Source organism: Adiantum capillus-veneris, chromosome 27 (genome assembly GCF_014529385.1).
Source record: "Adiantum capillus-veneris isolate H3 chromosome 27, ASM1452938v2, whole genome shotgun sequence".
Classification (NCBI taxonomy): domain Eukaryota; kingdom Viridiplantae; phylum Streptophyta; class Polypodiopsida; order Polypodiales; family Pteridaceae; genus Adiantum; species Adiantum capillus-veneris.
In genome coordinates, this window is record NC_140957.1 from 22,604,285 (window position 1) to 22,746,580 (window position 142,296).

General features: G+C 43.2%; 1 protein-coding gene and 1 pseudogene across 1 annotated transcript; one reads left to right on the forward strand and one right to left on the reverse strand.

The window, feature by feature from the left end:
- The first annotated feature begins 47,376 nt into the window (after window positions 1–47,376).
- LOC147421631 (SRP72 RNA-binding domain-containing protein) lies at window positions 47,377–114,578 on the forward strand. Its single transcript, XM_086503379.1, has 6 exons — window positions 47,377–47,648; window positions 47,726–47,862; window positions 112,067–112,428; window positions 112,550–112,646; window positions 112,714–113,004; window positions 113,073–114,578. Exons 1-6 carry the CDS (start codon window positions 47,489–47,491, stop codon window positions 114,081–114,083), a joined length of 2,058 nt encoding a protein of 685 aa, XP_086359505.1. The 5' UTR covers window positions 47,377–47,488; the 3' UTR covers window positions 114,084–114,578.
- A 22,415-nt stretch (window positions 114,579–136,993) lies between these two features.
- LOC147421632 (uncharacterized) lies at window positions 136,994–139,953 on the reverse strand (annotated as a pseudogene).
- Window positions 139,954–142,296: the final 2,343 nt, after the last annotated feature.

Here is a 142,296-nt window from a genome sequence, read left to right on the forward strand (position 1 = left end):
TCCATAGTTCCAGTAGGCATGACCAAAAAGTCTTGAGCTACAATTCCATTGTCATAACTGACAGAAGTGTGCCAGATTCCAAAAACCGTAGTTTTTTTCTTGTTGACACCCTTGACTTGGATAATACTCTCAGATAGAGGTGGCTTCCCTAACTGACACCACACCCCATAGGATAGCAGATTATATTTGGCACCCGTGTCCAATAAGGCGTTATATAGCACTTTTCCATAGGCACTATTTAACTCAATGGGGTATCGTAGAGGTGTGTCAGAGTCCAACCCATCCTCTTCGATTTCCACGTGGAATGCATTTGTGACCCCAAGGTTAGCCTCTCGTTTTTGTCTTATACGTTGTTGTCGCTCCTTAGCCTCAGCTTGAGCTTGTATCTTGTTTAACTCGGTTTGTGCTTTGGCGGCCTTTTTTTGATGAATGGCCCGTAGTTCTTCTTGGCTTAAAGGATCATAATATCTTTTGAATTTACTCCCATTGAGGAATCCAATGGTTTCAACTCCATCAAGAGTTTCCACACGAAGGGTACCTTGTGGGGTAATTTCACATACTCTATATGGTCCTTTACCAGCATATTTCAACTTTTTCTTCTCTTTACGTACTCCATACATAAGGACTTTATCACCAACTTTGATGTCCTTGTCCTTCACATGGCGATCAAACCACTTCTTTCTCCTATCCTTTTCCACAAGAGCATTTTGCACAGCCAACTGTCTCTCTTCGTCTAGTTTTTCTAAGATAAACAAACTCTCGGTTAAGGGGTTACCATTCCATCCTTCTTGCGAAGCTACCCTAAGACTAGGAATGACAAACTCCCAAGGCATAACCGCTTCTTGGCCGTATACCATTTTGAATGGTGTACAATTAATAGCCACTTTATAAGCAGTACGATAAGCCCATAGAGTAGATGTCAACTTCAAATCCCAATCAGTGCGATGAGCTTCTACCGTCTTGGTTAAAATAGAGATTAGAGTCTTGTTGGTGCTCTCGGCTTGTCCATTAGCTTGCGGGTAATAAGGTGTAGACTTATGGTGGGATATCATAAAGGTCGTGGTAAGCTCTCTTATTACCTCATTTATAAAATGGGTACCATTATCACTAACAATTTCAAAAGGGCAACCAAATCTTGTGATAATGTTCTCAAAAAGAAACTTAGCTGTTGTCCTCGCGTCAGCTTTTTGTGAAGCCTTAGCTTCAGCCCACTTTGTTACATAGTCCGTAGCAACTAGAATATATCGAGATTGAGTGTTGCGAGCTGCGGGACTAATTGGACCTACAAAGTCTAAGCCCCATTTTTCAAATGGTTGGGTTACTTTAATAGGATGTAAGGGCATTCTGTCCTTGCGCTGTGTGGTCTTGTAACGTTGGCACTCATCACACCCTTTTGTAAAAAGTGATGCATCCTTAAATAAAGTTGGCCACCAATAGCCTGATTGCAGCACCTTTCTAGCAGTCAGGTCCCCTGAAAAATGTCCTCTTGCTATGCCCATATGTGCTTCTTGCAAGATATACAAATATTCATCCTCGCGGGCACAACGCCTAAGAATATCGTCCTTGCCTAATCTATACAGGGTTCCGGCAATCAAACAATAGGGTTCACATTCTTTTACTAGCCTTCAAGCGATATCCTTACGAAGTTCCTTGGGTGGAAAACCATTAACTAAAAAGTTAACAATGTTCTCACTCCATTCAGGCATAGTCTCAACTATGAATAGGGAAGTATCGGGTAATTCATCATCAACTCCTGTAGGGGCTTCACCATTGGGTATGCGAGACAAATGATCAGCCATGACGTGCCTTTTACCGGGTCTCACTACAATCGTGAAATCAAACTCCAGAAGAATTAACAACCATCGTGTGATTCTTCCTGTGGAGCATGGCTTGTTTACCAGATACAGCAACGCTTGATGATCCACATAAAATACAAACTTGTTTGCCAGAAGGTAGTAGCGAAATTTCTTTACTGCATAAACCATTGCCAAACCTTCTCGCTCTGTAGTGGTGTAGTTCCTTTCAGCATCGTTCAATTGACGGCTTGCAAAGCTAATGGGATAGTCCAATTTATGTTCTCCTGGTTGAGTGAGAACACACCCAATAGCAAAGTTTGATGCATCAATATGCACATGGAAAATGACATCCCAGTTAGGTGTCCTTAAAATCGGAGCACTTGCTAGTGTTTTCTTCAATTGTTCATAGGCCTGGTCACACTCTTCAGTCCATTTAAATTCAATGAGAAGCTTGTACAAAGGACGTGCTATCTCAGCGAAAAATAAAATAAACCGTCGATAATAACCCACGTGTCCCATGAACCTTTGAACTCCCTTGTAATTGGTTGGTGGTGGTAACTCTAGAATCACTTTAATTTTGCTCTCATCGGTTGAGATACCATTCTTGGATACTATATGCCCTAAAATAACTCCATGCTTGACCCAAAATTGGCATTTGAACGGGTTCAATGAGATACGATATAACCTACATTTTTCAAACACCTTCCACAAACATGATAGATGTTCTTTCCAAGAAGAGTAAACACAAAGGTCGTCTAAGAAAGCTTCACAAAACTCTCTCAAATATTCTTTAAAAGCAGTGTTTATTAATCGTTGGAATGTAGCAGGGGCATTTGTTAAGCCAAAAGCCATCACACGAAATGCAAACACGCCAAATTCTGTGATGAAGGCAGTTTTAGCTTGGTCCTCTAGCGCTATCGTGATTTGGTTGTAGCCTGAGTACCCATCTAGAAAGCTATAAGCTTCCTTGCCTGCAACTCTTTCGAGTACATGTTCGGAATATGGTAGGGGGTAATGGTCTCTTCTAGTAGCTGCATTAACTTTTTTGAGGTCCACGCACACCCTGAGTTTCCCATTCTTTTTTGGCACGATAACTATTGGCGACACCCATTCAGAGTGTTCAATAGGATATATGAACCCACATTTGATAAGCTTTTCTAGTTCTTCTTGAATGATCTTTGCGTACTTAGGATTCATCGGGTAGGGTCTTTGTTGTACGGGCTTCGCAGTGCTAATCATAGGGATTGTATGTTGGACCACAGAAGGCGGAACACCTTTCATATCATGGTATGTCCAAGCGAATACGTCCTTGAATTCCTTGAGAAGCTCTTTGAGGACCGCCTCTTCAACTTCTGTGAGGTCTTGGGCAATAAAAACAGGTTTTGATTCTTCACCGGGGTCAGCTAATTCTATTTCTTTAACTATTGCCGGACCATCATAGATTCCATTATTCCCATCGATAGGTATTCTTTGGGCTTTTGTGTACACAACCTTTGCTTCCCCTGTGGTGTAAGATTTGAAATGTTCTGGTGCAGGATGCAAGTCTGTGGATTCTGGTTGTGCATTGGTTTGTGCTTCCATTTCTGCTTTCTTGTGTTGTCGAGCTAACTCTTGGTTTTGACGCCTCCTTGCAGTGCGGCTCAACTTTGGCTTGTCTATGATCTCTAATTGGGCTATGTCATGGGGTCGTGGTCTACACCACATAACATTTTGGAGATATTCACCCCAATTGTCTACCAATTTTCGATGAGCATCACATGCTCCTATATAACTGAGCCATTCTGCTGAGGATCTCTTCTTGTTTATCCTAGCACGTACATTGGCTCGATATCGACGCCTCTTAAGGTTTTTCTTTTTCTTATTTGAGACCTACTTTTGATTTGCATTTAGATCTGGCTCACTAAAGGAGTCCTCGTTGGTGTCCTCTTCACTCTCGTAGGAGCTATCATCGGTTGATGTGCTCGGTCCTTCCGAATGTTTTGACTCTGAACTTGCTCCACTCTCTAATTCATGAGATTCAGAATCCGTTTCACTCTGGGAGTCAGTGTCCAAGTCGTGTTGGTCAAAGTCTTCTATTGAGCTATCGGTGTCACTGTCAGATTGGTCCACAATTGCCTTGCCCTTAGAAGATGCATGTATGGCACTTATCATGTTCAGAGGTGCAATTTGTGGTACCTCTTCCCCCTCTGGTGTGACCCAAGTGGTTCCTCTATTTCCCCAGGTATCTATGGTTGCAGCTAGGTGTACCCAATCCACATTGTCCGACTCAGTCATCCCAGGTAGGATATCCATATAAGGAGAATCTTGGCCAATGTCTGTATCCTTCTTACAAGTGTAACAATATTGTAGTGGGGCCGAGTGAACTGTGGTGTCAGAGCGATGATCAATAATGGTTTTACTCCCTAAGGGGTGTACCTTACCAGTCACCAAATCCACTCTAAGGACAGAGTCTTGGAATTGCAAATAGACATGATTTTTAGACCAATCATGAACCATTTGTGCTTCCCTCATGAATGGTCGTCCTAAAATAATTTCATATGACATAAGGTGTTTAGAGAAATCGATTACAATGAACGTATGTCGTACCTTGTGTCCTAGAACTTTGATCTTAAGATCCTTGAGCATCCCCATAGGTTTGGCTATGGTACCATTTGCCATCTTTACCACAATGTTAGTAACACTGAGGCGGGGTTTTCCCATGGATTCCCAACAATCTTTTGTAACGATGCTAACTCCCGCACCACCATCAAGAATTCCCTTTATAGTTAATCCCTTGGTAGTGATGGGTAGGGTCGCATTAGACTCGTCGCCTTCAAAATACTGCCCTAATTCGTTAATGGGTACCTCGATCACAGACTCGTGTCCATCTAAGTCAAGTGATTGCACATGATTTTCCTCATCAATCATAATCGAGTCAGGCCTATTTGGTTGCGCAAACTGCGGTAATCCCGTTCGTAGCTCTCCGTTAAGGAATGCTCGAAGTGCAAGGAATAACTCAGGATCTCCATACAGCTTTGCTATGATCGTGGTTCGGACCTCAGAAGACATGAAGTCCACTAGTTTGGCAACATTCATTGGCGTTTTGCAGGGTGTAGGTCCTTGACTAGGAACTGGTGAGGATGGAATCTCATATTCCTCAATGGGATCAGGTATTCCTTCGTTAAACATCCTTTCTAACAAGAAGGGTGTATGCTCACTTTCTGATGTCCCATCCTCACTCCCTTCTTGGATGATACTAGATATGGCTAACGATCTATGGTTCATGTGGGGTGGATGAACTTGCGTGGGAAACACTGTGTCATGAATTTTGACCTGCATGGGTTCTGGTTCTAGTTTCCTTTGAGTCTCCTCCACTAAACCTCTTAGATGTTTCACCTGCTCAATTTCATCTACTGGGTTTGGGTACGTCCCAATCTTCTTTTTACGATTCTTCCCTTTTTGCCCCTGCGGTTTATCTTGGGGGTCTTGGATTGGATTTGGGAACACTTGTGTTTTCAGAGGCTCTTTATGATTTTCTCTTATTCGGTTTTCATTTGGTTCCATGGTTTTCTTTGTCGGTCTTTCCCTTTGTGGTATTGGTTCTAGTCTCCATTGTCTCGATTGAATCTGAATCATCCTCGAGGTCATTCATATACACGGGGTCATCTCTTGTTCCTACGTTTGTTTTGGAACTTGGCTTTGAATTTTCCGTATTCTGCGACTTCTTCCTTCGTGTCTTCTTTTTCTTTGCTTGGATAACTGACGCGGTATCTCTCTCTTCGAGGATATGGCCTGGCCCTTGAAGCATGGACCGTGTAATCGCATAAGCGGGTGCGACGGGTGGCATTGGCGATGTCACACTAGCAATTTCGACCAAATTCAGGGGTGTGATTTTAGGCGCATTTGGGTTATAGGGGCATTGGGCAATCAAGTGATCTATGCCACAACGATTACATGTGAGTATTGGCATTGCAGACGTGCTCCCTTGATTCATTTGCATCTGTGCAGCATTCTTTTGCAGCCTAATAGGGCACTCCGCTGCTCGATGTGGTCCACCACACTCGTAGCATTGAAGAGGTGGCCTCCTAGCCTGGGTGTTGATATTTTGACCTCTGGATGCGAGAGCAGCAGCTTGATAAACCGGCTTGACTTGCCCCCAACAATCTTCCATGTAGTATATAGGACACTCTTCCAATGTATCAAGTCCGTAGGCAATACTAGTGTCTATTTCCTCCTCACAACCATCTGCATAAGCATTTGATGGCTCGCAACCCACTTGGTTCATAGGGGCGACTCTTGGATGCGGGGGCTGCGGTCCTAGCATAGGAGGTGGTAGCGGTGTAGCTTGTACAACATTTTGAGGTCTAGGGACCATGTGTTGCGGTAGTTGCTCAACAGGTGGAGTAGGCATCAATACAGGAGCTCGAGGCGCATCCGTCCAGGCTACAGGTGGTCTATTTTCCATCATACGTTTGATCATTAAACAATCCTTAGCTTGGTGACCATACCTACCACATGCATTACAAGTTCCATTAAATTTTACACGAAACGTAAGGCACTCACTAGTGCTATGTGGACCTAAGCAAATGGAACACCATTGTTGCTCCCTTCTTGGATACATGTGACTATTTTGAGGGGGTCGATTATCCTTAAGAGACTCTTGGATTGCCTTGGTGAGGTCTGTCAAGAATGTCTCAAATACCTTTGGCTCATTGGCAATGGGCTTTGCAGTCATGGGTTCATACTCAATGGCTTGTGAGCTAGTGGATCTCGTGTCAGTAGACACCCTCATGCCTGCTATCATCAAGTTGTCCTCTAGTTGGATTGCATTGGTAGTGACATCTTCCCAGGTTGTGATACCTCTAATCACTAGTCCATTATAGATTCCTTCATTCCTCAACCCTCGAATGAATCGATCAAGCAGTTGGTTATTGTTGAAGCGCTCATTTACAGGGCAACGAGAGTTTAAGTGCTTTAGACGACTAATGAAGTCCCTTACTGACTCTCCTTCCTTACGTTCGGCCTTCTGTAGCTGAGATGCTACACCCCAAAGCACACCTTCTCGTATGTACTCCTTTAGAAACAACCTTCAAAGGGTAGGGTAGATTGTTTTCTCGTCCACCCTTAGGGTTCTATACCAATCTCCAGCCTTCCCACTTAATGTCAAGCTTAAGGCATTGCACTTATGTAGTTCGTTGCGTTCCCCTAAGGAATCACATACTTGTTCAAACACTTCAATGTGTTTCCTAGCATCTTCGTCCCCATTGAATTTTTGCGTGAGTTTGGCAATTTGTACTGCCTTACTTCTAGGCTCTCTATCAGATGCATGACGCATATTTTCCGCGATAGATCGACCTATGGTTTGAGCAAACGCGGCCAAGTCACCTATGTGAGGAGGTAGGGCCGGTGGAGGTACTCTTGGAATCATATGTGGGAGAGGGACGGGTGCCGGTCTTGGCATATGTGTGGATGATGCAGGATATGGAACATAACCGGGCATAGGTCCACTCGGATAAGGGCTAGGGAGCGGCACTCGAGGAGCATAAGCAAGTGGTACAATTGGAGGTGTGGGGGCCATGTGTGCATAAGGGGCTAGAGGCACATATGGTCGAGGCCCCATATTAGGTACTACGACACTAGGTAGTGGCACTGCGCTAACCGTAGATGTCATCGGTACATTTTCTGTCAGGCTTATCCCTGGAGTGAGCACTGTGTTTTCCTTAATAGAGGGTTGAGCCAAGTTAGGGAAGCTAAAGTTTTCGCTCGGAGGCTCAGATTGCATAGAGACCCCAGGTGAAATGACGTAAGATGGGTCCATGGGGCTCATTAGAGGAGTCTCCATTTGTGATAGAGTAGGCTGTTGAGCCTTGCTCGTATCCAGAAATCTCATGGGGCCAGTTGAGAGTATATTTACCCCTCGGTTTTGCCTTTCTGATTGAATAATGCCATGGATAACATTACAGATCATTTTTTGTTGATCTTCGATGCTCGTGGCACTAGAGGTGGATTGTACAATCTCTATCCATCCTACATGGTAGGCGTGGCCAGAGTGTAGATCCGTCAACACCTCAGTGTGGAGGTCGTATGTCCAATGATCATTAATGAACAATCCTTCTAGAGTCGACGTGTTAACGGTTTCTTGTGAGGTAGAAGCAATGTTGCTCCCCGTGGTTTTACTTGTCACCAACGGTACTCTAGAGGGAACTTCTGAAGGAGGCAGCTCAACAGGGCCTTCTTGGTAAGAAGTTGGCAGGATATCCACATGGACACTCTTTGGGGGTGTGGGGTCCACGTGCGATGTGAAAGGAGATTCCACTTCCCCACCCCCTTCGTGTGCTTCATTTGCATCAGGTTCCGAGCGAGTAGCTCTACCTAATGTTTCCATGAAATGGCTAAACATACTAGTACTAGGCTGTGGAGCTTCGGGAGGTGCATGGCCTTCTCTCTCAGTGTTTTGGGTAGGGTATGCTTCCATGATCTCTGAGTCGGAGGAGGAATCACTAGCGGCTATTTTAGGGTCTTGGGTGGTGCTACCTTGTGTCCCCGCTGAGGGTCTAGAGCTGATCGTGGATGGGTAATGGGTGTCTGTATGAACAGAGGCACCCTCAATATGCTCGTGTTCTAGCACCCGCCCAGAGCGTAAGTGCATGTGCTTTTGATACCCTAAGGTGTCAAAAAGCTGCTCTAGGAGGCCTTGTGACTAGTTTTTAGCGTGTTTTTAGTTTGTTTTTTTGCTAGATTTTTTAGAGCGTGTCGTGGAATGGGTCGTGTGATAGCTCGAAACGAGCGTATCGGTCAGAGTGTCGTGCCGTGCTTTACAGCCCTCCGTTTGGTCACTCTATGCGCTCAGAATCCCTAAAACTATCAATTTCCAGTAGGGAACTAGGCCCAAACTAGTTCTTCGCTTGTCGAATTTCACTCCAATCTGAGCTGGTGACTCTAGCCTCCTGCAGTGCTGCCCCGAGCCTCGATCTGAGCTCTGATACCAGTTGAAGGAGTACGAGCGGAAGTGAGACGCGAGAGAGAGTGCGAGAAGAAGAGCACGACGATATGGTGAACTCGCTCTACTGTAATGTGTAGAGAATAGTGAGTTCTTATTAGGTTTTTACAAAAGAATATGTGTACATACCTGGCGGCCCACCCACTTACCTGGGCGACCACATTGGGCTTTATACCCCAACACTTTTGAAATCCATGTTGTAAATAAATATTAAAAAAACTTTACTATTAATATATACTAACGTTCATTCTCTTTAAACTTACAAAGTTTGGACATTTAATGAACTGTAACAAAAAAATTGCAATAAATGTGAGCGAGAGCAAAAGCATGATAGCCAAAGTGAACATGACAATCGACATGATGATAGAAGTCATTGAAGAGATGATGATCCATGTAATGATGACCGACACAATGATGGAGATTGCAATAGACACGATCGACATGAGAGTAGGTATGAAATATAAATAGACCATGATTGAGAGGATGAATATAGAAAGTACCGTAGCCACAGGGATGGTGATCGAAGAACTCACTGAGAGTCTAATGATCTCGCAGGGATAGATACAATGAATATGCTGACAATGATAAAAATAAAGTTGCTGCTACAAATAAAGAGGTCACCTATGTTTGTAGCATTTAAATAGCAAAAAGGATGACATTCGTTTAAAGCCCTCTATTGCAACCGTTCCATGTCATGCAAAGTAATTCATTGCCCAATGTTTAGAGCAGTAAAGGAGCGAGTTCAAGTAGTAGACCCAAGCAAGAGAAATGTTCATGTAGCAATATCAAACCGAAACAAGAGAAGGGGCTTCTTAGCCAAAGTGAATAGGACATTCAACACGATGGCAGATGTCATACAAGAGGTGATGATCAACATGATCATCATCACGATGATTGACACGATGTTGGAGATTGCGGTAGACATGATTGACATGAGAGAAGGTTTCAAAGATGAAGAGACCACGATAGAGAGGATGAATACATAGGAGATCATTGCCATAGGGATGGTGATAGAAGGACTCACAGAGAACATGATGTTGACATAAATAGATATAATGGATATAGTGGCAATGATGAACGCAAAGACCAGACCAGGAAGGATTGAGATGATAGCCACTAAAGAGAATGGGGAGCTAATAGGGTAGGGGTCTTGGATGTGAGGAATTACCCCAATTATAATGTTGATGGATCTAGACTCTTATAACAAGACAAAGGCATTAAAGAAGAGCTTGAAATTGAGCTCAATGAGGATCAACTAGCCTTCTTAAGAGGGCAAACAAGGTAAATCCATTTATGTGTCACCTCTAGAAATTGTAAGAAATCCACATGGTTCACTTTCGCGAGTTGTAATGACACAGCCTACTTTAGCCAAAGATTGAACAGAGTTGTGATAGTAGCTGCAAAGAACCATGTGTGATTCCATTCCAAAGGATCTGAATTGTCCTATGCTAGAAACAAGAGATGTGCATCTTGCTCAAGAATTTCATGTTGAAGGACTCTCTATGTATGACATGCCAGAGAGGAGAAGAATGTTGTCACAGGTTTGTGACATGGCATGCTTAAATGTTGTCCCCCACTGAAATGATTGACCGAAGGGGATTAGGGTTTAAAAGCTTAACCCCTGCCATTTGAAGAAGTATGGCCAAGGGGCCCAAACCCTTCCACACAACTAATAAAAAGATTGATGTGGCTGGCTAGGATCAATGAAAATGTGGAGCATGCTGACATGGTAGTTTAGCCCAAAAAACCCAAGGACTTGTTGATGTGGCAACACTATTGACGTGGTAAATTTGTACAGACACCAGTTAGGGTAGATTTGCATTAGCTTTTGGAGCTTGAAGCTTTTGAATATTGGTGCTTTTGGTTCAAGATGCTTTTGGGGCTATGATTTTTGCAACCCTTGTACTATTTAAGTGTCTGAGGGTCACTCTCTAGAGAACCTCTAGACGCAGATTCTCAGAGAGAGTTGGATCCTCAAGAAGTTGTACTGTTGTGAAGCAATATTTAAGAAATACCGAAAGGGGCACCAGTCGTTGGGGCCACTACATCTAAGGATGGAACTCTGCCATTCTTTGTTGTCTCTCTCTCTCTCTCTCTCTCTCTCTCTCTCTCTCTCTCTATCTCTATCTATCTATCTATTAAAGTTCAGTTATTTGCAAATTTTGTTTGTGTGTTGGTATTGATTTCTTGTTTGGAGTGTCCAAGCTTACAACAGTGATATCAGAGCTCAGATGATTCTTCTTCTATGGAGGATCAATGCTTTATGCAGCACACATGGGTTCTCCTAAAGAATTTGACAGAGAAGACACCCCAACAATTGTAATTCTATAAGGAGCCGAAGAAAAGCAATATCCCAACGAGGGAACAAAGGAAATCAATGGAGATTTTGGTAAATTTTTTGAGGGGTGGAGAGATTTTGCTGGGGAATCTCGACGAGATGGAGTACAAACATCAACTGCATGTTGACATCTGCATGAAAAGATTGATCAAGTACTCCAAGGACCCAAAATATGTGAATCACCTAAAGGATTACTTGCTTGACAAGGTTCACTCCAGATGGTGAGAGGTTGTCCATTTTCCTATCAAGTCAATAGTGAAGCAAAAAGCAAAGCTGAGTGCAAAAAAGTAAAAAGTGTACTCTTGTAAGAAGACAAAATCAGTGTATTTCCTCGATTATTTGGGCCAAAAATCAAATTTTGAGTTGGCTTGAAGATCCAAGAAGCGTGTTCGTTTCATGGATGACCTAAATTCTTCTTCATCTTCAAAGAGTTATGCCAATTCCTCTTCCTCTAATTACAGTGAGGCCGAGAAGAAGTGAAAGAAACAAAGAAAAAGCGGGAATAGCAAGAAAAGTAAGAAGAGCAAGTCCTTGAAAAGTTTAGAAAGCACAGGAAGCAATTAGCAATTGAAAGGAGGAGATCTCGTCCTCTTCTGGCAGTTCAAAAAATGAGAAAAAGAGAAAGAAGACCAGGGATGGGGGTCAAGCAGTTAAGTTTGACACGTTTTCAAGCTATTAGGATATCCATGGAGCACTTGAATCCATACAATAATTTGGCATCACGTTCTCAGGAGGTCGTTTCTTGAAACACTCCACGATACAAAGGGAAACATCTTGCTTGAAAGGAAATGCACAGACATGGTGGTCTACTTTGTTGTTGCACTGAGAAGCACTTAAGAATTGGATAAAATTCAAGAGAATTTTTACTTCAGCATGGTTAACGGAAGAATATGAGCAAGTGTAAGAAATGTAGAGCATATAGGATCTTGTAGCAAGGAGAGTAAAGAGAGATACGATGCAAAGTAGATTAGTGGAAAATCAAAATGTTGGCACAAATTCTAGGGAATTGCTATCCTTCAAAATAGGATAACATGGTTCATGGAGAGGGCTTCTTTGTGTAGTGCTATAGGTGGGTGGTAGATAAATGTGTGTATGTGGCATGTTGGGTATTGACTATGCCAACCCACCATTTGTGGCTACCGACGATTGACCATAATACAAATGGCATGTACAGATGGCCTAGCATTACACATAATATTCCTTCAAATTTTTCCTTGGGGGTGATGCCCCCAAAATCTGCTTGAGGGGCAAGCAGTCCCCCCAGACAACATAGTTGGGGTTGCTCATCATGTCCTGGATCCCAAGGTTGGGCTCCCAAATTAGCTCTGTACCATCCACGATCACAATATAAAGACCTCATCAGCGTGCAAGCTCATATCCACTAAATATATGTGCACTATTGGCTTATCCTCATATGGGATGGGGCCCTTACAAAACCGTGCAAAATACATGATGGTGGGAAAGTTTAATAGATAAGCATTGCAGGTTTACTAACATCCCCCCTCAATGAACACCTGAAGATGTTCTATGTTGGTCATGTGTCAACTTCAAGTCGATGAAGGTGTTGAGATAGTTGGTGTTTCCTAAGAACTTGGGTAAAGATATCTGCACAATTACCTTTAGTAGGACAATACTCTAGCTCCACGATCTCATCCTTAATAAGCTCTTAAACATGATGATATTGAACCTCACTATGCTTTGTGCATGCATGGAAGATAGGGTTCTTGGCAATCGCCATGCAACTCTAGTTGTCACATTGAAGTGTTTTTGGTTAAAGAAACAAGAACACCTTAAGTCCATGAGAACTCTTTTGAGCCAAACTGCTTCACAACCTACAAAACAAGCAGCTTTATATTTGTGCTTCCATAAAAGAAAGAGCAACGGTTGGCTGCTTCTTGATAATCCAAGAAAACGTTCTAGAACTAAGCGAGAGAAAAACTTGAGAAACCTCCTTTCTAGAATCTCAATCTCCTGTCCAATCAGAGTCACGATACCCACTTGGGGTACTCATGGCAATGCCATAGAAAGTGACATGGTCCAAAATACCTTTAATACATTGTAGAACAATTAGCATGTTTACCAAAGGGAAGTGATGAGATTATGGAGAAGGATTCTCAGCAACCTACTCTCAAGGATTTGAGGAAGATATGGAACACATATGAAGGCTTTTGTTTTTCAATGAGGTGAGATTGGATGTGTAGATGTTAATATTGTAGCACCGGTGTTAATCTCCAATGTTTTACATATGTCTTGATATTTGTAACCCATACGAGTTCCAAAGTCTCATATTTCAAAGTTGATTGATTTTCTTAATGCAAATATTGGGATAAGGATTTTGAAAGAAACTAGTGAAGCCAGAGATTTCTTTTCTCAAATGGGTATTAAGTTAGCTCTTACTAATGCATATAACCCACAGGTCAATGGAAAAAGTGAAGTGGGCATCCTGCAATTATCAAAGCATTATCAAAGGTAAGTAAAGGATACATTGGTCAATGGCCAAGGTTGCTACCTTATGCTTTGTGGGAAGACCTTACTACACATAGCATTGTGATAGGTCATATGCCTACAAAATTCATGTATGGACAAAACCCAATTATGCCTATTGAAGAGGCACTGTTAACTTGGATTATTCTCCTTAGAATATAGGTTGGAACAGGAAGGATCTCCTTGCTTTAAGGATAGGTCAATTTGAAATTAGGAATGAAAATGTGCAGGCTGCAAAGGCAAAACTATGTGAAGAGTGCATGCGCAGATGCATGGATGCTTGGTGTGGTTGTGCGAGGAAGGAGAACAAAGGGAGTTTTGGATGGACCTCTTAGTGAGGATTGGAACATCTCACTACTCCATATTGTTCTATATTACCAATGAATAGAGATAAGGTTAATACAATCAGTAAAATGGGTGTCTGGAAAATTGGCCTGAACCCTACCAATCTCCCACAGGAAGTTGTGGTTAGCTTGCCTAGTGGGAGATCTTGGAATTACTTAGACTTTAGTGTTGGATTGTAATAGTTGAAGTGTGGTTGCATTAGCAAAGATCCCCGTGTTTCACTCCAAGTCAAAACACATAGAAGTCTATCATCATGTGATATAAGACATTCGCTAGCAAGTGCATTGAGGTAGTCAAGGTTCATATCAATGACAACCCTATAGATGCTCTCATGCCTACCCTCAAAGCGGTTTGCACATTGCATGGAGATGATGGGTGCTGGGTGAAGCCATATGATTGCTTCATGATCGTACATATGTACATAGTTACACCAATAGCCACTTGGGCTTGGTTATTAGAAACTACTACATACTCTGCCTCTGTGGTGGAAGATGACATACAATTTTGAAGACTTGATCTCCATGACATAGCTACTTTAGCAAATAGAAAAACATAGCTAGACGTGGATCTTTGACCATCCACACAACCCGCATAATCTTCATCTGTGTAACCCACAATGGATGCATCACTATTCCCAAAGCGCACCCACTTGTGTTACGTACCTTACATATATCTCAAGATTTGCTTCACTCCATCCCAGAGGTTTTTGCTAGGATCTGCCATAAATTTGCTAACCACTCCCACGACAAAAGCAATGTTCGGTCTCGTGGCTACCATGGTGGTAGAAAATGGCACCATGGGCATTTCCACTTTCTCAGCTTCAAACTCCCTTCTTGCTAACTTTTTCATATGCCCATATTGAAGTATTCAATGTAGCCTTCCCCCCGTACATATTAAAATGTTGTAAAACTTTGTGGATATACATTTCTTCTAATAACTCTAGTATTCCATGTTTCGCCAATAGTAAGCTCTTCAATAACCTTTTGTCCTTTCTGAAGTGCACCATGTTTGGCTTGCATATCCACCCATGCATTGCCAAACATTCTAATTATGTAGATCTCAATGTGTATCCCATTAAATTGGTACGCTTTTTTCTTATAAGCACAACGTCCTTACACATATATCAGGTGATCAATGCACTCCAAGGACTTTTCAACCAAGGCATTTTCAAACTCACCTTCCACATTGCTTTGAAGCTTCACATCCTTAGTATCAACCAAGAACCGTGGAGATAATTGTTTTGACCATAACTCGAACAAGTAATACCCTATTTGAGCATTGTAAAGCAGATGCTCTAGCCCATGCCAATCACTATCAAACCAAACCTATAAAAATACATCCAATCACCCAACAGACATCTCAAGTCTGGTCCAAAAGAATCGATTCCCAAAAATATTGTATTCCCCATATCTTTCTTGCCTAGACTCCGATTGGTGAGCCATAAAGACAAGCATGCAGAGTACTTTGAGGACTATAGAATTAGGACATAAAATTGCACTTTTGAACCTTCCAAGAATCTTGGCTCACATGCATCATCACTGTACAATTAACAATATACACTTCAATCAAATAAGATCTACATCTCTTAACTTTGTTTCACATCATGGAAGCAAAGCAACAGATTGCACTCTTTATCAAACTAGATGCCTTACAATCACAATCTCCTTTCACAAAATATTATTCAAGTCGGTCCAGGGTCCAGGGTCGAGCCACAAAGATTCTTCAATAGAATATCCAATAGATTTTGGAAGTGCTGATTTGCTCTGTTTGCTCTTTGGTAGGACCAGTTTGCTTTCAAAAAAGCACACAGCTAAAGCTCTCATAGCACTCTCACAAGACGGGCACAAAGATTCTTCAACTCCATGGTCAGGCCACAAAGATTCTTTAGTAGAATGATGAAGATTATTCAATACAAGTAGACTTTGGAAGCGCTGGTTTGCTCTGTCTGCTCTTTGGTAGGATCAGTATGCTTTCAAAAAAGCACTCACGTAAAGCTTTGATAGCACTATCACGGGATGGGCACAAAGATTCTTCAAGTCCGAGGTCGAGCCTGTTGGAATTAGGGCTGCACAGAAACGCACACAGCTTGGAGAAGACGAAGGAAGCTCAAGGCACACAATAGAGAGTGTGTTTCTTAGTATTAAATGGAAAGATAGATAGCCCTAGAGTGATGGGCGTATATCCAATGCATGGGGGTAAAAACCTCCTAAAGAGAAAAAAAATGCCCCGGCGGTCCTAATGTGTTCACACACATCACTACCACATGTATATGGTAACAAATCCCCCCTGGAGTGATGTGCTGAACGAGAGCTGGCACATGAGTAAAGGGAAGTGCCATGCCCTGAGGACATGATCAATCCACAAAGGGGAGTAAGTGTTACCATATACATGTGGTAGTGATGTGTGTGAACACACTAGGACCGTCGGGGCATTTTTTCCCTCTTTAGGAGGTTTTTCCCCCCGTGCATTGTATATACACCCATCACTCTAGGGCTATCTATCTTTCCATTGCACACTAAGTAACACACTCTCCATTGTGTGCCTTGAGCTTCCTTCGTCTTCTCCAAGCTGTGCGTTTTTCTCTGCAACCCTAATTCCAAGTGAGCAGGTCACGTCCTCCCGGGCTTAGGTGCAAGCTGCTCCAGCACACGCCTGCTCACTTTCTCCAATTTCAGTGAGCTTTGGCGAGCGTTCGCAGGTTGACATATATTTAGGGACTGCTTGAAGAGCTTAGTCTGCTCAGAATTTTGATTTGGGCTCATTTCGGCCTCCGTTTCCACTATAGGCAGTACTGCACAGGCTATTTCGTCATTTTGTACAGAATTTCTGTCAGTGCCGTTTTCAGCGTAACAGGTGCCTTATAGTCTTCTACGGTTTGTGCTATATAGCACAGGTTGTTCCCGCTCCGTTTCTCCTATTTTCTGGCAGTTTTCACATCAGGTGCAGCATTTACCATGGCTGACAACAACAACACAGATGTGTTCAAGATGTTTGCTGCTCAGCACAGCTTGGATGGGGACAACTACCCTATGTGGGCTTATATGATGCAACATGTTCTCGTGTCAAAGGGTGTCAGGAACATTGTGCAGGGCATTGATGTACGTCCTGGTTCTGAGGATGTAGGCGATGTTGAGGATGTTGCAAATCTTGCTGCAAGGATTGTAGCTGTTAGAGTTGTTTTGCCTACGGCAGAACAAGCTCGTTGGGATGTTAAGGATGCGCAGGCTCATGCATTGATTGCGTTGTCTGTGAAGCGCACCATTGTTCCTCACATCCGTTCAGCAAAATCTGCAAAATAGGCTTGGGATATTTTAGCAGGTCTTTATGCAAGCCGCAATGAGGCTAAAATTGCTTTGTTGCAAAAGAGCTGGAGTCGAAGATTATGCATGAGGAAGATGATATGGACACTTTCCTTGCTAGTGTCAAGGATATCAATGAGCACCTTATTTCTGCAGGTGAAGTCATTTCAGACAGTTCCCTTGTGCAGACTGTTCTTGATGCCTTACCAGATTCCTACCAGACTTTTGCTAGTACTTGGAGACTTATGACCCAAGAAAATCCTAAAGTTGTCAAGTTTGATGCATTATGCACATTGCTGTTGAAAGAGTCACTTTCCAGAAAAAACAGGACTAGGCTACAGGCTTTTATTGCTTCTCAAAGAAAGGGTGGTAACAATAATGCTGCCACTTCTTATGGTTCTGCTGCGAGTGGCAAAAATTCTGTTCCTAATGCTTCTGCTAGCAGCAATTCGTCTGGAAATTCTGGTGATAAGGGCAAAAAGAAGATGCATAGCGATTATTGTAAAGCTAAGGATCACTTGATCAAGCAGTGTCCTAAGTTGAAGGCCAAAGAGGCTAAGAAGAAAGAGGGTGGTTCCACTGCAAATGCTGGTTCCACTACAAATGCAGTCATTGTTGAGTCTTCTGTAAAAGGAGACTGTAATGCTGATGTTGATGCAGAATGGGCTTTTAGCGCAGAGTGCACTTACAATCCTACTATCCATGATGCATGCTTGTCAGTTGCTCTATAGATTTACATGTGTGGTATTTTGATAGTGGTGCTACAAAGCACATTACCTCACATCGTGAATTGTTCACCTCTCTCGAGTCTGTCCCTCGTGAGAGTTCAGTCACTTGTGCCAACAATGCCTCTTATACGGTTCACGGAGTTGGAAAGATTGTGCTTACTGCTGCAAATGGCAGTTCTTTCACACTTGTTGATGCACTTTATGTACCTGCGATCAAGAAGAATCTTTTGTCTGTATATGCACTTGCTAGACTTGGACTTGTAGTCAAATTTGTGGATGATAGATGTACAATTCATGATCTCAGTTTTTGTGATGAAATTGTTGCATCTTGGCTTTTGTGTCGTGGGCTGTATAAGCTCACTTTGTATGACAAGTGTGGACAAATTTTTACAAATGCTGTTGCAGATTCAAGGGCTATTTCAGATGCAAAACTTTGGCATGCACGTTTTGGTCCTCTGAATTTTACCAGTTTGCTGCATTTGCAGAAATCTGATATGGTTGCTTCTTTGCCGCCTCTTGAAGCACCTGTAAAACATGTTTGTGAAGGCTCTATTTTGGGTAAGATGCAGCGTTCTAAATTGTCAAAGGATGGTTCAGTTCGGGCCACATGCAGGTTGCAGCTTGTGCATAGTGATGTTTGTGGGCCCATGCAAACTCCGTCCTTGGGCAATTACCTGTACTTCGTGACTTTCATTGATGATTACTCCATGCATGCATGGGTATTTCCGCTTAAAGCGAAGTCCAAAGTTTTTATGTGCTTCAAACAATTTCTGGCTATGGCTGAAAATGTCTCGAAATGTACTATGGGCACCCTCCATTCCGATCAAGGAGGGGAGTATATGTCTCATGAATTTAATGCATTTCTGGCTAGTCGTGGGATAAAACACCAATGTACAGTGCCTTATACACCTCAACAAAAAGGTGTTGTTGAGAGGAAAAACAGGTCACTGACGAAAATGGCACGATGTATGGTCAAAAGTCAAGCTTTGCCGCATTCTTTTTGGCTTGAGTCCATCATGTGTGCCACTTATGGACTTAACAGGTGTCCTACGAAAGCTTTGCAGTCTATTACTCCATATGAAGCATGGCATGATAGAAAGCCTTCTATTGAGCACATGCGTGTTTTTGGCTGTTTGGCGTATGCTTTGGTGCCACAAGTGCAGCGCAGAAAATTGGATGATAAGGCTATCAAATGTATTTTTGTTGGTTATAGTGCTGAAAGCAAAGGTTACAGGTTGTATCATCCGCAAACAAAACGTATTCTTGTTTCACGGGATGTAGTGTTTGTGGAAGATTCTGTTCAGCCCTTGCTGTCATGTACTAGAGACAGTAATGTAAGCTCACAGGAAATTTATGACACTTTGTTGCCTCTTTTCAGTGGTGGAAATACGAATGTAAGTTCCAATGAGGCAAATGTATAGCCTATGGGGGTTTCTGAAAATGTTATAGATCAGCCTATTACTGATGCAGATGTACATGATGTACTTGATGAGGAAAGGGCTGAAAATGAGCAGGCTAGAGGTATGCCAAAATGGCTGGTGCACACTTTGCGTGACAGTAAATTGGATGCACCTTTGTCTAGTCGTACTCGTTCAGGCTCTCGCCATGCATCTTATGCAGTGTGATGGTGGTATTGCCTTGTGTCAGAAAAGTTACATAGAGACATTGCTATGTAAGTTTGGACTTGAGGATTGCAAACCTATTGCCACTCCCATGGAAACAGGTTTGAAGTTGAGTGTACATGATGCTGGTGATCCAGCTGATGTCACTTTTTACCAAAGTACTGTTGGCTGCCTCATTTGTGTATGCAACACGAGGCTGGATATTCAGTTTGCAATCTCACAGGTCAGCAGATTAATGCATAGGCCAGGGTCTAAGCATTGGCAGGCTGTCAAGAGGATTTTTCGCTACCTTAGTGGCACTTTACATCTTGGCTTGTTTTATCCCAAGGGGGGATCATTGCCGGCAGACTTACATGCTTTTTCGGACTCAGATTGGGCTGGTTGTTTTGACACGCGAGTGTCCACAAGTGGTTTTTGTTTCATGCTTGGCAGTTCATGTATATCATGGTTGAGCAAGAACCAACCTACTGTGGCCACTTCGAGTTGTGAGGCTGAGTACAGGGCAGTGTTCACAGCTACGGTTGAGTGTGTATGGCTCAGACGCCTTATGGCTGATTTGGGTGTTGGACAAGACACTGCCAATACTATCTACACTGACAGTCAGAGCGCATTGGCAGTTGCGAGGAACCCAGTTTTTCATGCTCACACAAAGCACATTGAGGTGCATTACCACTATGTCAGGGAGAGGCTCTCAGCAAGAGAGATCAGCTTGGTTTATGTGCCAACATAGGACAAACTTGCAGATCCTTTCAAAAAGGCATTGTCTCGTGAGAAGCTTGAAGCTTTTCGGCAAGCTTTGGGCTTACTCCCCTTTGTGGACTGATCCTGTCCTCAGGGCATGGCACTTCCCTTTACTCATGTGCTAGCTCTTGTTCACCGCATCACTCCAGGGGGGGATTTGTTACCATATACATGTGGTAGTGATCTGTGTGAACACACTAGGACTGTCGGGGCATTTTTTCCCTCTTTAGGAGGTTTTTTCCCCCGTGCATTGTATATACGCCCATCACTCTAGGGCTATCTGTCTTTCCATTGCACACTAAGTAACACACTCTCCATTGTGTGCCTTGAGCTTCCTTCGTCTTCTCCAAGCTGTGTGTGTTTCTCTCCAACCCTAATTCCAACAGTAAGCCCAAAGATTTGCGGAAAACTTCAAGCTTCTCACGAGACAATGCCTTTGTGAAAACATCTGCAAGGTTGTCCTGTGTTGGCACATAAGCCAAGTTGATCTCTCCTAATGAGAGCCTCTCCCTGACATAGTGGCCTGTGTTGGCACATAAGCCAAGTTGATCTCTCCTAATGAGAGCCTCTCCCTGACATAGTGGTAATGCACCTCAATGTGCTTTGTGCGAGCATGAAAAACTAGGTTCCTCGCAACTGCCAATGCGCTCTGATTGTTAGTGTAGATAGTGTTGGCAGCGTCCTGTCCAGCACCCAAATCATCCATAAGGCGTCTGAGCCATACACACTCAACCGTAGCTGTGAAGATTGCCCTGTACTCACCCTCACAACTCGAAGTGGCCACAGTAGGTTGCTTCTTGCTCAACCATGATATACATGAACTGCCAAGCATGAAACAAAAACCACTTGTGGACACTGGCGTGTCAAAACAACCAGCCCAATCTGAGTCCGAAAAAGCATGTAAGTCTGGCGGCAATGATCCCCCCTTGGTATAAAACAAGCCAAGATGTAAAGTGCCACTAAAGTAGCGGAAAATCCTCTTGACAGCCTGCCAATGCTTAGATCCTGGGCTATGCATAAATCTAATGACCTGTGAGACTGCAAACTGAATATTTGGCCTCGTATTGCATACATAAATGAGGCAGCCAACAGCAGTTTGGTAAAGAGTGACATCAGCAGAATCGCCAGCATCATATAGACTCAACTTCACACTTGTTTCCACGGGAGTGGCAATAGGTTTGCAATCGTCAAGTCTAAACTTACATAGCAATGTCTCTATGAAACTTTTCTAGCACAAAGCAATACCACCATCACACTGCTTAAACTGTATACCCAAGTAATGATGCAACAGCCCCAAATCTTTCATCTTGAAAGTAGCATTCAAATCAGCCGTAAATTCAGCAATATGTCTCTCATTTGGTCCCGTGATCAACAAATCATCTACATAAAGAACCACAATGAGAAGTACATCATCCTCAAGCTTTACATACAATGTGCTTTCTGTTGGACTGTTACGAAAGCCTCGTTTCACAAAATGAGTGTCAGCTTTCTCATACCAAGCACGAGGAGATTGCTTCAACCCATACGAAACCTTGTTACATTTGCACACTTTGTCCTCTTGTCCTTTCTTGACAAAACCGCGAGGCTGCGTTACATAAACTTCCTCAAATATGTCACCAATCAAGAAAGCAGTAACAATGTTTGATTGATGTACATCGCAATCAAAATGAGCTACCAATGCACATAGAAAACGCACAGTAGTCATACGACAAGTGGGAGCAAAGATCTCTTCATAATCTATGCCTTTTGCCTGTGCATAACCCTTTGCAACAAGTCGAGCCTTATGGCGATCGATCTCGCCATCCAACTTGCGTTTCAACTTGTAAAAGCCACTTCGTACCAATGGCCTTTTTGCCAGGAGGCAAATCACATAAAGTCCATGTGTCATTTTCTATAAGTGCATCATATTGTGATTGCATGGCAGCCATCCAATTTTCTGAATTCTGGCTTTATCAAAAGACAAAGGCTCCACAACATCATGTAAGCTAGACAGAGCCAGAGCATAACAATCTGATGCATAAGATGCATGGCGAGAGCCTGAACGAGTACGACTAGACAAAGGTGCATCCAATTTACTGTCACGCAAAGTTTGCACCAGCCATTTTGGCATACCTCTAGCCTGCTCATTTTCAGCCCTTTCCTCATCAAGTACATCATGTACATCTGCATCAGTAATAGGCTGATCTGTAACATTTTCAGAAACCCCCATAGGCTATACATTTGCCTCATTGGAACTTACATTCGTATTTCCACCACTGAAAAGAGGCAACAAAGTGTCATAAATGTCCTCTGAGCTTACATTACTGTCTCTAGTACATGACAGCAAGGGCTGAACAAAATCTTCCACAAACACTACATCGCGAGAAACCAGAATACGTTTTGTTTGTGGATGATACAACCTGTAACCTTTGCTTTCAGCACTATAACCAACAAAAATACATTTGACAGCCTTATCATCCAATTTTCTGCGCTGCACTTGTGGCACCAAAGCATATGCCAAACATCCAAAAACACGCATGTGCTCAATAGAAGGCTTTCTATCATGCCATGCTTCATATGGAGTAATAGACTGCAGAGCTTTCGTAGGACACCTGTTAAGTACACATGTGGCACACATGATGGCCTCAAGCCAAAAAGAATGCGGCAAAGCTTGACTTTTGACCATACATCGTGCCATTTCCGTCAGTGACCTGTTTTTCCTCTCAACAACACCATTTTGCTGAGGTGTATAAGGAACTGTACATTGGTGTTTTATCCCACAACTAGCCAGAAATGCATTAAATTCATGAGACATATACTCCCCTCCTTGATCGAAACGGAGGGTGCCCATAGTACATTTCGAGACATTTTCAGCCATAGCCAGAAATTATTTGAAGCACATAAAAACTTCGATCTTCGCTTTAAGCGGAAATACCCATGCATGCCTGGAGTAATCATCAATGAAAGTCACGAAGTACAGGTAATTGCCCAAGGACGGAGTTTGCATGGGCCCACAAACATCACTATGCACAAGCTGCAACCTGCATGTGGCCCGAACTGAACCATCCTTTGACAATTTAGAACGCTGCATCTTACCCAAAATAGAGCCTTCACAAACATGTTTGACAGGCGCTTCAAGAGGCAGCAAAGAAGCAACCATATCAGATTTCTGCAAACGCAGCAAACTGGCAAAATTCAGAGGACCAAAACGTGCATGCCAAAGTTTTGCATCTGAAATAGCCCTTGAATCTGCAACAGCATTTGTAAAAAAATTTCCACACTTGTCATACAAAGTGAGCTTATACAGCCCACGGCACAAAAGCCAAGATGCAACAATTTCATCACAAAAACTGAGATCATGAATTGTACATCTATCATCCACAAATTTGACTTCAAGTCCAAGCCTAGCAAGTGCAGATACAGACAAAAGATTCTTCTTGATCGCAGGTACATAAAGTGCATCAACAAGTGTGAAAGAACTGCCATTTGCAGCAGTAAGCACAATCTTTCCAACTCCCTGAACCGGATAAGAGGCATTGTTGGCACAAGTGACTGAACTCTCACGAGGGACAGACTCGAGAGAGGTGAACAATTCACGATGTGAGGTAATGTGCTTTGTAGCACCACTATCAAAATACCACACATGTAAATCTGCAGAGCAACTGACTACCATGCATCATGGATAGTAGGATTGTAAGTGCACTCTGCGCTAAAAGCCCATTCTGCATCAACATCAGCATTACAGTCTCCTTTTACAGAAGACTCAACAATGACTGCATTTGTAGTGGAACCACCCTTTTTCTTCTTAGCCTGTTTGGCCTTCAACTTAGGACACTGCTTGATCTAGTGATCGTTAGCTTTACAATAATCACAGCGCATCTTCTTTTTGCACTTATCGCCAGAATTTCCAGACGAATTGCTGCCAGCAGAAGCATTAGGAACAGAATTTTTGCCACTCGCAGCAGAACCATAAGAAGTGGTTGCATTGCTATTACCACCCTTTCTTTGAGAAGCAATAAAAGCCTGTTCAACTACACGTGTCTAGTCCTGTTTTTCCTGGAAACTGAGTCTTGCAATGGCAATGTGCATAATGCATCAAACTTGACAACTCCTGGATTTCCTTGGGTCATAAGTCTCCAAGTACTAGCAAAAGTCTGGTAAGAATCTGGTAAGGCATCAAGAACATTCTACACAAGGGAACTGTCTGAAATAACTTCACCTGCTGAAATAATTGCTCATTGATATCCTTGACACTAGCAAGAAAAGTGTCCATATCATCTTCCTTATGAATAATCTTCGACTCCAGCTCTTTACGCAGCAAAGCAATTTTAGCCTCATTGCGGCTAGCAAAAAGACCTGCTAGAATATCCCAAGCCTGTTTTGCACATTTTGTTGAACGGATGTGAGGAACAATGGTGCGCTTCACAGACAAGGCAATCAATGCATGAGCCTGCGCATCCTTAATATCCCAACGAGCTTGTTCTGCCGTAGGCAAAACAACTCTAACAGCTACAATCCTTGCAGCAAGACCTGCAACATCCTCAATATCGCCTACATCCTCAGAACCAGGACGTGCATCAATGCCCTCCAGACACCCTTTGACACAAGAACATGTTGCATCATATAAGCCCACATATGGTAGTTGTCCCCATCCAACCTGTCCTCAGGAGCAAACATCTTGAACACATCTGTGTTGTTGTTGTCAGCCATGGTAAATGTTGCACTTGATGTGAAAACTACCCGAAAATAGGAGAAACGGAGCGGGAACAACCTGTGCTATATAGCACAAACCGTAGAAGACTATAAGGCACCTGTTATGCAAAAAACGGCACTGACAGAAATTCTGCACAAAATGACGAAATAGCCTGTGTAGTACTGCATGTAGTGGAAACGGAGGCCGAAATGAGCCCAAATAAAAATTCTGAGTAGACCGAGCTCTACGAGACTTCCCAAAATATATGTCGACCTGCGAACGCTCGCCAGAGCTCACTGAAATTGGAGAAAGTGAGCAGGCGTGTGCTGAAGCAGCTGGCGACTAAGCCCGGGAGGGCGTGACCTGCTCTGATACCAATTGTTGGAATTAGGGTTGCAGAGAAACGCACACAGCTTGGAGAAGACGAAGGAAGCTCAAGGCACACAATAGAGAGTGTGTTTCTTAGTATGCAATGAAAAGATAGATAGCCATAGAGTGATGGGTGTATATCCAACGCAGGGGGGGGGGGGGGGGGGGAAACCTCCTAAAGAGGGAAAAAATACCCCGGCGGTCCTAATGTGTTCACACACATCACTACCACATGTATATGGTAAGAGAGCCACGTAGATTCCTCAGTAGAATTATGAAGATTCTTAAGTAGAACTTCAATTAGACTTTGGAAGCATCGATTTGCTCTGTCTGCTCTTTAATAGTATCGGTATGCTTTCAGAAAATCACACACAATACAACCAATATTATCTTCGCATCATAATAGTTATGAAATTTTTTGTACTGTTCTATTATGAATGAGTATGGATATGTGTCTACCACATATGGTGATTTACTCATACTTGTCAAAAAGCTAAGGGAGTCTAATAAGGCTATCCTTCCTTCTTATTTTCATGGGGAAGATAGGACATGCATTGTGACAAAGATGTAAAGTTTCAAAGAGAAGAATCACAATCTCCTTTCACAAACAATTCTACAATTGTTGCACTCGTAGTGGAACCAGTTTCTTTATTTTAGCCTCTTTTGCCTTCAATTTTGGACATTGCTTGATCAAGTGATCATTAGCTTTATAATAATGGCAACGCATCTTCTTTTTTCCCTTTTCACTAGAATTCCTAAGCAAAGTGCTACCAACAGAAGCATTAGGAATAGGTGATTTACCACTCGTAGAAGAACCTTGAGAAGTGACTACATTGTTGTTATCACTTTTTCTTTGAGCATCAATAAAGGCATGTTCAGTTGCACGCTGCTTAACTCTGTTTTTTCTCGAAAGTGACTCTTGCAATAGCAATGTGCATATTTCATCAAACTTGACAACATCAGGATTTGTCTCCAAGTACTAGCAAAAGACTGGTAAGAATCTGGCGATGCATCAAGAATAGTCTACACAAGGGAACTGTCATAAATGACTTCACCTACAAAAATAATTTGCTCATTAATATCCTTGATACTAGCAAGGAAAGTGTCCATTTCATTTTCCTCATGCATAATCTTTGACTCTAGCTCTTTACACAACAATGCACTTTTAGTCTCATTGCGACTTGCATAAAGACCAACCACAATATCCCAAGCCTGTTTTGCAGATTTAGTTGAACGAATGTGAGGATTAATAGTGGGCTTCACATATAATGCAATGAATGCATGAGGTTATGCATCTCTAACATCCCAACGAGCTTGCTCAGCTGTAGGCAAAACAACTCTGGCAACAGCAACCCTGCCATCAAAACCTGCAACACGCTCAACATTGTATGTATCCTCAGAACCAGGGCATACATCAATGCCCTGCACAACATTCCAAACACCCATTGACACAAGAACATGTTGCATCATGTAAGCCCACATTGGGTAATTGTCCCCATCCAATTTATCCTCAGCGGCAAACATCTTGAACACATTTGTGTTGTTGTCACCCATGACGAGTGTCTGCACTTGATGTGAAAACTGCTTGAAAAGAGGATAAATGAAGCAAGACAACCACGTGCTATATAGCACAACCCAAAGAAGATTGTAAGGCACCTACTATGCAAAAAATGGCACTGACAAAAATTTGCACAAAAGGACGAAATTGCCTATGTAGTACTGCCTGTAGTGGAAACAGAGATCGAAACGAGCCCGAATGGAAACTATGAGCAGAACCAGCTCTAAGAGCCCTCCCAAAGTATTTGTTGACCTGCTGATGCTCTCCAAATCGCACTGAAATCTGAGTTTTGTGTTGGGGATGTTGGCGACTAAGCTCGGGAAGAGTCCCCGGAAGACGCAACCTGCTCTGATACTAATTGTTGAAAATATGGTTGCAGGGAAACACACGCAGCTTAGAGAAGACAAAGAAGCTCAAGGCACACAACAAAGAGTAGTATTACTTAGTGTGCATTAGAAAGATAACCCTAGAGTGATGGGCGTATATACAATGCACGGGGGGAAAAACCTCCTAGAGAGGGAAAAAATGCCTTGGCAGTCCTAAGTGTGTTCACACACACCACTACCACATATGTATGGTAACAGAATACACCTGTTCAGAATGGAGTTGTTGAGTGCATGAATATAACTATTTAGGAGAGGGTCACTTCCATGCTATCGATGGCAACTTTACCTCAAGAGTTTTTGAGGAGAGGGTATCTGGGGGGTATCTCATGGGTACATTGAATGTAAGGATACTAGCAATAATGTGGATTTTGACAAAGCTTCAGATGATATCTATGCCAAATGTGATGCACTTTAGAGAACATAAAAGGTTTTTTAGGAGCTTATTGCCCGGAGTATGTTTTGGGAATGCATTGATTGCAGGATATTCCCAACATGGTAGTGGAAAAGCTTTGGTTGATACATATGCCAAATGTGCTGATTACTTGGCACTTGTGCTATTTAATGGCAGCCCAAAAGAGTATATGGGAAGTTTGGACCAATAATATGGCCGCCCATTGGGGTTAACAAAAGGAGGTCATGTGAAAAAGGGAGAGAAAGGGAAGCCAAGCATGGCGTGGATAACAATAAGGAGGGGGGGGGGGGGGGGGGAGGCATCGATTGCAGAGCTCGTTAACAAGTTGTGAAGTGCTTGAATGACACCATCAATGAAGTGCAAAATGCTCAGCATGCCATGATGGTGCCTCTTTTCGGCATCATATTGGGTGGATTCTACATTGCTCGATTCTCATGCTACCACATCATTAGGAGGCTATCCCCAAGCCGAGCACTAGCACCCTTTTGCTAGTGGGGGGCTTGGCTACTTTTAGAAGGATATTTTTTAGCATGAAAAGTGGGAGTTAGTGAACAGTGGGGAGGGGAAAGCTCCCTCTCTAGTCCTCTTGCACTCACTCCCTCAAGAAAAACCTCTCTCAAGCTCTACCTCTCTGGCAGAAGGGCATCCTCTCAATAGGAAGCTCCCTCTCGCTCTCTCTTTGCCTTAAGAAGGGAAAACACCCTCTCCCTTGGCTTAATCTCCCCGCTCTCTTTCTCTCTCTCTCTCTCTCTCTCTCTCTCTCTCTCTCTCTCTCTCTCTCTCTCTCAACATTAAGAAGGACCTTTGACCTTTGGGATGTGGCTCTCATTCTCTCTCAAACTTGATCTCCCTTTTGTTCTCTCTCCACATATGTCATTAAGAAAGGTATTAAGGAGAACATTAAGAGACATTAAAGGGCAATAAGAGGCAAGAATGGGGAGGCTATGAGCTCTCTTGATCTTGACCTCGACCTCGTGAAAGCGAGAGTGGTGGTGATGGTGGGGGGGGGGGGGGGGGGGGGGGCTACAAGCTTTCTCGCTCTCGACCTCATGATTGCAAGGGATCAAGGTGCAGAAGGATTGAATACAAAGAAGGTGAAGAAGGATTGAAGATGAAGAAGAAAATATATTTACAATTTTATTTTTTTTTGGTTATTTCCTCCTCATTGAAAGGAGACAAGGGACTATTCTTTGGTGAAGGGCTTAGGGCAAAGGAAGGGTGAGCTCTGGACAATGGCCGATTTTTGAGGTAAGCACTAATCTGCATTTACTGAGGGGCTCGAATGTATACAATTATGAGAGCCTTGACATGCGTCGAGAAGACTCCAAGGTTATGTTTGATTGGGAGCCAAGCTACGATTTTGATTAATTGTTAGTGCTGGAGATAATGTTAAAGACTTTTTCGAAAGTTTTTTATGATCTTGGTGATTGCTAGAGGTCGATTCAACCACATTCTATACAATTTATTTCAGTTAATGATTTAGTGCTCATTTGGGTTTCTATTGGAGTTCCATCTTCCTATTTTTGCTCTTCTTCTCTGGTGCTGTGTCGGCTCACCTCCTGAACCCCTATCCCTTGACACCGTAGGATCTTCCAACATCATAAAGACTCACTTTGAAACATGTTTCCATTGGAGGAGTGGTAGGTTTGCAATCTTCAAGTCCAAGCTTACATAGTAATGTCTCTATGTATCTTGCTTGACACAATGAAATACCTCCATCACAATGCTTAAACTGTAAGTCCAAGTAATAATGCAAAAGCCCCAAGTCTTTCATCTTGAAAGTAGCATTCAATTTAGCCTTGAATTAAGCAATGTAAATCTCATTTGGACCAATCAACAAATCATTTACATACAATATGAAAATGAGATACACATCACTCTCATGTTTGACATATAGAGTGCTTTCAATTGGACTTTTACAAAATCTTTGTTTAACCAAGTGAGTTTCAACTTTCTCCTACCAAGCACGAGGACACTTCTTTGACCCATATAAAGCTTTCTTGCATTGATACACTTTCTTTCTTGTCCTTTCTTGAGAAAATCGTGAGGCCGTGTTACATATACTTCATAATTCATTTTCTGTAAGTGCATCATATTCTCATTGCATTGCAACCATCCAATTTTTTAAATTTTGTGCTTCATCACAAGAAAGAGGTTCCTCTCATCACTGAACGAGTTTGCCTAGACATAGGTGCATCCAATTTACTGTCACACAAAGTATGCACTAGCCATTTTGGCATAACCTTAGCCTCTTCATTCTTTGCCCTTTCCACATCAAGTACATCATATAAATATGCATAGTAGGCTCATCTGTAACATTTTTCAAAACCCCAAAGGCTATACATTTGCCTCATTAGAACTTACATTCAAGATTTTACCATTAAAAAGAGGCAACAAAGTGTCATAAGTTCCCTATGAGCTTACACTATTGTCTTTGGTAAATGATAACAAAGGCTATATGGAATCTTTCACAAATACAACATCTTGTGAGACCAAGCTACAAATTGTTTGCAGATGATGTAACCTTTGCTTTCATGACTTATTCAACAAAAATGCATTTGACAACCTTATCATCAAATTTTATGTGCTACATTTGTGCCACCATAGCATAAGGTAAATGACCAAGATGCACATGTGATCAATAGATGTCATGCATTTACTTCAACATCACAATTTCCATTTAGAAAAGATTTTGCAATAGCTACATTGCTAGGGGATTGCTAGTAGATCCAACTCTTCCTTCTTGGCTTCTTTTGGCTTCAACGTATGACCTCTCTTGATCATGTGATCATTAGCCTTGCAATAATGGCAACGTGTCTTCTTCCTGTCTTTTTCACCAAAATGCATAGATAAGTTGCTGCTAGCAAAAGCACTAGACATAGGTGACTTGCTACTCATAGAAGAACCTCAAGAAGTGGCTACATTATTGTTACCACTTCCTCTTTGAGCAGCAACCAACGCATGTTCAGCTACACATTGTTTAGCCCCGTTCTTTCTTGAAAGTGGCCCTTGTAATAGCAATGTGAACAATACATCAAACTTGACATCTTGAGGGTTTTCTTCGGTCATAAGTCTCCAAGTATTAGCAAAAGTCTGGTAAGAGTCTGGCAATGCATCAAGAGCAGTCTATACAAGTGAACTGTCAAAAATAACTTCACCTCCAAAAATGAGTTGCTCATTGTTATCCTTGATACCAGCAAGAAAAGTGTTCATGTCATCTTCTGAGAGAGAGAGAGAGAGAGAGAGAGAGAGAGAGAGAGAGAGAGAGAGAGAGAGAGAGAGAGAGAGAGAGAGAGAGAGAGAGAGGGGGGGGGGGGGGGGGGGGAGAGAGAGAATTGGAGAGTGAAATAGAGTGCATAGATGATCCAAGAGAATCACAAAAGAGCCTCATTCAATGCCCCATCTAAATGTAACATGCAAACCGTGAATTTATGCTATCAAAAGTGGGTACACCATAACTTCAAAACCATAAATGACTAAGTAGAAGCATCAAACCTTGTGTGGAATCAATCAATCGATCTAGCCACATCCACATTCAAACCTTGTGTGAGATCAATTGCTCCATCTGTCCACATCCGCTCCTACCATGGATAGAGAGAATTTCACTTCTGTGGGAGCAAGCAAGAACACCTCTAACTTACCTGATCCAGACAAATCAATAAGTGAAGACCACTTTGCCTTCCTCCATGAATCAAAGTTCTAAAAGGATTCTAGATACCTGCATGTGGTAGGATATCAACACCAACTATACCAATTTAAGCACCATACCTCTTTGGTGCCACACCAGGTGTTTAGGTAAAACCAAAGCAAGATCCTCAACACGTTAGTTGTGTAGGTCATTCAACCCACAATGTGCTAAACGTGTAGATGAGCCTAACAAAAAGAAGATCTAAGTGACATAATCCAACAAAGACCCTTTCATCTAAGGATAAGTGATGTAGGTGAGTCTAATCTTCTATCAACCCCCTTGATGAGAAACATAACACATTAGCCCAACCATATCATAGCATCTTGTATGTGCACTCCAAGGCAGTCAGGTTGTACATGGTCTCTACCCTTACACATCTAAAATAGTCCATAAAGTCATTTTATAATCCAATCCAAATCATAAATCATAATCCAAATTCTCATTACATGGGTAAGCACTACACCCTACTCTGGATGATGCACATCCATCTTGCAAACCACTTTAGCACATAACAAGGTTGTGAAATTTTCGAAAGCTAAAAAATAACTAAAAATATAATCCAAGAGCCACATTGGTTACCGCAATGAAAAATCATAACCATAACCATAATCATAAGTAAACTTCAACCCTTGACCATAAACCATATTCATGACTAAACCCAACTCCCACACTTGGAGCTTTATTGTATGTATTGCAATCAATTGAGCCAACACACATGGTCCTTAAAGATCAAATTTTTTTGCATGAAAAATGGTCCAATCATTGAATAAACATAATATCAAATCTCCAATTTAGAAGCATTTAACCACATGCAAGTGATGTACCACAACGGCACATCACCCTCCTTGCACATAGACTTAGTTTATATTTAGAAGGGTGAAAAGCAGTACACACATGCATCCAGATATATCCTTCAAGCTTTCATGTACTGTATAACATCATCATATAACCTTGATTATTATGAAAAACAACCCCATCACTTTGATCAATCATATGCCATAACTTCACATGTAGGTGCAAAACAACTTCTTATTTTTGGATACGCACACAACATACAAGACAGAGCATTTCACCTCATACCAATGCATCAAGCTTATCTCCATAATACAGACTAACAGCTTACCACATCAATTCACCTATATGAGACTCATGCTAACAATTGTGATGCGAAAAGAAAGTTGTTTTATGCAAAACTACCCGTACAGTTCATACAGGATATCCATAGATCAAACTCATGAGTTTATAGACATCAAATGAGTGGAATCAACTCACCAAAACAAACCATGGAACGTATATGAACCTCACATAAAAACCATGACTCTATATGTTACTCTTCCTTGGTAACACCCCTATCGTATAGGTAACCCCGTACAAAAAGTAATTAATAACTCGTTCTCTTAAAATAATAAGAGTGATCTAAATACATTTATCAGCATGTCTAATCAAGTTCTTGACTAAGTGGAAATCACTATCCGATGAATGCATATAGTGGCTCTCCAAGGAGCGTAGGGTCCAAAATATTGACTATGTAGTGGACAACAAATTGTATTTTGACCATAACTCTTCACAAGTGGAATTTTCACATGACACATAAAAGAGAAAATGCTCTAAACAATGTGGTTAATCTCTAATTTGAAATATTTGGCTTGCTTTATAACGGTTTGGTAGATACGACCAAAACAGTGTCCCTATCACCTATACGGCATGAAAGCAAAACATGCTCTTTATATATATGTGTGATTACAAACACACTATATGCATACATGAGCATGCTAAACGTGATAAGACAAACATGAATCAATCTCATACACTTTTGGTAACTCCATACATACCTATGTACATAGAATAGCATCAACCAAGAGCACAATTTCTCTAAGAGAGAGAGAGAGAGAGAGAGAGAGAGAGAGAGAGAGAGAGATGATAGCTTCGCTTCTTCCTGTGAACAAGGAGTGATTATCGGTGATCAAAAGCATTCTTGCTTGGCTGAAAGAGAGTGATGATGAGAGCTATGTAGAAGATTTTGCCAGGAAGTTGATGGAAACCACTTTCATCGAGAAGAGAGTATAGTAAGAGAGTAGAGAGAGATGGCTCTTCTTCTTCTTGTGAACAAGAGAGAGTTTGTAATGGTGATGGTGATGGAGAGCTTGCGCCACCTTCGTATAATACATATGTGAGTTTCACTAAGTTTTATGCATCTGTCAATCCTTGGAAACGAGCTCTATTGCTCCTTATATGCTTCTTCTATGGCTTGGAGTGTCTCCCAAGGCAAAATAGGGTGCACCTTCTCTGGAAAAAAGAAGTGCTATAAATATAGGAAAAGCCCCACTCTTTACTAAAAACATGATTTTGCTTTTGGAAGTCAACTCTAGCCACACCATTCAAATTTTCAGTTGTAACCCACTCAACAAAACAAGATCTAGCCAGTGATGTGACTATAAGTGGACCCAACATAATCACAAAACTCACCCTATTGACCTGGCATATTTATGGTGCCGCCTTTTATTAAAATAATTTCTATAAAAATCCATTGAATCTCGTTCCTCCAACGAATGTGCGTGTTGCACATATACAATGACTAAAGGTATTATTTTTTGGTTCAGACAATAGTATAAAGCACATTGCTTTTAGAGAACGCAAAAAGTACAAATAGCAAAGAAAAAGCGCTAAAAATGAAAAAAAATCAAACTACGGCTTCACCTAGCCTACTTGAGCTAAGAAACGGACGTACTTTTTAGTGAAAGCACTCAAAAAGCAGATTTTTGCAAATTTTGAACCTTAACTTTTTTGGACCTAGTAGATGAAGGATCCGGCCTTGCTTTCAACTAAAAAGCATCGAAAAGCACAAAAAGCAGAAAAAAGACAAAAATTTTCAAAACTAAACTAATTGTTTGTTTAATCTAACAAAACATCAAAATGACCTTGCTTTCCACTTGAAAACACCACAACACTACACAATAAGCATTCCGAGTTGCAAATAAAGTAATATAAATTGATTTTTTTTTTTTCAAGCTACAGATGCTTTTTATCTATTAGAGTTTGCCACTATTATTTTGTACAATGCTTTAGTGTCTCTTCAGATGTCCAACTATATCATGATTGCCTGTAAAAACTCTTAATTTCTGCATTGCCGCACTGATGAAGTAGGCCTTTGTAGAAGACAACACAAAATGCATACATCGACCAAGTTTATGATGCTTTGAATCTATCCTTTTGAGTGAGCTAAATCAAACAAGCCCTAAGCTCTTGACCTTGCAAACCCTTTGCATGCCCCCAATGACCAAGTGCATTGTTGGATTTGAGACCACTTGAAGAAGACATACACACATGCACGAAGAGTATGAGAGAGAGAAGAGTAAACAGAGAGTTTGTGTGAAACTCTTACCAGTAGCAACTTGTAGCTCCACTCCCTTAGTGCCCCTAATGTGATTAGAATAAAGAATATAGTTAGTGAGTTAAGTGTCATAGGTGGCACGACATTCGCCCACAGAAACAATGGCCATTTACCCAACAATCTGGGGGGCAACAAATGTTGTTGTTATGACAATGTAATGCGATAGAGAGAAAAATACATTGATAAATGGAAGATACAGAGTACATCGAGTAGATAGATGAAAAAGAAAATTTTTATGGATGGAAGATAATGATTACATGAAGAGCGTAGCTCGTTTCATAACCTGCCGACCACCCCCGATCTATCACAATCTCAATATTGTGCACAATCACACTCTCAATCTCAATCACAATCACACTTGTAATCTCAATCTTTGGATGGCAACGACAATCATAATATGGGTCGCAACATGGTCACAATCTCAATCTCATGACACTACGCCTTGCATAGATTCCAGTTCACTTTGTTGAGTAGATATCATATTTGTTACTTTGACGCCTACAAAATAGCCATAACAACATACTCATGAAACCAATTCAACACAATAATCGAATTAGAGAACATAATTTTGTACCATTATAACGGAGCACAATCGTGTCTTGGTTTGCATAAATAAAAGAGATATTACTTGTGTATATCTGTTTGTAAGCCAACATGTTGCTATCTATAGGCAATCCTACTGCTGTTGGAAATTTGTTTTTATCATAACTTTGTCATACAAACTCAGAATATAATCTTCTAGATACACAAAATGACGGGAACAGGCCTGGCCTACAAGGCACTCAGACAGAATTACGAAAACTCCTTATTTTAGCTAAAAATGCATTTAGATCGTGACTCATTAAGAGTCCTTTCTTAGGTCGCCACAACTTTTTTAACTTATTTTAAGCTTGTCCATGTATTTTAAACTAAAACACATGAAAATAAAACATTGATATCGATAAAAACATCAATTTTGACTACATTTTTACTTTACTATCTATAGCCAAACTATCCTTTATTCATTAAACTTTATTAAACATTTATTTGGTGTATTATTTAAAAAGAAGAGAATATATTTTCTCTCTCAACATCTTAATACTCTCTACCTAATGAATTATTCAACAATCTTTCATACCGTGTTCAATAAAAGATATGACGTGTTACATTCTTTTTGACTTTAAAAGTTTTCATAAATAAGTCCTATTACAATTACTTTTGAACATTTTATCAATGTTGTTTATGTCTTATTCTCAAGAACCATTCAAAAGAAGTAATGTAAATATAACTCTCCTTTACCTACTATTCTTAGGGTTTAAGTAAAAATCAACCACTTCTATTTTTGGGGTGCATGAATGAAGAGAGAAAGAAAATCCCAAAATTATGTCTTTGCACGCACTACACTTTTTTAGTAGGAATCAACTTCATGACTCTTCACAAGGAAGACGAGCATTCTGAGAGCATCTTGACTAAGTGACCTCATGTTTTATCCCCCATTCAAAGCCAACAATGCCATCAGAATCTCCATGAGAGAAAAGTTGTAGAAGATACATTTTCGCCCTCTTTTATGCTAATTTTCTTTATTAATCATGGCATACACTCTCTTTATTGCACAACTCATTCTCTCTTATCCTTCATAAATTTATCTTATTGTAAATGCTCCATGAGATGAATAAAGAGGCGGAAGGCAAATACTCAATCATATTGATTGAGGGGGATGGTTGATACCCAATATGGTGTCTTGTGTTTTGATTCTTGCTTATGTTGCTCTCTTTGTGTGTTGTGATTATTCAATCAATGATTTTGCTAAACTTATTCTATTCGATGAATCAAAGTTGTGTTAAAAGTACTCGAAAGATTTCAAAAAGCCATCAGTGGTATCAAAGCTTTGTAGAAGCAAAAGAAAGTACTTCTTGTGGGAAAATCAGACAAGTTTTTGCATGAAGACTGTTTTTGGAAAGCTCTCTCTTTGATAAAGATACAAGAACAACAAGCTTCCACATCTCAATAGTATTGATCACAACTATGAGTAACCTTTTTTGAAGAAAATGATGCAAACAATTGAAGAAAAGCAACAATACAATTAATGCATCGCTTACAATCTCAAGGAACAATCATAAAGTGCTAAAAATCAGCCTCAAAGTCAATCAAACTGCCTACAATCATCAACAAAAAAAGAAGATGCTCTCTTAACTACTTTGATCCACCATTTTGGAGTGTTCAAAGGCTTTACATATTTACTGGAGGCCTTCTTGGATTTTTTTTTGGCTCGTTAAGCATACACAAATATCATTTTATTGATTTTCTTATGATATTTTTTCTTTTTGCAATTTGACTCTTGCATATATTTTGGATTTACATCTATATTTTAACTTTTCTTTTGCTTGAGTTAACCAACTATGACTACCCAAGATTCTCTTGTTATGGATCAAAAGATTAATGTCCTTTTTGAAGAGCTTGAAAAGGAACGTGCTGTATGTACTCTTCTTCAACAAAAGCTTGAGAAGTTACAATAGCAGAGCTCGCACAAGATTAATCATAAAGATGCTAAAGAAGACAAGCGGCTTATCAAATTGATTAGGCATACTTTGGATACTCGAGCAAAGACAAAATAAAACAAGATCTCTAAAAAGGAACTTACTTTTATAAATCATGATGGGAAAAAGGATGCATGTATGCTTCTCTCCTGGTTATCATCCTTGGATGACTACTTTCAAGGAGAAAAGTTTATCGAACAAGACAAAATCAAGTGTGCCACAAACCAATGATGAAACATGCTTCTATATGGGAAAATGTGACTCACAAACGATACAAATGACCACGAACTTGAAAGAAATTTCAAATAATGATAATGAAGTACTTTCTAACTTCTCAAACAAAGAGAAAGCTAAACATGCATGGAAAACTCTTCAATCTAGGACATAAGAAACTGTCACACAATACACAACAAAGTACACAAACAATTTTAGAAAAGTCTACTTGCTCTTCAAAATGTAGAATATTTTCTTGCTCCACTTTCAATGAAAATATATTTCTGGCTTGGAGTATACTTTGCGTTCTAAAGTCAATAATTTTTTTCCTCATACAATGGAAAGAGCTATTTTCTTTAGCTCATGATGTTGAAGTTGTGAAAGGTAAAGATCCAACAACTCCAAAAGAGCAACCAATCACAAAAAATTATTCTTCTCTTCCACCATCACAACATACAAGTTCTACTACACCTCAACCAAGGACCAATGGCTCCAATGGACGCAACCTTACAATGAATATCGACCATAATGAAGCAATTTCATTCAAAATGGTTTTAGACAAAGAAAGATAAATAACAATGGTTTACATTATGATTTTAAACCTTCATCTTTTCCTTTCTTGAAGTCACATAACAATGCTCCACACAATCACAACAACAATATAACGGCAACAAGAATAATGGAAAAGTTGTTGTGAAGACGTTGTTACACTTGTCACAAGATGGGACATACAACTAACAAGTGTCTTGAAAGCAAACCAGCACCTTTAAAGGGATTGAAGAAGATAATGACTATCAAGTGCACAATATGGAGATGGACGTCAACATTGTCAACACTTTTGAAGATAGATATCAAGAACCTCAAGGTATCTCACACTAGCAAGATCACAAGGTACTCCTACTTCTCATCTACATAGTCTTTTACGTATGCACATTAAGATTGGTGATGATGCTTTCAAGTTATAACATGATGATGGGAGCACACATGATTTCATTTTTACATGTATTACCCAAAAATAGAAATTGTATATGACTAGTAATTTTCATGAACCAAAAATTGTTTGTTATCATTTATAGCCAACCCTTTAGCCTGAGTGTGACTAAGAAGAGGTTCTAGTTCTAGCTTTTAGTTAGCTTGTAATGTGAAATATTTTTCATTATGTGTGATAGTTAGTGTATGTTGCATGAAAACTAGCTTTATTTGAATCCCAAGAAAATCTTGTTCTTCAAAACTGAGATTGAATCTTCAGGTCACATTGTCTCTAGCAAAGGAATCTGTGTGGATTCTCAAAACACTCAATGCATCAAGGAATGGCCTAGACCCCAATCTATTCATGAGATTCACTCTTTTCTTGGTTTGTGTTAGTTATTATAGACAAATCATTTGGAAAATTTTGTACTTGGCTTTAGCACTCACAAACCTTTTTAAAAAGAGCACATATTTCACTTGGAATGACCAACATAAAAAATCTTTGAGACTCTCAAATATGTACTCACACATGCCCTGTCTTACAAATTACTGATTTCAAAAGACCATTCTTCCATCTTTTATGCACAATACTCTTTTCATGATAGGCATTTATTATTTGAAAAGCGATTGTGCGTAACCATTGCATTTTGTCAACTTTTCCTTTGGGTTTGGGGTGGAACAAGAGTGGATAATTCCAATTACTTCTTATTGATTTTATATTATAAGAATGTTATAAATAAATTGATGGGTGACACTTGTCCAATATATGGCCTGCACCCTCACAATCTCCCACTTGAAGACCATAGTGGCATGAAGCATCACAAGGCTTCACCCTATCCCATCATCTCAATGCAATCTGCAAACCGCTCTATAGCTAAGTTCTTCGTAAGAGCATTTTGCAGGGTTGTCATCTGTGTGAACTTTGGCTAACTCAATGCGTTTGCTAGCCAAAATATCCATTGTCACATGTTACCTGACCTCGACGTGTTTTGAATCTGAATGAAACATGGGGTTCTTTGCTAACACAATCGCACTCTGACTGTCACAATGTAACACTAGAATCTGGTGTATACCAAGGTCTCCCACTAGACGGGATAACCATACAACTTCCTTGCTAGCACTGGAAACTGCAACATACTCAGCCTCGATGGTGGAAGACAAAGTGTAATTTTGGAGACATGACCTCCAAGAGACTGCCGCTCCAACAAACAAGAAAACATAGCCGCACTGAAAAGGCAAAGATGGAAAAGGTGCCACCAAGGTCTCCCACTAGACGGGATAACCATACAACTTCCTTGCTAGCACTGGAAACTGCAACATACTCAGCCTCGATGGTGGAAGACAAAGTGTAATTTTGGAGACATGACCTCCAAGAGACTGCCGCTCCAACAAACAAGAAAACATAGCCGCACTGAAAAGGCAGAGATGGAAAAGGTGCCATATTCTGCACACGACCAATTGCATTTGCAGTGGGAGTGGTCAGCAGGTATATGGAAAATCCAAGCAAAAAGCATTGGAAAGCAGTGAAACATATCTTGAGATACATCAAGGGTTCATCCATCAAGTGCTTACGCTTTGGGAATAGTGATGCATCCATAGTTGGATATATTGATTCGGATTATGCAGGTTGTGTGGACAAACCTCACATCGGACCTGAGGAGATTAAGGTGGCCTCAGAGTACATATACTCGGGCATACTAATTAGACAGCTAACTATTGATCGATACTATTCTTAAGGATAGAATAGTATCGATCAATGCTTTCCCCCCTTGCATGTTAAAACGTTGCAAGACCTTGTGAAGATACTCTTCCTATGATAGTTCAAGTATTCCACGCTTATGATCTCTCTTGATACACATACCAAGAAAATGATGTGCATCACCCAAATCCTTCATGGAAAACTGCTTGCTTAAGGCATCCTTGAGAAGTGAAATCTCATCTTTGGATTTCTTGGCTATAAGCATATAATCCACATACAAGATTAAAATGATGAGGGAACCATCGTTCAACCTCCTTGTATACAAACAGTGATCCTCTTGGCTCCTTACATAACCTTGGGAAGCTTTCTTTAGTCTACAGACGAGTTCTGCCCTTGTTGGCTTCTCAGGCTTGGTCTCAAAACCTTTTGGCTGCTTCATGTAGACATCTTCTTCAAGATCCCTGCGAAGAAACGTCGTCTTCACATCCATTTGGACCAATTCCATGTCCTCAATGGCTACTAAACCAAGCGCAAGACGTAGTGTAGTCATCCTGACTACTAGGGAAAAATCTCATCGAAATCTTTGCCTTTCTTCTGCTTGAAGCCCTTACCAACCAATCTAGCCTTATACTTAGGCTTGGGATCTTCTGTTGTGTACTTCTTCTTCTACACCCATTTACAAGGCAATGCATGTTTACACTTTGGTAACTCTGCCGATTCCCAAGTTTCATTTTCCAAAATCAAGTTATACTCAGATTGCATAACTTGCTCCCACTTCACGCTATCTTCCATCTGAATAGCTTCTTTGTAACAAGTGGGCTCATCACAGTCAGTGACTAAGACATAGTCCAATCCTGGCTCAAACCGCTCATGGGCACGAGATACATGCGTAGATCTCCTCACTATTTGACTGTTGGATTCCGCTCTCTTTGGAGCACTACTAGTGGTAGGAACATCACAAGTAGATTGAGTTGGTTTTTCCAAATTTGTGGAGGCTACATCCTTAAATCTAACTTTTCAATATTTGAACTCTTTAACAGGTTGTCTATGAATTTTAGACTCATTGAATATCACTTGTGAGCTGCGTATAACCTTTCGAGATTTTGGGTGTCAGAGATGATATCCCATCTCTCCATCTGCACCATAACCAATGAAGATGTACTTGTGTGATTTGGGATCTAGCTTCTTGTGAAGCTCTTTAAGAATGTGTGAGAATGCTTCACACACAAACACACATAACTAACCATAAGTTGGCTTCTTACTACTCCACATCTCCTGCGAAATCTTGAAATTCAACGGAGTACTAGGCGATCTATTTATGATGTGTACATCTGTCATAACAGCCTCTCCCCAAAACTCAGGAGGTAAACTTACCATAGATAACATGGCTATGACTCTTTCTTGAATCGTGCAATTCATACGCTAACAATGCCATTCTGAGTAGGTGTGAAAAGCTTTGAGCTTTCTACCAGATTGGTTCTCAACCATGGCTAAGGATTTTTGGAATGTAGTAAATACTTTGTCTTTCCCCTTCAAGAGGTAGACCCACACCTTTCGAGTAGAGTCATTTATAAATGTCAAGAAATATAGTGCTCCCCCTAGAGATTTGTGTGGCATAGGCCCAAATAAATCGCTATGAACTAAATCTAGAGGGTTTCCTAGCTCTTGATATAATGACGAGGAAGTTTGCCTAGTTTGCTTGCCATAAATACAATGCTCATATAAATTGAAATCAGAATAGTTTTAGGTAAGTAGCCCAAACGTTGAAGGATTTCATTCCTTTTTGGCTCATATGGCCTATCCGACCATGCCACAACTCAGTAGAAGGCTGCTCGACTACATAGATAGAACTCTCTTTGACTGAAGAGACATACAAAGAGTACAATGATCTAGATTTGTGACATTTTATGAAAACCAAATTTGCCTTACGCACCATCCATGAACCATTGCCAAAAATAGTAGTATAGCTTAGAGCATCAAGCTGACCAACTGACACCAAACTCTTTGTCAGTTTAGGAACATGTCTGACTCCATAAAGCATAAATTCAGTGCCATCCGTCATTCTTAACTTGACATCTCCTATACCACATATATCAAGCTGATAGAAATCTCCAAGCTTGATTGAACCATGCATAACATTATAGTTGGAGAACCACTTTCTATGGGGAGTAACATGGAAACTCGCACGTGAATCGATGATCCAATTTTGCACATAACACTCATCAAGAGCCGAGAACGCATCTAGACTCAAATCAAAAGTGAAAACAAGTACATCTGATAGCTGCTGCATGTCATGAACAATCTTTGGAGGTGGAGAGCAACCACATCGATCTCCTCGATCTTTACATTGCTCTTTGGAGCTTCATGCTTCACAATAGCCTTCCCCTTTTCACATTGCAAAACACATAAATATTTCTTTAAATTGCCTTTCTTACCACAATGATAGCATTCTACATTCCTCAAGTCACGACCTCGACTCTTGCTACGATTGTGACGATCCTTACGATCCTGTGAATGACTGCGATTGCGACTATGTCCACCTCTTTTCATATGGTGATTATGGCCACCATATGAAAAGAGGTGGCCATATATGCATGGAGATGCATATATGGCCACTTGCCATATATGCATCTCCATGCATACCACTATCAAGAGATTGACGTTTAATCTCTGCAGTGAGCAATGCACTAGTAACATAATCAAATTTTAGTTTACCGCCTAGTGCGGAGTTATTAATCGTAGTATTGAAAGTATCCCAAGAAGAAGGCAAAGAGCATAGCAAGAAAGTGGCTTTCATTTCATCATTGAACTTCAGCCCCTTTGATTTCAATTGAGAAAATGTATTTTGAAACTCATTCAAGTGTGCATTAACGCTGCTACCTTCCTTCATATCAAAAGACATAAGTTTCTTCATCAAGAAAACTTTGTCAAAAGTACTTTTTCCATCCCAAGCTGTGCATAGAGAATCCCAAAGCTCTTGTGCTGAAGTCTTGTCCATAATCGTGAAGAATATGGTCTCGCCAAGATGTGTTCTAATGGTGGCCATATCATAGGCATCCAATTCTTCCCGCTGATCATCATTGTAAGTATTCTCTCTACGCTCTTTCAATGGCGTTGCCAGGCCCTTGTTGACCAAAACATCAAGCATATGTTGCTTCCAAATCGTGAAGTTTGTGCCATCGAACTTCTTTATGTAGTAGTCTTCCCTTTTTTAGGCACTACTAGCAGCCATAAGTAAAGAGAAATTTACCCAAGTTTTATGGCGAAAAGAGTTGGGAGAATTTTGACAAAGTTTCCCCTAGAACAGGAGCAGAAACTCAAGACAAGTGCGGTAAAATCACTAGTTGTAAGTAGTCGTGTGCCAAAAAATGCATATGGTCGACTCGCTGGAAAAATCCAAACTGCACAGCACACCGCACTGCTGCACTTGCGTTCACACGCCTTCGCACCCCCTCACAAGTGGTATCAAAGCATGGCGACTCTCCTGGGTCTAACAGCGTGTGCTCGAGCTTTATTTTGAGCGAAGGTTCAATGACTTACAACATGTAGAAGATTACAGAGTCCTGTGAAAGAAGGAGCTTGAGGTTCAGTTCAAAGGTTCTACAACCTGCAGAGAAGTAGGTTCTTCGGAGCTTTGAAAAGCTGAGTGCTGCAACTGAGAGTTGATTGCAATACATCACACAAAAATTTTCAATTAACTAACGCTTGACTACCTGAACACAGAAGATAACCCTACTGCAAGCAAGGCCAAGATAGCGTTAATCTTTTTCAATGTTGAAAGCTACTGAAGGCATCATTAGCTTCTGCAAATCAAATGCTAAGGCAACTTTTGGAGATAGTGCAAGGCACATTGACCAACATCGTGGGCTTCTCAAAAGCACTGCTAAGAGAGAGAGTGAGAGAGTAAGTCTCAACCGTATGTGTGTGTGTGTGAGTGAGAGAGAGAGAGAGAGAGAGAGAGAGAGAGAATTCTAAGCGAGTAGTGAGAGCGCGGTTGTGTGTGTACGGGCATCTTCGGCTCCGACATTGACATCGAATCTACTCGTTCTCAATTTTTGGCATCGACATCGACTCGATCTCAGTCTTTGACATCGACATCGTCCCTTTGACTCCGGATCCATGACATCCGTTCTCCGACATCGACGTGTGCATATTTGACATTGTTCTTGACAACGGATTTTTTCTCGGTCTTGGCATCTTCAACGTCGGCATCCTGTCTTTGACTTTGGACTCTCCGACATCAAGTCCGATTTCTCCAGCTCCAACATCAACTCCATCTTAGATATTGTCGATTTCGACATCTACTATAGTAGAATCTTAATTTGATTGGCCCTTCCTTTGAAAAGGTGTTGTTACACATGTTGCACAAATGTTTAATTTGTCAATGAATCAAGAATCATCATGGTTAACAATATGGCTTCTTGATGCCTTTACCTATTCTTGACTCTGCTGGAAACACATTTCTATGGATTTTATTACTGGATTTCCACTCACTTGTTCACAAAACGATATGATTGGACCATTGTAGATAGATTTAGCAGGCAAACTTACTTTCTACTAAGCACCTGGCTCAATTGTTTCTTAAGCATCTTTTTGTTTTGCATGGAATGCCTAAGTCTATCATATCTGATCGAGATAGACATTTTTACATGATGATTTTTGTGTGACACTTTTCATTAATTTAGGCACTCCAACAAACTTCACTTTTGGATTTCATCAAAATCTAATGGACAAACCAAAGTGACCAATAGCACCATTCTAAATCTCATGAACATACACTCATGAGATGCCGGGAACTTGGGACACATACATTCACTTGCTTCAATTTGCATACAACAACACTCCAAATCCTTCTACGAGAAAGTTGCCGTTTAAAATTGTATATGTGTACTCATTGCCTACTCTTTTGTTTCATATTTCTCATAAAGTACCAATGTTGATGAAATCGTTTGATAACACATCCAAATCTTCGAGCAAGCAAAACAAGAAATTCATAAAGCACAACATGCATACATCAGAAAAGCAAATAAAAAGAGACAACCCATGGAATTCAAAGAGGGCGATTTTGTGACGCATTGCATTGAAAAGAGACACTTTAAGAGCGTAGAGATTAGTCTCATTGTCAAGCTAGCACCACGGTATTATGGTCCATTTAAAATCACTAATCATATTAATGCTAATTCCTTTTGATTAGCTCTCTTTGACTGTTGGAAAATTCACAACATATTTCACATAAGCCTTCTTCGTCCTTTCAAAGGTTCTCTACCATCACTCCCTATCATTGATCATCCACCTCTTTAGAATAAAATTTTGAAATCCTTATACCTAAGATCGTCATAGACCATGAAGACACAAGTATTTAAGCATATCAAACTTCTAAAAGCTGAAAGTTTTCATTCTTTACTTGAGGTTTGCCCTTTGGCTGATGACTATAGTATTTCATACATGAGGATCACCCTTTGATTGTTAGTTTGTGGTATTTGATATCTGAGATTTGCCATTTGACAACTATTTAATGCATCATTTAGAGCAATACTTGACTGAGATTTTTCCCTTTGAACGGTGTAAAAGGTAATTTCTTTTCACTATTGTCATGCTCTTCTTGTCTTTGTTAGAGAGCCCACTAACAAAGATCTCGTTCATATTTGTAGATATTTGGATATGTGGATTGCACATACCTTTTTGGTTTCCTCTTTTCAGGATATTATGATGAGATGTGGTTTACTTGATCCAACATATATCGTGTGCAGATGTGCCTTGTCTCCACACAAATTCTGAAGATTGCTAGTTTTCTCTGTTTTTTACAGCTGAGGGCAGTTGCTTCCCTATCGTGAAAGACTGTTATAACTATTACTACATTTGGACATTTTATCAACGTTGCTTATGTTTTATTCCTAAAACCAATTCAAAAGAAGCGATGTAAATAGAACTCTCCTTTACCTAATATTCTTAGAGTTTAGTGAAAAACAACCTCTTCTATTTTTGGGTGTATATATGAAGAGAGAACGAGAATCCCAAAATTGTGTCTTTATGTACACTACACTTTTTCAGGTGAAATCAACTTCTTGACTCCTTACAAGAAAGACGAGCTCTTTGAGAGCACCTTGACCAGGTGACCTAATATTTTACCTCCCTTTCAAAGCCAAAGGAGACATTAAGATCTCCATCAGAGCAAAGATGTAGAAGATACACTTTGTTCCACTTTTATGCTAATTTTCTCTCTTAATCATGGCATACACTCTTTTGATTGAGTAGTTCATGCTCTCTTATCTATCATATATTTATCTTATTGTAATTCATGTTCCATGAGATAAATAAAGAAACGGAAGGCAAATACTCAATCACATTGATTGAGGAGAATTGTTGGTATCGTGTATGGTGTTTTGTGTTCTAATTCTTGTTTATGTTGCTCTCTTTGTGTGTTGTGATTATTCAATAATCGTTTGAATTTATTTTTATTTAATGGATGAAAGTGTGTTGAAAGTGTTGGGAAGATTTAAGAAGCCAACAATTGTACCACCATCCACACCAAGAAGCACGAGCCCAAGCTTAAGATCTTGAAAACGTACAAAGACATCGCCCAAGTGGGACTAAGAACAACTAAATCTTTTGAAACCACATGGCAAGTCAATGACGAACAAAGGAGCCCAACACCAAAACTTACATAAAAGTTTTTAAAATGCAAGACAAGTCGATGAAGATAACACGACAAGCAAATGATGAAGAACCTTGGAACAAGACAAGGCTTGAAGGAGAGAAACATCACCAATCCACCACCACCCTTAAGAACAAGAAATACACAAGAACAACCATAGGAAACAATGAGTGAGCAATCAACCATGCAACAACACACTCACACACACCACATCGCAGACACTCAGGTAGACACACCCACACCCCCACATTCGCAAGCAATCCATCACAGTTATACAACAAACACAAAATTGAAAGAAAAGTGTGCACAAAGAAACCAAAAAGAATACAATTGGGACAAAAATGGTTCCTTTTTGCCAAGAGCGTCTCTTCCAACACTGTAACGACAGAGCAGGTATGTTGGGTGGGAAGGTAGGAGGTAATAGGGGACCCACATCTTGCTTTTGGTTCATGTTTATTCTTTTGATGTGTCGTGGTGATAAAAGGAATTTCACTCAATAACGTTTAATCTGAATGACCATTTACTGTCGTGGACCATGAGAGTATTAGTTTTTTCCCCGCGTTAATACACAGAGGACGTAGCAGGAGGATTCCATTAGCATATCGAGCCTACTGAATGCAGAGGAGCGATGCCGCCCAAGCAAGGAGCCCCCGCAAAGCCCAAGTCTAAAACTCAAGCGCCCACTCCCGTCGCTCCAGCGAAGCCTTCGATTGAAGATCTCTACTCGTCTTTGGATCGATGCGTCCAAACCAACGATTACAGGCAAATCGTGAAGATTTCCGATCAAAGTATGCGTGCCTAGTCTGTGCTTTTTTGCTCTTTCCTCGCCTTTTTAACTGGGTTTTCTCTTGGTTTATCGATTTAGTTCTTGCTGATGCTCCTGAGGAGCTGAATGCTCTTCTCTGCAAAGTGGTTGCTCTCATACAAGATGACAAAGTGGATGATGCACTTTCTACTCTTAACTCGAGCGCAACATCAGATAACTCGTTAAATTTCCATAAGGTATTTCCTGCTAACTTCTATTTCTTTACTCATCATTGTGGGGGAGGTCTTTTGATTCATGGGCATACACAAAATCAAATCTGGATTTATGCAGCTTCTGCTTTGGCAAGTAGATAGTTCAGAACTTGAACGTTGAAGGTCAAAGTCTTATGAGGCATACTTGTAGCATTATTGTGGCCCCACTATGTGGCCATATTAATTCACGAGCTCATACAAAGTCATGTGAAGGAAAGCTAGATAGTTAACTTGACCTTTATATTTCCACGAGGAGCATAGAAACTACAATCAGACAATGGTACTCCAATCTGATGTTTTGAATGCTAAAAGCCTTGTTTTGTTGGAAGAGGAAATTCTAGAATAGGACGCTATAGTGGAAGTAAGGAGTGTGTTTGTATGGATGTCCTTTTTGGGGAACTATGACTTGTAACGGCTCAAGTATCTCACAATGAATCGAGTACAAACCTTCAAAGAGCAAGGAAGGTGCTTCTACAGTGGTGAGAAAGGACACATGAAGTGGTGAGAAAGGACACATGAAGACTGACTGCCCGGTTCGGCACCATGGTAGGAACAAGCATCTTCGAAGAAGGAACAATTGAAGAAGGAACCTGCTCCACCGAGCTCAAATTCCATTCTTGATTTGCAAGGGAATACGAAAATAGAAAAAAATGAAGCTCAGTTACTTAAAAGGCTGGGGATCGGTGAATAACGAGCGGGTATTGATCCTCTATGACCCTAGATCGATGGACAACTTCATCTCATTGGAAACTGCAGAACGCTTGGGTCTCACACCGGCTCAACTTGAATTCAGGTCACTTCCGGATTGACATTCGTGGGGTTGACCACTAATGCAACTCCCGTGCAAGGACAACTCAATATTCGGATTGGCAAGTACAAGGACCGCGGATCATTTTTAATGGCACCCATCGAGGGATGTGATATCATCTTGGGTATGCCATGGCACTACCATATGCAACCGGTCCCAGATTATGTAGAAAAGACCCTGGCCTTTGAGCATGAGGCTAAGAATGTTAAAATTTTAGCTGATGTAGGGGATTGGCTATTCCCTATTGTAAGCCATATCTCCATTAAAACATAAATAAAGAAGTGCGTTTCTGCTTACTTGATTTTCACACGAGAAAAAGATAAAACTAATGAGGGTTCGCTTTGTAGTTTGAAAATTAAATGATTTTAATTTCTTGAAAAGTAGAAGGATTGTTTCACTGATACTCTGCCGGACAAGCTACCTTTGGAACGTCCGGAAGGTCATCGTATTGTTCTCGTACTGGGTAGCTCTCCCCCAAACTAACTCCTTACAGGGTAAGTCTTGCTCAACAAGAGGAAATTTTGAAGATCAATGAGCTTCTGGAAAAAGGTCAAGTACTACCAAGTACTTCGCCTTACTACTCTGTTGGTGCAAAAGAAAGATGGCACGTTTCGAATGTGCATAGACTACCGATCTCTAAACAAGATCTTTGTCGAGAATTGCTTTCTGATTCCTCGGATTGATGATATTCTCGATTAGATGCAGGGTGCAAGCATCTTTAGTCGCATTGACTTAATAAGCGGATATCGTCAGATACGCATAGTTCTTGAGGATGTCATAAGACTGCCTTTTGCACAACCTTTGGACTTTATGAATTTTTGGTAATGCCTTTCGGCTTGATCAATGCTCCTGCCACATTCAATCGAATGATGGATCGAATTTTCAGCCCACACCGAGCTTTTATAGGAGTATTCTTTGATGACAGGTCTAGGGTGAATGCAGTGACTTTTGTATATCACGAAGAATGGGAATCACTTTCAGATTTTTATCCAAACGACCCCGACTTCTCCTCCATTTGGAGCAAGTTACAAAACGGAAAGAATGAATATCCCTGTTCCATTTGGGATGGTTACCTCTACCACCACCAAGAAATTTGCATGGCAGTACCATTGAGGGAGAAAATCATGGAGGAAGCACATGCTTCGCCTTATGCGGGTCATCGAGGTATGCTCCCTACGACTTTAGCATTGGAAAGATATTTCTTTTGGCCAAGCCTTAGAGCAGACATTGATCAATATTGCCTTGTGGTTGACTACCATGGGTCTATACCTTGCACTTTCCTTTAAGGGTGAATTTGGGCTTATCTTGGATTTATCTCGGTACATTGATCAATATGTCAGGGTTGCCAAAAGGTAAAGTACAATTGGCATAAGACGTGTCACAAAGTGATGACGTGGCATGACCACCCAACATAGGAAAATGACTTTATAAGTTGTTCCAACTTATAGGTCCCTTTCCGATAGGCCCAAGGAGACATAAAGACTCAAAAAGATGTGGGAGAAAGGCTTACGTTGTCACGGGGATGGGCACCAAGTGCCAATGAAAAAGAAACAGACTGAACAACTTTAAGCACTTCAAATAACAACTAACTGAAAGAGATGCACGACAAACGAGAAGAGGAGTGGTGGAGTTCCACCCCGAGATAGCACTTGCTCCAAACCTTGGTGCCCCTTTCGGTGTTTCTTTATATTGCTTGAACTTAGTACAATGCCGATACTTACGTTCCTTGCACCTTCACTTAGAAACGTGCGAGAGAATGAGCCCTCTGCACATATTTAGAGGCCCTTGGCTTATGAAAAGCAGTTACATGAAAAGCTTCAAACACAAAAGCCATTGGTCCAAAAAGCTGGCGTTGAAAATCAGCCAGCACAAATTATGGAAACCTGTACAACTGCCACATCAGCACAGTTAGCGCCAAACACGAAAATCCGTCTTGCTACCACGTCAGTTGTCAACACGAAATTTGGAAATTTGTACAGTTGTTGCCACATCATCATTCTCCACGTTGTGTGTGTAGAGGTCCCGCTTTATTTAATCCATTTGGTCACTAGGGTCCCATCAGACAGGTGTCAGGGTCCCATAAGTTGGCAAGAACTCTTCTTTAAAAATAGGCCACTCGGCAAGACTTTGCAAGTTGGTAAAACTGCTTTCATTGCTTTTGCTTTTTCTGCTGCTTCTAGGGTTTAGGCCCCTTCATTGGGATGTGCAGGTTGGCTCCGTTCCGCAGTGGCTTGACATGTCAGCAGTTTGTGACAGAGGTGACATGCTATACTGACGCCCGTGATTTGCGGTGTTGGTTGCTGACATGGCAGGCCGTACGAACGCCTGTAATTTGTGGCGCAAAACACGCTGGCAGCGCTGCTGCTTTTGGGCTAGGATGCTTTTGAGTTGAAGCTTTTCATGTACTGCTTTTGAAAGGCCATGGGCCTTTAAATATGTGCCTAGGGCCACTTAGACTTGCTGACGAGCATCTGAGCAGAGAGGACCCTTCGACTTTGTAACTTTGCTCAAGCATTAATATAAAAATAAATACTGAAAGGGGTGCCTGACTTTGGGGCCAATACCTTCGGGCACGGAACTAAGTCGGGCCGTGTCGACTCAAGTGAATTTTGATTAAGTTTGTGAAGTGCTTTTATTGATTCTCTCGTGTGTTGTGCCAAATTCCCGACTTGAAGTGTCCAAGTCTGTTACAGTGGTATCAGAGCTCGAGAAATCCGATCCCTTTTACCGCGACACACATGAATTCAGGTGACGGATCCCGCAAGAATCAGACGAACCCACGCGACAGCTTCGGATCGGGACAAAGTATGGAAAATCCTAATGGACGACGATTGGATCCTGACGATTGAGAACAAGAGTGAGTACGAGCCACCACGGCCCACAGAGTATGAATGAATGGAGATGCAACGTCAACAACAGGTTGATGCTTGTGCTAAGCAGATTCTCTAGTATTCGAAGGATTCCCAATATGCAAATTTTTTGACCAAGCATCCGATTGACGAAATGCATACTCGGTGGCATTTAGCCATCATCTCACCTTTAAAGTCGGCATTGAAGAAACTACCTGCCCCATGGGTGTACACTGAAGATGAACTTGACCATGTCATAGAACGACGAGTCAATCAAATATTGAGGACCACGAAGCATTCGAAGAGACGTAGCAAGGGAGCAAACTACCTTGGTTACTTGGATTGTCAGTCTTCTTTTGCAAATGCACAAAAACCAAAGAAGCGCGTATGTTTTGATGCGTTTCTAGTTCATGTACTAGTTCAGTGTTACGTGCAGCGGAATGAATGTTGTTCTTTCTCAAGATGAGTGATTCATATTTGCTCAAGGTTCCTTTTAGTTCTCATGGCAGGGAGAGCCTTCCGTTCTTAATGGAGAGTGCTATGATCACGAACAAAGTGAGTGGACACTGTGCGTGCAAGTGTATGAGATTGAGAGATAGAGAGAAGAGGGATACGACATCAGAGACGTAAAACCCTCCTCCGAAGGCCCCACTCTCGTTGGCAAGAGTGGTCTATGATTGATTGCACAAACGGGTACAATGATGATGCATAAAACTGATGCAGATCTAGGCTATGTCGACGACGACAACCGGGATGGCGATGGCGACAATAGGGCTGAAAATAGAATGGTTCTATCTGCTGTCCAAAAACGCTCAATGCTGAAATTTGTTGCGAATGAAGTGCTGATTTTCGCGGCTGTTTTGGTGCTCCTGAAAAATGCTAATTTGCCTGATGAAAAACACTGAGATGCTGCTGTGTTTTAGGGCTGAAAACGCTGCTGTCCTGCTGCGATTCAGTGCTGAAAACGCAGGCTTATCTGCTGCTGAAAATTCTGAATTGGCAGCCCTGCTGGCGATGGTGGAAACGCTAGATGCAAGGGGAAAGGGCTGTGCGATATCTGCTGAAAACGCCAAGGCCAAAGAGAGGCTAGCGGTGATGCGAAACGCTAGGGCTAAGGAGTGGAAAACGCCAAGGCAATGGGTTGGAAACGCCAAGGGATCTTGGAGAGTCTGTTGAGAGAGGGGGGAACCTGTCGCCAATGGCCTGTTGTTCTCCTTGCTCATCTGCTGTTTAGGGCTAACCGTGGTTCGCTTATATATTTTCTTACCCAAATTGCCCTACCTACTTTTATTGGAAAGTCACTTAAATTTATAAGTGAAAAATGTCAAAAATAGGTAAAATAGGCTAAATGCACTGGAAAAATCCCCTAACTGATTCTAATGGATTCTGATGGGAATGCTTATGATCATGCTGTGTGTAACCAGAGGATATGCATCTATCCTAAGTGACTGGGCATGCACGGTCTACGAATAGACTCACAAAAATTGCGAGATCACTTCTAATCTAGAGTGACTGGATTGACGGAAACCCTGTTATGGTGTAGCTTGTCCACGGACACATAGGGTTGGATGTGTCACGTGACATCCCCTCCTTCTTAAAGTGAGGTACTGGTACCGAGCTGCATGGCTTCCTTGTAGTCTGCCAACAACTCTGGATATTCCTTGAAGAACTCTTCGTCTACCCACACCGCTTCGTGGGTTCCTCGATCCTTGAACTTCAAAAAGTATTGTCACAGTTGCTTCCTCGAACCATGGCGAAACCGATGCAACAACACTTGCTCCGGCTCCATGACTTCAGCTTTATCGATGATCTCCGGTTCTTCTTCTTCTGAAAGACTTTCAACCAAGAAACATGGAAAACGTTGTGCATTGACTATGAGTTAGGCAACTGCAATTTCATTGAAACCTCATTTATCTTTTTAATGACTGGAAATGGACCATACATACGAAAAGACAACTTTGGACACTTCTTTTCAACTTGCTTAAGACGTTGCTTCATGATTCTTAAATACACCCAATCTCTTTCCTTGATCGAAACATCTTGACGATGCTTATTAGCCTACCGTGAATAAGATTCCTGAGCCTTGCTTAGTCGAAGCTTTACACTCTCAGAAATCTCATCCAACATTGGCATCAGGCATTTGACTGACCGAGTGAGTCAAAAGTGACTGGAACGGACGGCCAAAAGCTGCCTCATAGGGAGTTCGATCAATAGCAGAATAAAAAGTCATTCAAAATAGTCTGTACCAATGGGAGATAAAGCTCCCACTGAGACTGCTTATCATGTACTTATGACTTTAAAACATCAAAAGCCAATTGATTGTAAATTTCTGTTTGACCATCTGACTGTGGATGAAAAGCTGATGAAAAATTCAACTTAGTGCCAAAATTTTCAAAGAGTGCGCGCCAAAAATTGGACGTGAACTTAACATCCCTATCTGAAACAATTGATTTTGGCAAACCATAGAGGGGGTACCAATGCTTAATGAACAACCGTGCTACATCTTGTGTAGTAACTGTGGCTTTACAAGGAATCAACATGCAAAACTTGCTGAAACGATCAACAATTGTCAAACATTGAGTGTTCCTTGAATGCAAACTTGGTGGTAGGTTAGTCACAAAATCCATAGAAATATCCTGAAAAGGTCCATCGGGAATAGGCAGCGGAAGCAAGAGGCCTTGCTACTTACCCTGAGGAGCTTTTACTTCTTGACATACAGTGCACTGTGTGACATAACGAAACACATCTTTTCGCATTTTAGGCCAATAAAAGAATCGTTCAATTTTTTCCAAAGTGGTGTTTATTCCCTTGTGTCCACCTGTGAGAGAATAATGTGCATCATGCAATATGGTTGGCCTGAGAGAGGGCAACACACATAAACGTTGATGAAAAAACAACAATCCATCACGAATGAGATAGTTGCTTGGCCCTTGGGAAGCAAGAGCCTACAACCAATGCTTACCAAACTCGGAATCCGCATATTGATTCTTCATGCTGTCAAAAGACTCACCATGAATAGAAAATGTGGTTCTTGGTTCAAGAGCCAAAATCTGTCCTTTGCGACTCAACGCATCTGCAACAACAGGGTTAGCTTTTCCAGGCACATACTCAATCAAACCTCCAAATTGCTCAAAAAATTGTGACCACCGTGCTTGGCGATCACTCCAATGTGCACTAGGCATAGACTGGAGCCACTTGAGGGCTTGATGATCTGTGTGAACTATGAACTCTCTACCATACAGAAAATGCTTCCAATGCTTAAGAGAGTGAATGACAAACAAAAGTTCTTTATCATAAATTGAATAATTCTTTTCCGTACTATTGAGCTTCCGGCTAAGGAAAGTTACAGGACGACCATGCTTCTGAAGCACAGCGCCTATGGCGACATTGCTCGCAACCGTCCATACCTCAAAGGGATCATCCCAAGAGGCAAGGATAAGACACGGTGCTTCTGTCACCGCAACCTTGAGAGCTGCGAAAGCCTCAATGGCTGCCTCGAGCAAGTCTACGTGCTGACGGCGAGTCTTTATCCCTTTCAAAACATCAGTCATAGGTGCAACAATGCGTGCAAAATTTTCTATGTGTGAACTATATGCTTGACATATACCAAGAAAAGAACGCACATTATATGCAGTTTTGGGCAAATCCCAATTACGAACCTGTTCCACCTTCGTAAGATCTAGCTTGACGCCTTCTGTAGAAATGATATAACCCAGATAAGTGACTTCAGTAAGAAAAAATTCAGACTTCTTAGCTGCAATGTACAACTGACACTCATCCAAACAAGTTAGTACCCTTTCGACATCTCTTTCATGTTGTTTCCACGATGCAGAAAAAATGAGAATATCATCTATAAAGATGAACACACATACACCGATCATATCGCCGAAACGACCTACCATGAGACGATTGAATTTACCCACTTCCTCCTGTGTCTTTTTCAATCAAAAGGGAGCCTTACTGATAGGCTATGCCTCCTTCATAAGCTCGATGCGATGGTCCTTCGGCCGCTCGGGTGGGAGACGAGGTGGAAGATCATCCTGCAAAAAGAGATGTTTAAACTTCGTAAAAAACTTTGAATACTTAGCTGGAGCTTGAATGCTCTGGGAAACTGGAGCAGCATAGATGAATGCCGCTTGTGCTCCTCCTTGTAATTCACGCTTCACCTGCACATGAGAGATGATAGGCAAAGAATGCAAGCCCTCCTCAGCACGAATGATGAGGGGGGAATCAGTTTTGGCATGTAAAGTGAGAGTGTTAGCCTCTCAATCAATGAGAGGGTTGAGTTCACGTAACCATCTTATGCCCAAAATCATATCACATCCTGAGAGAGGAGACACAAGAAATTTCCTACTGAAAGAAGCTTGTTGAACGGTAAACATCACATCAAGGCACTCCTGCGTGATGAGAGAGTCCATACCAGGAGCGAAGCCAGAAACCTCGAGAGGAGATTTCTGACTAACCTCTAGGCGGGCTCTCTCAACAAGAGAGGGACTAATCACATCATGCATACTGCCTGGATCAAACAATGTGATAAAATGCTAATCCTTTACATGACCATAACACTTCATGAGGGACTCATCAATGTGCGTGTCAGAGTCATGAGAAGATGCAGGTTGGTGCGTGATAGTGCTTGTGTAACCGGCCTGTTCAATCCAAAAAGGGCGGTAGACTTTACTTTAAACCTTGATTTAGCTTTCACCCATTATTAGTCGTCTATTTTACCTGTACTTTCAAGACACAACAAAGGGGAGAGGGATACAGGCTGCTAGATTGCACCTGTATGAGTAGACCGACACCAGATTGGCCCCTAACTTAGGCGCCCCTTTCGGTATTTCTTTATTCTTCAAAAGAGGGAATAAATGTTGTGAATCCCTACAAGCTGCCCCGCACAAACTCGGCTGAATTTCCACTGTTCCAGCCCGATTTCGGCAGCATAACTGTACTAGGACACTTCACAGTCAGTATTCCCACGCATTGACTGACTTCCCCGACGCATACGGGCACTTAGCAAAACCTGGCGAGAATCTGCAGCACGCTGAATTCTCTGTTTTCAGCCCCGAAAATGCGCCAGATCACCTGTACAGCGGTCCCCTTGCGTCCCCGAACTTCCTGGGGGTATTAGGGTCCGTTTAGGGCCAAAACCCTAAACCTGCAAAAATACACAGCAGGCTGTAATTTACTGTCTCGGGCTCCGTTTCGCGTGCCGGTCGCATCCTTAGCAAGTCCTCGAGCTCCCGCACCTGTAGGGCTACTTGCCCTTTGAATCGGACGAGATTTCTGGCGTGAAAGCTCTCCGAATTCACCTGTACCTGCGGGGGGATTAGCCGCTAGCTAATCCAGTACCTGTGCAAGAGGCTCTTGCCTCGGCAATCGCGCATGAACCCACACAACTGTACATTGGTCAAATGAAGAGCCCACTAGAGGGGCCTAACATACTGCCAAAGGGGAGAGAGAGGGCAGTGCGTAGCGTGCAGGGCATCACTCCTGGCACCGCACTGTGCATAAGAGGGAAAGCAAACACTCCATAGCTCTTAACCTGTGACAAATCTGAAAATGAGGCTCTCTCTTCTTCAAATTCAGCTCCACTTCTTGTTGCATGAGGCAAGTGCACCAGAATGTGCCACTTGGCACATTTACAAGCATTTTCCCGTTTCGGGGTTGCCGCCTAAAAATATCCCAACCGGTTGCCCAGTTGACTTCACGGCAGAGTAAGAAAATGTTCCCTTTGTCATTCCGAAGGTAATGACGCCAACACATTTTCAGGTCCCAAAATAGCAGTTCCCTAAATTTTAGGAGATGCTGCCATTGTATCTTTCTAGGTCATCCGACCCTCTTTGTACACTGCGGCCACATCCAGAACTGAAATGTAGCCTCTGTAGCAAAGGATTCCACTTTGGCTAGTCAATGACCCCACTTGGCTAACCATAGTCCTTGTCCAACCTTAGTGCTCTCTTGCCCTCAGGCCTGGACTCCCTCTGGACAGTTCCACACTAGCTATGCAATGCAGGGCAGTTAGATTTCCCGAGAGGTGTTTCCAAAAAGTGAATAAATAGATAATAAGAAAGAAATCAACAAAAAGGATAGATAGTAGTCACACGTTGGTGACATACCCCCCTCTTGAAATCTCAAACGTCCTCGTTTGCATCTATGTCGTTCATGCTCCTAGTCAACACTGATGTATTCAACACCTGTCGACACATGTACGACACATACATGCTCATTGTCAACCCTGGTGTATTCAACACCTCGTCGACTCATGTATTGCCTGCGTGTGAACCCTGTCCCAATGACATAGTGGTAGCTTCGCACTGTGCCATTGCTTTGAGTCACTAACTTTCCAATGACAAAATGGTAGCTGCACATTTTGCCACTGTCTTATAGTACACGTTGGATCCTGTAACACTTTCGAGCATACCCAAACCGACAGTTTAAGAATGCAGTTACACATGTACTTCTTAATAGAAGCAATTACTGTATCCTTGACAAACTGACAAGAAATACTCACTTCTATAGCACTAACCAAACTTTTGGACATTCCATAAGAGCAATTGCCAAACTGACAATCTGTACAGCTCTAACATTCATGTAACAGGTATTTGATTTGAGCTCACTTTAAATACCATGTACATCATTTGTTTTAGAAGCCAATGTCACACTGACAATCCATTTAGCTTTGAAACTCAAGGGGTCAAGGTAGGTTGCAAATCGAAGGCTTCCAAGTAAAGTGATAACATAGTTGGTGACTCTGCAAGTTCACCTTCTTCCATCCACTTAGCATCCATTGGTGGATAGTTTCTGAACTTTACCAAGTAACGCCTAGCAACCTTGCCTTTCACTTTCCTTTCTTTGTGTGCCAAAATCTGTTCCGGGACCAAGATCTCGTCAAGTTCCTCGACTTCCGGCTGATCTTCAGCTGACATATCTTCTTGCACATCACCCACATAGGGTCTGAGAAGACTCACATGAAACGCATTGTGAATCTTCCAACTGTCAGGCAATTTCAGCCTATATGCAACATCACTGATTATGTCGCACACTTGAAAAGGCCCATAGTAACGCATGCTGAGCTTTGGAAACAATCTTTCCTTGCCCTTCATCTTCTTTAACCTTGCCTTTTCAAAGCGTAAAAGCACCCAATCACCAAGTGAATATACCACTTCACGACGGTGACGATCAGCTGCTTTCTTTTGCTTTGCCTGAGTCCTTTCTAAGGCCACTTTGACCTTCTTGTACATTTCATCCATGTCCTGAACATACTTATCTGCTTCAAATATCTTGTCCTTTGTATGCAGTATGGGAGGAACTTTCTTGCCACCTTCAACTATCTCAAAAGATGCCTTGCCAGTTGATGAATGCACTGTATTATTGTATGCATACTCCACCAATGGCAAATACTGCTCCCACTTTCCTTTATGCTCTGACACATAGCACTTCAGCAGATCTAGGACAATAGAATTTGCCTCTTCTGACTGCCCATCTGTTTGAGGATGAAATGACGAAGAGAATTTGAGCGTGGTGCCCATATTCTCAAACAAGCCTCTCCAGAACAAACTTCTCATGTGTGGATCACGGTCGCTAACAATCGACTGTGGCATGCCATGATACTTGAAAATATTGCTCATAAACAAGCGTGCCATCTGATCTGGCTTTATCTTCTTGCTGACAGGAATAAAATGACCTGTTTGCTGAATCTGCAAATAATGGTCCAAATACCATCATTTCCTGTCTGTGTTCTCGGAAGATCAAAGATAAAATCCATAGCAATACTTTCCCATGGTTTATCTGGAATAGGTAGTGGTTGCAATAACCCTGGTGCCTTTTGCCTGTCAAACTTGACCTTTTGGCATATTAGGCATTCTCGCACAAAGGCATCCACATCCCTTCTCAATGTAGGCCAATAGAAGAATGTCTCAACCGCTTTAACTGTAGCATCGATACCATGATGCCCTGCATACGGTGGGACATGACTCTCTTCCATAACTTTGCATCGCAATGGCTTTGTGACGCACAATCTGCCATGCATCATCATGAACCCGTCTTTAAGAAGATAGTGTTCATGACGTTGTCCATCCATTAGTTGCTCGAAGACCCTTGCAAAATCTTCATCATTTGCATACTGTTCTCTCATATCATCAAGTTCATGATGATAAGGAATTGACACAGCTGAAATTTGTGGCTTCCTTGACAAGGCATCAGCCACAACGTTCTTCTTGCCTTCCATATGCACAATCTGAAAATGGAACATGGACAAGATATTTGCCCATCGCATATGCTTCTCAGATAACTTTGTCTGTGTCAAGAAGTATCGCAAGGTCTGATGGTCCGTTTGGACAACAAAGTCTGCACCTAGCAGGTAGTGTTTCCAACTTAAGAGCGCATGAATCACAGCCAGTAACTCTTTCTCATAGACCTGCATGGTCATCTCTGGCCCTTGCAAAATTCTGCTCTCATAGGCTACTACCCTGCCATCTTGCATTAGCACTGCACCAATGCTACTACCACAGGCATCACACTGGACCACAAATGACTTCCTAAGATCTGGCAACACAATGACTGGATCTGAAGTCATCTTTTCCTTTAAGAGATTAAAAGCTGAAATCTCTTTTTGTGTCCATCTAAAGGTGACTGCCTTCTTTTGAAGAGCATGTAAAGGTGAAGCAATCTCAACGAAATTTCGGATAAACCTTCTGTAATAGGAGCATAGTCCCAAAAAGCTTCGGACATCATGCACCGTCTTCAAATTTGGCCATGACTTGATCGCTTCAACTTTTGCAGGATCCATTCTGACACCATCCTTTGAGACAATGTGTCCCAGAAAGTGAATCTCTTCCAGAAAAAACTCACTTTTCTTTGCATTGATGAGCAACCTATGACTGCGTAGCTCTTTGAACACAATGGCCAAGTGATGCCTATGCTCCTCTTCATTCTTTGAACAGACTATCATGTCATCAAAGAACGTACCAACAAACTGCTGGTGTGAACGGAAAATTCTGTCCATCATCCTATTGAACGTAGCAGGAGCAATTGTGAGACCAAAGGGCATCACTAAAAATTCGTAAAGGCCAAACGTTGTTCTAAAAGCAGTCTTGTGCACATCCTCTGATCTAATGCAGATCTGATGGTACCCACTCTTTAGATCTATCCTGCTAAACATAGCTGCTCCTTCTAATTTGTCCATAATATCATCAATTCTAGGTATAGGGAACCTATTCTTGATGGTATTCTTGTTCAGTGCACGGTAGTCGATGCACATACGCCATGAGCCATCCTTTTTCTGCACCACCAACACTGGAGAACAGAATGGAGATGAACTGGGCTGAATCAACCCCTTTCCTAACAGCTCCTGTACTTGGCCCATTATTTCTTTCTGCTTAGCCGCACTAACCTTGTACGGAGGCTTATTTGGTGGGCTACTGCCTGGGACCAAATCTATCGCATGGTCCTCGGGTCTCTCTGGCGGTAATTGAGACGGTAATGAATCGGAAAAACAGTCACTATACTGTTGTAAAAACATTGACCTTTCTTTATCTAGCACAGATAAATTTGATTCATCACAATCTGACACTTCACGTGCAAAAACCAAGTACGCAGAAAGATGCTTTTTCATTACAGAAGTAATAGCAGAAGCTGATACAGTAGGAATAGACTCCCCTTTAAGCTTTACATCCAGAATGTGAGTCTTTCCCCTGCTCTGTAGAGTGATCTTTTTGTTGTAGGCATCCATGATTCCCTGTACAAGAAACAACCAAGGAATACCTAACAACACATCACATCCGTCCAGTGGCATGATGTAAAATTCTTCAGCATCTACATAGGACTGGATATGTAGACGCAACTTTCCAATGATGGGCGTCACAGCCTCTGTATGGCCAGGACATGCCAAACCTGCCTCTGCTGTATATCCCATCTCTTCAGGTCTGATTCCCAACTTTGAAGCCAATTCTGGGGAAATGAAGTTGGCTTTGGCACCTGGATCAAAGAAGATAAGCACTGTTTGATCCCTGACGTTTCCCCATGCTCTGCAAAGCTCACTTGCATCTGAATTTGGCTTGTCGCCCACCATATCTGGCACTAGACTAGCCATGGGCTTCTTTGCTTTCTTGTCTTCCTTGTCATCAGAATCAGCTGGCCTTTTCTTTGTAGGACAATCGTAAGCAATGTGGCCAGGCTGCTCACATATAAAGCATTTGTTCTCTGTCCTCAGGACCTTCTTTTGCTCTTCTGACTTGCGAGGAAAACGTCTTTTCCATTTCTTTGCTGGTCCTTTTTCTGATTCAGCCGTAGCTTTGTCTTTCCCTGCGTTGGCTGACTCCTGAGTCCCTTTAGGAGCCTCATTGGGAACGTGCTTCTTGGCTGAATTTTTCTTGCCTGATCCTGCCTTGACGCCAGTGTTAAATTCACAATCTTCTCCCTTGAGCAAACCATTGCCAGTGTTTGCTACCTCGATGAGCTGCGTCAAAGTAGTGACTTTTGTCTTCGTGCAGTATTTTCTCAATCCTTTGGGTAGGCCACAACATTATTTTTCAATCTGTTCTGTCAATGGCACAAACCTATAGGAAGTTACTAGAAGTAGAGCTTTCCAAAACTTCCGATTGTAATCATCCAGATTTCTGCAAGTGGCAGCATTTAGCTGGTGCCATTCTGTCATGACATCTGCTTCAAAGTCATCAGATAACCATGCTGCTGCAAAAATCTGCTTGAAGTAAATCCATGTGGACGGAGCTTGCCCTTGAAGCAATAAAGTTGTCCACCATTGTCCCGCATTCCCTGTCAAGAAAGTGGATGCCTTGCGGACCTTTGAAGCCTCTGTAAAGTTTCCCCCTGCATAGGCCTTGTCAAACTGCTGGAGGAATGAGAGAGCCTTCTTCCTGTCATCAAACCCTGTACAGGTCGTGAATGACACACCTTTGCCACCTTCTTTGTACGGAGTTGGCCTCTCCAGCGGCGTTAAATTGTCATATGGAAGTGACTGAAACATGGGAACACTATTAGGGTTCATCTGTGTTCCTTGGTCGCTATTAACTTGACCTGGAAACGCCATATTTGGCTGCTGATTTGTAATTCCAGCCATACCAAAATTTGGCTGTGGCATCCCAAATTGGCCCTGAGTGCTCTGAAACCCTGGTTGCATACCCATGACACTGTACATGGGGTTAGGCATCATCGTTTGAGCACCCCCGAACACTGTTCCTGGCGTGTAAAACTGATTTCCAGGTGCATGACCAGCCATGCTCTGGAATACCGATCCACCTTCAAAATAGCCAGGGTGTACTGAAGGTGGTGGGAAGACCTGTTGCATAGCCTGTAGGTTGCTTCCCTGCCCATTAGAACCAGCTATGGGGTGCTGAACTGGTACAGCTTCAAAGACTGGCATCTCAGCCACCTGTTCTTGCACCTTAGGCATAAGTTGTGGAGACTGCATGTTCTCCGTCAAGTGTACAGGTGTTTCCATTGACTGTGCGGTATGAATCACCTGTGCTCGAGCCTTAACAGGCTTTTGAATATGATCCAGTGACCCAACTTGCTCAGACGGAACAGGAGGTTGCAGAAAGGCTAAAAACCTCGGGTTCTGCATTACTTGTGTGAACATAGCCACAGCAGTAGCCAACTGGGTCCTGAATATATTGTCATCTGTCTGTGGTGGTCTTGAGGACTCACCCACTTCATGTGTCTGTTGACCCTGTGAAGAGGAAACCTTTTCAGTCACATCATCTGGTCTGTCAGCCATAATTGCAATTCACTGTGTCTGGTCTATGATCCCCTGTGTCTTCAAGCCCAAAACTACCAAGGCTCACTTCTATGGGAAAAAGTGATTTAATCCCGTCGATGGAACCATGTAACCGGCCTGTTCAATCCAAAAAGGGCGGTAGACTTTACTTTAAACCTTGATTTAGCTTTCACCCATTATTAGTCGTCTATTTTACCTGTACTTTCAAGACACAACAAAGGGGAGAGGGATACAGGCTGCTAGATTGCACCTGTATGAGTAGACCGACACCAGATTGGCCCCTAACTTAGGCGCCCCTTTCGGTATTTCTTTATTCTTCAAAAGAGGGAATAAACGTTGTGAATCCCTACAAGCTGCCCCGCACAAACTCGGCTGAATTTCCACTGTTCCAGCCCGATTTCGGCAGCATAACTGTACTAGGACACTTCACAGTCAGTATTCCCACGCATTGACTGACTTCCCCGACGCATACGGGCACTTAGCAAAACCTGGCGAGAATCTGCAGCACGCTGAATTCTCTGTTTTCAGCCCCGAAAATGCGCCAGATCACCTGTACAGCGGTCCCCTTGCGTCCCCGAACTTCCTGGGGGTATTAGGGTCCGTTTAGGGCCAAAACCCTAAACCTGCAAAAATACACAGCAGGCTGTAATTTACTGTCTCGGGCTCCGTTTCGCGTGCCGGTCGCATCCTTAGCAAGTCCTCGAGCTCCCGCACCTGTAGGGCTACTTGCCCTTTGAATCGGACGAGATTTCTGGCGTGAAAGCTCTCCGAATTCACCTGTACCTGCGGGGGGATTAGCCGCTAGCTAATCCAGTACCTGTGCAAGAGGCTCTTGCCTCGGCAATCGCGCATGAACCCACACAACTGTACATTGGTCAAATGAAGAGCCCACTAGAGGGGCCTAACATACTGCCAAAGGGGAGAGAGAGGGCAGTGCGTAGCGTGCAGGGCATCACTCCTGGCACCGCACTGTGCATAAGAGGGAAAGCAAACACTCCATAGCTCTTAACCTGTGACAAATCTGAAAATGAGGCTCTCTCTTCTTCAAATTCAGCTCCACTTCTTGTTGCATGAGGCAAGTGCACCAGAATGTGCCACTTGGCACATTTACAAGCATTTTCCCGTTTCGGGGTTGCCGCCTAAAAATATCCCAACCGGTTGCCCAGTTGACTTCACGGCAGAGTAAGAAAATGTTCCCTTTGTCATTCCGGAGGTAATGACGCCAACACATTTTCAGGTCCCAAAATAGCAGTTCCCTAAATTTTAGGAGATGCTGCCATTGTATCTTTCTAGGTCATCCGACCCTCTTTGTACACTGCGGCCACATCCAGAACTGAAATGTAGCCTCTGTAGCAAAGGATTCCACTTTGGCTAGTCAATGACCCCACTTGGCTAACCATAGTCCTTGTCCAACCTTAGTGCTCTCTTGCCCTCAGGCCTGGACTCCCTCTGGACAGTTCCACACTAGCTATGCAATGCAGGGCAGTTAGATTTCCCGAGGGGTGTTTCCAAAAAGTGAAAGTAAATAGATAATAAGAAAGAAATCAACAAAAAGGATAGATAGTAGTCACACGCTGGTGACAGCTTGTGGTTGCTGTGGGTGCCTTTTGTTCTTTAGGTGGGATTGTCTTAGGACATGCCTTCTTAATGTGACGCTTGATGTGACATTGAAACATTTACCTTCTTTAACATAAATCACTTGTTCTTCAGCCGTGATGTATGCTCCTACAATTCCTTGTACAGCTTTTTCATATGGGGCTAGCTTAGGTTTTTGCAGGTGCGTTAGCTTTACCCTTAGATTCATTGTTAGAGTTCTTTTCCGAGGAATTAGAGGAAGAAGGGCTAGAAGAATTACCATTCTTACCGTTCTTACCATTCTGCATGTTCTGAGAGTTCTGCGGGGTCCCTTTAGAAGTCTTGTTTCCTTAAGCTTTCCCTTGTTGTGCTTCATCTCGTGTGCGAGAGCAATCGCTACCGCCTTGTTGAGATCGATCGGATCAAGTACCTTGACATCATACTTGATATACTCGTCTAATCCGTAAAGAAATGCCTCTTTGAGCTCCGAATCCGATTTGCATAATTGAGTGCCGAGCTGCAAAACACGATTAGAGAAAGACATAACCGGCATACCATTTTGCTTGAGAGCGCGCCAATCGTACTTCAATCACGTGAGGTACTGAAGTGGCATAAACCGCGCCTTGAGCTTGTCTTGGAAATCAGCCCAACTGAAGGACAGGGGCGTGAGTTCGTCAGCTTCCTCTAGGTGCGCAGCTAGCTGTGCCTCTTGCCATGTGTGGTACCAATTGATGGCATCACCGGCAAGGTACATAGTTGCCGTCAATACCTTGCTATTCCCTGTCTTCTTAGTTGTCGCAAAATAAGCATTAAATTGATGCAATTAAGAATGAATAACCGTAGCATCCATCTTACCATCATACTTACTGAAAGTCAACTTCTCTGTGACTGGGTTGTTGGAATCCGCATCGTGGCTTGCGCCACTTGAGGAACTCCCATGATCCTTGGTTGGTTTGGACTTCGAGGCAAGTACTTGTCGAACCAACTCTTGAGTGCGTAGTTCTCTTTGCCTCACGCTTACTGCCGCTTCTTCTTTTCTTAGGTCTTTTCTTTCTTTTCGTTCGTCGCGCTCGCGTTCCAAGGCAATGTGAGTCTCTTCTTGTTTGGCCATCATGTCCATCATCTGCTTGACCATTGCCTCCATAGGGTTTGGTACACTTTGTGGCGTAGATGGCGAAGGGGGAGGGTCAGAAAAATCTCTTGGTGGGGAAAATTCTTCGTCGCCTCTCTCATGCTCATCACCTGTATGCGAAGTATCCATTCCGCTTCGGGTGATGACCATGCACTATGATCTTTGGTTCTTAAGTCCACGAGGAACTTGGGTTCTTGAGGGTCTTGAGGTTCTTTAGGTTTTCTTTCGCTTGCAAACCGTGTTTGAGAAGGATCTTCTCTTCACCCGAGTTCTACTCCTTTCCGCGGGCGCACCCCTTGGCGGCCTTGCGCTCACACCAAGGTTGCTTTTTTCCACCTCACGTTGATTGGCCGGCCGCTAAGTGCACGGTCCGCTCTCAATGAGTGAAAAGAGACACAAGGGTAGGCTGGACAAGCCCTTCTTTCTTGGGATTCCTGTCACTCTTCAAAAACACGATTAGGAATCGACACGCCCAAGCGAACTTAGGTTTGTGCAACCGCAACAAGCAAAAAAAAACTTGTGATTCTTGTGGTGCTTTCCTTGAGTGATAGAACACTGCCAAAGCTCTGATACCAATGTTAGGTGCAGCGGAATGAATGTTGTTCTTTCTCAAGATGAGTGATCCATATTTGCTCAAGGTTCCTTTTAGTTCTTATGGAAGGGAGAGCCTTCCGTTCTTAATGGAGAGTGCTATGATCACGAACAAAGTGAGTGGACACTGTGCGTGCAAGTGTATGAGACTGAGAGATAGAGAGAAGAGAGATACGACACCAGAGACGTTGTAAAACCCTCCTCCGAAGGCCCACTCTCGTTGGCGAGAGTGGTCTACGGTTGATTGCACAAACGTGTACAATGATGATGCATAAAACTAATGCAGATCTAGGCTATGTCGATGACGACAACCGGGATGGCGATGGTGACAATAGGGCTGAAAATAGAATGGTTCTAATTGCTGTCCAAAAACGCTCAATGCTGAAATCTGCTGCGAATGAAGTGCTGATTTTCGGGGCTGTTTTGGTGTTGCTGAAAAACGCTAATTTGCCTGATGAAAAACGTTGAGATGCTACCGTGTTTTAGGGCTGAAAACGCTGCTGTCCTGCTGCGATTCACTGCCGAAAACGCAGGCTTATCTGTTGCTGAAAACGCTGAATTGGCAGCCTTGCTGGCGATGGTGGAAACGCTAGATGCAAGGGGAAAGGGCTGTGCGGTATGTGCTGAAAATGCCAAGGCCAAAGAGAGGCTAGCGATGATGCAAAACGCTAGGGATGAGGAGTGGGAAATGCCAAGGCAATGGGTGATGGAAACGCCAAGGGATCTTGGAGAGTTTGCTGAGAGAGGGGGGAACCTGTCGCCAATGGCCTGCTGTTCTCCTTGCTCATCTGCTGTTTAGGGCTAACCTTGGTTTGCTTATATATTTTCTTACCCAAATTGCCCTACCTACTTTTGTTGGAAAGTCACTTAAATTAATAAGTGAAAAATGTCAAAAATAGGTAAAATAGGCTAAATGCACTGGAAAAATCCCCTAACTGATTCTAATGGATTCTGATGGGAATGCTTATGATCATGCCGTGTGTAACCAGAGGATATGCATCTATACTAAGTGACTAGGCATGCACGATCTACGAATAGACTCACAAAAATTGCCAGATCACTTCTAATCTAGACTGACTGGACTGACGGTAACCATGTTATGGTGTAGCTTGTCCACGGACACATAGGGTTGGATGTGTCACGTGACATTCAGATAGCTACTTTGATTCAAGTGATGAGAACCAAAAGAGCAGAAAGCGAAGAAAGACCAAGAGACATGGTAACAACAAGAAGAAGGCCAAGAAGAGCAGATCCCACCGAAAATTTTAAAAATTTTCTGACAGTTCTGAGGAGGATTCATCCTCTTCTGAGAGTTCGGATTCTGACAACCAAATGTTCTATTGAAAGAGGAAGCATATTATAGAGCCAATCAATATGACTTTCTCGAGGATAAGAGCAAGAAGACCAAAGAATTCAAGGAGGGTGGAAAAGTTTGAAAATTTGATACCTTTTCAGGCTTTTGGGATTCTCACAAGGCCCTCTCTTTTATTCAACAATTTGACGTAGCTATTTCTAGAGGGCGCTACTCAGAGCACTCCAAGATTAGAAGGGCAGAGTCCTATTTGAAAGGAAATGCTGGGACATGGTGGTCCACTCTTCTGTTACGAGAAGAAGCATTGACAAAGTGGCTAACGACTTTTTATTTCTTGGTGGCTCACTCAAGAGTACGAAGGTGATGTGATTACTGCTTGGAGTCATCTTCGGATGACCAAGGGAGATACTTTGGATATCTATTGCGAGAGATTTTGGGATGCTTTTCTACTTGCCTCTTCTTTTAAAAAGATCACATACAAGCAGCAAATCGAGCGATTTTTCTGTGGACTTCCCAAAGAGATACGAGATTACTGCTTACTACAGAAGTCCGAGTCCATACTACAACTGATGGGACATGCTAAGCAAGGGTTTGCTATGCATTCAAGTAATATGAGCTATTCGATTGATAAACTTTTGACACCTTGGACGTGACAAAATTCGACTAATGATAACAGAAGAAAAGGGAAGTTTCAGAAAAAGAAAGGTACAGGACCTCGATGACAGAAGAACAAAAATTTCAGTACCTCAAAGCGGGGAAGTGTTTTGACTGTGGGGAACAAGGACAAATCTCCTCACGGTGCCCCAAAAGGCACCCAGTGGACAATCAGAAGATAGGCCAAAGAGCTCCAGAGCAGCTGAAGAACGTGGAAGAAAAGGAAAGACGAAAGTAGGACTTGTACCAGATTGTGTAGGGGCCAACCTTGATCAAATGAATGAAAGCATTGAACTTTGCCGCGCATGGGACAAAGTACAAGATCAAGAAGTCCTCATCTTCTTTGACGGATGAGCCAATACCAACTTTATTCACCTGAAGTGGCGGCTTGACTTGGAATCACGCCCGACCAAATGGGGCCACAGGCGGAGGTTGTTCTAGCGGCATGCAGACGGGATGTTGCCATTACACTTGTTGGAATTAGGGTTGCAAGGAAACACACATAGCTTGGAGAAGACAAAGGAAGCTCAAGGCACACAACAAAGAGTGTACTACTTAGTGTGCAATGGAAAGATAAAATAGCCCTAGAGTGATGGTCGTATATACAATGCACGGGGGAAAAAACCTTCTAGTGAGGGAAAATAATACTCCGGTGGTCCTAAGTGTGTACACACATATCACTACCACATGTATATGGTAACAAATCCCCCTTGGGAGTGATGAAGTGAACGAGAGCTGGCACATAAAGTATAGGGAAGTGCCATGACGTGAGGACATGATAAGTCCACGTAGGGGAGTAAGCCCAAAGCTTTACTGAAAGCTTCAAACTTCTCATGAGACAATGCCTTTGTGAAAAGATCTGCGAGGTTGTCCTGTGTTAGCACAGAAGCTAAGCCGATCTCTCCTGCTGAGAGTCTCTCGCGGACATAGTGGTAATGCACCTCAATGTGCTTTGTGCGAGCATGAAAAACTGGGTTCGCAATTGCCAATGCGCTCTAACTGTCGGTGTAGATGATGTTGGCAGTGTCCTGTCCAACACCCAAATCAGCCATAAGTCGTCTGAGCTATACACACTCACTGTAGCTGTCAAGACTGCCATGTACTCAGTCTCACAATTGGAGGTTACCACAGAAGGTTGCTTCTTACTCAACCATGATATGCATGAATTGCTAAGCATGAAACAAAAACCACTTTTGGACACTCGCGTGTCAAAGCAACCAGCCCTATTTGAGTCCGAAAAAGCATGTAAATCTGGCGGCAATGATCCTCCCTTGGGATAAAACAACCCATGCCACTCAAGTAGCGAAAGATCCGCTTGACAGCCTACCAATGCTTATTCAAACCTGTTTCCATGGGAGTGGCAATAGGTTTGTAATCCTCAAGTCTAAACTTACATAGCAATGTCTCTATGTAACTTGTCGACACAAGGAAATGCCATCATCACACTGCTTAAACTGTATACGCAAGTAACTGATAACTTGAGAACTTATGGAGGGTGATGGCGTGCAACCCCATGGCGAGTGCAGAGAACGAGCGAGAGAGAGAGACTCGACAAGGCTTGCAAAAGTAACGCTATATTGAAAAAAAGAATAATCCTTGATACATATGAAGCTAAAAACTTTCCATGCAAACTATGTCTCCTAACTGCATGCCGTATGAGGCGATTCCCATGGGTACTGAACTAGACAGACCACTCTCATGATACCTCGAGTTTTTGGTGTACTCGTCAACCATGAGTTTAGGTTCTCTCACAACCAAGGATTTGTGGTGTATCCATAACCTGGTGCTATGATAGTAAAACCCCCCTTGAACAGATAGGGTGTAGGTCAAAAAATTAGTGTCACGTGACACATCTAACCCTATGTGTACGTGGACAAGCTACTATGTTACGTGGACAAGCTACTTCATGACAAGGGTTCAGTCATTCCGAGTCAATCTAGCTTAGGAAGTGTTCTGGCACTTTTGTGAGTCTGTTTGCAGGCCATGCATGCCCAGCTCTTAGAGTAGATGCATAACCTCTGGTTGCACACAGCATGATCATCAACATTACCATCAGAAACCATCAAGAGCATTTTCCAGTGCATAAAACCTATTTCCCCTATTTTTGACATGTTTCACTTATTATTTTTAAGTGACTTGTTGTGAACTGGGTAGGGCAATTTTGCTAAGGTAATATATAAGCAAACCTAACACTAGGCTTATCTGGCAGAACAACAGGAAAGTGCACAGGCAATTGAATTGCAGTAGGCGTCTTCCTCTCTCTCTCAAGCAAGAACTCCCAAGGACACTAGCGTTCTCGTCATTGAAGGCCTGCCGTTTCAGCACTTCAGCTTTTCCAGCATTGCAGCGTTTTCAACATTTTAGCGTTTCCTATCCAGCAGAACTCCATCGCCCAGCAGCATCAGACCTGCGTTTTTCAGCCTGTGAAAGCAGCGTTTTCAGCAAGAAGGGCCAGCAGAAATTCAGCGAATAAAAGGGCAGCAGATCCAGCGTTTTCAAGACAGCCTAATCAGCGTTTTTCTATCAGCAGCATGTACAACAGAAGATAGCATTTCAAGTCGTCGTCATCCTCATCATCCACTCATTGCATCATAGCCTCTCAAGTTTGCATCAGAGTTTTGTACCAGATTGTGCAATCAATAGCATAGACCTCTCTCGCCATCGAGAGAGTCCCTTGGAGGAGGGTTTGACAATTTGTTGGTGTCGTATTCTTCTCTCTCTATCTCAGTCTCAGCACCTTCATTCACAGTGTTTGTCCACATTGTTTGTGATCACTTGCACTCTCTCATTAAAGTCACGGAAGGCTCTCCCTTCCATAAGTAAAAGGAACCTTGAGCATAGTTCGGAACACTCATCTTGAGCAAAGTTCAACATTCACTTCCGCTGCACCTTACATTGGTATCAGAGCTTTGGCAGTGTTCTGTATCACTCAAGGAAAGAACCACTTTTTTTTGCTTGTTGCGGTCGCACGTAACCCAAGACCTCTTGGGCGTGTCGATTCCTAATCTTGTTTTTGAAGAGTGACAGGAAACCCAAGAAAGAAGGGCTTGTCTAGCCTCCCCTTGTGCCTCTTTTCACTCATTGAGAGTGGACCGTGCACTTAGCAGCCGGCCAATGGACTTGAGGTGAGAAAAAGCAACCTTGGTGTGAGCGTAAGGCCGCCAAGAGGTGCGCCCGCGGAAAAGAGCAAACTTGGGTGAAGAGAAGATCCTTCTCTAACACAGATTGCAAGGTAAAGAAGAACCTCAAGAAACCCAAGAACCTCAAGACTCTCAAGAACCTCAAGAACTCAAGAACCAAGATCCACAAGAACCAAGTTCCTCGTGAACTTCAGAACCAAAGATCACAGTGTATGGTCATCACCCGAAGCGGAATGGATACCTTGCATGGAGGTGATGGGCATGACAGTAGCGAAGAAGAATCTCACCACCAAGGAGGTTTTTTGGACCCTTCCCCTTCCCCATCTACGCCACAGATTGTACCAAATCCTATGGAGGCTTTGGTCAAGTCGATGATGGACATGATGGCACAACAACAAGAAGCGAATCGCGTTGTGATGGCACAACAATAAGAAGCGAATTGCGTTGAATGGCACAACAAGAAGCGAATCGTGTTGCGATGGCTCAACAAGAAGCGCAGCGCGTTACCTTGGAGCATGAGCGCCAAGAACGACAGGCAGCCTGTCACGTGACACATCCAATCCTATGTGTCCGTGGACAAGCTACTTCATGACCAAGGTTCAGTTCAGTCAAGACAGTCTAGAATAGGAAATGATCTGGCACTTTTGTGAGTCTGTTCGCAGACCGTGCATATCCAGACACTTAGATTAGATGCATATCCTTTGGTTGCACACATCATCAGGAGCATTTTTACAGTGCACAAAACCTATTTTCCCTATTTTTGACATTTTTCACTTATTTATTAAGTGACTTTTGTTGGGAACGAGGTAGGGCAAATTTACTAAGTTTGTATATACAGAAACCTAGGGCTAGCACTTTTTGGCAGAAGAGGGAGCAGGAGCGCTTGCTCACAGGCAACTTCTCAGCAAGACCCCAAGATTCTCTAGCGTTTTTGCATCACAGCAGATGAGCTAGCGTTTTTGGATCAAGAACCTAGATCAGCCAGAGTTTTTGCATCTACATCAACCTAGTGGCAGCAGAGGAGAGTTCAGCCCCAGGGTTAGCAGTTGCATCAGCAGATCCATAGCAGATTGCACCAGACAGCAGAATTCAGCCCTAGCGTTTTTGGTTTGCAGATCAACCTCAGCGTTTTTGCAGATCTTCGCGATGGAATCAGCCCTAGACTCAGCGTTTTCAGTTTTCAGCAGTTAGTTTCTGCAGTAAAAGTCCCAAACCTTGCAGATCTCACCTTCCCGCAGCAGATCCTCGCCGCATGGTCAGATCCGCGAAGTTTGCAGATTCAGCCCGGAAAACGCAGATGCTGAAACGCAGATTTCAGCATCTGCGTTTTCAGCGCATCGTCTCGCATCGTCGCCATCGACATCGTCACCGACATAGAGTCAAAATTCAGCAGATAAAGATTTGCAGATTTCAGCCATTAGCATTTTTAGATTTCAGCCCGTCTTGTCGTTGTTCTCATCGTCAGCAAGTCCAAGCATTGTAGAGATTTGTGCAATCATAAGTAGACCTCTCTTGCCATAGAGAGTGGGGCCTTCGGAGGAGGGTTTCACAACATTCTGGTATCGTATTCTACTCTCTCTATCTCTCAGTCTCAGCACCTTCATTAACAGTGTTCATCCACTTTGTTTGTGTCCATTGCACTCTCTCACTAAAGTAACGGAAGGCTCTCCCTTCGTAAATAAAAGGAATCCTTGAGCACAGTTCAGAGCACTATCTTGAGCAAAGTTCAACATTCACTTCCGCTGCACTTTACACAGCCTCCGAGGAATAGATGATTCGCGAGCGTGAACAAGCGCACTTGGCGGACAAGGAATGAAAAGAACGAAAAGCAGAAAGACGGGCAGCTTTGGAGCGTGAGCGCGATGATGCGCGCTTGGCGGCCGAAGAAAGACGAGCGGCCTTGGAGGCCGATCGTGAGGCACAGAGAGAACTACGCATGCAAGAATTGGTTCGACAGGTTCTCGCCTTGAAGTCCGAGCCAACCAAAGATGTTGGTAGTTCATCAAGTGGCGCAAGGCGAGATTCGGACTCCAACAACACAATGACAAAGAAGCTGACTTTCAGTAAGTATGATGGTAAGATGGATGCTATGGTTATTTATTCTTGGTTGCATCAATTTAATGCTTATTTTGACAACTAAGAAGACAGGCAATAGCAAGGTTTTGACGGCAGCCATGTACCCTGCCGGTGATGCCATAAATTGATACCACGCATGGCAAGAGGCTCAGTTGGCGGCGCACCTAGAGGAAGCCGACGAAGGCACGTCCCTTTGCTTCAATTGGGCCGACTTCCAAGACAAGCTCAAGGTGCGGTTTATGCAACCCTAGTACCTTGCACGATTGAAGGACGATTGGCGCGCTCTCAAGCAAAATGGTATGCCAGTTATGTCTTTCTCTAATCGTGTTTTGCAGCTCGACACTCAATTACGCAAATCGGATGCAGAGCGCAAGGAGGCATTCCTTGATGGATTAGACGAGTATATCAAGTTTAATGTGGAGGTACTTGATCCAATCGATCTCAACAAGGCGGTAGCGATTGCTCTTGCACAGGAGATGAAGCACAACAAGGGTAAGCCTAAGGAAAACAAGACTTCTCAAAGTACCTCTCAGAACCCTCAGAACGGTAAGAATGGTAACTCTTCTAGCCCATCTTTCTCTAATCCTTCGGAAAAGAACTCTCAAAATGAATCCAAGGGTAAATCTAAAGCACCTGCAAAACCTAAGCTAACCCCGGATGAAAAAGCCGCACAAGGAATTGTAGGAGTATACATCACGGCTAAAGAACAAGTGATATATGCTAAGGAAGGTAGATGTTTTCAATGCCACGTCAAGGGTCACATTTAGAAGGCTTGTCCTAAGACAGCCCCACCTAAGGAACCTAAGACACCCTCAACAACCACAAGCACTTTAATGAACCAAACTGAATCTTCTCATGTTTCTGACACCCAAATTGATGACTCTCTCATGAAGTGTTACGGTCATGTAAAGGGTTAGCATTTTGTCATATTGTTTGATCTAGGCAGTATGCATGGTGTGATTAGTGCCTCTCTTGTAGAGAGAGCCCGCTTAGAGGTTAGTCAGAAATCTTCTCTCGAGGTCTCTGGCTTCGCTCCCAGTATGGACTCTTTCATTACGAAAGAGTGCCTTGATGTGTTGTTTACAGTTCAATAGGCTGCTTTCCGTAGGAAATTTCTCGTGTCTCCTCTTTCAGGATATGATATGCTTTTGGACATTACATGGTTTTGTGAGCATAACCCTCTCAGGCCAACACTCTCACATTAAATGCCAAGACTGACTCCCCCATCATCATTCGTGCCGAGGAAGGTCTACAGTCTTTGCCTCTCATTTCTCATGTGCAGGTAAAGCGTGGATTACGATGAGGAGTACAAGCAGCATCCATCTATGCTGCTCCAGTTTCCCAGAGCATTCAGACTCCAGACAAGTATTCAGATTTGTTTACCAAGTTTAAGCATCTTTTTTTGCAGAACGATCTTCCACCCTGTCTCCCACCCAAGCGGCCGGAGAACCATCGCATCGAGCTTATGGAGGGGGCACAGCGTGTTAGTAAGGCTCCCTACTGTTTGAACAAGACACAGGAGGAAGAATTAGAGCGGCAACTCACGGAGATGGTGGCTAGAGGATTCATACGTCCTAGTGTAAGTCCTTTTGTTGCTCCTATTTTGTTTGTCCGCAAGAAAGACGGTTCGTCTCGTTTATGTGTTGATTACAGGGCATTGAACAAGATGATCGTCAAGAACAAGTTTTCGATTGTCACAAAGTGATGACGTGGCTACCTGTCTGCAGAAACCCTAATCTGCAAAAACCCTAATTTTGGAAACCCTAACCCTAATTGTTGTTGAAACCCTAACTGTGGTTGAAACCCTAATTTTGGCGGTAGAAATGCCACGTGGCAGCAGTATGGACTTCTGGGATTTGCGTCGGATTTTGTGGCGGGATTTACGCTGGCTGGATTTACGGCAGCTTTTTGGCTTGCTTTTATGCAAGCTTGAGAGAGAAAGAAAGAGTCCTTGCTTTATTTTTATCAAGGCTTTTGATTTGGAAGCTTTTGGGGCTTTGCTTTTGGCATCTGAAACGAACGAGAAGATAGGATCTCTCGGCTACACAGACCGCCTACAGATACGCGTCGGACAAACCACCCGACCATAGCCACCATTCGGCAGCTCCCCCGTGCTGGGGCCAGCGTTCGAGGACGTAGGCGTGCACTTGTAAGATTGGGCGTCCCATACCACCCGGCCTCACCTCCTCGAGGTGACCTCGCGTACTCCTAGCCTCGCGGGCTAACCACTGGCACTCTGCCAGTGGGGTCGATAACTGCAAATGAGGCCTTGGCCTCCCTTTTATAATAATGGCCGGCCACAGTGGCCGGGTTCACACTACGCCGGCTTGGACACTGGATGCCCATCCCGACGGCATCTGGGCTAGATCCCCTCTCCTGTGAGCGGGACACAACATACTTCCCCCCTTAAGAACCATTGATGTCCTCATCAATGAAGTGGGGATACTGAGCCTTCAAAGCTCTAACAGGTTCCCAAGTAGCAAACCTTTGAGATTGACCCTTCCATTTAAAAGTATTCGTCATAAGCCTTTTGGCGAGAATGACGGGTACGATGATCCAAAACTGCTTCTGGTTCTCGAGGAATTTACTCAGTTTGCATATCTTGCCATACATTTTCCTCGATAGGCACGACAACATCAGGTTTTCCCAATTTCACTTTAAGGCGGCTGACATGAAACACTGGATGTACACTAACATCCGAAGGAAGAGCCAGTAGGCAACTTGGCCAATTTTCTTTGTGATCAAGAACAGACCACAATATCTAGCTGAAAGCTTATAATGCTTTCCCGTTCGCATAGTCTTGGAATCCTTGGGTATCTTCAGATAGACCCATTGTCCCACATCTAGAGTCCTTGGAGATATCTTTTGATTAGCATAAGTAGTGACTCGATCACGAGCCGTTCTTATACTATCCTTAGCCAATTCGAGCATCTCCTGCATGTCATACAGGAAATCACGAGCTTGGCGGTCCTTGACTTTCTCTAAGCCAATAGCAATCGGGGATTTAGGCTCGAATCCATAAATCAACATGAACGGGCTAAATCCAGTAGCAGAATGCTTGCTACTATTATAGGCAAACTCTAACTGTGGAAGATACCTTTCCCAGTCAGACTGCCTATGAGAGACATAGGCTCTCAACATGTCTTCTAACGTCTGATTCATCCTCTCAGTTTGTCCGTCGGACTCAGGATGGTCAGAAGACGACATACTCAACTTCGTCTGAAGATGAGCGAACACATCTCGCCAAAATCGGCCAGTGAACTTAGTATCTCGATCACTGACGATATCCTCTGGGAGACCATATAGCTTATAAAGCTGATCAACAAATAAAACCGCCAACTCATGGCTTTTTATTGTCGACTTCGTTGGTATAAACTTCGCCGTTTTTGTGAGTCTATCGACCACAACCCAAATAGCGTCATTGCCCCGACTAGTATTAGACAAACCAACGATGAAATCCATGGAAATACTCTGCCACTTGGCATATGGGATTTCCAATGGGTGTAGCAGGCAAGCTTTCCTAAGGCGCTCTGCCTTATTGACCTGACACTGAGCGCATTTCTTCACATAGCTCTCTATGTAAGAGCGCATCCTTGGCCAATAGAAATATCGCTTGACCAAAGCTAAAGTTCTCTGGATGCCTGGGTGCCCGGCGCTAGGAACATCGTGGCATTCACACAAAATCCTTTGTCGAATCTCATCGATTTCCGGCACACAGACTTTACCATTTCTGAACAATAGTCCACCTCTAATGGAATATTGTCGCTGTCTCGTCTCTCCAGCACGACTCACTTGGGTCTTCGGACCATCCAAGCCTGTATGCGAGTCATGCCCCGCTTTGACCTCGTTCCATATCTTGCCAAAATGGCCATCCGAACGACATAGCCCTCGGAGAGAGAGGTAGAAATCCGTTGAGATTTCAGCCATAGACAAGGCATTGACCTCAGGAATCCTGCTGAGCGCATCGGCAACTCGATTGCTGGATCCTTTTCTATAACGGATCTCAAAGTCAAACTCTTGCATAAGCTAACCCATCTAGCCTTCCGGCCTCTGAGATCACCCTGATCACCGATATAGCGCAAGGAATGATGATCTGTCCATGCAACAAACGTAGAGCCATACAAGTAGTGCTGCCATTTCCTCAGGGCGTGGACTACGACGTAAAGCTCCTTCTCGTATGTTGGATAACGCATCTCAGCATCAGAAAGCTTCTTACTTTCAAACGCAACAGGACGTCATCTGCTGAAACGTAGCTAGAGCATTGGTCAAACCAAAAGGCAAGACCAAAAACTCGTAGTGACCATAACGCGTATGGAAGCCTGTCTTAGGAATATCTTCCAGTTTGATTCGTATCTGATGATAGCTTGATTGCAGGTCTATCTTCGTAAAATACAACGCTCCATGGAGCCGATCTATCAGATCGTCCATGCACGGGAGCGGATACTTGTTCTTGACAGTGAGTTTATTCAACCCCTTGTAATCCACGCAGAAGCGCATAGTGTTATCCTTCTTTCGAGAAAGTAGTACTGGCGCTCCCTACGGTGATTTGCTAGGCCGAACAAAACCCCTGTCGAGATAATCCTTCAGCTATCGCTGAATCTCGTCCTCCTCGGTTTTACTAAACCGATAGGGTTGCTTTGAGAAGGGCTGACTACCAGCCACCAACTCAATGCCATGATCTACTCCTCTCGAAGGCGGCAAGCCAAGAGGTAGATCATGAGGAAAAACATCCTTGAAATCAGTCATGATTTCTCGGATAAGGTTGGATTCGTCGGAATCCCCAAGTTCAACAGAAGAACATGAAACATTTTTACGAAATTCAGTAACAGAAGTACCAAGCACTAATGAATCAAACCAAGCAGATGGTACACATTGATAAAAGTCAACATCAGAAGATTTTATTTCTTTATACATTTCCAAAGCAGTAACAACTGGTATTGCAAAACCATTATTTACAGACTTCTGATTACAAAGCGACACAAATACATGAGGCATGTTCTGCTTAACAAAAACAAGAGAGTGATGTACATAGTCTATATACAATGAGTCCTGTTTATCATAAAACCATGGAATTCCTAAAATAACATATGCTTTGTCCAGGCGTATGATGTGGAAATCCAGGTTCTCTTTGTAATCAGCCAGCTTGAGCGACAAGTCTGGAACCATCCGATTCCATACATCCGCATCCACGCCACGAGCCATCTTCACGCGATACTCATGGTCACTGTCCCGCGTCCGCAGGTTCAGTTTCTACACCAATTTTGCATCCACAAAATTGTGTGAGCTTCCATTATCAAGGAGTACGGTCACGTCGTTACCATTGATCTTCTCGGGGAAACGGAGAAGATCGTGCTTATCAAACACTTTGGTGCTGAAAGTACAATTAGTGCATGAACTGTGCTCTAAATGATGGATTTCAACTTGAACAACATGAGAGTTACCTGAGATCTCGTGGATTTGAACCGAAGGACGGCCTTGCGGTTTCTTCGTCTTTTTCTTCTTAGGGCAATCCTTGATTTGGTGACCCGTCTTGCCACATCCGAAGCAAGCCTTCTTCTTCACTGCATCAACAACTTAAGCATTTCTGGCTTTCTTCTTTTCTTGAGAAGATCTCGGCGGTGATTTGGACTTATGCTGGAATCGGGGTCGCTTCCTCAAAGCACCCTCACCGGATTGATGGTCTACAGTTCTTTTCTTCTCATAATTTGCTCCATTTATCAAATGGAACGTCCTGGCCTTGGCCACTGCATCCTCGACATAAGTCGGGGCTTTGTCTTTGATCAAGGCCCAATGGTAATCTTCATGTAACCCCAGCAAGTACATGTGCACGGCGTGTGTAGAATCCACCTTACAGAAGGTGAGCGCCTCTTTGAAAGCTGTCGTATATTTATCAAAAGACAGAGTTTTCATCGAAAGACTGTAGTTTGGCATACGCTTTCAAAGGGTCCATTTTGGCGAAATCCCTCTTGAATTTCACCCAAAAGTCAGCCCACATCGTAGGCTTCTCTGTCATATCACGCCACCAGGTAAGCGCCTTACTGCGCAGATAAAGAGGAATCGTCTGGATCCTCCGTTCATCATGCTCCCCATGGAGATCAAAGGATGTGGTTCACTAGTGCAGCCAGTTATTTACCGCCAATTTCGTACACTCCTTCTCTTCACCTGAGAAATTTGTAGCTTTATATGGAATTGTGGTAGTCGGACCACCTTGGGAATGCCCAAAAGCAGCAATCTGCGTCCGCAAATGCTGGAGATGGGTTTCGCCCTCGGAAATACGCGCAGTCGTCGACTGGGCCATATTTTCGAGAGTAGAAAGTCTGGAATTGAGCCCTTGTACGACCCCTTCGAGAGAGGCCAAGCGAAGGTTCGTCTGAACATTCGCGTTTTCCAGAGCGGTAACACGCTGGTCGAAGCTCTGGAAAGTGCTTGTAATCCATGTGTAGAGAGCATGCATGAATGGAATTTGAATGTTACCTGGCGCGTCGTCACGTTGCACATCAGAGCTGGAGGAATCCATGGCGAAGTGCGTGAAAAATTGGAAAATTCACGCAAAACCGAGCCTTTTCTGCACTTTTCGATCGCGAAAAGTCGAAGTTTGAAGAGCTCTACGCGTCGGCGTGAGTGTTGGAACGCGAGCAGGTGATGGCGGGAGCGCGAGGGCGCGAGCAGGTGAGAGAGAGCAGGCTTTGGAGAGGAGCAGGAGAAGCAAATGAGAGGTTTCTGTAAACTTTACAACTCTGTGAGTGATGTGCAGGTTTCACATTCATTTTTTTTAAAAGATTAAAGTGTCCTACCTATACTATAAAAAAAACTCAAATGTCCTTGGCCATATTACCCAATGGGCGTCCCCTCTCTTAAAAAAAATCAATGTAAACTCCCAGCGTTAAAAAAAAGAAGGCCAGCGCTGAAAAACTCCCAGCGTTAAAAAAAAAGAAGGCCAGCGCTGAGGCTGCCGCGTGGAGCTCACGAAGAAACAAAGGGGGCGTGTGGTAGCCCGTGGCCAGCACGCACAAGGGGCACCACATAGGAGCCAACTCATACCAACTTCTCCACGTTGGAGAATTAACGCAACCCTGGCAAAATGGTTAACGCAGGCCTGGCTCTCGTTCTGCAGGTGGTCGCCCCCAAAGAGAGAGGTAGCGCTCTCTCTCTCCGTGTGTGTGTGTGTGTGTGTGTGTGTGTGTGTGTGTGTGTGTGTGTGTGCGCTTCGCACAGAGGAGAAGGAGGTTACAGAGAAAGCTTAAAGAGAATACTACATGCTGAGTTTTAATCTAAAATCAGCCACTTAATGAGGGATTTACCGATTTCATAAAAAACCAGTAAAATCAATAAGTAATTCCCTCAATTTTCAATGCCAATTTGCTGATTTTTATCAAAAATCAGCAACGTAGTATTGATTTACACCTACGAACATACTCAAGAGAAGAAAATTGATTAATTAAATAACAATTTTTGATCAAAAATTGCATGAAACAAAGGCTATCCGACTCGAACCTATCCGTAGGTGTGCACACAGTCTCTCGTGCAGCCAAACCTGGCTCTGATACCATGAAACGAACGAGGAGATAGGATCTCCCGGCTACACAGACCACCTACAGATACGCGTCGGACGAACCACCCGACCATAGCCACCATCCGGCAGCTCCCCCGTGCTGGGCCAGCGTCCGAGGACGTAGGCGTGCACTTGTAAGATTGGGCGTCCCATACCACCCGGCCTCACCTCCTCGAGGTGACCTCGCGCACTCCTAGCCTCGCGGGCTAACCACTGGCACTCTGCCAGTGGGGTCGATAACTGCAAATGAGGCCTTGGCCTCCCTTTTATAATAATGGCCGGCCACATTGGCCGGGTTCACACTACGTCCGCCCATCCCGATGGCATCTGGGCTAGATCCCCTCTCCTATGAGCGGGACACAACAGCATCCCTTGTAAAACTTTAAATAAGCGGTTTTGGGCACACTCTGCAAAGCATCTGGAAGCAGAGTCTGAGAGTGAAACCCTAACCGCTCTCTTGTACTGTGAACATTAATTAATACATAAAGAAATACCGAAAGGGGCGCTAGTCTTTGGGGCCAATATCTCTAGGCATGGAACTCCACTGGGCGAGTGCAAATCTATTGTGAACTGTGAATTGTTTTGAAGTGGTTATTTGGTGCTGTCGTGATTGATTCTTGACTTGCAGTGTCCAAGTCTGTTACGGTGGTATCAGAGCACGAAAGATTTCTCTTCTACGGGAAATCCGATCCCAAATTTTTTTTTTCCGTGGCACCTATGGCTTCATGCAAGGATCAGTCGACTCCCTCTGCGAGATGCGGGAAGGGATCACAACGAAGATTCCGGCAAAGTATGGCCCGCCTCGGCCTACTCAGGCAGAGCAACGAGAGATGAAGCGTCGTCAATTGATCGGCGATGCAACAAAGATGATGCTCAGTTTTGCGAAGGACCCGAAATTGGCAAAATATATGAGCGAGACTTCTTTTCAAGAAGTGCATGCGCAGTGGCAAAAAACCACAACACCACCCCCGAAACCCGCTCTCAAGAAACCTTCTGATCACAAATAATATTCAGAGAAGTAATTAGAAGAGGTGGTTGATGCACGGAACGCGTAGAAGAAAGCCAAAAAGCACGGCAAAAAGCAAAAGAAAGGCACTGACTTCCCGGGTTATTTGGGTCGTCAGTCGACATTTGACAAAGCAAAGAGACAAAAGAAGCGTGTTTGATTTGAAGAAGTACCCAGTTCTTCTTCTGACAGTTCTTCTAGCTCTTCAGATTCGAGCGAAGAAGACAGAAAAGGTAAAAAGCGAAGCAAGAAACAACGCTTCGGAAAGGGCAAGAAAAAGGCAAAGAAGTCTAAATGTGGCCCAATGAGTGACAGTTCTATAGAGGACTCGTCTACAGACAGTTTAGACTCTGATGACGGGAAATTTTATGCGAACAAGAAGAATTTTTGTAAAGCCAACCAATATGACTTTCTAGAAGATAAAAGCAAGAAAGTCCGAGAATTTAAGGAAGGTGGACAATCGATCAAATTTGACACTTTTTCAGGATACAAAGATGTTTCGAAAGCTGTCTTTTATACGGCAATTTGACATCGCTTTCGCAGGAGGACGCTACTCAGAGCACTCCAAAATTCGGAGAGCTTCCCCTTACTTTAAGGGGAATGCTCGAACTTGGTGGTCCACGCTTCTTTTAAACAAGACTGCGGCAGTTAAATGGCTGAAATTTAAGAAGCTTTTTATTTCTTCTTGGTTGACGCAAGAGTATGAATGCGATATACGAGCTGCTTGGAACCATCTTCTGATGACCAAGAGAGATACAGTGGATGCTTATTGCGAGAGATTCTGGAGCTCTTTTCTACCCGCCTCTTCATTCAAGAAGATCTCGTTCAGAGAACAGATTGAGCGGTTTACCTTGGGTCTACCTACAGAGATCCGAGATCACTGCTTGGAACAGAAGTCAGCTTCTATTCAGGAGTTGATGAGCCATGCGAAACGGGGCTTTGCCTTTCACTCTGGCAGTCCGACCTACCCCACCGATGAGGTCATGACACAACGAGTAGAAAGAGAAAGAGCAACCCAGAAAAGAAGGATGCACGACCCAAGCTTACTCCTGAGGAGAGAGCTCGCTTCATCAGGGAGGGAAAGTGCTTTGGATGCGGGGAACATGGACATCTCTCTCCGAAGTGCCCTAAGAAGGCACTGAATGAACAAGATGAAGAAAGACTAGAAAGTTCTAAAGCAGCTGAGAGATGTGGCAGAAAAGGCAGATAAAAAGCAGAATTGGTACCACATGGCGTGGGACCTGAATCGAATCAAATGAATGAAAGTACAAACTTTGCTGCCTTTTTGGGGCAAAGTGAAGGATGAGGAAGCTCTTTTGAAGAAACCAAGGCCAACTTCTTTTCACTTGGAATTGGCGGCTCGATTTGGAATTACGCCCGACAGGCTGAGGCCACAGGCGGAGGTAGTTCGACTGGCACCCGGACGGGATGTTGCCATTACACCGAGCATTGACAAACTTCGTTTGCAACGATAGGAGTGTTCAAGGCCCGCGAGTGACATTCTACTCGGAATCCCTTGGTACCACAAGAACTACACCATGGTTGACTACCGGGCTGAGAAAGCGACTTTGACAAATGAAGGGCTCAGAGATTGTACTTGATGAACTTCAGTTTCTTTACTCATTCTTTTGGAAGAGAACTGGACGATGGATAAAGGTTGAATATGTTTTGACTTGAACAAAAGAACGCCAAGATTTTTATCCACACTCATGTCGATTACTTATTAGAGGGCATGAAGATCATACCATTGATCTGATACTTGGAAGCACACCACCGAACCGGCCACCTTACCGTGTGAGCCGAGCACAGAATGAAGAGATTATGAACCAAGTGAAAGACCTCTTGGAAAAGGGTCTTGTCTAGCCTAGTACTTCACTGTATTGCTCTCTAGTGTTGTTGGTTTTGAAGAAAAACGGATCTTGGAGAATGTGCATCGATTAGAGAGCTCTCAACAAAATCACCTCAAGAACAGATTTCCGATTCCTAGGATCGATGATATACTCGACAGGTTACAGGGATCCTCGTGCTTTAGCAGGATTGATCTAAAGAGTGGATATCATCAGATCAGAATCGCGGGGACACGTCTACAAGACAGCTTTTCGGACGACTTTTTGGGTTATTTGAGTTTTTGGTGATGCCTTTTGGCTTAACCAATGCTCCTGCGACATTTAACCATATGATGGACTGGATTTTTCGAGAGTACAGGCTATTTGTTGGCACTTTCTTTGACGATATCATTGTTTTCTCCAAGAATGAGGCAGAACACAGAGATCATCTGCTTGAGGTCTTTCAGGCATTACGAGATCACTAGTTAGTGATTAATGCAAAGAGATACACTTTTTGGGACACATTGTCTCAGCAGCAGGAGTGCAAATGGATCCGGCCAAGATAGAGACTATTTATAACCGGCCCGTACAACGTAGAGGGCGGTACTATTTCAATTACCTGTAAACTTTACACAGAGCACTGAGAAGGGAAGAGAACACAGTTGCGTCCAACGACTAGAATGTCACTGCGCACACGAGACCGACACCCTGTAGGCCCCAAAGACTGGTGCCCCTTTCGGTATTTCTTTAATTTAGAGAGAGAATTACAAAAAGAGAGTCCTTGGAAGATAACACCTGCATCCAGCTAGTACGCTCCAGATTCGGCAAAATTTCGGCAGCATAACGATACCGAAATCAATCCGAATCAGTTTCTAAGGTAGGCCCTCTGTTCCACGGACATATTCCCTCAATCGGGAGCACAAAACAGTAAATTGCAGGTCGCTGTAATTTCTGGTTCAGCCCTGTTTTTGACCTGATTTGGGCACACGACTGTCCCTACACAGTTCCCTGCACCTTGGGCTTGGTGCCCCTTGATTTTGGAAAGATTCCGGGCAGAAAACAGTCTCAAAACAGAGTGAAAACAGCAAGTAGACAATGCTGAATTTACTGCGCAATCGAGAGGTTATCACCCTCTCGTGGACCTGCTTTGGTGCAGCAGCTAGCTACACCGGTTCCTGTGCAAAGAGGCTCTTGCCTTGGCATGAAAGCATATTTCCCCACAGCTGTACATAGGTCAAATGAGAAGCCCACTAGTGGGGCATAACATACTGTACGTAGGGGAGAAAGAGAGCAGTATGTAGCGTGCGAGGCATCACTCCCGTCACCATATTGTGCATAGAGGGCAAGGTAAGCATTCCATAGCTTCTGTACCTGCTACAATCCACCCGAGGCTGAAAATGGCGCCCCCTTTGTTGATATGCAGCTCGTTTTTGCCTCCCAGAGTGGCAGAATCGCTCACAGGCTAACACGTCGCCCAGTTTCCGAGTTTGGGCTTTCCCTGCTAAAAATATCTCAACTGGTGCGGCAGTTGACTTGGCAGCAGAGCAATAAAATGTTCCCCTTGTCATTGCAGAGCTAATGACGCGAACACATTTTCCAGTCAAAAATAGCAGTCCCCTAAATTTTAGGAGATGCTTCCATGGCGTCCCTATCGGTCTCCTGACCATCATTGAAGACTACCATTTGACCAACATCTACAATGTGGGTTAATTTACTTGCCCCTTTCAACTTATAAAGTTGCAGTGACTTGACTAGTGGCCCAAATTCCAGTTTGGCGCACACGAGCTTCCATACTCATCAGAATTCAGTGCTAACTGGCCCGGGCAGTCCTTGTCTGACCGACCTAGATCCCCGATGTGAGAAACCCATTTGGCTGCAGCCGTTTCACACTGGCCATGCAATGTCCACTTGCACCTTTTCAAGGGTTCCGGGACAAACAAGTAAAAATAAAATAAATATATCTAATACTTATTTACGGAAGGCAACAGGAAAAATACACCTCCTGGTGACACACCCCACCCTTGAAATACTGCAAGCGACCTCGCTTGCATGCCAATAATACATGCGGATATCTCCTGATATCACATATATTCTATGATGGGAATCCAAGATATACATGCTTCCGGAAATGTAGCGTTGGACGATTAAACAACCCACCAACCTGGCTACGACACATATATCAAGCATAGAAGTCTTCTAGTGTACTCTTGAGCACAAACTTCTCTAGGTAAATTCTGTATGGAAAGAGTAGATACAATTGCTTAACTACTCTCTTGAGCATCATGAACCATGCTCTTGCGTTGCTCCAAAAAGGCTGCATCAAGTCACTGTGGGTTCCATCTGAAAGGCTTCAAGATACAATTGCAATAGCTGAGGTGAATCAACCAATTCAGACTCTTCCATCCATTTGGCATCTAACGATGGATAGTTCTTGAACTTCACCAAATAGCGTCTTGCAACTTTTCCTCTAACCTTTCTTTCTTTATGTGCCAATATCTGTTCAGGAACAAGGATTTCATCCAATTCTTCCACTCCGGGTTGTTCCTCATCAAGCATATTCTTTGGCACATCACCAACAAAGGGCCTTAGAAGGCTGACCTGAAAAGCATTATGTATTTTCTAGCCTTCTGGTAGCTTTAACCTGTAAGCTACATCGCTGATCTTTTCTGAAATCTGAAAAGGACCATAATATCGCATACTGAGTTTAGGAAACAAGCGTTCCTTGCCTTTCCTTTTCCTTAACCTGGCCTTTTCAAAGCCAAAAGTGCCCAATCACCAAGTGAAAATACAAGTTCACGACGGTGACGATCATCAGCTTTCTTTTGCTTAGCCTGAGTCTTCTCAATAGCAATCTTTATCTTCTTGTATGTTTCATCCATATCTTGCACATACTTTTCTGCCTCAAATTCCTTGCCCTTAGTCTGCAAAATGGGCGGGGGTAAGGCACCATTTGAGATAGTGGAAGGAGGGAAGAAAGTTGTTGATGTATGCACAGTGTTGTTGTAAGCATATTCAACCAATGGAAGATGGTGTTCCCAAGTTGCCTTGTGCTCTGACACATAACATTTGAGCAAGTCCAAGACAGTAGAATTTGCCTCTTCTGACTGTCCATCAGTTTGCGGATGAAACGAAGAAGAGAACTTGAGCGTAGTGCCCATGTTCTCAAACAATGCCTTCCAGAAAAGACTCGTCATACGTGGATCCCTGTCACTGACAATTGACTGAGGCATCCCATGATATTTAAAGATATTGCTCATGAATATCTTGACCATGTGTTCTGGCTTTATCTTCTTCCTAACAAGAATGAAACGGGCCTGCTTACTAAACCTACAAATGATAGTCCAAATCCCATCATTTCCTGTTTGCGTCCTTGGAAGATCAAAGATAAAGTCCATTGCTATACTTTCCCATGGCCTATCAGGGATCGGCAATGGCTGCAACAATCCCGGTTGCTTTTGTCTGTCAAATTGGACTTTTTGGCATACTAAGCATGATCTTACAAATGTGTCAACATCTTGACGCAAAGCTAGCCAATAGAAGAATGCCTCAACCCCTTTCACTGTCGCATCAATTCCACGATGCCCAGCATAAGGTGGAGCATGACTTTCCATCAAAATCTTTGGCCGTAACTGTTTAGTAACGCACAACTTTCCATGCATCATGAGAAAGTCATTCTTGAGCATATAGTGCTCATGATGTTGCCCATCAACAAGCTGGTCATAGATCCTTGCAAAATCTGAATCTTCAGCATATTGTGTCTTCATTTCGTCTAGTTCACAATGGTATGGAATTGACACTGCTGAAATTTGGGGCTTTCGTGACAACGCATCAGCCACCACGTTCTTTTTCCCTTGCACATGCACAATCTGAAAATGGAACATTGACAAGACGTTTGCCCATCGCATGTGCTTCTTAGACAACTTCGTCTGTGTAAGAAAATATCGCAAGGTTTGATGATCCGTTTGGACAACAAAATCAGCCCCTAACAAATAGTGTTTCCAACTAGTGAGAGCATGAATTACTGCCAGCAATTCTTTCTCATAGACTTGCAAGTTCCTTTCAGTCTTCAAAAGAATTCTGCTCTCATATGCGACTACTCGGCCATTCTGCAATAGAACTGCACCAAGACTATGGCCACACGCATCACATTGAACCACAAAAGGTTTAGAAAGATCTGGCAAAATAATTACCGGATTTGAAGTCAGCTTCTCTTTCAAGTGTTTGAACGCTAAAATTTCCTTGGCTGTCCACTTGAAAGTAACTCCTTTTCCTTGCAGTGCATGTAGTGGAGAAGCAATCTTAGCAAAATTTCGGATGAACCTCCTGTAATAGGAACATAAGCCTAGAAAGCTTCGAATGTCATGTACGGACTTCAAGTCTGGCCATGACCTAATTGCTTCCACTTTAGCGGGATCCATGCGTACCCCATCCTTTGAAACAATGTGCCCAAGGAAGTGAATCTCTTGCAAAAAGAACTCACTTTTCTTCGCATTAATGAGTAGCCTATTCTTGCGTAGCTCATTGAAAACTGCGGTCAAGTGATCCCTATGCTCCTCTTCAGACTTTGAGTAGACAATCATGTCATCAAAGAAGGGACCCACGAAGTTTCTATGTGGTCTAAAAATTCTGTCCATCATTCTATTAAATGTGGTAGGAGCATTTGTGAGACCAAATGGCATGACAAGAAACTCATAGAGACCAAATGTTGTCCTGAACGCAGTCTTATGGACATCTTCTGGTCTAATGCGTATCTGATGATACCCACTCTTTAGGTAAACAATGACGCTCCCTCAAGCCGATCAAGAATGTCATCTATCCTCGGTATGGGGAACCTGTTCTTGATGGTATTCTTATTCAAGGCGCGATAGTCAATGCACATGCGCCATGAACCATCCTTCTTCTGCACTAAGAGTACAGGCGAACAAAAAGGGGATGAACTGGGCTGAATCAGCCCCTTCTCTAAAAGCTCGTTGACCTGACCCATAATCTCTTTCTGTTGGGCTGCACTAACCCTGTATGGTGGTCTATTCAGTGGACTAGAACCTGGCACAATATCTATAGTATGATCCTCAGGTCTCTCAGGAGGTAACTCCCCTGGCAAAGAGTCCGAAAAACAATCACTGAAACCACTCAAAAAAGTTGACCTGTCTTTATCTACGATAGACAAATTAGATACAACTTGAGGTACTTCTTTTGCAAAGATCAAGTACGCAGAAAGATGATTCTTTATTACAGATGAAACAGCAGAAGCAGAAACAACTGGAACAGACTCGCCTTTAAGCTTTACATCAAGGACATGAGTCTTTTCTCTATGTACAAGGGTAATCTTTTTGTTGTAAGTATCCACCATAGCATGCAACTTGTAACACCATGGGATACCCAATAACACATCACAGCCCTCAAGCGGCATAATATGAAATTCTTCCACGTCCACATAGCTCTGAATGTGCAGACGAAGCTTTCCCAGAATGGGAGTATCAGGCTCTGAATGTCCCGGGCATGCCAAACCTGCTTCGCCTGTCATACCCATCTCCTCTGCACGAATGCCCAACTTTGATGCCAATTCTGGTGATATGAAATTTGCACGGGCTCCTGGATCAAAGAAAACCAGCACTGTCTGGTCTCTAACTTTGCCCCAAGCTCTGCACAGCTCCGTGGCATCTGTGTTTGGCTGATCTCCAACCAAATCTGGAACAAGTCCTGCACTCGGCTTACATGAAGAACAATTGAGTTAACTCGGAGCTCGCTGCTGCTGCACGCCCCCCCCCCCCCCCCTTGCGCCATCGCTCCCCCTCACCCCCCTTCTCCTTCTAACCCTCGCGCTGCCCTCGCCCTCCCCCGCGCTGCCCCCTCGCCCTCGCGCTGCACCCCCCCCCTCCTCCCGCCTTCGCGCTGTTTCCCCCACCGTGCCCAGCGCGCCACCTCCTGCCCCCTGCTGCCTGCCGCCCTCCCCCCCTAGCCCTCCCGCTGCCCCCCCCACTCCTTGGCTGTTTTCTCCCGCCCCCCCCCCCCCCCCCCCCCCCCCCCCCCCCCCTCCCCCCCGCAGCCTTCTGTACCCGTGCTCGCCTCCTTTTCCTTCCCTCCATCCCCCTCCCTTTTTTTGTCCGCATTATCTCCGAAGGGTTTTCTGCGCCTAGCTCTGCAACACCTTTTCTTCGGATAAGTGTTAGGCGTACTCGGCTGCAGATTGTTCTTCTCCGTCCGCTTCTTCGACTCAGCAGTAGACACAGATGGAGGCTTCAGCTCCGCCACAGAGGGACTCGCTTGAAGCCCCCTCGCTCGACCCCGCTGAGCCCACCATTCGAATTGCTCTTTCGCCGACAGAGCAAGCGAGCTTTGTCGCAGAGGTAGAGCGCTTGCAGGCGACTTCTGTCATTTGCAAGGTTCTCGGCACCCGTCCTAGCAGAGGAGAGCTGCGAGACCTTCTCCAGGCCCGCCTTCTCGCAGAGGTGGGCAAGATTTTGGATGTCCAGATCCTCGGACGGGGGTACTACCAGATCGAGTTCGAGACTTCCGAGATGGCCTCCAGGGTCATAGCTATGAGTCCACTGGCTATCCGAGCATCACGCGCCCACTTTCGACAGTGGCGACACGGTTTTGACCCGACTTCGGATGTGCTAGTAGAGGAGGCAGACATCCCCATCTCGGTCTGCTTTCCGGGTTTACGGAGGGAGTACCTTCCACTGCTCTCCAGGATTGGCTCCGCCATCGGGACTGTTTTGGAGACACCTCGTACGGCAGCATCAGTAGCTGCCAAGGCGGCCGGCATCCCTTCAGTTCGAGTTTTGGTCAGAGATACCCACACGCTCCCGAAGGTCATCCTTCTGCCTCGGGTGAGTGGGGGTTGGTTTAGGCAGAGTGTGGAGTACTCGGGTCTCCCGAACCAGTGCTTCATTTGCAGACAGATGGGCCACCTCGCGAAGGCCTGTCCACGGAGGAGGCCTCGACCTGCACCTCAGCCTCAGCCCCAGCCTGCCAAGGCTGGACCGCAGCCTCAGCCAGCGACAACGCACAGATTCTGAGCCACCCTCCGAGCCTGGGGCTCCAGCGGAGGAGGGGTGGCAGCAGGCCCGTGGCCGTCGACGCCAGGGGCCACAGCGACAGCCTGGCACTTAGAGTGGCCCTCAGGTGCCTACTCAGCAGCAGTGGGTTCCCACGGGGAACCGCTTTGGTCTTCTTGAGCAGGAGGAGCCCCCTACGCCAGCCTCCTCTTCCGCTTCACCCTCGCCAGCCCCCCCACCTTCAGATTTCCCCTCTTCCTCCTCATCCCCTCCCCCGCCCTTTGCTCCCGCCCACTCCTCACCTCGCTCCCCTGTCTCTGTCGCCCCGCCCCGCTTCTCTTCCCCTCCGCCCCCCCCCCCCCCCCCCCACCCCCCCAGCTCCTTCTCCCCCTCCTCCTGCTTCAGTACCACAGTCGACTCAGGAGACTGGTCCCTCGCCGGCGGCTAGGAGATCTCTTGGCAGCGCTTTTGCCACGAGTCGCCTAGCGAGACAGGGCCAGCCCTTCTTGCGGCCCCCTTTGCAGATTCAGACATCTTCCCTTGCAGCTATCCCTCGTGGTCTGACGAGCATTGACCTCCGACGCCGCTGGGACTTCTTCGATTACGGATTCACTCGCTTTCTCGGCGATTCCGCAGCAGACCATGAGGCAGCCTGCTTCAGGGTCCACGCTTTGTTCCTCGCCGCTAGGGGGACAGAGGCCTTAGACTCAGCAGTTGGTTTCTCCTTTCCCCTCTGTGGTAGGACCGAGACAGAGTGGTCCTCGACTCAGTGGTGGGATGGTTGCATACACAGGTTCTCGAGTTCTCTCACCACATGGGAGAACTTGGAGTTACAGATTTGCTGCAGACTTTGTGGCCACTGGCCAAGTTTGCGGTGACACCCCCAGACTCAGCAGGATGTAGGCACATTGTGTTTGCCTTGCTATGTATACATACATGAGGACTCCTGGACAGAGGAGGTTGCTTTACGCATGGCTCGCTCTGCTTGGGCTTGGGCCAGGCACTCACTACAGGCTCGCCTATCTAGAGGACGCTCGGATGCGGATTACTCCCCATCCAAGCCTGCCTCGAAGATAGCCCGTCTTGCTGTTGCGGCAGCATCTGTTCTCTCTCGCTCCCCATGAGGATCGTCTCGTGGAACGTGCAGGGATTAGGTGGGCCCCAGTTTCAGCGACAGCGGGGCCGATTGCGTCAGGAGCTTCAGCGTTACCTTGTGGGAGGAGAGATTGATCTCCTTATGCTTCAGGAGCACCATTTGTCTGAGAGCCGCATTCGGCGATGTGGTCAGATTTTGCGTGGACGTTATGATACCTTTTGGTCAGCTGCTTTTGGACCTGGAGGCATCCAGGGTGGGGTATGTATGACTATTGCGGACTCATTGCAGCAGGCCATTGTGGGCAGAGGGATTATTGTGCCAGGCAGGGCTCAGTGGATTACTGTGCAGGTTCAGGGTGGCCTTGTGCGCTTCCTGAACATCTATGCGCCCAATGTGGCGAGTGCTCGTGCAGAGTTTTGGTCACAGATTGTTGAGTCTTTGTCACAGGTTGACCATTGGTGTGTAGGAGGGGACTTCAACATGTTGGAGGACCCCTCTGATAGGATTGGAGGCAGCCATGCTACTGTGCATGGAGTCGAGTTAGCAGCTTGGGAGAGGTTGTGTATGACTTTGAGGGTCTCGAATACATGGTAGCATTTTGGCTTTGTGAGGCCTCCAGAGAGTCTTGCCTTCTCTAGATCAGACCGTAGAGTGGGAGGAGTGAATCTATCGCGGATAGATCGCTTCTACACTAGTGACCACTTCAGTGACTTGGGGGGACCAGTGGGCATCCTGGCAGGGACATCCTTCTTGGACCATGCACCAGTGATCCTCACAGTGGCAGACAGGCAGAGGAGTGGGAGCACGATGCTTCGCATCCCAGAGCGGGTCTTGTTGGACACAACACTCAAAGAGAGGGTAGAGGCTCTTTGGACAGAGGGCATGGACAGCCAGGCTCTATCGGCAGACAGAGTGGCCTTAGGCCTAGCTCAGCTTAGCCACTTTTTTCTCCAGGAGTCTTTGCCTCGACGGGCTGCAGCGAGAGAGGTGGAGCAGCGTCTCAGACGAGGCATTGCTTCACTACAGAGGATGCAGGAGCAGCATCCAGACAGTCCATGGTTGGAGGAGCAGTTACAGCAGGCTCGACAGGAGCTTGCTTGCACAGAGGAGAGGCGCCATGAGTTTGCCTTTCACCGACAGGCATCTCAGTGGACTCAAGTAGGTGACAGAGTGACAGGTGCTTTTTTTGAGACAGTAGGACCTCGGCACTCGCATGCCAGTGTCAATCAGCTGAGGAGACCCGATGGGTCAGTTGCTTGTGAGCCTGAGGATATGCGTGCAGTTGCTACTGACTTTTACCGTGAACTACTGTCGGCTGAGCCCCAGTCAGAGAGAGAGGATGCATGCAGGGAGCAGGTTTGGGCGCAGGTTTGGGTGCAGATGCCTTGTCTTGTGACTGAGGAGATGCGTCAGAGGCTGGAGATACCTCTTCAGCTTGAGGAGCTGCACACGGCTCTTAGGGCCCTTCCTCGTGGTAGCTGTCCAGGTGAGGATGGGCTGACTCCCAGCTTCTTCTTGGAGTACTGGGACTTGCTTGGCCCAGATCTTTGTAGTGCCTTTCAGTACATTCTGCACACAGGAGTGATGCCGGATAGCATGAGTGAGGGCCTGATTTACCTCATTCCAAAGGAGGGTGGCTCCTTGGATGAGATTCGACAGTGGCGCCCCATCACCATCCTCAACTCAGCCTACAAAATTCTTGCCAAGGCTCTGAGTTTGAGGATTCAGCCACTTTTGGAGAGCCTTATACATGGGACTCAGACAGGTTTTGTCCAGGAGCGCAGTGTCCTTGACAACATCTTCACTTTCTGGGAGGCTTCTGTCCTGGCACGTCTCCGGGGGGAGGACCTTGTGATTCTTCTTCTCGATTTTGAGAAGGCATACGATAGAGTTGACTGGGACTTTCTAGAGGGTACGCTTCGCAGGATGGGCTTTTCAGATGCTTGGATCAGAGGGGTGTCAGCTTTGTACAGACAGACTCACAATCAGGTGCTTTTGGCAGGAGGTAGAGGTGAGCGCTTCATGCTCACACGATCGGTCAGACAGGGTTGTCCTCTTGCCCCCTTTCTCTTTCTGTTCTATGCGGAGGCGATGAGCAAATTTTTGGTGTCACAGCAGGTTGGTTTGAGGGGCTTAGCACTCCCTATACGGGGAGATGAGCTTCTGGACGCTGAGTTAGCCGACGACTCAGCCTTGTACTTAGAGGGCGAGGAGGCCAATTTACACAGGTGTGGGCAGGCTCTAGAGACCTTCTGCTGTGCATCGGGCGCACTGATCAACTGGAGAAAGACAGTGGCTTTCTCGGTTGGCAATGCTCCTGTGCCAGAGTGGATGCCAGGAGAGGGTTTCAGGTGGATTCCTCCAGGGACTGCAGTTCGATACTTGGGTTGTCAGGTTGGTTTGGATTTGTCCCCCGAGCAGCAGATTGCTCCTCTTCTCCTGTCCATCGGGAGAAAGCTGTTACACTAGAGCTCAGCACGACTTTCGCTGGCTGGTAGAGTAGTAGTTGCCAACCAGGTGTTGTTGGCAACTATGTGGTACATCACTTCTTGCTGGATCTTCTTGAGTTCTTGTATCAGCCAGGTAGAGAGGATGATCAGGAACTTCCTTTGGTCAGGTCGCGACACTCAGGTTGCCCGAGCCAAGGTGGCTTGGTCAGTCATCACACTCCCTTGTTCTCAGGGAGGGCTTGGGATCATTGATCCAACACAGCAGAGCAGAGCCCTTCTTGGGAAGTTCGTCGTCAGAGGACTTCTTCCAGGCGAGGAGCCTTGGAAAGAGTTCTTGCTGCAGAGGCTTCGTGCCAGGGTGCCTCAGTCAGGAGGCCCTTGGCAACCTTCGACCAGATGGATCTTTACAGAGTTGCGCCGAGTTGGTTTGAGCAGGAGACTGGAGGACCGATTCGCTGTGAGTTTGCTTCGCTCTTGGGAGCTCTTACGGCGTGGCCTAGAGCAGAGACAGCCGACATGCACGGAGGAGCGCCTACGACAGCCCCTCGTCTGGAACCCCATGGTTAGCACTCAGAGAGGCCACTTGGTTAGGAGTAGGCCTCACGTTTCTTGGGGTCCCATGGCAGCAGGTCCAGCGCGCTCTCTAGGTGACTGGCTAGAGTTCATAGGTTTGTCAGAGGAGGTGCAGGGTGTCCAGCTACAGGGCATGAGAGGGGTTCAGAGCATGTGTCAGGACATCTCAAAGTCAGTTCCAGCTGAGTGGCTCACGCCTCTCGAGCCAGTAGCACCCCGATGGATGGGAGCCTTCACACGACTGGAGATTCTCATCTCAGTCAGGGCTTGTTCAGAGACTGTCCCAGCCCTGTTCTTCGAGCTTCAGGGTGGGGGACGATTATAGCGAGTTACAGTAGAGGCCCCGCAGGTAGCAGAGTGCTGTTTCCAGAGGATCCGAGTTGTGGGCATGTGTGGGAGGACTTGCGTCATAGACCCTGACCCAGTAGCTCTCGAGACAAGACACTGGAGGCTATGGGCTTGGGAGTGCTGTCCACTGGCACGAGTACAGTTGGATCCTGGTGAGTGGCTTTGGAGGGACCTCTTCTCTTCTGCAGACCGCCCAGGAGTCCCTTTCTTTCAGTACACTGTTCGGCTTGGACGTCATATACTTGCAGCGCAGAGAGAGGCCCGCCTCGCTGCAGCACGACATTGGCAGGAGGAGGGTCTCACAGTTGAGTTCTTGGCAGTTTTTTGGTAGAGGCTGTGGGACTCCAGACAGCCGAGGCGCGTCACTTTGTTCCAGTGGTTGGTTGCACACAGAGCCACAACAGTAAGGAGCTGGCTTGTGCATAGTGGTCTCTCGGCCGCATGTACAGCCTGTGACCAGTTGGTGGAGAGTCAGCGACACTGTCTTTGGGACTGTCCCTCGGCCCAGCAGGTGTGGCTACGAGTTCTTCGGCTGATGCCTGCCCTCTCCACGGCTCGACAGTACACTTGGGGGGCAGCGGCTTGGTCCACCCTCACGGGCCCGGCACTACAGTTTGAGCTATCTTCCACCAGCAGGATGATAGTGATACAGGGGGGGTGACCTACACTCCAGCCTGTTACAGACCTTACTCCACAGGAGTGGTGCAATGAGAGAGAGGAGTGCTGGGAGCTCATCAGCGGCCTAGCTCTCTGGTTCATCTGGCGGGCCTGTTGTTTCCGCATCTTTGAGGCTCGCCCTGTGCCACCAGCTGAGACTGTTCGTGACTTTTGGCTAGAGCTGATCCATACTCTCAGAGGACAGCTTGAGGGACTACAGGGCAGCTCCGACCGCATGCGGGAGCGCCTCGAGGCTTTCCTTCGACTCTGGCGCCCTGGGCCTTTCTACACCATGGTCCAGGGGGTGCTCAGATGGCACTACTGTCCACCTGTGTGGCTCTTCCCTCCTCCCATCTCTTGATTTAGCCCCATTGTATATATGCTGTTGTTTCATTGGGAGAGTCTCCCCATCATGCTTGTTGTAGCCCTCTCTAGCAGAGGTGGATGTAGCCCTATGGGCAGTTTTCATTAACTAATAGAAGGATCTTTTTCTTGGAAAAAAAAAAGTCCTGCACTCGGCTTTGGCTTCTTCCCTTTATGGTCTAACTTGTCATCCTTATCCTGTGACTTCTTCTGTGGGCACTCATTTGCAAAGTGTCCTTCCTGTTCACAAATGTAGCATTTCTTGGCCTCCCTAAGAGCTTTCCTTTCTTGAAAAGTTTTGCCAGAAAAATGTCTCTTTTGTCCTTGTCCTCGTCCCGAAGAAGACTTAGACTGCTTCTTGGACGTATCACCTTCTTCAGTGGAGGGCTTCTTTGTGGGAGGCTCAGAAGGCTTTGCTGCAACATTGCCCTTGGCTGAAAACTGTTTGCCGTGGGCCCCTTTCTTGTGGCTATTAAATCCATCGGAATCTCCCTTCGACAGATTGTTGGCCACTCTTGCATTCTCTATCAATTGAAACATATTCATGACAGTGGTCTTTGTGCAGTAGTCCCTGATTTTCTTGGGCAATCCGCAACAATACTTCTCAATTTGTTCTGACAAAGGCACAAACCTGTAAGAGGTGACTGGCAACAGTGCGGCCCAAAACCGTTTATTGTACTCTTCCAGATCCGCACACTGTTTAGCATTCAACTCTTGCCATTCCGTCATTACATCCACTTCAAAAGTGTTTGTCAACCATGCAGGCGCAAAAAGTTGTTTGAATTGGACCCACGTTGTTGGGGCTTGACCCTGGTTCAACAATGCGGTCCACCATTGGAGCGCATTCCCTTTCAAGAAAGTGGCAGCCTTGCGTATCTTTGAAGATTCCGTGAAGTTTCCTCCAACATAAGCTGCATCGAACTGTCGTATAAGGTCAAAGCCTTTAATTGGTCCTCAGTTCCTCTGAAAGTTTCAAACTTCACTCCCTGCCACCTTCCTTGTAATCCTCAGGCTGACTCAAAGGAGCCACATTATCATAAATAGGTGCCTGTAACAGTGGTGCTCCATGAGTGTTCATTCCAACACTCGCATCAACTGTTTTCCCTGTCATATCTGCATTTTGTACGCATGGCTGTGAAAAACCAGCCATACCAAATTGTGTTCCAGGCACTCGAAACTGGCCATAGGCACCCTGAAAACCTGGTTGGACACCCATGTTCGCGTACATAGGGTTACCCATGCCTGTTTGCATTGTCCCGAACACATTCCCTGGCATATAACCTGTGGAAGGTCTAGCCATAGCTTGAAACACTGAACCACCTCCAAAATAACCAGGATAAGTATTAGGTAATGGAAGGGTCTGACGCATAGCCTGTTCATTGCTCCCTTGACCATTCACAAACGGTTCCTGTCCAGCTAAAGCAAGTTGCTTTGGATCATTGGACACCGCTAGTTGCTCAACCACATGGGCTTTCCCTCGAGCATCATGAGTCCTCTGCGCATTGGAAATCTCCTTTTCCTGCAACGGCTCAGTCATGCCCTGTGTAGGAGGCTGAAAACCCTGTGTCGGAGCCTGTAAGAATTCCTGCATCCTTGGGTTGTTAGCCAACTGCTGAAACATGTCCATGCAACAACGCAGTCGAGTTCTAAATAACTTGTCCTCTTCTTGAAGAGTTGAAGGAATTTTCTCTCTTCCATGTGAGGAAGATCCCTCTTCAGGTACTTGGTCTCTCTTCTCTGCCATATTGACAAGCTCTGTGTTGCTTTCATCCACAACAATCCACGCTGCACTTTTTGAAGAAAAAGTGACTATCCCGTCGATGGAACCATATAACCGGCCTGTACAACGTAGAGGGCGGTACTATTTCAATTACCTGTAAACTTTACACAGAGCACTGAGAAGGGAAGAGAACACAGTTGCGTCCAACGACTAGAATGTCACTGCGCACACGAGACCGACACCCTGTAGGCCCCAAAGACTGGCGCCCCTTTCGGTATTTCTTTAATTTAGAGAGAGAATTACAAAAAGAGAGTCCCTGGAAGATAACACCTGCATCCAGCTAGTACGCTCCAGATTCGGCAAAATTTCGGCAGCATAACGATACCGAAATCAATCCGAATCAGTTTCTAAGGTAGGCCCTCTGTTCCACGGACATATTCCCTCAGTCGGGAGCACAAACAGTGAATTGCAGGTCGCTGTAATTTCTGGTTCAGCCCTGTTTTTGACCTGATTTGGGCACACGACTGTCCCTACACAGTTCCCTGCACCTTGGGCTTGGTGCCCCATGATTCTGGAAAGATTCCGGGCAGAAAACAGTCTCAAAACAGAGTAAAAACAGCAAGTAGACAGTGCTGAATTTACTGCGCAATCGAGAGGTTATCACCCTCTCGTGGAGCTGCTTTGGTGCAACAGCTAGCTACACTGGTTCCTGTGCAAAGAGGCTCTTGCCTTGGCATGAAAGCATATTTCCCCACAGCTGTACATAGGTCAAATGAGAAGCCCACTAGTGGGGCATAACATACTGTACGTAGGGGAGAAACAGAGCAGTATGTACCATGCGGGGCATCACTCCCGTCACCATACTGTGCATAGAGGGCAAGGTAAGCATTCCATAGCTTCTGTACCTGCTACAATCCACCTGAGGCTGAAAATGGCGTCCCCTTTGTTGATATGCAGCTCGTTTTTGCCTCCCAGAGTGGCAGAATCGCTCACAGGCTGACACGTCGCCTAGTTTCCGAGTTTGGGCGTTCCCTGCTAAAAATATCTCAACTGGTGCGTCAGTTGACTTGGCAGCAGAGCAATAAAATGTTCCCCTTGTCATTGCAGAGCTAATGACGCGAACACATTTTCCAGTCAAAAATAGTAGTTCCCTAAATTTTAGGAGATGCTTCCATGGCGTCCCTATCGGTCTCCTGACCATCATTGAAGACTACCATTTGACCAACATCTACAATGTGGGTTAATTTACTTGCCCCTTTCAACTTATAAAGTTGCAGTGACTTGACTAGTGGCCCAAATTCCAGTTTGGCGCACACGAGCTTCCATACTCATCAGAATTCAGTGCTAACTGGCTCGGGCAGTCCTTGTCTGACCGACCTAGATCCCCGATGTGAGAAATCCATTTGGCTACAGCCGTTTCACACTGGCCATGCAATGTCCACTTGCACCTTTTCAAGGGTTCCGGGACAAACAAGTAAAAATAAAATAAATATATCTAATACTTATTTACGGAAGGCAACAGGAAAAATACACCTCCTGGTGACACTATTCGTTATTGGCTCGATTTGAAGAATGTCCGTGAAGTTAGAAGCTTCTTGGGACTATGTTCGTACTATAGGCGGTTCATTCGAAAGTTTGCAGAGGTTGCTTCCCCTTTGCATATTTTGACACAGAAAGGAGTCCCTTTCTCGTGGGGACCCTCAAAGTTGATTGCCTTTCAGACATTGAAAGAGAAATTGACTACAGGACCAATTTTGACTTTGTCGGACTTGTAGAAGTCATTTGAAGTATATTGTGATGCTTGTGGTCGTAGTCTGGGTGCGGTCTTAATGCAAGAAGGCCATGTCATTGCTTACGAGAGCCGATTGTTCTCGAGGCCGGAGATGACAACAGATTTATGAGAAAGAGCTTTTGGCGGTTATCCATGCTCTTACTCAGTGGCTGCATTACCTACTCGGAGCGGATTTTACGGTCTTTACAGACCATCAGAGTTTGCTCTACTTCTTGTCACAGAAGCAACTTTCGAAAAAGCAGATGCGGTGGGCGAACATCTTGTCACAGTTTCACTTCCAGATTGTCCATGTGTAGGGATAGAAGAATGTGGTGGCAGATGCTTTGTCTCGGAAGTCGTTGGTTTTGGCTATTTCAGCGATACATCATAGGAGCTTCGAGGATATGGTCGACCAGTATGCCACAGATACAGATTTTTCAGACGTTTTCACATGGATACGGGATGGGGAGACAGTAGCGGGATATTCCATTCGGGATGGCTACTTGATAAGAAAAACCATGTTGTGCGTTACACAGCCGTTGAGGGAAAAGGTTATGACTGAATGCCACAGTCCACCACCTTTTACGACTTCTTTTGGTCGAGACTCAAAAAGGATGTGGGAGAGTTTGTGTGCCAACTAGTTGCTTAGTATGCCAGAAGGTCAAGTTTGACAGGCATAAAGCACAGGGATTGTTACAGCCTTTACCCATACCCACCTGCCCTTGGGAAAGTATTGCAATGTATTTCATTTTTGATCTCGTGAGAACAGAGAGATGGTATCTGGACTGTTATTGATAGATTTAGTAAACAGGCTCATTTCATTTCAGTGAAGAAAACTGTCAAGCTAGATCACTTAGCGAGACCCAGATCTTCAGATTACATGGCATGCCTAAGACGATTGTCTCCGACAGAGACCCGAGATTTACGAGTTTGTTTTGGAAGGCAATTTGGGAGAACATTGGCGTGCGGTTGCAATTCCCGTCATTGTTCCACCCGCAGACTGATGGGCAATCTGAGATTGCAAATTCAGTGGTTCTAGATTTAGTGAAGTCTTATATCTCAGATCAAAAGACTCAATGGGAAATGTACTTACCTTTGGTGGAATTTGCCTACAATAACACGATACACTCTTCAAAGGGGAAGGCGCCATTTGAGATTGTTGAAGGTGCTGTGAAGGTTCCACCCTTCCTAAGCACGAAAGATAAGATTTTTGAAGAGGATGAATATACGCGAGACTTAGATACGGCTTTTGCCAAGGTTCGCGAGACTTTGCAGAAATCTCAAGAACGATAGAAAAAGGCAGCGATCGCTATCATCGCGACTTGAAATTAAAGGAGGATGATTGGGTGCTCTTACTTTTTGAGAAGGCACGCCTGAGTAAGAAAAAGGGAAAGGAGAGGCTTTTTCCAAAGCTTAGTATGTGATACTATGGACCTTTCCAGATCACTGAAAAGATAAATGATGTCTCCTTCCGACTGGAACTACCTGATACTTAGAGGATTCACAATGCATTTCATGTGAGTCTCTTGAAACCTTTTAAAGGTGATGTGCTTGATGATGGGGAGCTTGATGAGCAACCCGAAGTGGAGAAAACGAGGAGATCCTTGTTCCTGAACAGATTTTGGCACATAAGGATACGAAGAAAGGTAAAGTCCGAAGGCGGTTCTTGGTTAAATTCAAGAACTACCCTGCATTTGATGCGAAGTGGATGGAGGAGGAGGACCTAGCAGATACTCCTCGGATTGTGAAACTTTACCTCGATGCTTTTGGTTTAGCATAGTCTACTCCAAATGGAACCGAAAATTCAGCTTGGTCGGAGATCTGGTGCAGTGGGATGCACAAGAGGGGAGTCACTCTGTTCCTTTGTCAACAGATGCCTTGATTTAGATACTAGAGTCACTGATGTGTCTTTGAGCTTCAGGGATACTGAAAGTTGATAGTATTCTGTTGTATGACTTTATGAAATGGAATTCTTGATTATAATACTGATTTGTTCTTGACTTCTTTTAAGTGCAGGAACTGATAGACGAAATGACTGCAGCATTTTGGTCTGATTGATCTCGAATAGACATGGTTGCAATAGGGGTTAGTCAATCGGACATCTATGAGGTCCCGATTGGATCTAGATGCGATTGCTAGCTACATTGCCGATAAATCATGGTCTAAGATCCGAATGAATTTTGAATGTCATGTGATGTCCTGTGATGTCGAGTGATGTTTTGTGATGTCCTGTGATGTGACTGTCGATTGGTACATGTGCTAGATGTGTGTTCCTAGTACGTAGGTACTAACAGTCAGTGTCTGCTAAGACGGTTTATGGTCTCTGTCTGTTTTGTAGGCGTAAACGAGGGCGATTACAATGCTTTCAAGAGGGGGGTATGTCACAAAGTGATGACGTGGCTGCCTGTCTGTAGAAACCCTAATCTACAGAAACCCTAATTCTAGAAAGCCTAACCCTAATTGCTGCTGAAACCCTAATTCTGGCGGCAGAAATGCCACGTGGAAGCAGTACGGACTTTCGAGATTTGCGTCGGATTTTGCGGCGGGATTTACGCTTGCTGGATTTACGGCAGCTTTTTGGCTTGCTTTTATGCAAGCTTGAGAGAGAAAGAAAGAGTTCTTGCTTTATTTTTATCAAGGCTTTTGATTTGGAAGCTTTTGGGGCTCTGCTTTTTGCATCCCTTGTAAAACTTTAAATAAGCGGTTTTGGGCACACTCTGCAGAGCATCTGGACACAGAGTCTGAGAGTGAAACCCTAATCGCTCTCTTGTACTGTGAACATTGATTAATACATAAAGAAATACCGAAAGGGGCGCCAGTCTTTGGGGCCAATATCTCTAGGCACGGAACTCCGTAAGGCGAGTGCAAATCTACTGTGAATTGTTTTGAAGTGGTTATTAGGTGCTGTCATGATTGATTCTTGACTTGGAGTGTCCAAGTCTGTTACACCGATGCCTCGCATTGAGTATATCCTTGATAGGCTCAATGAGGCAAAGGTTTTCAGCAAGGTCGACCTCAAGAGTGGATACCATCAGGTACGGGTATTCAAAGGCGACATCTTCAAGACCGCTTTTCGCACTGAGCAAGGGCAATGGGAGTATGTTGTTATGCCTTTTGGATTGACAGGTGCCGGTGGTACATTTAATCGTCTCATGGTAGGCCGTTTCGGCGATATGGTTGGTGTATGTGTGTTCATTTTTCTTGATGATATTCTCATTTTTTCTGCATCGTGGGAGCAACATGAAAGGGATGTGGGAAGAATATTGGCCCGTTTGGATGAGTATCAGTTCTACATTGCAACTAATAAATCTGAGTTTTTTCTCACTGAAGTTACTTATCTGGGTTGTATCATTTCTGCAGAAGGCGTCAAGTTAGACCCCGCGAAGGTGGAACATGTACGTAATTGGGATTTGTCCAAGACTGCATATGATGTGCGTTCTTTTCTTGGGTTATGTGAAGCATATAGTTCGCACATAGAGAATTTTGCACGCATTGCCGTACCTATGACTAATGTTTTGAAAGGGGTAAAGACTCGCTGTCAGCGCGTAGACTTGCCCGAAGCAGCCATTGAGGCTTTCGCAACCCTCAAGGTCGCGGTGACAGAAGCACCGTGTCTTATCCTTGCCTCTTGGGATGATCCCTTTGAGGTATGGACGGATGCGAGCAATGTCGCCATAGCGCTGTGCTTTAGCAGCATGATCGTCCTGTAGCTTTCCTTAGCCCGAAGCTCAATAGTGCAGAAAAGGACTACTCAGTTTATGTTAAAGAACTTTTGTCTGTCATTCACTCTCTTCTGTATGGTAGAGAGTTCACAGTTCGCACAGATCATCAAGCCCTCAAGTGGCTACAGTCTATGCCTAGTGCACATTGGAGTGATCGCAAAACACGGTGGTCACAATTTTTTGAGCAATTTGGAGGTTTGATTGAGTATGTGTTTGGAAAATCTAACCCTGTTGTAAATGTGTTGAATCGCGAAGGACAGATTTCTGCTCTTGAGTCAAGATCCACAGTTTCTATTCAGGGTGCGTCTTTCGACAGCATGAAGAACCAATATGCGGATTCTGAGTTTGGTAAGCAATGGTTGCAGGCTCTTGCTTCCCAAGGGCCAAGCAACTATCTCATTCGTGATGGTTTGTTGTATTTTCGTCAACGTTTATGTGTGTTGCGCTCTCTCAGGCCAACCATATTGCATGATGCACATGATTCTCTCATGGGTGGGCACAGGGGAATGAACACCACTTTTGGAAAAAATAGAAAGATTCTTTTATTGGCCTAAAATGCGAAAGGATGTGTTTCGTTATGTCACACAGTGCACTATATGTCAAAAGGTAAAAGCTCCTCGGGGTAAGCAGCAAGGCCTCTTGCTTCCACTGCCTATTCTCGATAGAGCTTTTCAGGATATCTCCATGGATTTTGTGACTAACCTCTCACCAAGTTTGCATTCAAGGAACACTCAATGTTTGACAATTGTTGATCGTTTCAGAAAGTTTTGCATGTTGATTCCTTGTAAAGCTACAGTCACTGCACAAGATGTGGCATTACCCGCCTCTTCATTTAAGAAGATCTCGTTCAAGGAACAGATTGAGCGGTTTACCTTGGGTCTACCTACAGAGATCCGAGACCACTGCTCGGAACAGGAGTCAGCTTCCATTCAGGAGTTGATGAGTCATGCGAAACGGGATTTTGCCATTCACTCTGGCAGTCTGACCTACCCCACTGATGAGATCATGACACAAAGAGCCGAACAGACTTCGACAAATGAAAGTAGAAAGAGAAAGAGCAATCCAGAAAAGAAGGATGCATGACCCAAGCTTACTCCTCAGGAGCGGGCTCCCTATATCAGGGAAGGGAAGTGCTTTGGATGCGGGGAAACTGGACATATCTCCGCGAAGTGCCCTAAAAAGGCACATAAAGAACAAAACGACAGGGGCGACGAAAGGCCTGAGAGTTCGAGAGTAGCTGAGGAACATGGACGAAAAGGCAATATGAAAACAAGACTGGTTCCAGATTGCGTGGGTATCGATCCCAGCACGGTGGACGAGAGTACAGAACTTTGCCGAGCTGGGGCAAAGTGAAAGATCAAGAAGCCCTGATCTTCTTTGATGGAGGAGCCAAGGCCAACTTCATTTCACCGGAATTGGCGGCGCGGCTCAAGATCACTCTCGATCAAATGGGACCACTTGCGGAGGCAGTTCTAGCGGCACCCGGCAGGGACGTAGCCATTACACCTGTCATTGGCAAACTTCGGTTGCATTGTCAGGGGTATTTGGGGCATGAGGACTTTTACATAATGCCTTTGGAAGGTTGTGATGTCCTCTTGGGAATTTCCTGGTACCACAAGAACTACGCCGTGGTCAATTATCGGACGAGGAAAGCGACATTGACTACAGAGAAGGGCAGAACCATTGTACTTGATATTAAACTTAAGGGCGAGTCTGTCCCTATTGTATCGGCTTCGACCATTTCAAAATTAATGAAATCCAGTCTGTTTGTTTACTTGATCTTCATGAAAGAGTTGAGTGATGAGGATAGGACAAATATGTATGAACTTGATAAAGAACGCCAAGATTTTCTCCACTCTCATGCCGATTGCTTCTCAGAGGGCCTGCGAGGCGAGTTACCACTTGCTCGTCCTGAATATCATACCATTGATCTGATACCTAGATGCACACCACCGAACCGGCCACCTTACCTTGTGAGCCGAGCAGAGAACGAAGAGATTATGAACCAAGTAAAAGACCTCTTGGAGAAGGGTCTTGTCTAGCCTAGTACTTCACCGTATTGCTCTCCAATGTTGTTGGTTTTGAAGAAAGATGGATCTTGGAGAATGTGCATCAATTATAGAGCTCTCAACAAAATCACCATCAAGAACAGGTTTCCGATTCCTAGGATCGATGATATACTCGACAGATTACAGGGATTCTCTTGCTTTAGCAGGATTGATTTGAAGAGTGGATATCATTAGATCCGAATCGCGCCGAGAGACGTCTACAAGACGGCCTTTCGGACGACTTTTGGATTATTTGAGTTTTTGGTGATGCCATTTGACTTAATCAATGCTCCTGCAACATTTAACCGAATGATGGACATGATTTTTCGAGAGAGTAGGCTATTTGTTGGCACTTTCTTTGACGATATCATTGTTTTCTCCAAGAATGAGGCAGAACATAGAGATCATCTGCTTCAGGTCTTTCGGGCATTACGAGATCACAAGTTAGTGATCAATGCAAAGAAAAGTGAATTTTTCCTACCAGAGATACACTTTTTGGGACACATTGTCTCAGCAACAGGAGTGCAGATGGATCCGGCCAAGATAGAGACTATCCATGATTGGCCCGATTTGAAGAATGTCCATGAAGTTGGAAGCTTCTTGGGATTGTGTTCGTACTACAGGTGGTTCATTCGAAAGTTTGCAAAGGTTGCTTTCCCTTTGCATATCTTGACACAGAAAGGAGTCCCTTTCTCGTGGGGACCCATAGAGGTGACTGCCTTTCAGACTTTGAAAGAGAGAGTGACTACGGGACCAGTTTTGACTTTGCCGGACTTGCAGAAGTCATTTGAAGTATATTGTGATGCTTGTGGTTGTAGTCTCGGTGCGGTCTTAATGCAAGAAGGCCATGCCATTGCTTACGAGAGTCGATTGTTTTCAAGGCCGGAATTGACAACAAGATTTATGAGAAAGTGCTTTTGGCGATTATCCATGTTGTTACTCAGTGGCGGCACTACCTACTCAAAGCGGATTTTACTGTCTTTACAGACTATCAGAGTTTGCGCTACTTCTTGTCACAGAAGCAGCTATCGGAAAAGCAGATGCGGTGGGCGAACATCTTGTCACAGTTTCACTTCCAGATTGTCCATGTTCAGGGACATAAGAATTTGGTGGTAGATGCTTTGTCTCCGGAGCCGTTGGTTTTGTCTATTTCCGTGATACATCATGGGAGCTTCGAGGATATGGTCGACCAATATGCCACAGATCCGGATTTTGCAGACGTTTTCACACGGATACAAAATGGGGAGATAGTAGCGGGATATTCCATTTGGGATGGCTACTTGATGAGGAAAACCATGTTGTGTGTTACACAACCATTGAGGGAAAAGGTTATGATTGAATGCCACTGTCCACCTTTTACGGGTCACGGCGGCATTGCTACCTCCATGAAAGGGGTAGAGAGATACTTCTTTTGGCCGAGACTCAAGAAGGATGTGGAAGAGTTTGTGCGTAGGTGCTTGGTATGTCAGAAGGTCAAGTTTGACATGCATAAAGCACAGGGATTGTTACAGCCTTTGCCCATACCCACCGGCCCCTGGGAAAGTATTGCAATGGATTTCATTTTTGATCTCCCGAGAACACAGAGTGGTCACAATGGTATCTGGACTGTTATTGACAGATTTAGCAAGCAGGCACATTCATTCCAGTAAAGAAAACAGTCAAGCTGGATCACTTAGCGAGACTGTTTGTGGCCCAGATTTTCAGATTACATGGCATGCTTGAGACGATTGTCTTCGACAGGGAGCCCAGATTTACGAGTTTGTTTTGGAAGGCAATTTGGGAGAACATTGGCACGTGGTTGCAGTTCTCGTCATCTTTCCACCCATAGACTGACGGGCAATCTGAGATTGCTAATTTAGTGGTTTTAGATTTATTGAAGTCTTATATCTCGTTTAGAAGACTCAATGGGAAAAGTATCTACCTTTGGTGGAATTTGCTTACAATAACACGATACACTCTTCGACGGGGAAGGCGCCATTTGAGATTGTTGAAGGTGCTGTGAAGGTTCCACCCTTCCTAAGCACGAAAGATAAGATTTTTGAAGGTGATGAGCATACGCGCGACTTAGACACGGCTTTTGCCAAGGTCCGCGAGGCTTTGCAGAAATCTCAAGAACGACAGAAAAAGGCAGCGGATCACCATCATCGCGATTTGAAATTGAAGGAGGATGATTGGGTGCTCTTACGTTTTGAGAAGGCACGCCTGAGAAAGAAAAAGAGAAAGGAGAGGCTTTTTCCAAAGCTTAGTATGAGATACTACGGACCTTTCCAGATCTCTGAAAAGATCAATGATGTATCCTTTCGATTGAAACTGCGTGACACTTGGAGGATTCACAATGCATTTCATGTGAGTCTCTTGAAACCTTTCAAAGGTGATGTGCTTGAAGATGGGGAGCCCGATGAGCAACCCAAAGTGGAAGAAAACGAGGCGATCCTTGTTCCTGAACAGATTTTGGCACATAAGGGCACATAGAATAAGGGTAAAGTAAGAAGGCGGTTCTTGGTTAAATTCAAGAACTATCCTGCATTGGATGCGAAGTGGATGGAGGAGGAGGACCTAGCAGATACTCCTCAGATTGTTAACCTTTACCTTGAAGCTTTTGGTTTAGCATAGTCTATTCCAAATGGAACCCAGAATTCAGCTTGGCCGCAGATCTGGTGCAGTGGGATGCACAACAGGGGAGTTACTCCGCTCCTTTGTCAACAGATGCCTCGATTTTTAAAATACTAGTCATTGATGTCTCTTTGAGCTTCAGGGATACTGAGAGCTGACAGTTTTTTGCTGTATGACTTTATGAAATGGAATTCCTGAATATGAAACTGATTTGTTCTTGACTTGTTTTTAAGTGCAGGAACTGGTAGACGAAATGACTGCAGCATTTTGGCCTAATTGATCTCGAATAGACATGGTTGCAATAGGGGTTAGTCAATCGGGCATCTATGAGGTCCCGACTTGATCTAGATGCGATTGCTAGCTACATTGCCGATAAATCATGGTCTAAGATTCGAATGAATGTTGAATGTCATGTGATGTCCTGTGATGTCGTGTGATGTGACTGTCGATTGGTACATGTGCTAGATGTGTGTTCCTAGTGCGTAGGTACTAACAGTTAGTGTCTGCTAAGACGGTTTATGGCTTCTGTCTGTTTTGTAGGCGTAATCGAGGGTGATTACAAACTGATGACGTGGCTGCCCGCTGTACACACACACCCTTTGAAGAAATTCAGTGATGCTGATGTGGCTGCCCTGTACGGCAAATGATGACGTGGCCTGCAGTACGGATTTTTGGGACTCGTGGCGGAAATTACGGAGGACTGAAGCTGCGGCAATTTGCTTTTGGGCGATGCTTTTCATGCTACGCAGTTTTTTACAGTGCTTTTGCGTGAAGCTTTTACGGCAGCCTTTGGCTACGCAAGAGATAAAGAGAGACCTTTGCTTTATTTTATGCAAAGGATGGGAGAGAGAGAAAGCCTCGTTGCTTTATATTATTGAGAGAGAGAGAGAGAGAGAGAGAGAGAGAGAGAGAGAGAGAGAGAGAGAGAGAGAGAGAGAGAGAGAGAGAGAGAGAAATCTTTTGCTTTATTTTTCTATTGGCTCAAGAGAGAGCTTGTGGAAAGTAGGAAGCTTTTGGGCTTTTGATTTTCAGCTTTTGGGGCTCTGCTTTTGGCATCCCTTGTAATCTTTAAATATGTAAGCAGGCCTCACAACTTAGAGCATCTGGACGCAGAGTCTGAGTGTGAGCGCCTGCCCGCACTCTTGTACTTTGAACTCAGATTAATACAAAAAGAAATACCGAAAGGGGAGCCAGTCTTTGGGGCCAGTATCTTAGGCACGAAACTCCGCCGGGCCAGTGTCGAATAAATTGTGAACTGTGAACTGTTTTGAAGTGTTATTTTGGTGCTGACGCGGTAGATTCTTGATTTGGAGTGTCCAAGTCTGTTATAATTGGAATCTTATTTGAAGTATTTCCGGGGCCGATCCTTGACTTATTAGCCACTCCCACCCTTACTTCATCGCGCATCGGGCGCGCTCCCGTCTGCATCGCTCATGTCTTACAGGGCATAAGATATAAAGATCACTTGCAAGAGAAGGATCCAAGATTTGTTTCGAGTCAGTGTTTTCTCAGAAGCATTGCCATGTAGACTCCAGAGGTTGATGCCTATAGCTACCAAGCTGCACACCCCAAGGATTGGGCAAGCTTTCAAGAAAATTTTTGCCGGAAGTTATATGGTTTCTGACATCTTCCTTCAGAGTGCAACTTTTGGCAGAGTGGGGTATCCTAAAATGCTTGCCATGGAAATCCTAGCAGATTATAACTTGAAATTTCTCGACATCTCTCAGTAGGTGTCTCTTCTGGAGCTGATAACCTTGGAGGTTCAGTGTGATTGCTATGACTTGGGACTACCATCACCGCCACAAGAACACTGTCTGTCCAAGAGTTGATGGACCATACAATGGTTGGCTACGACCTTATCGAAGGAACCTAACCCTAATTTTGGTGTAGTGTTCAAGATGGAAAGTCAGTCGACTTTTCGAGCTCGATTGATGTCGAGATTGCTTTTTAAGTTTGAGTTTTATTTGAGAACTTGTTTGGTGAAATTTGTTTGAAATGGATGGTATCTATTTTGAACCTGTCTTGGTGCCGATTTGAACTGTTTGACTCTGGTTTTAATACTGGTTGCAATGATTTGTGATTTTACTCTCGGGTGGAGTACTGAGAACTAATTTCTGAGAATGCTTGCACATACTCATGGCCCTGACCCTTGTTATTTGCGGGGGGAGTATTAAATGCTTGAAAAATATTGTTGTTGTTACTCTCGGCCCAGACCTAGATGGTTATGGGAGAGGAGTATTAAGAAATTTGAGCAGGTTACTCTCAGCACCTCCAAATGACGCAGGCTACGGTATGAGGGGCTCGTACCTTTTTAGGTTATGCGGGAGGAGTGATGAGGGAGTTGTTGAATATCTCCGGGCCCGGACCTTGTTAGGTTATGCGGGAGGAGTGTTCATCAGCGATTTAATGTTTCTATGTCTTGTAACATGCATATGTGAGCATTTGTGTTGCATTGTGATATGCCAACTACTGAATATTTCTAATTGGATGAGATTGTCTAATTTTAGTGCATCAAGACGCTCATGGAAGATCAGTGCAGTCTAGGTATGATGGCTAATTTTACTACGTCCGAATATTAAGAGTTCCGATCTGGACGAAAGGAGAAGCCAACTCCTTAACAAAAAAAAAGAGCAAACTAATTGCCCTCGGATTTTTTTATATATAGCTAACTTGAATTGTTTTACAGATAGGCTGTAATCGCGAACGATTACTTTCTTTCAAGAAGGGGGGATGTCACAAACTGTTGACATGGCAGCCTGTACGAAATTCCTTGATTTTACGTTGGCCTGCTGATGTGGCAGCCTGTATGAAATTCCTTGATTTTACGTTGGCCTGTTGATGTGGCAGCCTGTACGGATTTCCGTGATTTACGTTGGGCAGTTTTGGACGCCAGCTTTTGAGCCAGTTGCTTTTGAGTTTCAAGCTTTTCAAGGCCAAGGGCCTTTAAATAAGTGCAGAGGGTTCAGTCTCTGGCATGCTTCAGTGAGAAGGTGTAGATCATGAGTACCGGCATTGTACCGAGTTCAAGTAATATAAAGAAATACCGAAAGGGGCGCCAAGGTTTGGGGCCAATACTCTCTTGGGTAAAATTCCGCCACTCCGTGTCGCGTATGCTCTCTCTCTCTCTCTCTCTCTCTCTCTCTCTCTCTCTCTCTCTCTCTCTTTCAGTTTTAGTTGTTATTGAAGTGCTAAATGTCTGTTCAGTCTGTTCTTTTCTATTGGCATGTGGTGCCCGTCTTGTGACACAAACCTTGGCTGGCACTACATAAGTGTGGGGCGTTGGTCTGTTAGAACCCCTTTCCTTCTGCGACACTAACAACACCCTATGCTTACATGGTTCTTGAAGTGAGGTAGGCAGGTATTAGGAGTCCTGTGCCCCACACATCTATCTAGGAGTGTGGTTTATCGGTTTCATTGAATGCTCCTATCTCTTACCCCGCCCAGCAAAGGTCGTGTGAGTGTACGGTTACGGTTTAGATATTTGCTATACCCATATTGAATCCTAGTTTCCCTCATCTCCAGTGCACTCGCTTTGGATGAGAGAGAGAGAGAGAGAGAGGTGTGTTTGGAAACAGGCCTATTGTTTATACAAGAAGAATCACTTACAAGAGGCTATCTTGGCACTCGAAGGGTTAGAAAAGAATGAAGGAGTACTCCAACTTGAGGCTCAAATCTTGTACAGACAAGGTGAATTCAATGCATGCATAGCCAGCTACCAAGCCCTCTCACAAAAGTTTGGTATGGATTCAACGGAGCTGAAGACAAACCTAATTGCATCCTATATTTCTGGTGGAAAGTCTGATGAGGTTTCTTCATTAATGGAGAGCCTGAAAGTTACTCCTCGCAGCAGTTTTGAGTTAGCTTACAATGCTGCATGTGCATTGATTGAAGGGAAGAACTACATCAAGGCAGAGGAGCTTTTGTTACTCTCTCGAAGGTATACTCTATTCCTTACCGTGGGCATGCAGCTTGAAAAAGTGTATTGATTAGCTTGACCATCTCTTTGCGGAAGGATTTTACCTTCTCACTTTCATAACTTAATTGTTTGGCTCCCAAAGACTTGGTCAGGAGGCGCTGGTAGAAGAAGAGTACACGAAAGACGAAATCGAAGATGAATTGGCCCCAATTTCTGTACAGCTGGCCTTTGTCCAGCAGGTGGGGAGCTACCTGTGTGTTTTGTTAACTCTTTAAAATTGTTGTAACTCCTGTTCTACTGACTCAGGCTCAGGACCGTTCCGTGGAGGCATTGGAGGCTTACAACAAACTGTTGAAACAGAAACTTGGAGATGCTCCGTCTATGGCTGTGGCTTGCAACAATGTTGTGGTCTTGAGGGGGAATAAAGAGTTGGCTGATTCCATCAGAAAATTGGACAATCTGTTCGAGAAAAAGACGTCGCCTGAGCAGGGTCTACTCTTTGTGGACACTTTGGAGCATAAGCTTTCTACAAGACAGAAGGAAGCCATATCTTTTAATCGTCTGCTGGTGCTGCTGCTTGGTAACAAGCTTGATCAGGTAATACATGTGTGCAATTCGTTTTCCAAACTCAGGGTTCTCCATGGTCTAATTATAATTGCATGTAGGTGAGGGAATTGTTGCCAAGTCTCTTTGACAAGTTTCCAGAGAGTGTGATGCCACCGCTTCTGAGTGCCTCTTTGCTTTTACGAGAGGGAAAGCTAACAAGGGCTGAGGAAATGCTGGGGCAATATCTAGAAAAGCATCCAAATGACCTAGCAATGCTACTGCTGGCTCGAGCCCAAGTAGCTGCTCTTGCAGGACACCATGTAATTGCATCGAAGTCGTTGGAGCAAATACAGGAGCTGCAGCATAAGCCTGCTGTTGTCGCCACTCTGGTAGCCTTGAAGGAGAAAGGTGGGGATGTGAATGGAGCAGAGGCAACTCTCGATACTGCTGTCCAGTGGTGGGAGGATCACATGGGTGAAGATAATTCCACCTTGGAGCTAATTGCTCAAGAAGCGGCTACTTTCAAGCTGAGGCACAAGAAAGAAGAGGCAGCCTCCGCTCTTTTCCTGAAGTTGGTAAAAAGTTCTTCTGAAGTGGTCCGGGCAGAAGCTTTAACTGGGCTTGTATCTAGCACAGCCCACACGGATATTGTTAAAGCAGAGGAGTATGAGCGCCAATTGCCTCCATTGCGAGGGGTGAATGAAATCGATGTATCTGCTTTAGAGGAGACGGGAAGCACAGTTGCGGTTTCAGTAGGTGCGAAGCGGCCATGGATGGCAGCAGGGGATGGAGCTTCAGATGGCAAAAGCAGGCACAAAAAGAGACGCAAAAGGCGTCCACGATACCCAAAAGGCTTTGATCCAGCCAACCCTGGGCCTCCTCCGGATCCTGAAAGGTGGCTGCCTTTGAAAGAGAGGTCAACATATAGGCCAAAGAGAAAGGATAGAAGAGGACCCTTAAGAGGTTCTCAGGGATCGGTTGCGCGGACAGCGCCCACAGGGTCAACAACTAATGGCCCGAGTACATCAGCTGCTGCAAAGGCTGCAGCAGCAAGCTCTAGCAAGGCTGCAGAAACCTCGAAGGCTTCGACCAGCAGCACCAACAAATCCAAGAAAAAATCACGTCGATGAATAGCTTGGGTTCTGGCAAATTGCTAAGCACTCTAGGAAGAGTTGGGTTTTACTGAAAAGTACATGTAGGTCAAACATTTTTTGTTGTCAGATTATGAGAGTGCCAAACCATGATGTGAGTAGCTGAAGGACGTGCCTTTGAAGAGGAAAAGAGACATGAAGCATGACAGGTGTTGATACTGGGAGGGGGAAGAGAGTGCAAGAGCTTTTATCAGGGCGTCTATTATATGTAGGAGGTACAGGCTCTGAAACCGCTTGATCATGGCTTTGATTTTTTCATGCAATTTTGTGCATGATTACTCCTTGCAGGAAGGAAAATTATTCACGGATTAATCCCATCATTGCAAGATGTCTAACCCCGGTTTTATCATGAAGTTTCTCAAAATTTTGTACTGATTCATGCGTTCATGCAGATTCCGACGCATTCTAGCTTCAAAACTTTCTGCAATGTTATGCAATGTAGGACACTGCTCACTTCAGGCAGTTTTAAGGCCTTATTGTCTTTGCAGTGCTAGTTTTGTCCAAGCTCATGATTTCATTTATTTACAATGCTATTATGCTAGTGAGGAGTTTTGTTTTAATTTTCTTTTCAGTACATAGGGTGTGCTTGCTTGATCTTTTGTCACAAGGAAAAGCTTTTTGGGAAGAATGAGAACTCAATAGAAGACTTCCCTTTGATCAATTTCGTGAGTTAGGTGGTCTACTGGCTTTGATGGAAGCAGCACTAGGCCATTTTTTGATGCTATTGCACTACACATTATTCCATGTGTTCACTAGTAATTGCTTAAATTTTTTTGTAGGAATATTTTGAAGGTGCTTTACAAGGTAAATGTATTGTTTCTCAATACGACGTCTGTTGGTATGCCACCTCTCTCTCTCTCTCTCTCTCTCTCTCTCTCACACACACACACACACACACACACACACACACTTTGTCATTTTACTTGGGTGTGATTGCTTCATCTGGCTACAATCTGTTGGCTGCCATTGCTCGTTTTCTGTAAAGAAATTCATAGTCTTCTCGCAGTTGACTTTTGCTAGTAGTTGCTTCAGCTTGCAAACCTTTAGTTGTTTATAGTAGCTGTAGCTGGCTATGCTTGACGGAGTTGATGGTTTTGTTGTCTTATGGGTGGTTACCATGGGTCTTTACCGTGCACTTTCATGAATGGGTGGATTTGGCTTATACTATGCATGATGGAGTTGGAGTTAAATTGTCTTGTGGGCGATTACCGGAAGTCTTTACCTTGCACTATATACCTTGGGTTTTAGGGGTCTTCTGATGCTCTGATCATATTAGGACCCTGGGTCTCCTTGCTCTGATCCCTCTCAAATGAACATAATTCTTGGTTTTCCTCTTCACCTTGTGGGTTCAAGATTCTCCTTATAAGAGTGCTAGTGCGGGGGTATGACCCTCCCCTCACTTACACTCACCTAACTACCATGGATTTTTGGAAGGGCAATTGATATGTCTTTGACCGTTTAGATGACACGTTACCAGTCCTTTCCTTTCTTCCTCTCCCTCTGCCAATGCCTTGGAGTGAGAGTTCGTCTCGCCTCTGTAATCCGATGGCGATTTCCTTCAATATCTCTGGTTGGTTCTGGCTAGTTCTGCTAATCACTGGCTCGGTCTCCGTCAGCTTCTCATGGACTTGGCATGGCTTCTAAATCGCTTCACTTGTTTGTTGCTTCGAGATGGATGGTTTGTAGCTTTACTCCCCTCCTTTTTTGACTTGTCGACAGGCTCATATTTGCCTCGACTTCAATGGATTGGGATGTTTTGGGGTTATCTTCTCTCCTTCAAGGCTTTACGACTCCGTCCTCTACTTGCCGTTCATTGTCATGGCCCATTTGTGCATGTCAATGGGTTATTGCTCTCACTTGCTTATGCCACATTATGATGTTGATAGGAGTGCCTCTAATGTCTGACTACTAAACACTAGCTTTTGGAAAAGGTGTACTTGGCATGCAGCGTCACGTTTTAAGGTGATAGCTTTTTATCCTTCACTTAAGACTTGTGCTATTAGTTTTGCTGGCTTCCAAAATGAGAGAGTGAGTTTTCATAATACAGCAAGGATACTTTTGATTGTAAGAAAGATAGGGTTGAAGATCTTGGGCTTGTTGACTTGCTGCATAAAGAATTTTGGTGGGTTGTCTTCAATGTTACCTTCAAGGATTTTGAGAAGGATCTTCCGTGTAGGTTTTTGCGAATCTCTAAACTTTGGTTTGAATCTGCGGATCTCAAATACTTGTAACCCTGTTGAATCTATACTGTGTTGGACAATGTAATGAATTATGACAATTGAGTTGCTAATCCTTTTGGTTCTTATTTACACCTCTATGCTGTTGGTTATGGTACTGCCCCCCCCCCCCCCCCCCCTCGAGTTTTTTGTAGGAATATTATCAAGGTGCTTTACAAGGTTAATGAAATGTTTCTCAATATGATTTCTGCCCCCCCCCCCCCCCCCCCCCCCCCCCAACGTTTTTTAACGGATTGCAACTAGTCACTCCCAACGACATGCTCTTACACATGTTAAGAGGGATAAAGCTCCAAGCGTGATTTTCTTAGATGAATTCTTGTCTACATTTATACTTGCATCATGGTAGCATTTATGAGAATCTTTGCAAGTTGTACAATGGCTAGGCTTCACCAACTTTCGTTTTCTTGCTCATATCATCAACACAAATCTTGCCAACATACAAGTGTTGACATTGTATTCTCCATACATATATACGGACATATATCTGCACTATTCTTTAGCGGCTCACAAAGCTTTAAAGCTCCTATTGGAGTAAAATGGTCACAGAAACATTGTCGGTTACCGTTTAAACATCAAATATTTCTTTGATGTTTCTCATAAGCATGACTTGTGCTTTACTATTTTCGCTCATACTGAATATAACGACTTGATTGGCTTCAGATTTGATTTTTGCACTCTCATCAACTTGATGAAGCAATAAGAGTGATGGTCTTTGACTACTATGTTCTGAATTAGCATTTTAATCTTGATTCCTAGGGAAAGGAATTTTTTTGTTCCCATTGCTATCTAGAGCTTGACTAGCTTGGGGGATTTTCCTTTTGATTGTAGCACTAATGACCATGGTCTTGAGTATCCTAGGATAGATAAAATGATTGGCTACTCTTTTAGCATTCTATTGACCTAGTTGTGATGAAACACATGCCAGGTTCCATTTGTACCCTAGTTGTGAGCTCACTATTTATCACTGGTTTGAATGCTCCTTGATCTTGTCCCATAAATGGGTTTCCTTAAGGATAATTTTTTGATCTCTAAATCCTTTAGACCCTATTAGTTTATGATAATCTGATAATGGTTTACAGCTTAAGCTCACTGAATCTATATTGTGGTTCCTATTTTTAACACTCACTAATGATACCATGATTGAAATTCGAAATAGATTATAGTGTGACTTTAACTCTTAAACTGCTTTGCATTTACTAAAATGAAACTACTTTATGAGTTTCATGGTAAGACTTGCACAAGACTTGGTTGGGAAATTTCACTTGTATTTTGTCTTTATATTGTGATTTTTCAATCGTTGCTTGCCTCTACTCCTCATACCTACAACTGCTAAAGTTGCTTTGCACTCTCACTTGAGTGTTTGCCTTTGGGATGTTTCCTTAATGGCCAAATAGTGTTTGATCTTGATTAGAAATACTTCTTATATATTCCTTGGGATAAGGTTTCCCTTTTTTTTTCTTTTGGCTTGTTTCCTTTCATACTCCTAGAATCTGGCTAGTTTTTGAAATGGGCTTTGGACCTTGGAATGTTTTCACCTAATTTGGGTTCACTAAATGCATTTTTGACCGATTCTCTACTCTTGAGAATATAGATAGTAGATCCTAAGATTGGTAACCAACTATACTTGAGGCATGGCATCTTAATTCTACCTTGATTAGTCCTCATTGGGGGTTCCAACAAAAGGAATCAGGTTGTGCTCCTTCACAACACTCTAATTATTTGTCTATGACATGCGGATTGGAGTGGGAGTGACTGAAGCTTTTTGCCCCTTGAAAAGCACCATCTACGGGTAGGACATTTTCTATCTCATAGGCTTGGATGTCTAGCTTGGTGGCCAACTCTGTGGATATGAAATTGTGAGTAGAACCATGGTCAAAGAGAATAAAAGCATCATGTTCTCTTACCTTTCCCCAAGCATGGCATAGAGGAGATCCTTTGTGGTGAGCTTGCTCTTCGTGGATTTCGACCAAGGTAGCTCTAGGAGGCTCATGGTGGGTGTTCTTTTGGGGACAAGCACGGTACACATGCCCTTGCTCGCCGCACTTAAAACAACGATTATCCTTGCAATAACACTCAAGCTCTTCAGGAGAGAGTTTGTTTTTGCCTTTGTAAAATCCCTTCTCCTTAGCTTTGTTGGAATTGCCCTTCGGAGACTTTTGGACATTGTCCTTCCCTTTAGGCTCATTGGAACCCTTGTTTTTCGTGGGCTAAGAATTTCTCTTAGCTCCTGTTTGGAAATTGATTCAAGAAGCCACCATATAGTATGGTGTATAACCACCGATATGGTGCGTGGCCTTTAGGAGTTGACATACTCCGTCATTTCTTCAATTAAGCCCGCACAAAATTGTTACTTTTGCTCTCCAAAATCCATCTTTTTGAAGACAATGGATTTGAGATGTAGGTCTCAAAACTTGTCTACATATTTGTGAATGGATTCGTAGGGAGAGAGCTTCAAGCTTCACCATTCGATGAGTACTTTGTTTTTGGCATCGGTGGCCAAAAAATCTTAAAGCTTTCCATGTTCGTGGAGCTTCACCATTTGCCTGTAGGCTAGACCACCATTGCTTGGCGGACTTTTGAAAGTGCATAGCTACATGGCATAGCTTAGAGGACTCCGTGAAGCCCTCATCTCCAAACGCTGCATCGAATTGTTGGATAAAGGCCAAGACTTTGTCCGTAGCACCAAATGTGTCATCGTAGGTAAGGAAAGAGATGCACTTCCCTCCCTCTTTGAGCTTGGACGACCTGTTTCACGTGGCATAGGATTTCCTATGGCCTCTTCTTTTTGATGGTTTGAAAGTTGCACCTTCACTTTCTTCAGAAGACGAAGAATTTGAAGAAGATGGAGAAGAGGGTGACCTCTTTTTCGCCTTTTTCTTGCCTTGATCTTCTTTGTCTGCACCATCACTTTTATAAGAGGAAGAGGATGAAGAAGATGGAGAAGAGGGTGTCCTCTTTCTCGCCTTTTTCTTCTCTTGCCTTTTGTCATCCCTCTTTGAATTATGGTGTGGAGAAGTGTGCGATGGTCTTCTCCGTTTAGGAGGTGATGTAGAGCGTTTAGCCCGCCGTCTTTGTGGAGCCATCTTTGCCGAGGTGGCAGGAGACTCACTTCTTTCTCGTTCCTTCACTGGGGGCTCTTGAGTTCTCTTTTGAGAAGGAGATGCGTCTTCAAGAAGCAAATTTTTGAGCCCTTCGTATGGATCCTCTTCTTCTTCCCGAATCGAAAATTTCTCAAGCGGTTCACCGCCTAATAAACCTCCTTATAGAGTTTCTCAAGCTCAACAAGAGGAGATTATGCGGCAAGTGCATGAGTTAGTTGAGACGGGCATGGTTAGGCCTAGCTCATGTCCATTTTGCTCACCTATGTTATTAGTGCAAAAGAAAGATGGCACATATCGTATGTGTGTCGACTATAGAGCACTAAATAGAAACACTATCAAGAATAGGTTTCCCGTTCCACGGGTAGAAGACCTATTTGATAAGCTACAAGGGTCCACCACCTACTTCAGTAGGATTGACCTAAAAAGTGGGTATCATCAAATAAGGATAGTTGATCAAGACATTGTAAAGATCGCATTTTGCACTACGTTTGGTCTTTACGAATATATTTTCATGCCTTTTGGCTTGACCAATGCACCAATCACATTCAACCACTTGATGGAGAATTAGGCCTCACCGAACCTTTATTGGAGTGTTCTTTGATGATATTATCATCTACTCTAATTCACTAGATGAACACAAGCGACACCTCCAGGTAATATTTCAAGTTCTAAGAGAGAATAAACTTTATGTTAATCGAAAGAAAAGTGAATTTTTCTTGCAAGAGATTCAGTATTTAGGTCACATTATCTCTCAAGATGGCATCCAAATGGATCCATCAAAGTTAGAGGTAATAAAAGGATGGCCTAAACCAAGGAATCTTCATGAACTAAGAAGCTTTATAGGTATGTGTGCATAGTATAGACGCTTCACAGAAAAGTTCTCACAAATTGCAGGACCATTACATGACCTAACAAAGAAAAACATTAGGTATACATGGTCTGCCAAAGAGAACAATGCTTTCAAAAAGCTTATCTCTCAACCTGTGCTTATAGTACCGGATCTCTCAAAGCCATTTGAGGTCCAATGTGACAATTGTGGTGATTGCCTTGGAGCTGTTTTGCTCCAAGAAGGGCACGCCATAGCCTATGAAAGTCGAAGGATCGACCTTGTTGAGTAAGCTCTAGACATATAGGAAAAGGAACTCCTCGTAGTTCTACATGTCTTAGACTCAAGGAAGCACTATTTATTGGGGACTCCTTTCATTCTGCAGCGGACAGATCACCAAAGCCTTAAGTACTTCATGACGTAGCACAAGCTCTCTAACAAACAAATGAGGTGGAAAAATTTCCTTTCGCAATTTCATTTTCTTATTGATCACATTGCTGGCAAGCATAATCAAGTAGCCGATGCACTCTCAAGACGGCTGAGAGTGAATGCGGTTTCCATAGCAACTCACAATGATCTATCTTCCATGATAGATGAGTATGCTATTGATACCGATTTTGGAGATGTGATTTCAGCCCTTGCATTAGGGAAGAAAGAGGAACCATTTACTTTACAAGATGGTTATCTTCTCTATGGCAATAGACTATGCATTTCTAACTCACTACGTGAGAAAGTAATGTATGAATCTCATGCTCCTCCTTATGCGGGGCATAGAGGGATTCAGTCTACCCTAAAGGGGATTGAAACATATTTCTATTGGCCTACCATGAAAGCAAACATACAAGAGTATGTTTCTAAATGTGTGGTATGCCAAAAGATGAAGTTTGATAGAGGAAAGAAGCAACCTGGATTGCTTCAACCTTTGCCAATCCCTAATTCACCATGGGAGAGCATATCCATGGATTTTATCTTTGGATTGCCCAAGTCTATCCATGGGAATACGGGAATATGGACGATAGTAGACAGGTTTAGTAAACAAGCTCATTTTATACCTGTCAAAGAGACTCTCAAAGCCCATCAAATGGCAACCCTCTTCATATCACAAATCTACAAGTACCATGGCTTGCCAATGTACATAGTGTCAGATAGAGATCATAGAATGAACAATAATTTTTGGAAGGGTCTCTTTGAGAATTTAGGGACAAGGCTAAATTTCTCTTCGGCCTATCACCCGCAAACGGATGGCCAAAGTGAAATAGCTAACTTAACAATTCTTGATCTAGTAAAATCCTATGTAATGGAAGTAGATCAAAGGTCCCAATGGGAGAAGTACTTACCCTTAGTGGAGTATGCCTACAATAACACTATACATACTTCCACGGGAAAAGCACCTTTCGAGGTAATTGAGGGAAGATAAAAAAATCCCTTGCTACTTAAGGTACATGGGAAGATCTTCGCTGCAGATGAGTATAGCCGAGACCTACAAGAATCTTTCCAAAAGATTAAGGATGATATCTCACAGCAAAGACAAAAGGCTGCTCCTGATAAGCACAAAAGAGCCCAAGCCTTTAAAAAAAATGATTGGGTCTTACTTAAATTTTCCAAGTCTCGATTAAGGCACACAATGGGCAAGAATCCTATGGGACACCAAAAGTACTATGCTAAGTTAGCAAAAAGGTACTATGGTCCCTTCCAGATTCTTAGGCCAATCAATGAGATGGCCTATCAACTCAAGTTGCCCAGCCATTGGCTCATACACAATGCTTTCCATGTGAGCCTTCTAAAGCCTTACAAAGGAGAGCCACCTCAAGAACCAACTATTGAAGACCCACCAGAGATCGAGAACCAAGAAGAGGTGCTGCAGCCCGAGTCCATTCTCTGACATGAAGACAAGGTACTAAGAGGCGGTAAGACTATTCGATGATATCTTATTAAGTTTAAGAATTATCCTTTTGAAGATGCTAGATGGATGGAAGGCATAGAATTAAAGGATAACCTAAACCTTGTCAATGCTTACAATGCTTCCCTGGAGTAAGCAAATGTAAAAATGTTTAAAATGAACAAATTTTTTGTCTTATAAGACTCTCTTTTTCTTTATTGTGCACAAAAATGAAGTAGTATGCATAATTAGATCAAGTTTGCGGAGACTACGTCTCCTAAACACCAAGTAGAGCTTGTCACTCTACTATGGAAGGTTGATCTGAGTAATGTGCAGACATGCTTGCGGAAGCTTAGGCTCTCAAGCGCCAAATGGACTAGTCATCCATTATGGAATGATGTTGTAGGGTAACATAGGGATCCTCTACCCGCTAGAAAAAGGACTAATGAATAGGCTTTATCTTCTCTACCCCATAGTCGAGGACGACTATGATTTGAAGAGAGAGGTAATGTCATAATAACTAATATCTAATTCTCCTAAATGATTTTCTCATGTTAAACTGATCGTATAATATGGAAAAGTGCTCGGGGAGAAAAAGCTAGAATATTGGTTAAGCTGACAGACCGGCCACAATAGGGATCCAAAGGAGGAAAAATAGGGATCCAAAGGGGGGGCCATCTGCAAAAGAGCAATGTGCAACAATGGGCTTTAAAGACCTTAAGGTTCAGCCCATTAAGACTCTCAAAATGCTAAGGTTCCAAAATTCAAAGGTTGTGTCCAAAGGTCAAAGCTTAGGAACATTGGATGCTTTGTGTGTGTGTGTACACAAGTCTTCATGAATCCTACAAAGGAGGGGGCAAGCCTTGCAAGTAGGGGATGAGAGCGAAACTCTCTCTCTCTCTCTCTCTCTCTCTCTCTCTCTCACACACACACACACACACACACACACACACACACACACACACACACACACACACACACACACTCACAAGCCTCCTTTACACAAAGGGAATGAGGGACACATGTCAGCTCCCTAGCCCAGATGCCCACAAGGTGTACTCAAATCTTATTGGATGGCCATGGAGGTGGACCAATGAGAACTAGGCTAGAGTAAATCTAGTATAATTAATTTAAAAACACTTAATAAAAGAACCAATAAGAATTAAGCTCTCTAGAAGACTATTGGACAGTCTCCCAAGGGGCCCAATGAGCATTCATCAGCCCAATGGCTTGCCTGATTCCTATTGGCCAGGGGACAAAGGGGTCCAATGAGAGTTTAGTTGCATTAATTAATTACGTAAAGCTCACAAAAAAGGGGAAAGGGGGACACATGTCAAAAGGCTATCACTTATGCTACTTAACTTTCATTGGCTGGGAGAGGTCCAATGAGGTGCTAGCAAGAGTAATTAGCAAGAGGGGTCGATCAAGAGAGAGAGGGGGCTGAATTTTACAAGGCATTATTCCACACACACTCACACTAGCTCATGTGTGAAGCAAGAAGACTCTCTCTCTCCTTCTCAAGATTTAATGGAAAGCTTATCACCTACTCCAAGCTTGTGAGCAGGGAGGCCTACACTAACAACTCTTGGCTTTGTGATGCAAATCCAACCAAGAGGCAAGATTCAATGCATGCTCATCTCCTCTACCATGATAATTACTAAGCTATGCTATGCTAATATGAGTGATTAGGTCAGGAGATGTACATCTTTCTCGTAAGGCTACTCCTTCTTCCTCTCTATCTACTCTCATACCCCGCTAGCTCTCACCATCTTTGAAGGTGTGTGAGATCTTGGGTCTGAGACCGTGTGGGAATTGATGTTGTGTTTTATAAGCGTTTTGCTTAGTTCGTGAAGCTTTTATCTTCATTGCACTAGCTAGTATTGAAGGAACACAAAGAATTGTATTGTAAAATGTCTCTCTCTTGATGGGAGAAACCTATAATACAAAGCCTTTTGGAGGGGGGGACCGGCTCCATGAAAATTCGGTCCTCAACTGTTGTCGATAGCTTAATTTCTCTCTCTTTTGAAGTATTGTTCATGCTATCTAACTAGATGTTATGCTTTTTGCGCTCTCTCCACCCAAGCACTCTTGTTATGCTCATTAGGAATCTATTCTCATGAAATGCTCACTATGTTCATGCTATTTTCCGCTACACACAAGTTACTAGGCCATTAAATGTTACATTTCTTTTTGAGAATTGAAAATTCATTTTAGAATGATTTGTCCTTCTTATGGGACTCTACATACTATGCTTGGAAGATATCTATCAATGCTCATATGTTTTTTGACCTCTAGCTACCAGTGCGGAGGACTTGGTATTTTATTAACTTGATTTGGAAAGATAGAATAAAGTTTTGGTTGTGAATTGATTATTCAAAAATCTCTCCGCACTAATAACTTGATTTGGGAAGATATGATAATTTTTTTGTTGTGAATTGATTATTCAAAACTTTGAACTCATTTGTTCCCTCTCGGGCGGATGATAAAAAATCGAGAAATAGCTTATATTCTTTCCATAAACGGCTCATTTAAACATAATTTTGGATTTCTTTTTGTTGAAAAAAAGACACATTATATGGCTGGACTTGATGGTTAATCTCTCACCTAGACTTTACCGATTCTTGAAGTTGATTTTCAAATTGTGGTTGCTTTGGATTCAGCAATACGGTGTTGGCTTACTTGGACTTTTTTAATGAAGAAAATTGCATATGATGTTGAGAAGCTTGTTAAAGCACCTGGTGCTATTCTTGGAATAGTTGATGGTATAAGGGTAGCTCTGTTATCATGTCCCTTACGGACTCTTTAACTTGGCCTACTTGTCAAGCTTGGAGCATCACTAATAGGAAGCTACCCTGGGTATCTTTTCTTGTTATGGAATTGTTTTGGGTACTGGTTTTGAGTATTTGCAACACTTGGACTGGTGGGGGATTTGCTATATGGACTGAGAAAACCATAACTCTGTTGAGTTCCTTGATGTATAGACTTACCAATGAAGGTTTTGAATAACATATTTGGTTTGGTCTTGATAGTCTACTCTTTCCTTCTAATGATTATCCACTTGATTCTGGTTAAGCTTACCATTGTTGCTTCTAGAACAACATGGGTGAAATATGGTTTTTATTAGTGCCGGCTCTTAGCTTCTCCTAGCTCATTGCTTTGGCATGAATAGTATTTTTAGCATGATACAAATCAAATAAGTTAAGGAAGTTTATATTGCTTGACTTAAAAATTTCTCCCATTTGGATATTGGTTCTTAATCTGAGTGGATTTCATTGGCTGTGAACCCTCAAATGCCCGGGATGCTCTGCTTTATTTTTTAAAAGTAGAAAGTGAGAGAACTGAAAACATAGTATGGTTGTGACTAGATGGATTGCTCATGGAATTTATGGTAGGGGCTTCGTCTTGATTGAATGAAATTTACATATTAAGGCCCTAGCTCCTTTGCAGAACATTAATTTTATTGTCAATTGTTTTTCAAACATTGCAATGAGCTTTAAAGAAAAGGACGGTTTTCTAAGCTTAAGAATGGGATCACTTTTTACTTTGGATAATTTGCACACACATGATTATAGCTTGTCTAATAATTTTTGAATATGACATGGATAACAATTGATAGGTTCTTTGACACTTGTTACACATAGCCAATCTGATAGAATCTGTTGTCTTATTTATATGGATGCAAGTGAGAATTATATCTTTGCTTAATGGTGATTAGGTTTGTTGTAGTCCAACCTTGGAGATGACGGCGTCTTTTACCTATAGATTGGTTCTTTTGCTTTGATAAATAGAACAATGCCTCATTGTGAGCATATTATACAACAATGATTCCAAAGTAGAAAAGCTTCTGTGAAAATCACTTGAAAGCCAATCGTCTTTTGCACAATGTGTTCTTTTATGTATAATCACACACACACACACACACACACACACACACACACACACACACACACACACACACACACACACACACACACACACACACAGTATTACTTACCTGTAAAGAATCCCTAGCTTATTTGACACCTTCGATTCTACTAAAACATGCTTCCTAAGCTGCACTATCTAGGGTATCCACCATGGGACTTGGCCCTTTTAAAACATAAGTAATACGTATGGTTTACTGCCTTGGGTAAACCCGACCGTGAAGGTGCTATGGTGGTTTTTTCATACCGCATCGTAGGTGGCCTCGCAGTCATAGCAGGGGATCTCTCCACTCATGAAAATCTGCTCTCTACACAGTAATGGCGGCCTTCCTCCTTCCTCTATTTAAGAGGTGAGGGCGCAACTCTTCCCCTCACTTAGCTTTGTATGTTTTTTTGCTTGCTTAAAATAGAACTGTGTGTCTATTTCTCTACTGCACCAAAGTATGGAGCTCGCAACATAAGAAACTCACGTTGGCTACTCTGCTCATAAGTTTTTCATTGCGCACCCACCTTTTTAGGGCATTTTTACTGTAATGATGTCGCTTTATCAATTTGATGGTATGGCACTTTGTGTGGATTTCACTCAGTATAACGGAACCTGTTTAAGGTTCATTGGTCAGTAAGTATATATGGTGATGGTGTTTTGGCAAGGCCTTGACCCCACTGCTGGGTTTCGGTTTGCTGTCGACTCTGCGTAATTACTGTTATAAAGATTTTGAGGTTTTTTAGTATAGATGGTTTCGAGGTATGGCTTACCAGCTGCTACCGCTTAAACTCTGTAAAAAACTTGCCTTTTGGCTACTTTAAGTTAACTGTTTTCTGGTTTTTTTAGGGTTGCTTCCACTTAACTTGGCTAGACAGTACTCTGTCGAGGATAACCGGACATACTATGGTGCTTACTAATCATGAACATGCTTGGGGATTGCTTGTTATTGTCGCTTTTGCATGGGTTATTGATCATAGTCATGAGAAGCCTTGATAGGCCTTGTGTTTTGGTTGGATATGGGAACACAAAAAGGGTGGGTTTCTCTGACCCATTGCGCATTGATATTGAATGTTTTTAAAGGGGAGATGGTCCGGTTACACACTGTTGCTTTACTTGGTCATTACTTTATTGTTGGGATGGGGTTATGCAATACATTATCTACATTCACATAGGCGGGTGTAGCTCCGTTTGTAGCTTTGGGATTGACTTGGTACTATCACTTAAAGCATGGTATATTGCCTGTTAAAAGACCACCACTTGGGTTGGTTATGTGAATATAAAGGGGTTGACGTGCTGCGCAGTGCTATTAGAGGTTTTTTGGATTTGTAGGGGAGTTTGCCCTAATTGCATACCGTGGCGTTATTGGTTCATTACCTAGATTTTCTAAATGAGATGTTGCAAATCATAGGCGGGTATGGTTTCTTGTTTTTTGAACTATGGTAAATCGGGGCTTGGCCCAGCTGCATACGATTATTTGATGGTTTTTTCTGGCCCGAATACTTAGAGTTACTGGAGGTATTACTGGTCGTCTTGTTATTACAATAATTTTTTTCATTCACTAATGAAAAGTGAAATTGGAAACATAAAGCATAATTCCTTTAAACTTCATGGTTGGACTCGAGGTTTGGCTTGATTCCACAAGGGCTCCTTGCCACTTTGCCAAAAAGATGTATAAGGTAAGTGATATACAAATTGGGGGATGATTTGGATTACATGTACCATGATGGGCATAACGGTACCTGACCTAAAAACAAACATAAACAAGCTTGGTGCTTTTTAGAAACTATAAATGGAATTCTCTAAAAAACTTCTTTTATAACCTCATATGGTGGTGTTTCATTAATCTTGAAAGTAAACTTATAAACTGATAAAAGTATCAATGGGGGATTCAGAAACTTAGCTTAAAAGGGGTGATGGCCTTCTAATGAAAATGATAATTGGGAAGGCTTATGCTACTTGAGGGTTACATTGTCGAGTCTTGACCTGTTACTTCCCCCTGTGGGTGAAGTATCAGGTCAAGACCTGATACTTTCCTTGTGTCTTGACCTGATACTTTCTCTCTTCCTGTAGTGTATCTTGATCACTAAAGTTTTTCAAAAATATTCCTTCGACTATACTATATCTAAGGAATTCCGAAATTTTTCAGAATTTATGTTTACCTCTTGCTCTTTTCTCACTCTCCTCTACCTTGCTTTAAGTGTAAAGTATTGCCATAGACTTCCAAGGTGGAGCTAGACTCGATTGGAGGTTTGTATTATTTTTATGGCTGGTTGGTGGGAACCCACATTGTGTAGATAATTTATTTTGTGAAACCATCATGTGGGAACATCTCTTGCTACCTACCAAATTAATGAATTGGGTCCTCCTCCTCAGCATCAATGTAGAGCCCTGTGAGTCCTTTGCCCAGTGGTTTTGCACTCCCAACACCCTCATGATCTCTGTGTGTGTGTGTGTGTGTGTGTGTGTGTGTGTGTGTGTGTGTGTGTGTGCGTGCTCTGAATGAATTTTCTTTGTGGCCTATTTTGGTACCTGCCGAAATCGATTAAAAAGATGGAATTGATATTATTTAAAAGTCCCTCATGTCTATGTAGGATAAATTTGCATTATATTGCTTCCTCATTTACGGTCGTGCATACATTTTTTGAGAAAACCTAATTTTTCTGGGTGAGCATTCGTGTTGTTCTAAATGGGTTATCTCTTAACATTGAGAATTCTTGCTGAAACCAATTAAACTGATGTGTTTAATTTTACTTTATGTACCTTAAGCTTGAAGATTCAAATCCTAGTGTGTGGTACATACTTATTGAGGTATATTGACTTGGCTGTTTTAAATGAGTTTTTTTGTTGCTGCGCACATAGTTGAACATACACGCCGAAATGGAATGAACTGCTTTAATTGATTCCATTTAATGTAATTGAAGCATGGGAACACTTGCACTTTCAAACACTACTTGCTTTATTTCTCACTCTTGAAAGTGATCTTCAAGGCATTATATGGTCTTACTGGAATTTCCTTTAGGTTGAAAACCTGATAATTTTTGTTGGCTGTGGTCTTGACTTGTGTTTTTGACTCTGCTATTGTTGGTCTTTTGACTGATTTGGCTTTTTCTTATAATTTCTCTTCCCAGCCTATTTTACTAAACTATCGGCTCTCTGTAGCCTTTGTTATTGTTCAGTTTTTTGTGCTTGAGATTTTTGAGATGTGGACTAATGATGGTACTTCTTCTAATGACTTGACTTTGGGAGTTACTATTTTGCGGTTGTGGACATTGATTTGCAATTGGGGGGGGCGGAGGGGGGGTTGACCTGGTGGCTACTTTGGTTCTTGAGTCTGGTTGTTACTCATCCTAGATTGTTTGGCTGAGTTTGGCTAGCTCCTTCTAGAAACAATAAGTTATGGAGATTTGACATAAAAAGAATATGGTACATAATTATGCTTTGTTAGGCTTACTAAAATTATGACTAGATTACTAGATACTTTCATTGAATTGGCTAAAAAAATGGTTGAGCTTGGTTGTGGGATTGATTAGGGAATTGGCATGTTGAAGGTCCTGATATTCCTTCATTGAAAAATGGTGATGATATTTCTTCAAGGCATATAAACCTTTGGCAAACAAGCGTCGATGCTTTGCTTTGAATAAATTGAATTCTAGATGACTATTATACACTGACTTTTGGAAGTATGGTTTTTCCTCATATGGGTTTAAGTGGATGCTGTAAATAACTGCATATTCAAAAGCCATGATGAAAGATTAATTATAAAAAAACTTATTAGGTAACCAAATTTGATTTGACAAAAAAGCTTTTGATAACTTATTAATCTTGTGTGTGTGTGTGTGTGTGTGTGTGTGTGTGTGTGTGTGTGTGTATTACAAGTGACAGAATTTAACGGTTGTTATCCTTGTCCTACTTAAAAGTTTTTGTATCTTAAACTACACGTTCAAAATAAATTTAGAGTAAATAGTAGTATAAACCATCAGAAGGCCATCAACCCTTCTAATGCAAATGGCTGAATTATAAGAACCAAGTTTAAATCATATTTTCCAACAAAAATCTAAACAATCTAAATCGTTTGTGTGGATCAGAAGGCCATCACCCCCTTTTGATTCGAGTGGCATAACCAAAGTTACCAATTGTTTTTCTTTCAAATAAAGTTGGATTACTTATTAAAGTTTTTATAATCTTTCATTATGGTCTTTTAGAAAATCTTGCATTTGTCTTTACAGCATGAGATATATTTTTATTGTTGTGTGGATTAGAAGGCCATCACCCCCTTCTAATTCAAATGGCATAACAAAAGTTATCCTTTTTTTTTGGTGAATCAAATTGGGTTACCTAATAAGCTTTTTTTGATAATTAATCTTTCATTATGGTTTTTGAATATGCAATTATTTACAACATCCACTTAAAGTCATATTAGAAAAGACCATGTAAGTGTATAATAGTCATCTAGAATTCATTTTTTTCAAAGAAAAGCATCGACACTTGTTTTCCAAAGGCTCAAACATAAATTTATATGCCTTGAAGGAATATCAAGATCTCTAACAAGCCATATTCCCTAATCGTGTGTTTTGAAGTCAAAACAGTGAAAGTCTATAGAACCCAATCAGAGTTTTAGTGAGCCTATGTACCATGTTCTTTTTATGTCGAATCTCCACAACTTATTGTTTTTAGAAGGAGCTGGCCAAATTTAGCCAAAAAATCTAGGATGAGTAACAATGAGACTAAAGAACTAGAGTAGCTACCATGTGACCCACCATTAGTTACAAATCAATGTCCACACTAGTAAACTCAATAGTAACTCCCAAAGTACAGCCATTAGAAGAAGTAAAATCATTAGTGCACTTCTCAAAAGTCTCAAGCACAACAAAATGATCAGTAAAAAGGCTTCAAAGGGCCAATAGTTTAGCCATACAGGTTGGGAAGAGATAATATAAACAAGTGATAAAATCACGAGGCCTGCCCTTGATGGATGAACAAAAAACTCTTGTACTAAATCGGTACTCTCTGTCTCAAATGTAAATAGAGATGCTCTTCTTTCTGGCTGAGTTTCAAAAAAGCATATTTCATACTCAATTGTGTTTAGCCCAAGCTCTTCGGTTATTGAAAAGAGTGAGAAATTCACGAGGCGTTCATATATGAAATCGAGACAACATGAAAAGATTCGCAAGTGATAAAGAGGAATATCAAATGTTAAAATAGCTTGTATACAAAGTAGAAGTTTGGCGCTTGTGTATACATTTGGAAAAGGCTTGGCAAAGGAAGTGAATGTTGTAGTTGCATGTGTTTTTGCTTTTGTTTAATGGAAGGGAGGGGGGAGAGAGAGAGAGAGGGGGGGGAGGGGGGGGGGGTTTACTTTGGGATGAAAAGATGTATAGAAGAGTGATCTGACCAAAAGAAAAATCTCGTCCCTGATAGTGTGGATGGCATAGGAGTTTTTAGTCAAATGTGATTGAGCTTCGAGTTGTACACTGTGGTCACATCATGGATTTTTTGTTTGTATCCATGAGAGTGTAGTTTCCTTTCCAAGTGTTGATAGTGAGTATTTTTGAGGTTGTTGTCAATGTTGAAGTCGCCAATGATGATGCTTGTTTCAATGTTGGCAGCTGCATGGATCACACTCTTTAGTATTAGCAGCAAGGAATCCACTGGAATTTTTGGTGATTTGTAAATTGAGACTACATGGAGCAAAAGTTCTCCGTGTATAGAAACGAAAGCTTCAACGACTTCAATTCCAAGGGCTGATAGTTTCTTTGTGGAGTGAACAATGACATGGTCCTTGTGAAAGATTGACATACCAAATTTGTTGTAATAATGAATGTGGTTGAAACTTGGTGCAAGTGGGTTAAAGAAAGTGTTTTGTCATGTTTCTTGGAGGCATAGAATGTCTGACATCATTAAATTTGGACCACTTTTTATTTGGTGAAGATGCTTCTGGATGGAGACAACATTTAGGGATTGAATGATGTAGTGTGTCTCTTGGAAGTGGGAAAGTAAGGAGATCAATTGTTCCCATCTAGCGTTGTTCTTTAGTCTATCCAACTCAGTGAGCACAATTGCATCAACTTTGATTTGGTTTACAAGTATTGGTTTGAGGATGTGAAGATTGACGGGATCCTTGACTCGAGAAAGAGCTGTGTAAACCAAGACATGCGCATTGATTGTTGTTGGGTCAAATGCAACCGCTTGCATTGTCAAGCCTTGTGACCTATGAATAGTTCGTGCATTTGCTGCTTGAATGGGGAGCTGTGTCCTGGATACGCTGTTCAGGAAGTTCTTCCCAACCTGGAATTCTTTTGTTGTTTCAAAGATGGGTGTCCAATGGTGTTCTATAGATTGAGCGTAGAGACGTGCATTTTTAGCTCGTTGTTTTGCCCCTGTTGAAATATCGAAGAAATGTATCCATGCGATATGCGAATTGTTCCTTTTTTCTACGTGTTTGAGAATACCATCTGCACCATTCACTAGACCGTCGCCTATGTTGATGTTGCCTCTAGAAACCTCAACTATCATTTCGCGTTTTAGCTCCAAGGTTGTTGTCAAACCCGCAGTCATTTGAGGATCATTTGGAACGACAAGATTTTTAGAGCATGTTTTGTGGAAAGTGTCTTTCGCGTGTACTATGTATGTCTGGGTAGCCAAGCCGTTGAAAACAAGTCGATTATGTTCGTTCTTCAATTTGTTTGTGTAGAATAGATGAGGTGTCATGAATTTGTCAAACAATTTGTTTCTAAGAGTAGAGTTCACATAAAGCAAATCTTCGTCTGTTTGTTGAGCCTTCCGTATTCTATTGAGAACACAAATAAAATTTGTGTTTGATTGGCGCATTATTTGTGTTAACTCGTGGCATTTGATATGTGTGTGCCAAAAAGAGGGTGTGAGCAATTCAACTGGTTCTTGTGGCTCGCAAAAGATCCAACGGTCCCGAACTGGGCTAGCTTGACAAAGATCTTCACAAAAAATTATGTCCAAACCACCAAATGGTTCAATGTGGTTATGCTTGATGTTGCGAAGTCTTGTATCTATGATTCTTAGAAGTCTGTTGCCTATCAAGGAGGCTTCATCAAACACAACTAGTTTGAGGTTTTTGTATAATTGTGAAAGTTCAGCAAGGTTGCTAGAAGAGAGGTTGACATTAGCTTGAAGCACGAGCGGTAGACGCAATGCAAAGTGAATTGTTGTTCCCCCAAGATTGAATGCTGCTTTGCCAGTATATGCCATTAGTAAAGCTGTGGGGAGTTCAATGTCAAGCTGAATCGCCAGGCCGTAGTGTCGAATCAGCCCTTGAACTATAGTTTGCAGCACGAAAGTCTTTCCTGTCCCTGCACCTCCTGTCAAGAAAAGATGAATAGGTTTCATTGGCTTCAATCGTTTCCTGGTTAAAATGTCATCATAAAGGGAACGTTGATCAGTGTTTAATTTTTCAACTAATGAATGGTATTGCTCGTTCAGCAATGCGAGCTTCCTAGAAAGAGGGAGCAACCTCGCTGCAAGTGGAGGTCCTTGAAGATCAAGATCTAGATTGTATTTGTGAATTTCCATTGTTTCTGCACTTGATGAAGTGTTCATTGAGGACTCCACAATGGTTGAAGTTGTCGTCTCCAAGCTTGAGAATTTTTTATGGTTCTCATTTATTGTTTGAGAGTGTGTGATATATTTCTCTCTCCAAGAGCTAGGTGTCAGTTCAAAGATTGACTCTTCACCAATGAACGGTAAAAACAATAAACAAAGCTCATGATAATGTCTCTCAGAATCCTTCTCCAATTTGAAATTGATAAACCTAATAATGCGAGCTTTTTTGTTCTTTTGAGGACAACCACGAACGAGCTTGTAGTTGCTAGCGTATTCAGCCAAGCACAAGCACTATAGATCAGGTGGACGGCGTGTGTACTTTGTGACTAGGTCATCGAAGAATATATTTGTGGCCTCAGGCTGCAAAGAATCTAACATGGCTCTTCTTTTCAACAACAATGTCCTCTCGGCGCTCCAATCAGCATTTATAAACACAAATTCTCTGCTAGCACTATGCAAAGGTAGTGACAATGCAATGTATGCTGCTTGTTGTGATGTCATTTCTTGTGCGTTGATCAATGCGCCACCAATCTTTTTCAAGCGTTCCAACGTTGGTAAGTTGTTCTTCTTGCAAGCTTCAACCACGTTTTTGATTGCTTTGCTTACGGAGCTGTCATTTTTTGTCATGTATGATGTGCAATATGCAGCTGCACCGTGTCCATTGAAAATAAATTGAATATCAATATTTGCATCCCACAATGCACAAAGTTTCTTGTTGAAGTTATTTGTGAAAATGTCCTTGGGGTCTCTTTTCAAAAGAAGTGTTGGCTCTGTTATGTTTATGCAAAGTCCTTGGAGGTAGTCCTCTTCGTCCATATTCAGTGTTTCTAACCAAGCATAAAACCATCAAACGACAGTGTCGGTTCACGTTCTAAAGCAAGGAGCTGCTGATTGATATGTCTCTTCCTATCGACAATTTGTTGTCTTGTTGTGTTGTTCACATTGTTTGGGCATAAGATAATTGTCCTTCTTGAGGGTGGTCGTGGGAAGCCAAATCGACACAAAGTTTTGTGCTTTTTGCATGTCTTGCGATGTGAGTGAATCTGGACAGCTCTCAAGGATTCATCAACCTAATCCTTGTTTGTCGTTATATATGAATCAATAAAATTCACTACCTCGTCATTCGAAGCAATGCCAAATATAGGTGCGTTTTTTATCCAAAGCAACCCATGGTCATGTTGGCTTCCTCTTTGTTGGAACTCAGAGACAAAGAAATAATCCATCAGCTCAGCGAGAATGGTTTTGTCACGTTTTAGTTCTTTCTTTATTTCTCTAAATTTGTGGACATAATATCGAGCTGTTGTAGTAGGATCTGATCGGACTAGTGTTCTCATGTAAGCACACCTATTGGATTGATTGTCTTCAACAATGTGTGGATTGAGTTTAATCAAGCAATCCATCAACGGCTTCCACCTTTGCTCTGCGCACGAGAATGTAATAAAGAACGTGGGTTGCCCCAATTGTCGAATCATAGCGAAAACATTGCGCTTAAGTTTTGCTTTGTAGTCAGTGGAAGTCCGCAAATTCTCAAAGTCACTATATCCAACTTGGGATGAAAGTAGTTGTTCGACATTGGTTGTTGAGTGAACGTCTTTAGCTTGCAGCTGATTGCCTCGTAGCTTACCTTTACGTAAACGCACCCATATAGAGCCGAGGACCTTGCCGATGATAATCTTCATTGCCTTGAAAAAAATATTCTCGATATCTCCTGCAAAGCTCCTGTCCACATTCTTAAGCTCCCATTGCGCGACTTTCTGATACCTTTTTTTTGCCAGGAGATGATATTGCCTTCTTTGGCCAAAGAACAATGCTGGGAAAGATAACTCTTCACAAGCTTCATCGTCAAAAAGGCTCAATGGTGCAAACCCCTCGCAAGGTGCAACACTCTTGGCTTGTACATTGTGATCCACAACTTGCTGAGAAGTGTAAAGGCCATGGATAAGAGTGTCAGATGGTTCCTGATCATCTACAGAGTTATCAAAGTTAGGAGAGATAGCAATGTCGGAGCTTAAAGAGAAGGCAGATGACCAAGAAGAATTGATAGTGGCACCATTTTCAAGATACAATGGCTTAAGCACAAGTTGATGCAATGCTCGCAGCACAAATGCGGGCCGGACAACTCCACTTAGGTATGCATGATCATATTCTAATTTTCGCTTGATCTCCACAAGGACAATAGCTTGATCGTCTGCGAAGCGAGGCAATACAGTTTGCACCCTAGACAAATATGCCATAACGTTGACAATGCTTCCTCGCAACCCATATTGCCCCTCATAAGTAAGTTCTCTTATTTGGGCAAATGGAATTCTAAGAGACACAAGACGGCGCTCTATAGCATTCAATTGCGAAACACTCTCCATACCTTGATTGAAAACCAGCAACCCTTGCATGCAAAAAGGTGGAATTTTTTGACATTTCAATGCCCGCTTGCAAGCAACACATGCATGCGAGTCCATGCGCGAAGCAGTGACAAGGACTCTCAACTCCTTCAAGAGAAGCAAGTCACCGTCTGATAATAGCCTCAAATTCTTACGGAAAAACAAACCATTGCAAGAGGCACATGGATAGCATGGAACATCTAGAATTTTTCTTGCGTAAAGAGTTGTTCGTGATTTTGACACCCTCACGTCAGTGCTTGGTTGTGAACTTGGGTCTTTCCACATTTTATAAACCTTGGTTAAAATTTGCTTGCTTGAGAATGAAGAAGGATAGGACGCTTGATAGAGCTGCACAATATTTTTAGCACTTGCAAATGGATTCTCGTTAATCAACATGGTCAAGCAAGCAATGTCATCTTTGCTCCAAACACAACGTGGCTGTTTAAAATGTTTCGATGATGCAGGAAGCCATACACATTTTGGTTCAGAAATAATGGAAGCAAGTGAAGGTATTGCAGATGTGGATTCTAGGCTTATGCCTCCACAAAAAACAGATTTAATAAACTTCCTATTTTGGAAGACATGGACAACGCATGTCACATTAAACTGTCGGCAAAACAAGATAACCAAGTGCATGCTCAGGAGCCGAGATGTTCCTCGTGTATGTATCAAAGTGTTCAAGTGGTCATGCAATGCTAAGCTATCAACATCACTATTTGTCCATGGTGCAATCCATACAGCTCGTGTTTCATTTTTATTGTTAGCAAGGTCAAACATTATAAGGTCAAGAAGATGTTTTTCCAATTCAATGAGAGACATAGAACAATTGAAGAGAAAAATTAAAGCTTGCAATACATCATCGTTGCTATTATATGTAGACCAAAAATTTGGCAAAACATAAAGCTTTTTGTCATCTACAAAAAAGGATGAAGGATAGGCAGCCATACTAGCGTTCTTCGAGCAAAAGGCTAGGAGGAAAGATACAATTTAGGGTGCCTTGTAATCAATCACAAAACCGTGCTTGTCTATAGAGTATTTTCCAGCTTTGCTAAAGGCAACAAGAGATGATTTCAAGTCCAACAAATTCTCATCAAAAAGGCTGAGAAAAGGCTTGGGCAAATTCAAAACTACATCCACGATATTTCCTTGCAGAATTACTTGTACAACCTCTCCATTTTGCAAACAGATTTTAGCTTGAAGAGAAGGCAACTTCACAATCTGCACAAGCTTTCCACACGAGTAACAAAAGGGGTTGCAAATTTGACGACTAACATTTCTGCCTTTGCAAGAGTCACACACATATTCCACCTCCAAACTGTTGATGTTAACAATCTCCAAAGTTCCAAAGACCTACAAACAATTATGAGTTCACAACTTGCAAGCAATGCTCACGCAAATAGATCTAGTTAAAGTAGATTACCTTCTTTCCAAATCCCATACTAGTGACTTGTTTTGAGAGATGTTGCGAGAAAACACTCTTTAAATTTTCTGGCAATGCACAAATAAGAGTTTTGTCCACCACAGATAATGTGCTTGATGCTGCTTTGAAGACGTTGATGTTGTGCGCAACACATGAAAAAGAACCCTTGGTTTTCAAAGCATCAACCATGAGATGATAATCGACACGCCTGGAAGGAACAAAAAGCAAATGCACAAATAATCCAGATTAGAGATAAGCCTTAAAATATCAAGGCAAAATAGATCAAATTGATGACTCACACTTGCTCTATCACTGGATGTAGGGCCATCTGCGATGGTCAAACGATAACTATCACCACCATCGGACCTTGTGGAGGTCTCAACCTTCACAACAGTGAACGCAATAGTGGGAGCGAACTCAATCACAGCCTTATAAGTAAGCAACTCCTTAATTCTATGTTCAGGGTAAAGATGTAAACAACAATCAAAATTTTCAGCTTTTACTACAGTAGTGGCAGCATTTGCATAGAGAGCCCACAAGCTAGTACCTCCATCTTTCCACACTTTTCTCTTGACATACGCCCCCTCAATACGCACAAACTCCCCAACTTCAAAAGATTCAAAAAACTCATTGACAAACACTTCTGTGACAACAAAGGTGACAGTGTTCTTGGACTCTCTGTCTATTAAGTCAGCCTTCAAATGTCACGCATAGCTAGCTTTAGGTATTTTATAAGTACCATACTTGCATAGCACTTTGCCCTCAAATGCAAAACGAAACGTAATAGCTTCAGAAATCTCTGATATGGACAAAACCCTAAGAGGCGGCACTAATGCCAATTGCGAGCCAAAGCTGTCACTTATTGGTTTATCACTCTCCTTTGCTGCGACAAAAGCGGAGCTCGAGTCACGAGGCTGTACAGAGAGGCCTGTGATAAAAATATGTTATTCACAACCTTAAACAAGCTTCAAATCGTGGACAGAATAGAAATACATTACCACGAGCATAGCTTAGAGCTTTTCTTAAGGCTTTAGAAGGGGATGACCTCTTCAACTTTGGAGCAAGCTTTTTCGAGAGCTTTGGGGACAAATCGGATTTGGAAGGAGAGAAATGTGTTTCATGTAACTTTAACAAACCAGAGGAAGCATGAACGTCTATCGTAGCTTGCACACCCTCTTTACCCACATTAGAACACTCAAGGTCGTCTTCAAAATCGAAAGCAAGTTCCTTATTCAAATCAGGATCTGCAAGAATGTATTATAAGTTTCGAGCAAGAAATCAAGGCTAAACGTGTAACAATAGCTCAAAACTCAACAGAGACAAGTTCAAAAGGCCCCAACCAGACATTGGATGATCCATGGAGACCTGGTATGTAGGTAGATCTAAGACTTGATAGCACAAGTCCACAAAAGGGAGAGCTCAAGTGAGGAAACAACAACACAACAGAAATATCCCAGCACGTTATCAGGAAAACCAGAGGAGCAGAAACGCTTTGCAAATTCTATGTATAACTGGAGGGCTAGAGGCTTTTTATAAAGAATGCAAACGTGATGGATATTAAGACAAGAAGCTGGACAATCATAAGTTAAATATCCAAGTCTTAAAAGCGGATCTCGAGAGAGAGAAGGCTACAAGTCAGGTCTTTTAAAAGCCACTTTCTAGTGAGAGAAAACAATAATAAACAAAATTGGGAAATCGAGATAAAAAAGTTTCTTCTTTACGGTGGGTGACAGCTGGCACCAAGATACGTGAGAATATCCAAGCTAAAAACAAAAGCCGATAAGATTTTTCACTTTAACAAGGCATTTATAAGACAACACAGAAAGACATAATACATCAAGGACCAAACTCGATTTTAAAAACCCAAGCTCAATCAAAACACCATATGGTCATTTTCATATCCGCAACGAACCCACATCAGGAACACAATCCAAAATATTCTTCAAAAATAATAACAAGAAAATAGAAATTGCTTCTTCAAAAAGGGCCGGATCTGTCAAAAACACAACCACACCAAAGCTCATTTCTACTGCCAAACAGATTGCTAATGCAAAGAAAAGCAGATCAAGAGTACCTTGCCCTGGCCTGCAACATCCCAAACAGTAAAGTTTATGTTCTTGTATTCTACGGTTTCCACATTATAACCTGCGTATTCAGTTAATTACCAACATAACGACACAGATCAATTGCAGATGGGAGATCGAATGCAGATTGCCGGAAATATTATGCGGTGCACTATAGCCGCAAAATTTTGTAGCCTATCATGCATATGAGAAAAAGCTAGAGACCTTTTGGACTGAGAAATTTTGCTTTCAAAACCATATGTGGCAAGCAGGTAAGTAAGATATATATGGAAGGGAAAATGATGACGCTCACCAATGGTGGGGATGGTGGAAACAAATTCCCTATGCTTCAGCTTGTAAAGAATGGTGGTCTTGCCAGCAGCGTCGAGGCCGAGCATCAGAAGCCTCATCTCTCTTCTGGCTAGTAGTAACTGAGAGAAGACCTTTGTGAACGCAGGTCCCATGGCGAACACAGCTAAAGAAAAGGAATGATGGGGAAGCACTCTCTACGTGTATCAGAAAGAGAGCGATTGTGTGTGTGTGTGTGTGTGTGTGTGGCAGTTCATCTCGTTGAAGCATGGCTTCGGCAGCAAGCAGCAATCCGATTGTTTGACTTAATTCAAACCCTCTCTACCAAGGCCCAACCTTGAACCATGAGTGCATCGGGGGTAGCAAAATCTGGCGCTTAACGCAGGCAGCACCCAATACCATCCCTGTTTTGTCCTGCGCCTCGGAATCAACGAGCAGCACCACCAACATAGCAAAGCCTAGCGCAACCGAGAATACGCGCGTGCCTTCAAATGCCTAGATGGCTACCACAAGTAGCAAATCAGAAAAAAACAAAGCCAGCAAGTACTCACGCCATCTGTGCAAGCAAGCTCACGGACGTCACTGAACAACAGGCAAGCGTTCTACAAACAGAAGCCTAACCTAAAACATAACGAACAAAGCTTTAGTCTTCATCGCACAAGCTCAGACACGGGCTCGGAGCCCAAAAGCAATGCAAGATCTCGCAAAGCGGGAGTAGGTGAGCTAAACAAAGACTCCACTCATGAACACCCTATAAGTTTTATAGGGGCGGGTTCTTGAGCTCCACCTAATAACGCTCCAATCACAAGACCCTACGTGGCCTCATCTATCCCCACTCACCTAGGATACCCTCACCCTATCCCCTCACTTAGCATACCCTCACCTTGCAAGCCTTTCCTCGACCCACCCAACTCAATCATGGTGCTCATTAATTACTTTTATTATCAAACACCAAAGTTATTTTTTCTAATTTTAGCCAGTAAAAAGAGAACTCAACGCTATGGCCTTTGCCCTTTGGGCAGGCCAAAAAGTCTTAACTATCAAAAGACCAGCAATAGTCAGAATCAAAGCACATGATGTAGAGGGGAATGAAAAAGAGAATTGACAAAGTGAGGAAGACCCAACGGGGTGTCTGCTAGGAAAAGACATGAAAAAAATAAAAATAAATATCTCAAGTACAAAGTGGTGAAGGACCTCATATTGGGGGAAACTAATAAAGACTATAATAATTGTCCACACATCCACTCAACTCAACCAAGGGGGTAGGTCCCATATGGTTAAACCCATTAGCCACAAATTATCAGCTTACTCATATCATGGCATAGAGAAGAGAAAAGAAAAGGCTCTCCATCACATAATGAGGATATAATATCCACGGAGAAGAAAATGAATTGTCCACAAGACAATAAAATCATCACCTTTATTATGCTCATCATAAACTAGATTCCAGAGAGGGTAAAACATGTTGGATGTACTACAAGGTTTAAGTAAGTGAACTGCAAGGATTAAGTTTTAGAGAGGGTAAATATGTTAGTTGCACTACAAGGGTTAAGTCACATCAGTCCTATGGGAAGTCTTGCCTAGGCAGGCCATTAGGTCAGGCTAAGTATAGTGACAGTGTGTGTGTGTTGTTGTTATATTAAACTTAATACATACATACAAAAGAACATAACGTTCAAAAGATACCTAGCTTTAGAAAACTAGATAGATATTTGTATAAAAACGACTCAATCTTGGATTCAATTTCATACAATATAATAAGAATGAGGCATCATTCCAATGATCTTATACAAAAAACCACTGAGTTGTGGACGTCCACTAGGTAGAGGAAGCTCGGTTCTTGAGTGATTGACAATAGCTAAGCCAAAAAATTCTTAAGTAAAGATAAAATTCTCACCTCATCCATATAAACAAGACAATAATTTGTTAACTTTGAATACATATTACAAGTGTCAATGAACCTATCAATTGTTATCCATGTCCTACTTAAAATGTTTTTAATTTAAACTTACTATCCATTAATTTTTACAATACAAAACAATGCAAAGTGTTTAGGAGACTAATATCCTTTCAAAAGTAAGTGGTTATAAGATATATTATTTCCAAATGTTTAGGAGACCAATGTCCTTTCCCCCCTTCTGAGCCAAGTGTCCCCCTTCTGAGCCAAGTGTCGATTGAAAAAAGTACCCTTTTTAAGAGCATCAAAAGGCCATTACCTCTTTTGATGCAAGTAATCAAACTAAATAGTCAATTTAAATTTTTGTTGAGCCATGCTCATTCTCTTCTCCGGTATATTCTTTAGGGTTCGTTCAAACTCGGGAAGAGGTCAATGATCAGTTCAATCTCTTCATTGTCCTTCATTGATTCTTGAAGCTCTTTAGTTGTCAAGTTTGCATCAAGAGCGAGAGTATCTGGCAAACCAATGAAGGATGAATTAAGCTCGCATGAAGGCTCAATGTCTAACTCTTAGGCAAAATCTTCCATTGCATTAGTGCTGC

Excerpts from the sequence above, each read along its gene's own strand:
- LOC147421631 (XM_086503379.1), top strand. The coding sequence starts at position 47,489 with ATGCCGCCCAAGCAAGGAGCCCCCGCAAAGCCCAAGTCTAAAACTCAA. Across the intron at positions 112,429-112,549 it reads CTTTTGTTACTCTCTCGAAG|ACTTGGTCAGGAGGCGCTGG; the intron begins GTATACTCTATT and ends TGGCTCCCAAAG. Across the intron at positions 113,005-113,072 it reads TTGGTAACAAGCTTGATCAG|GTGAGGGAATTGTTGCCAAG; the intron begins GTAATACATGTG and ends AATTGCATGTAG.